At 39.2% G+C, this 124,833-nt stretch overlaps 1 protein-coding gene across 4 annotated transcripts; it reads left to right on the forward strand.

Moving 5' to 3' along the window:
* The first annotated feature begins 22,179 nt into the window (after positions 1 to 22,179).
* col11a1a (collagen, type XI, alpha 1a) lies at positions 22,180 to 90,941 on the forward strand. Of its 4 annotated transcripts, XM_026179229.1 has the most exons (68): positions 22,180 to 22,580; positions 27,068 to 27,232; positions 27,415 to 27,628; positions 29,854 to 30,016; positions 36,467 to 36,589; positions 37,700 to 37,792; positions 38,496 to 38,657; positions 38,876 to 38,974; positions 40,403 to 40,687; positions 41,853 to 41,918; positions 42,245 to 42,286; positions 42,402 to 42,464; positions 44,406 to 44,480; positions 44,614 to 44,697; positions 45,450 to 45,506; positions 46,390 to 46,443; positions 46,549 to 46,602; positions 47,571 to 47,624; positions 47,742 to 47,795; positions 48,646 to 48,699; positions 49,117 to 49,161; positions 49,362 to 49,415; positions 49,510 to 49,554; positions 50,278 to 50,331; positions 51,732 to 51,776; positions 52,285 to 52,338; positions 54,056 to 54,100; positions 54,445 to 54,498; positions 54,613 to 54,657; positions 56,005 to 56,058; positions 56,166 to 56,273; positions 56,346 to 56,399; positions 57,200 to 57,253; positions 58,247 to 58,291; positions 58,468 to 58,521; positions 58,670 to 58,714; positions 60,919 to 60,972; positions 61,570 to 61,623; positions 64,588 to 64,641; positions 65,081 to 65,188; positions 67,251 to 67,340; positions 68,429 to 68,482; positions 69,611 to 69,718; positions 69,817 to 69,924; positions 70,872 to 70,925; positions 71,080 to 71,133; positions 71,224 to 71,331; positions 73,087 to 73,140; positions 73,225 to 73,278; positions 73,454 to 73,507; positions 73,965 to 74,018; positions 75,810 to 75,917; positions 76,308 to 76,361; positions 76,511 to 76,564; positions 77,560 to 77,613; positions 80,011 to 80,064; positions 81,488 to 81,595; positions 81,919 to 81,972; positions 82,445 to 82,498; positions 83,242 to 83,349; positions 84,301 to 84,354; positions 84,442 to 84,477; positions 84,575 to 84,628; positions 84,718 to 84,958; positions 85,578 to 85,690; positions 86,088 to 86,156; positions 88,655 to 88,888; positions 89,439 to 90,941. In XM_026179229.1, the coding sequence occupies exons 1-68, from the start codon at positions 22,466 to 22,468 to the stop codon at positions 89,583 to 89,585; spliced, it is 5,589 nt and encodes a 1,862-aa protein (XP_026035014.1). In that variant the 5' UTR covers positions 22,180 to 22,465; the 3' UTR covers positions 89,586 to 90,941. The 4 variants fall into 4 exon arrangements, with proteins under 4 accessions (XP_026035014.1, XP_026035011.1, XP_026035012.1 ...); XM_026179226.1 differs by lacking the exon at positions 38,496 to 38,657; XM_026179227.1 differs by lacking the exons at positions 38,876 to 38,974; positions 40,403 to 40,687.
* Positions 90,942 to 124,833: the final 33,892 nt, after the last annotated feature.

A 124,833-nucleotide genomic window follows, 5' to 3' on the forward strand; every position in this document is an offset into this window, starting at 1 on the left:
TGAGCTAAAACACCAACATCAGCAAAAATGTGAAGAAGAGCAGTTTTTGACTCTAAACCCAGTGGTAACAGTGTTGGTCTGCAAAGCTGTGTGTAGGCTTTTTAAGGGACCAGCACACAACCGTGCTGTTCCTGGTACTCAGCTGTGTTGTCAACAGCGGACCAAGAGTTAGGAAGTTCTGGCCTAGTGCCAGTTACCAGATTATGGTTAGGTTTGAGGTGTGAAGATCCGGGCCTGTTTGGGCAAAGAATTAGCACTTTTATCCTTATTTATGGACCAAATATGACCTGAACTGAGCAAAAATGAAATTTTGAAAAATTCGCTAAATTGCTGCTTTACTTAGTCAGATGTTACAATAATAGTTTATAATGCGATATGAAGTGACCTTGCTTAGGTGTTTGTGTTGAATTAATTATGTTTTATGTTGATGTTAATCTACCAGACACAGTTTCTCTCCTGGCTATTTAAAGTGAAGGCACAAGGATTTAGGGGAATGCTTGAAATTCTACTTGCCTCTTCAGTATTGCATCTTTTTTCCCCGAGTTTGCCCACCAAAATACTTTCCTGCGTGGTTCTACCCACACAAGAAAAATACTGGAAACTACACACACCGACTCCTGTTTGTGAGTTTGAGGGACAACCTGAAAAAACAAAAAAAGAAAGAACCTTACAGCATTTCAGCTGGAAGAGCGATCCGAATAAATTCAAATAAACCTATAAGAAAACGCACGCTTCCTTCATATGTGATGAGTGTTTTTGCCCAGAAATTCAAACTAATTTGGGAGCAAAATAATCTCTTCAGGCTCTGCACCTTCAACAGGGTCCTACAGTCCTCATCAACTCCCCATGACCAGTTTTCCCTGACTGGACACACAAGGATTTAGGCTAATACCCCTTAGACAGTAAACTCAGGTCATGCCCAGCCTCTGACGCTTTAAATGGACTCTTTCATGGTTGGGGGCAATGTACAGGGCAAAAGGGGGCTCTGTGGTGGGATAGTGTGTATTTCCAGAACCCATCATGGAAACAGCATTGAAGAACTTAGACTCCACTATAACATGCCTCTATTGTGCTTGTACAAATATGTCACATCAGACTTGGTGGTGCTGATTGAGACATGTCTGTTTGTTTGTTTTTTGAAATTTCCTTTTATACATATTTTTTAAATAGTCTTTGTTACTTTAGTATAGACAGACCTAGTTACCCGTTTCCCAACCCTGGGTTAAAGTATTCTAACTGACTGTCTGCTCTGGCTTCACAATGAAGATGTGACAGATAACTTAACATATTTGCCCAAACGTCAAACTATTCCTTTCACAGTGAGTGCACCTAGCTTTCATTTTGCTAGTTGCATGCAGAGCAGGCAGCTGAGTCCCTTCCTCTTCCTGTCTGTCTGTTTGAAACTTTGCATGTGTGTGTTTGACAAAGGCCATCTCTCGGATTGGTGTGGAATGCAAGCACACAGTCTTCGCTCTCCTCTCTCTTAGAGCAGCAATCTTTCGCTCCGGTCATTCATGGTTATAGAAGTGTAGAAGCCACAGTAAAAATTCAAACAACAAACATTCACTATTTATATATTTGTGTGTTGTAAGTCGTGACTTTCACAGAGGCACCTGCCAGTAACTAGGACTGATTGTTACTAGAATTTAACTATTGTGTGAAATGGTAATCGCTGAAATAAATAAATAGCAATTTATTATTGCCTGTTAGTCAATACACATTAAACAGACTTCCATGGGACTATACACGCCTCATGATTCAACAGCTTGTAGAACAACGCTTAACAGTGATATTTATTGCATGTTATCAGTCTCTCACATTGTTGTGGAGGAATTCGGCCACCTGCTCTTTACGGCGTTGCTTCAGTTCATTGAGGTTTGAGAGCATTCATTTGTGCACAGCGCTCTTAAGATCCCACCGCTGCTTTTCAATCAGGTTGAAGTTTGGACTTTTTTCTCTTTCAGCTGTTCTGTAGCAGATTTGTTGCTCATTGTCCTGCTGGATGATTTGAGACAAGCTTTAGTTGTCAGACAGATGGTCTCAACTCTGGAATCCTTTGGTGTACAGTCATCGAGTTAACTTGATGACTGCAAGGTTGCCAGGTCATGTGGACGCAAAACAAGCCCCAATCATCACCCCTCCACCACCATGCCTGACGGCGAGTATGAGGTGTTTGTGCTGATGTTTGAGTTGTTCATTAGCTTTAACAAGTTTAACAAAGTTCCAAAGTTTTTTTCTTTTATAGAGGCGCTCACATTTGCTGATGATCACTGACCAAATACTTGTGATTAATCGCACCTGACTGCTACTTACCCTCTTAATTGCTGTGGAAACAGTAAGGATGTACTTAGTTTTACACATGACTGCACACAGTAACTCTTTTTCACATGACTTTATATTGGTACAGTGGTGGATGCCCTTTAACCATGGCCAAGATTTTCAAATAAAAGGGTCAAATTATGCCCAAGTAAGGCCTGTAAGCCAAAAACTCGGCCTAAAAAATCAGTAAAAAGTTCTGCACAGTGTATCAATGTATTCTTTTAAAATTAAGGAATTTTTTGTAATAATATCCATCCATCCATCCATCCATCCATTTTCTTCCGCTTATCCGGGGCTGGGTCGCGGGGGCAGCAGCCCAAGCAGAGAAGCCCAGACCTCCCTCTCCCCAGCCACCTCCTCCAGCTTATCCAGGGGAATACCAAGGCGTTCCCAGGCCAGCCGAGAGATATAATCTCTCCAGCGTGTCCTGGGTCTGCCCCGGGAGGATTATTATTAGGATTAGGATTATTTTTGTAATAATAATAATGATAATTACAGACTAATGTAAAGACAGAAAATATTTTCCTTTTCTTTTACCTTAAAAAATATTTTATTTTGTTTTTAGCTTTCATTTTACAGTGGATCACTTTCGGCGAACAAATCTGGTTGTGAACACAGCCTAGAAACAGAAACCAAGGTCCAATATACAGAAGTTTTGAACTGTAAATTATGCAAAACTACTCTAGTAGAGCCCATAGCTGGAAACTAGTATTGTAGTTCCTATTTGAGGCTGATTAAATTGCAGCAGTTAGACCAAACGCAGAAATTATCTTCAAGATTTTGACATTATCGAAAGCTTCAGAGATAATTATGTCATCTAAGTCTTCTTTCAGGTTTTGGTTGTATGCAACATGTGTACAAAGTACAACGATGTTGATGGGAATGACATTTGTTCAGTAACTCTTTAGTAATGTGATTATTTGAATTTCTTCCACAGTGAGCCTAAACGTCATTGAAACCACCGAGGCAACACAATTCAGCTCAGTTAACATAGAAAAATTAGCAAGACAGCTAACAGAATCATACCAAATCCTTTCATTTTAAAGCATCTGCTAAGTAGTTGCTTACTGCAAACCAGCAATGCTGGTGGTTGCTTCTGCTAGATTCAATTTCCTTGTGTTTAAGTCATTTAACAAGACAGTCTGTCTTTTGAGACGCCATAAAAACATCCCACAGACATATGAATGATGAACTGAATGTCCCAAGCTGACACTGCATATAAATTATGTTTCAGCCAGTCACAACAGGCACCACATGCTGTTTGTGTTGCGTTTAATTTGTGTCAGAGTGGATTACAAAGTCATTGTGCTGACAGATATAGTGGATCAAGCCATGTGAAAACTGAAGATTCATGTGGCCTGCAGATGTTCCATATTGGAGGTACTATGAAGTTATAATTTGAATGTCATTATAAGTTACGCAACAGTTACTATAGTTTGAGTCTCTTTGTAAGAAATATTCTAGCATAATGTCTGTTTTCCCCTTGAGCCTAAACAATGCTTAGAAAAAGGAGATGTGGCATGTGATATTTAAAGATGCACATTGTGGATCTGGATAGCGCAAGTTGGTAATCATGGCATAGAGTGGTTCTCGGGTACTGAGCTAACCTCTCATTCTCAGGAGTCCTTGCAGCTTATCGGAGTCCGGGCAAAGACGGAAATAACATGAACTGGAGAGCTGTTGTTTAAACAGCATTTCCCAACAAGCATTTGATGGGTGGTGATGGAGAGGAAATGGTAAAGTTCAGCCTACTAGGTTTTACATGATAAGCAGTTTCAGAATCAGCCCAAACATGAGCTTTAAAGTCACAATGATGTAGTGTAACTGTGTGTTAAAACACACCAAAATCACTTTGCCAAAAAGTAAAGCTGCAGTCGTAAAATCTTTCTTTTCTTCTGTTCTGCAGACAGAAGATACTGAAGAACAAATCCCCCTGATTTAGAATCGTGTAAACAGGCTACTTGAGAGATCATTTATGTCTGGCCAGTCCACACACCACTCCAGCCCTCAGCTGTGCTCTGCGATTAATGATAGTACAGGCTGCACTGTCATTGGATAGGCTTAAACAAGCTCACGAGTTTCCTTTTGTCTTCCTGACTATGCAGGGAAAGCCTTGATGAAAGAAGGCAAGAAGCGAGCAGGGGATCAAACACCGCGTCACCCGCCGTGGAAGAAGACTGCAAGGGGTGAAGGGAGGTCAGGAATCCAGGGTTGAGGCAGAATGTGAGGAATGTTCCCTCCAGACCTGAACAGTGAAAACCAGCAGCCATAGAGAGATGCTATCTAAGGATTTGCAGAGCAGCAGCAAAGGGGTCAAAGTTAAAGGCTGAGCTATATTAGTGAGGGTCCAGCCCAAATGCATGAAGTCGTGTGAAGGAAGGGCCGTTTGCACCGATGAAGGGCTGCACCTTTTTCAGCAAGTAAAATGAAAACAAGCTGTGCATGACTTTCATGTCCAGTTCACCAATAACTACCACTTAGCAAATTATTATTTCACATTAAAGCACGTAACTCAAAACACGTGCAGTAACATGTCAGTTGAAGCATTTACTTCCTCCTAGTGGCGTGCTTCGACACCATTACATGATCTTCATCCATGCTGAGGTTTGAGGAAACCACAGAGGGCTCTGGGCATAAGGCTGTTAAGCTGTGGTTTATGCTAGCGCTAGTCAGCTGGTATGGTGACGGATTCTCTTAGCCTGGAATATGACTCGATCAATACAATGAAGACGTGAAAAGTTTTCAAGAAGAAAAGCTGCAATAATGATTTGAATTCCTTTTAAAGTCTACATGATAGTTTTACCCTTCGTTTGAACAGGACTGAGAGTTTATTTATTTATTGCCTCTGTCAGGAAGTAGTTAGTCACAGCAGTGCTTTGAGCGAGTCACTAATGGCAGAATGTTCACAACAACAATGCTGAGATCTGATCTTTAGCAGATGTTTAACACGTTCAACATGATGTTTGTGTTAACATGTTTGCATTCACTGATTAGTGTCAAATACATACAGCTGAGGTTGAATAGCCTTTCTTTAAATCAGGGAGTTACTTTAAAAAATCATTAGAATTGCATATATTAAACTTTAATAATGAAAACATATCAAATGTCACTGATACATTTGGGTCAGGAGATTTCCTCTCCATTGTCACTAAGTGCTTACTCGAGGGAGAAATGTCTCTAAAATACTGTAAGGTCTTTCCCTTGTCATGTAAAATGATCCCATTGCACGATAGTCTCCAGTATACCTTCACCAGCCACTTTTCGATGCAGCTGTTCAACTGCTTGTTAACACAAATATCTAATCAGCCAATCACGGGGCATCAGCTCCAAACATTTAGGCTTGGAGATCTGGTCACAATGACCTGCTGAAGTGTGAACGGAGCATCAGTGATTTAAATGACTTTTAATTTGATGTTCATAGTCACTTAAATCACTGCTGATAGGATTTTCCCACAGAACCATCTGTACGGTTTAAAGAGAATGATCTGAAAAAGATTTATTTATTTTGGGTAAAAATTCCTTGTTGATGCCAGAAGTCTGGAAAATCGTTTTCAACTGGTCTGAGGTGAAAAGCAACAATAACTGACCCCACAAAGCTCGAATGATTTCAGAATCATGGACATGCAGCCAGCAAATCTGCAGCAACTGTGTGATGCTGTCATGTCAATGTGGACCAAAATCTCTGAGGAATGCTTCGAGCATCTTGCTGAATCTATGCGATGGAGATATAAGGCAGTTCAAGGAGGGAGAAGCAACATGTACGTGCACTCAAGTGTCTGGTGAATGCATTACAAGTATATTTGTGCTCTCTGTCACTCAAAATAGGAACCAAAGAAAATAATCCTTAAAATGTCCAATGTTAGCAAATGGTGGGAGCACTTTCTGAATAGAAACCAAAATGTAAACTAGGCCACAGCACTTTGCTCAGCTCAAAGGTCCTTTATTGACAATTTTAGTAAAAAGGTCTTTTACCCTGTATTTTGCTTTGCCATCCTGTTTGATATTTTGTCAGGCCACATCATCCCAATCTGCCCGTTCAGCCTGCGCCCACCCCAAACTGCTAATTATCTCTCTAATGCAAGGGCACCTCCCAGAGTCTGACTGGACCACATTGAGACTGTAAGCACACAGCTGGATTAAAGCAGGCATCTTCCACTTTCTGCAGGCATTTCATGTCCCTTAAAGGTTGTTTCAGCCACAGATTTGTGTCTCGGCGATTGTGTTTCTTTTTTATGTAAAAAGAAACAGTTGTTTCTTTTTATGTAACACAATAATTGAGCATGATTTTATCTTTACTTCACTCTGACATTACCTCAAAGGCTTTTCCCTAAAAAATCAGATTGTCAACACTAGAAAACAGAGAAAAATTATTGAAAACAGCGATTTCAGTCCCATCAAAAAACTATTTTCCAGAAAGAAAAAAAGAAAAGAAAACAAGAAAAGAAAAGAGCAAAAACCCTCCACATTGATCTGACATAATTTAAACACCTCACAAAATATACCAAGTGAGACTTCCGTGGCATTGGGAACAAAAGGCACATACGGAGACCATTCACAAATCTGATAGATTCCAGATACGGCCTCGCAGCTGTGCTCAAAACCACTGCTGCAGAAAACAGGCGTTGATTTAATGGTAGTACACACACATCTTTCTTCTCATAACATGATCATTTTTTGCTTTGGGACGTTAGACTCATTGTTAAGCTTCAAATGGTCTTATACATTAGCTCTTTTCATGCACTAAAATGCTCTATGCAGCCACGTGTGGGATTGCTGGGATTCACAATCCATAACAGTACTGAAGTGATATGGAAGAGATTTCCCATGCAGTTAAAGTCACAGGGCTATTTAAGGACAGCCGTAATGTGGGAAGGATGGAGAAAGATTCCCACCTCTTTACATGTTGTGCCTGCTAGTCTCCACTAACTCTCTTGTCAGGCTGGAATTCTCCAACTCATAGCTGTTGAAATCCAAATCCAATTTATTTATATAGCACATGTAAAACAGAGGTTGGAGTGGGCACAGTAAAAAGAGTGTCAGTCAACTCGGAAAAAAATCCTGTAAATGATAATCTTTTAAATATCCTGTGATGACTCATCAACCTTACATTACTTATTAGTTTACATAAAATCTTAGATATAAATAAGAGATAATAATAATGATCATTCTCTGCCAGAGAGATATAGTGTACTGTAAAGGGTGACAGAATGAGCGAAAGATTTCTTTTATGCGTCCTCAGCAGAGCTGAATCAGGCTGTTTCAGACTGCTGCCTGTTCAGTAAGTGGTGCAACAGCTGGTCAGGATTCTCCATAAATTAACAGCTTGTCAGTGACCTCCTCTCAATCACAGCTTCAGAAGTGTCCAGTTTGCCACCAATCACAGGGTCAGCCTTTCTGATCATTTATTCAGTCCATCTGATGCTGCTCCCCCAGCAGACCACAGCAAAGTACACTTCCCTCATAACAACTGAATACTAGAAAATCTTAATCATTTTGCGGCACACACTGAAGGACCCGCTCCTCTTCTTTCAGCCCAGGCACCCCATCCATCCATATCCTGTCTCAGGATTAACACAGACTGTGTGGTTATTCTCTTCCCTCTGAAATTAATCATCTCTTTGTTCTTATTCACAGAGGATTTCTTTCAGATCACTTAGTGTTTTTAGTATAATGTGATCACTGTTTTTGTCCTTGTCACATGATCTGTAAATAGTGTCTCTGCATGTTTTTACTAACTTGTGTTTAACACCAACCTGCCAGAGGGTCTGCAGGTGGAAATTAGCCCAAGGCTATAATCTGGCATATTTACATTTGTTAAGATGTTCATTAATATGTATTGCCCCTCTTTCTAAAGAAAATAAATAAAATAAATGTCACAAAATCATCCACTTGTGCTCATACTCCTCCTCCTGCCCATCATTAATGCATCCAACCACTGCAGAATCATCTGAGTATTTCTAAAGATAGCATGACCCGGACTTGTGCTCAAAGTTTGAGGTGTTCCAGGTGAACAGGAATTGATACAGCACATGAGCTCTCCCTGCTTCTTTACTGCACATCACAAAATCAGGCAGAGCACTTCCTACTTCCACTTATACATCCTGTCTGTCAGGCAGTCAGTGATCCACGAGATAGTGGATGTGTTTAGCTCTCAGTTGCTGCTGGATCATGTTAAATGCATTTGTGAAATCAAAGAAAGCCATTCTCACCATTCACCTGTCACTTTATAGATGGAAAGAAGCTCTTTGCAGCAGGTTGATGGTCATCCACTCTCAGATTTGGTCTGTATGCAAACTATAGAGTGTTGAAAGGTGTTTTTCAACTGTGGTCTCAGGACTAGTCAAGGCTAGTCTCTCCAGCACCTTCTTCACATGTGATAAAAAATGATGGTCCAGGATCAGCATTGAAACTGAGCAGCCACTGAGCTTATGCTAATTAAATCTGGCTAGCAAACTAACATGAGTAACTTATATTGGCTCAATATTTTACCTCAGTTACACTCAAGAGAATGCATATGTAACCGGTGTGTTCCTGCGTTATGTCTGACAATGAAAGGTAAAAGAAAGAAAGACCTCCAAGTAATTAACTTGCCCGCTCCAGCTCCTCTCCCACAGGGGAATTGTAGAAAAGGGCTGCATTTATTTTTACATTTAACATAAAGTACGAACTTGCATGGAACATTTGATATAAGTTTAAAAAAGGACACCAACACGAAATCAGACATAACTGACAATGAAAGGTAAAAGAAAGAAAGACCTCCAAGTAATTAACTTGCCCGCTCCAGCTTCTACAACCAAATACAAACAGTAGGGAAGAGGGTTAGCTCAACCCACCACAACTTCCAAGCTAGCCAGAATTATCTATTCATGCTAGCGTTAACTGTGCCTATAACACAGACGCGGCACATACGTACTACACATTTACAGGATCTAGGAAAGACAGGCATAATGATGATAAAATTGAACTAAAAACACAACCAGAAATTTCAGGGTTGCTAAATATACAGTATGTGTGTTTTACAGTGTTGGAAAAGAAATTACACCAACCTCTCCCACAGGGGAAGTGTAGAAAAGGGGAGAGGCCAAAGGGGTACCCTGTATTTATAGGGTTGCACCAAAGAAGAAGAAGAAGAATGAGGAGGGGCTCTAACTGATAATGAACACAACTACACGCTTGGAGGTCCTAAAAGTCAGGTTTAAAAGGAATGGTTTGGGGTCACATTTTGTTTAATTATAACAATATGTAATTTATGACCCAGTTACACATATGTCCACAGTGGATACCTCCAAAGCTAGGCAGTTCACGCTAAAATAACCAAGAAGAATACATTTATATAAATCAGATTTTTCTGACATACTTTTTGCAGCATACCTGAACACTGAAGTGCAGTTGAAGTTTACTCCAAGCTTACCTTGGGGCCCTGTGTTGGATAACTTGCACAGACCCAACAGGGTAAAAGAACGTACAAAACAGACAGCTCTGGTTGGGGTTCAGGATTTGATGACTTGTTTTGATTTTGGGACTTCTTCATCAAACTCTCAGAGGGGTTAAAGGCTAAACAAAACAGGGCAACTAAACATAAAAGCAGCATGATACCTAACATTTCCATCCAACCCTTTTTCATTCAGTTCCTGACAATGAGCTAATAAGTTTGCTGGCCAAAATCACAATTGATTGCCAGGATGACAAATTCAACTCATGGACACTCATTCACCCTCTGAGCTATGATGTAGTCAATAGTTACTTTGTAAAAAAATGTTTTTACATTCATATTTTTTTTTTCAAATTCATGCCAAAATGAAAAAGTAAACATTCAATGCACAGTCCAAATACTGTTCATGCATATACTAAGTAATGTCTTTATTTATTATTTAAAGCATTTGTCGGCATTTGTGTTTTATTGTATTTATTTTAGTTTAAGACTTTTTCTAAAGTGTGCTTTGAATTTGCTGTGATTCCTGTGTTTTCAGCAGCAGCTGGTCACAAGTCATGACTGAGTGGTATGAGCACCAGCTTGCAGAAACGTGCAAGCTGCTTGACATGTCATCCATCACAGTGAAATACAGTGAATGCTCACACTTACTTTACTCTTGGTGTTATCACTGCATTGAAATGTTGATGCCTGAAAGGAGTCGTAGGATTTTCCAGCTGCCTGTGTAACTCGCTACATGGCAACTGCAACGTACGGAAAAAAGACTTTTTATTTGGAATGTAGCATCGAGTGAGTTAGTAGTGGGATAATTATGTGGTCAGTTAACTAGCAGAGGGGTTTTGATCACTTTCTGCTGCTTTGGTGTTAATGAAATAACAACAGGTGCACTAGAGGGCCAACAATGAGACAACCCCCCAAAACAGGAATGGTTTAACAGTTGGAGGCCTCTGACATTTTGTCCCTTGTCATCTTTTCTCAATGTTTTTCGCCTAGTTTCATTTGGCTAATGTCAGTGTCTACTGGCAGAATGAGTTGATACCTGGACCCTAAAGACGTTGCACAGATATTCCAGCTCTTCCAGAATGGCACATCAATACATACCATTGCCAGAGGGTTTGCTGTGACTAACAGCACTGTCTCAAGAGTACGATGGAGATTCCAGAAGACAGGCTGTAGAAGACCCTTAAGCAATCCGGAGGACTTGTATCTCCTTTGTGCAAGGAGGAACAGGATGAACACTGCCAAGTAAGATCATTGAAAAAGCAGTTTCTCAACAGCTCAGTTACTTCTTAAAACAGAATAACTGCTACGATGCCTTCCAGTCAGGTTTTAGACAGAACCACAGCACTGAAACTGCTCTGACCAAAGTGTTTAATGACATATGTCTGAATACAGACGGTGGAAAAATGTCAGTCTTAGTTTTACTGGATCTCAGTGCAGCATTTGATACAGTTGACCACAACATATTACTCAAACGACTGGAGAACTGGGCAGGTCTTTCAGGAACTGTACTAAACTGGTTCAAAACATACTTAGAAAACAGGAAATACTTTGTATCAATAGGTAACTTCACATCCGAGCAGACAAGTATCACATGTGGAGTTCCCCAAGGTTCCATCTTGGGACCCCCTCTGTTTAACATTTACATGCTCCCACTGGCACAGATTATAAAGAACAACAAAATAAACTATCATAGCTATGCAGATGACACACAAATATATATCACAATGTCACCAGGAGACCGAGGCCCTGTACAGGCTCTTGGTAAATGCATTGAGGAAATTAATGACTGGTTGTGCCACAATTTTCTCCAACTAAACAAAAACAAAACTGAAGTAATAGTCTTTGGCGCCAAAGAAAAACGATTACAGGTCACCAGAGAACTTCAATCTATACATCTAAAAACCACAAACCAGGCGAGAAATTTGGGTGTAGTGATGGATGCAGACCTAAACTTAGAAAAACACATTAAGACAATAACAAAGTCAGCTTACTATCACCTCAAGAATATATCAAGGATAAAAGATCTGATGTCTCAACAGGACCTGGAAAAACTAGTCCATGCATTCATTTTTAGTAGGCTTGATTACTGTAACAGCATCTTTACAGGTCTACCTAAAAAATCAGTCAGACAACTACAGCTCATTCAGAACTCTGCTGCTCGAGTCCTCACTAAGACCAAAAAAGTGGACCACATCAGTCCAGCTCTGAGGTCTTTACACTGGCTGCCTGTCCGTCAGAGGATAGACTTTAAAGTTCTGATGCTGGCCTATAAAGCTCTGAATGGTTTAGGTCCAAAATACATCAGTGACCTCCTGACCCAGTATGAACCTTCCAGATCCCTCAGGTCATCTGGATCCGGTCTTTTATCAGTTCCCAGAGTCAGAACCAGACACGGAGAAGCTGCATTCAGCTTTTATGCTCCTTATATCTGGAACAAACTCCCAGAAAGCCTCAGATCAGCTGAAACACTCAGTTTATTTAAATCCAGGTTGAAGACTCACCTGTTCTCAGCTGCATTTGAATAAAGCACCAAATCCACACTTTTAAGCTTAAATTTCAAAACTTACACTAACTACTGATCTTATCTATTTCTGATTTTATCTGTTTTGATTTTATATACTGTTTTGTTTGTTTGTTAAGCTTAAATTTCAAAACTTACATTAACTACTGATTTTATCTACTGTTCTGATTTTATCTGTTTTGATTTTATATACTGTTTTGTTTGTTTGTTTGTTTGTTTGTTTGTTAAGTGGGTTTAGAGCTCTGGGTAGCTCCCCAGCTGGGTCTAGACTGGGTCTAGAGAGTATTTTAAATTCAGGGAATTTAAAATAGAAAGTAGCTCGTCCACAGAAGGACTGGTAGCTCCCCTTACGATAAGGGTTCAGATCGCGCGAACAGGTGTGAAATGTGTGTGTTTAGTTAGTTTGTTTGTTTGCTTGTTTTAATCAATTTTAAATCATACTTTTTATTTGTTTTTGTTTCTAATGTCTCTGTAAAGCACTTTGAATCACCTTGTTGTTGAATTGTGCTATACAAATAAATTTGCCTTGCCTTGCCTTGCCTTGCCTCTAAAATGGGCAGAGTGAGTCAGTCATCAGCTTGGTTATTTTTGGTTGATCACTGTTGAACATTTTCCAGAACATCTTTGGGCTTAGCTAAATAACTGAGTTACTCGTGTTTTCTTTAAGTTCATTTTGACAGTTTAAAAAAAATATTCCCATTCCAAAATGTTATGTGACAATCTCATTGGCTTACAGACTGATGATGTCACAAAGACATCATGAAGGATCTTAGACCCTTTGCATGCAGAAAGGAGAGTAGGAATCAGCAATTTTTAGTCAGTTTGTTCACAGCAGTTGTGCTCGTAGCCTTCAAACGTTTGACCAGAGATACATTTGGAAACCTGTGTACAGACTCCAACATGTATCCACAAAAACGCCAACAAAGAAGAAAAGATTACGCCGCCTCTCCTTCCTGGCGTGGCCAGCAAATTAATCATTCAAAGGGCATTACAAAAAAGTAGGAAGGAAAACTACGACCTACAGAACAAAATTAATCAACTAGAGGAGAAGTGCAGACGAATGGAAGCACAAAATAAAGAGCTGGAAGAAAAACAACAATGCCAGCCAGACATAAAAAGAAAACAAGAAAAAGAGTGCTTCAAGACAGAAACGCTACTATTGAGGTGATGCAATGGGATCTCCAAGACATGGAGCAAAACAATCAGATGCTCAGAGGAAAGCTCTATGAAGCGCTGGAAAAAAAATAAAGAAATCCTCCAACAGAAGGAAGAAAAGGACATAAAGCAGAGAGAAATGGAGCGTTAATTCAAAGGCATGGAGGAAGAAAACAGAGTGCTGAAAGCCAGACTTGGTCAAACACTGCGCAACAATGAAGAGCTTCTTCGAGAAAAAGAGCAACAGAAGGAAAGACAGGAAGAAGAAAAACGTATTCTGCAGGACTTTAAGAGGAAAAACCTGCAACTGCAACAATTCTGTGATAAAATGAAGGGCAAAACAAATGAACTTGAAGGAGAAAAGGAAAGACTGGAAAAACGATCCTCAGAGATGCAGCATAGGATCAGTGGAATAGCAAGAAACAACTCACAGCACATTAAGGTGATGTTGTTGAACTACAATGACTTGAAGCGTGAAAACACAGAAATGCAGGCACAAAAGCAACAGCAAGAGAAAATGAATGAAGACCTGCAGCGTACGCTTCAAGAAGTCCAAAGAAGAAATGAGCAGTTGCAAAACGAAGGACACGAGGCAAAATCGAAAGAACTGAAAGAAAAGCTTGAAGAAACACAAGCAACGTTAGAAGTGAAGCAAAGATACCAGAAACTCGAGAAGCAAAATGCTGAAACAATCGATGAGTTGAAAATCCTCATTCTGGAGAAAAAAGTGTCTGAAAAAGAAGGAAAAAGCGCTTGCACTTGTTCCAAAGGAAAGACATCTCACCCCCAACCAGTCCTGGCAGTTGACTGCCCCCTCCTGAGCCTGGTTCTGCTGGAGGTTTCTGTTTAAAGGCACTTTTTCCTCCCCACTGTCCCCAAGTCTTGCTCAGAGGGGATCGTTGGGGTTTTCTCTCCTCTGTCTTGTTTCTTTATTTACTCGTTTAACTTTTTTTGCTCTTCGTATGTAACAAAATAATAAACCGACTGAATTGCTCCTTTGATTATTTTTCATCTATTCATTACAGAATTTTTCCAAAACAATTTCAAACATTCAGATCTGTCTTTTTTTCCCTGTTGAAGCCTCATAAATGGTGAACTAAAAACACTGGAATTGTTTCAATTGAAACCGGCAAAGTCATACGTACGTGTGTGTGTGTGTGTGTGTGTGTGTGTGTGTGTGTGTGTGTGTGTGTGTGTGTGTGTGTGTGTGTGTAAAAAGAAAGAGAGAGAGACATCATAAGGCCACAGAACTCTTACCCCTGCAAGAACCAAGTTTAGTAGACATGACTGAATATGTTTGGCATAGAAGCTGACTGGCTTGCTTTAAACCCTGACCTTAACCCCATCGAGCACCATTGTGATGGACCGGAATGGAGATTGCAAACATCCAACATCGGTGTCTGACCTAACAAACACTCTTCTGAATGGGCAAAAACAACAACAAAAAATGAAGAAAAAAAAAATCCACAGACACTTTAAAAAATCTTGTAGAAATCCTTGGCTGACAAACGTAAGCCATTAAAGCTGGCAATGGGTGGAGGGGATAAAGAACGTGACATCATGCTGTAGGTGTAATGTGTAGGTGGCCCAATACATGTCTGTAGAACGTATCAAAAAAATGAGTCCATTTAATGTAAGTAAGGGAAAGTCTCTCTTAATGTGCATGTATCAAATTAAAGAGAGTATGGTTACAGTGTTTTGTACCACCCAAAAATTAAATGAGTATACTGAACATTTGCCTGTATAAACATCTGTGATTGTAAGTAGCCCAACCCATCATTTTAAATCTCTTGACAGTATGGGTACAAGTGAACTTGTATAAACTCAATATTTGGGTCTTTTTAGTTTGGGGTGAATTCTTAAGAAGTTCTTCGGAACTTTTAGGAAATGGATAACCATGTACGCAAACTGTGTATTAGCATAAGTGGGGTGGTCATGTTTATATGTGAAAGAAGCTGATAAAACAAACGCTAATGCTCATAAACTCTTTTACAATCATATGGTGGTTGCAGACAGACTTGGATCAAACACTGCATCCAAACTCCACCACATCAAATGCGTATGGTAATGCACACACCCTGTCATTTTGTAACATGAATAGCAAACTATAGTTTACCTCCTACAATTCATCACTCAGCCAGTCTTCCTCATGGGCTTCCATTTAGAGGCTGCAGTATTTTCAGTGCCACCCCTGTGGGTGCGCTCAGTTACAGGGTGGGAGGAGAGAGACATAGTGCATGAAAAGGAGCTCTATGAATGAAGCCTGACTCCAGCTGCCCACAGAGCAAACCCGGAAACACGAGGAAGAATATTTTAGTTGATGCCTGCTAAGAAACCTCTGCTTTGTATTGGTGACATGTGTGCAGCTAAGGCACTTGATGGGCTTCTTATAACTTCATTATTACAGGATTATTACTACTGTTCAGTTAACTCACTCCGGTCTTCACATATTATTACATAGTGATAGATGGTGGCTTCCTCACTGACCTATAAAAATGTTTGTTGCTTACAAACACAAAAAACGCTAGCTAGTTGTGGGCCATCCTCCATTACTTCACAGTAGAGTTGCTATCTTGTGATTCAGCCACAGTGTTCACCTGCTTTCTTCACTCATACTCCAGTCAGTCCAAGTTTGCTTCAATCCTTTGTAAAATGTTCTTCTTTATTCAACTGTTTCGCGTTAGTGTCACAGCACACCTTGCTCCTAGTGTCATGATCTTCACCTTAACACCTGTAAGAAGAATGATGTGCAGTATGTTTTTCCACAGACTTTTACACGCCACGTTTGTGCAACTCTTCTAATCCTCCATTGTCCTGAGGGCTCACTTTGGAAGCGCCCTGATCAGTTGGTGGAAAAATGTGCAGCTCTCTTTTGATTGGCTGAATGTAGCGCTTCTTTTCAGTGAAGGAAACTGTTCAAACTGTCCATCAATATATTAAATGAAGTTATTCTGATGTGCTCTGGTATGTTTTATGGTACGGCTGAAATTTGAAAATGATTTTCTTTCCTTTTTTTTTTTTCTTACTATGGCTCTCTGCGCTTTATGAGCAAAAAGTAGAACAGTATTCTTAAATCACAGGGCTAGCACACTAGAAATGCTGACTACATTTCCGCTCTGTCTTGTGAGACAAACTTACCCGAGATCTGGATCTGAGCTGTTATTACCTGTGGCTCATATAGCATACATAAAATAGTAATTATTAAGCCATCTGAGTTGTGAATATCACAGCACCCTTGAAATTATACTTTTATCAACCGAAGCCATCATTTTAGATGCCTCTTAGCTACAGCGTGCTCAGACGGAAAGACATTCCTGACTTTCTGAGACACATAAATGGCTTGTTGCATGTCTGGCTGCAAAATTGCTGCTTTCTTTCTCTTATGTGCTGTAGCATTGAGTTGCTTCCCATTAAGAACACCTGTAGACCAGGCCAGACTGACTGCAGTTCATTTCTTTTTCTCTTGGCCCAAAATAGTTGACACAGATTTGTGTTTTTTATCCATATAAACAATAGAGGCATGTTTGGAGGAGCTTTTATCTCAGGCCTGCTTAAAACAGAATGTTAAATTTAATAAGCAACACAAACCCCATATAAATAGTTCTCTTGTGCCCAAGAATATCCTTTAGCCAGATTTTTTGTTAATTATTTGTGTGTGTGTGAGAGCGAGAGAGAGAGAAAGTCGTAAAAGATACATATGTTTATATAAATAGAAAGATACATATCTTTATATTTACTGTGCAAAAGTCTTGAGTCGTCTATCATTTCTTCATTTTTGCTTCGAAGGAACCATATGTTCTTGTTCTTTTTTCAAAGTGGTCTTGAGGAATAGTTCTCCAAGCTTTCTAAAGGTCCCTCAGAGTTTTCTTTGGATATTGGCCTGATCATTTTCAGAGGAATGTTTTTTTAAGCCAATTAACACTGACCCATGAATCATTCAACCATAAAAAGGCACCTAACTGGTGAGACAAAACAATATTGTGTCTTTAGGCACATAACAGAAAATTTAGCAAAGAAGGCATTTTAGATTGTGTTTCAAGAGACTTTGTTACTAGCAGCCTGTTGTAAAATCATGTAAAATGCCAAACATAATATAGTTTGATTGGCACAAGATGGCATTTTTTAACCAATAAGATGATTCCCAGACTGCTATTAGCCAAAACTTGGCAAAGCTTGGATTTATTCTGAAAACAAACTATCTATACTAACATATGAACAGTATCTGAACAGCCCACCCTTAAGAAAAAGACAAAAAAACACCTGACACACGACCTCAGAGGTACATACGCCCCCTTCTGTTGATCTACTGTTCACTGAAGCCTAATCAGAAAAGGTCGCTGTGAAAGGGTTGCAGGGACAAAAAAGCCAAATTATACAACAACTGGACTGAAAATCAGTTTCAACAGGTCTTATGAAGCTATGAATCCAAATGTAACATTTTTTCATGTTGTATGTACAAGAGGGAGGACCAACAGTGACTGTCTAAAGCCCTAAGTTAAACACACTGAAGGCTCCATCATGGTTTGAAGTTCCTTTTCAGCCATTGGTGTTGAGGGTTGAAAGTGATGAGTCAGCTTTTCATCATCCAATATCAGCTTGAAACATCTGATTGTCAACAGTTCAATTTTTCAGCATAACAATGACCCCAAACACACTGCCAATGTGGTAAAAGCTCAACTGGATAGAAAAACACAGTACAGACCTTAAAAATGATGGTAGCAGTGTGGAATCATCTCGACAAAGCGCAGAAAAGGCAGAAACCTCCAAAGAAGAGCTTTGAATGTCCTTCAAGAAGCCTGGAGAACTATTCCTGAAGACTACTTAGAGACATTACAAGAAAGCTGTGTAAGAGAGTTCAGGCTGTGATACCACCAAATATTGACTTTCAAGCAAATTAGACTTCAACTTTTGCTTTATATACTGTATTTCCTTATGTTTGCAAAAGTTTCAATAAACTTCCTTCCTTTTCCTAGAAAATAGAAGCTAATGATTGTTGGCTCAAGACTTTTGCACAGTACTGTATGTATCATTTGCAATACAGTAACAGCCAAAAATAATATTACTGAAGTCAGGGAACCTTTTCTTACTTGTTTTAGACAGAGGACTAGAGTGAGTGTGGAGAAAGAGCTCTTTATACTCGCCTCTGTGCAGTGTGTAAACAGTGACAGACAGTGGCTGGAGGGTGGCTCAAGTTTGCCTGTGAAAAGTGCTTGTGTTTCAATACCATGTCAGGTAAAAGTCAAAGCAGGTTAAAGAACTCAAATTTTTACACTTCTGTTTATATAGTATTTTTATTGCAGGTCTATTTTGCGTTAGAAGGGTTCTGTGTTTTGTGCTTGAAATATCACTGACTGCTGTTCCATATGTTTAAATTAAGGTTTTGACAAATGGCAAAATAGTTGCAAATGATTTGCAATCCTTAACATAGATTTGCATATTTGCCACTTTAGCACATTAACACACAAGCTTGCTTTTATGCAGACTGATTTTTATTCTGACCTTCATTGTATCAACAACACACACAATTTCTTTTATGTCTCTTAACACTCTTAGTTATAAAATAGATTTTTTCCTCACATGAATGAATAAATTATAAATCCCTTTATGTGTTACTCGGTCAAATGTGTCGAAATAGTGATAAATTGCTATCAGTTTGCAATTGAATGCGGTCAAGTTGGCAAATGCATCACATCAGTTTGTAATAATACAGTGAATAACTTTGATAAATAACTTTGATAAATCAACAAAAATTGCAAAATTTCAAATTAAACAAAACCTTATAGATCTGAGACAAAATTCAGAAATTCCTCCACCTTTAGTGACACAGCAGCATGGTGATTGAACTGCATAATGACAGAGGCACTTGGGAACCTTGCTTTTACATACGAATAAAACCAGTATACTGCAAACAGCTGAGTTAAGTCTCCAATTTCAGAGAGACGATTCACAGATGTGTTGCATTCTTTGTTGCAACCTGACAAAACTGGTTGCAACATGCTGGAAATCTGTTTGCATTTTTAAGTTAATATATTTGCAAGCCTTACCAGTCTCGGGGTGATTACTAGAGGTTGCCTTCCTACAGGTGACCTTGGCGACCATGCAGTCACCTAGGAACTGAAAGCAAGGTTGAGAGGGTTGCACGTTCAACCGCTGGACAATCAGCTGCTCACCTCAATAACTTGCAACTGGTTAACAAATACAAAGAAAAATCAGCGCAGTCATCAAGCAACCATCAATTCTTCCTAGCTGCAAGGAGGTTACCGACCTATTATAACTCTATTGTGACTGAGCCATAACACAGCATGCTTGAACTAAACCAGTATTAACTCCTCCTACACTTTTCCTACTGTGACCAAATAATAACTAATAAAAGCATTCTCAGCAGTTTCTGGATATACATGTAATAATGAATATTGAATTGTATAACTGTAAATACCATAACCCCAAAGTTGTAGCAGAGCACTACCCAAACTCTTGTGCAGTTATAGTCTTCATACAGCAATATATACTAATTTTGGCTGTAAGACATAAACACTTATTTACAAGTTGCTGAACAGAATCAGTAATCATTACTGTGGAAATAGTAAGAGACTAAAGCAGATAGCCAGAGAGATTATTCATCACTTCTCTGGCAGCAGTTAGTTGGCTTTGGTTCTTTTGGTTTTAGGGCCATCTCATTAGTGGAGATGGTAATAATTTTGAACAAAGGCTGATTGTTCTAATATTCACAGCTGATAACAGCTACATACACACGCTGGCAGTAATTACGGGAGAATATCTGAGACAGACTATATATCACACTGAAAGAGTTTTTATTTTATAAATAGGGACCATGAAACAGTTAAAACGTCATTAAATGGATGTCAACTCTAAAGTCCACCTCTAATGTGTCACTTTAACTATACATGCATTTTGCATACATTACACCCAACAGATTAGGCACATAAAGCTTTCTGGCACTACTTGTATTTAGCTATCTAATATTTATAACAACATAAATAATTACTAAGTACAATTATTTGGTTGCGCCCTATTTCTAAAACACAGGGGAGAATTTGCTTTACTTATTGTCCAACAGGAAATCAAACCAGCCTTAAGTGTGCCTCAATGTCCCCGGGGCTACCATCTGCTGCTGTCACCCTGGCATCTTTGAACTGTACTGTAGCTGATTCACTCACCCCAACTTTATCTCCTTTGAAGTGCACTTCTGACTCTAAAGCAATAAAAATAAGTGAAAATACACACAAAAATAAGATTCTTTTCCCTGAAAGACTTGCCAATCATGCAAATTTCATTTGACCAGATGTTTTATTAGACCAATGTAGCAAAGTTACGTGCATGATTTACATCTGATCAGGAAAATAACAATAAAAACAGTTAAGATCCTACAAGCTAGATACATTGACACCAAATGTGTCTTAAATTTTTAACTGGAACAATTTCTTATGAACCAAAAAATAAAATTACACTCAGGATTAAGCAGACCTCCAAAAGAACCCATGGACGTCACTGGAGCCCACTTTTCTTGAATGACTGCCCCTGCTCTGTGAACCATGCTAGGATGAGATGTAGCATGAAACCATCTCTGACCAGACAGCTATTCTTCCCAGCCATGGATTCGGTCACTGGGCACTGGGACTAGCATCTGATACGATTTGGCTGGGAGCTGGCTGGGCTGGCCTGGGAGGATGAGCTGGCTGAAAAGACAGAGGCTGATCAGAGCTCTTGCCATCAGTGGAGTGAGCCAAAAGACATACAGATCTGACTCCTAAATCCTGGAATGCTTCAACTTAATTCAATTACAAGTTAAAGTTGTTTAAAAGAAAAAAAAACAAAAGAAGGTAACTTGCCTTAGTGTGTTGTGGTCCAAGAAATTGAGGAAGTAACTCTCTGTCTTTCTGTCTTTTTTTTTCTTTCCTTTAAAAAAACTTTAAAAGCAAAGTGACCTAATCACTGATCTAGAAAGCACAACATAAGGTTTATTGGCTTTGAATAAGAGCATGGTGTAAGTATAAAAAAGCGATAACATTAGCAAATAAAATGAAATGTATCTTCAGGTTTTGTTGTTATTTCTTTTTTTAGTTTAACTACACATCAGGAGAACATTACCCTTCATGACCAAAAACAAACAAACAAACAAACAAATAATATTCTGTTAGCTTGTTGAAGGTCAGTGTATGACTAAAATATTCCGTAGGTCTAGTTGGTCTGGATGTTTATGAGGCATAACATCAAAACATTTATTGATCTCTCATACCCCAAAGCAAAACATCTGCATTCCTCTAATTTATTCAAGTGTTTTCTTTCATTCCACACCCGCAGGACCTTTCAGGATCGGTTTTCTTTGCCTTTTTCATGTTTCTGTCCACGGAAAATCCTGTTGATTAGTATTTGTAGTGATGTAAAATATTGAATCCTCAGTGACTCTGTAGCACTGTCTGGTGTTTTGTTTGATTCAATGGTGCATTATAATTCACTACTATTATTTTTGAATGGTGTATAAGAAAACATTGTGGATAACAAATGATGTAGTCTCTGGTGAATTGTAGATATTATCAATGTTACCGAACATCCTGCGTGCACAGTTTTCCCAGGTCATTATGAGCTGTGTCAGAGTTTTCTTTCATGAAAAGCGCTCTGAAGAGACTTCGGGGGGCGCACAACAAAGCCAATGGGTGGACCCGAAGGAGAATTTCCAGCCCCGTGATTTGCTAATCGGGGGCTGGTTCACTTGTCATTTCCCTGTAATCCTTGCTCTGGTTTGTGGAGCTCGCCCAGCCCTCCTGTCCGTGGACGCACCAAGTGTACCGATTGCACTCTTTGCGTTTTGGATAAAGCCCGACTACCTTCACTGTGAAGGCTGGGCACGGTACAGGAGGATCAGGGCCTCGTTGTGGCTGAGAGAAGAGGCTTAAATTCGTCACATATGGCTTTTTTGTAGGACAGTATCTATCATTACTTGGGATTGTGGAAGGGACGTCAGTAAAAATCACTTAAGTCGCCCAGAAGTTTTATACACTTGTGGGCGCGCGACCATGGAGATGCAAAGGTGGTCCACAAGGTGGAAAACGAAAAGGTGGCTTATGGATTCCACTGTAACCGGATTCATCACTATAACCTTGGTTCTACAGGCTGCTAATGTCAGAGCAGGTAAGATTACTAGGTCCCAAACGCCTCTAATAAACTTTGTATTGCCGAAAAGGGGACGGTGTACGGAACGCCGACTGGATGGCAAACCTAGGTAACTGATGATGGAGATTGGGGGGTGGGGGTGTAACATACTTACCTGGAGAAGGCAGCGTTATGCTCGCATCGCAATTAGACGTGTTTTCCCGTTTCACAAACAAACAAGTCACAATAAGGTGAGACTGCCCCATATTTAGAAGCCGATGAAAGCCGAACCAAAGGCACCGCAAAGGTGTGCCCTGTTACTGCCACTGTGAGGAGAACCGTTAAATACTTTGAGACAGGCGGCGCAGGTAGTGCTCGTGAGGAATCGCTTGAAATGCGTGTATTAGTTGATCAAAATCCCGTTAATTAAAGCAAATTTTACCTCGTGCTACTTTTACGCATGAATGAAAAGCGTCTGCGGCAAATATGAAACACATGGCCTAATTAAATTCATCCTAAGCCGCTGGTATGCACTTATAAAGATCAGGAAACAGAGCATGGTGCTTTCTCTCTCTCTTTTTTGTAAGATTCACTTGGGCAAAAAGAAACCTCTTTGTTTGAACTGTGGTCCCCTAGGTGGATTGGAACACGGTTAGCAGGGTGGGCTTTTCCAGCCAGATGGCACTGGACATTTGTCGGACCCTGGACTTTGTTCACTTGTTTCTTACAACTGTTTAACTGCACCACTCATATCAGAATGCAGTTCTTTACTTCATGCCTGGCTGAAGATATATTCAACAGTGGATTGGTGTTTAACTTTGGCCGTGATCTGATTGCCAGTCTCATATTATACAGTGGGTGAAATTCTAACGTGTGAACGTGTGGAAAGATATTTAATTGAAGGTTCTTGGGCACAAACATTTTGACGTGAAAGTTGTGGTTTGCGGAACAGCAGCAATCGTTTCATGAAATCCGCTTTTATGAAAGGTCTCAGTGGATCTCCGACCTGTCAGAGCAGAGTGCAAATCAACTGTCGGTGTGGGTGCTAAAAGTGGTCATGCAGGTTCACCCTATCTCCACACTGCCCTGGTCCACACCAAAGCCCAAAAACTGGCCTGTGCATCCCCCCTCCCCCTTGCCACCCACCAACTTTGCACTTAAAGGTTTGGTCAGCTGCAGGACAAGGCTGTGTTGTGTCCGTGGTGGGAATGCTTCCTCTCTAAGTATTGAGCAGTTATTTGATGATGGTCCTTTTTGAGCTTCCCTATGATTTAAGAGCCTTCAAAGAGCAGACCTGCGTATGGGCCTAGCCTACCATTACAGCCACAAGTGACATGGTTCAGGATTACATGGGTCTCACATCTTGGCCGACAACTCTGTAAGGACTCCTTGTTTAAAAAAAGGCTGTTGGAGATAAACATGAACTTCATAGTGATATTTATCCATTACCTGCAGTTTGTCTAGTGGGTTTTCAGTGGTAGACTGAAAGCGTGTTCTGCAAAACAAGAAATAAATGCAGTTTAATTGTTTCACTTGATGTTGTGCAAATGCAGGGGTTCATGATTACGTTGTTGTGCATTTATCTACTTCACACAGCATTTTGGTATCATTTGTTGTGTTAAAGTACTACAGAACCTGTTAAATTTGATGAAAATTACTGAATTTATGGTCTAAATTGAAAATGTACCGTTTAATAACTAAACAACTAGAGACATTTTTATACAATTTAAATATCCTCCTGCAGACTTTGTGCTCTATGGTCCTAATTTCTTCGCCACTCTTTATGGCAGTAGGAGCTGTTCCTGCAGGGTGCCCTCTCCATCTAGCAGTGTACAGACACGTTTTCTCAGCCCCTGGGGCGTAGGCTCAGATGTGCATTCCAGCAGACAAAGCTAGCATTTCCAGAGTCTTCTCCTTAAAATGCCCAACTGTGAACAAGAGCTAATCAGCTCCTTGCTGGACCTTTGTCTGCTGAAGCTGTCACACATTTATTGTTATTGTCAGTTCATTTAGAGATTTAAACACAATGGGGCAAACAAACCCATATTTCCATATGGAGGCATACAGTAAAAAGAGATAGTGTGAGGAAAAGTAAAGTGAAGGAAGAGGAGTGGGGGGAAATGCTTTGAAAACTGGGTTGGTCTCAGTGAAGTTTCTTTGGTATGACAGCAGCATAAAGCCGTCTTGTTTTAGCCGGCAGCGTGGTGGAAGTTAAAGGAAGCAGAGAGGGAGAGTGGGGGAGAGGGGCTATATATATAGAAAGAGAGAGAGGGAGAGAGACACTCTGAAGATGTTATTAGAGTCTCAGGGAGCTGCAGGTGAAAAGGTCCTCTTCTATTTACCAGCCAATTTTACATTTCTTTACCTTAAAAGACAAAAATGCTGAAAATGAGAAAGTGAGTGTGGGATTTATTATAGGAGTGTTATGTACAGTTTAGTTAGAGTTGAGAGTATTTGGCCTCAGATGTGAATGATGATATCTTTTGGAACATGCAGTTTACAATGATGTACACTTGTGAACATGACAAATAAATTAAATCTGTCCATTTTGATGTCTTATGGCAACAAAGCTTTATATTGCTCCTCCCATTCTCCTCTTTCTCTATAGTTTGCATTATCATCCACGCAAGGAGTGATGGAACAACAGAGTATTTAGCAGCTCAGGTACTGCTTCCTCCTCCACACTAAGGAAGGTCCATCCTGAGTTCTTCTCACAGCTATGTGGCCTATTTACTTAGCCTTGAGGGCAAACACACCAGCTCATCAGATGCACTCTTTTAAAATCTGTGCACACTCATTTGGCCACCTTGATGGATTGGCCAGTATTGACGTTTTCACAGCACCACTGTATGAGGGTCGTAGCCTGGCCAAATTGGCACATCTGGAACATATGAGTCCTGGAGTCTGAACTGAAAGCAACTCTGCGGGAACTCACAATAAGCTCCTCAGTTCACGCTCCAAAATAAGTAGTTGCTTCATCCTCACAAGCTACAAAAATGACCATGTTGTCCTTAGTGAGGGTATTCCCACAGTCACGGCTGATAATGCTCTCAACTATTATTTAAGATGTTTTTAGATACTTTGCCTTATCTTCCTTTGAGCGTTTTATTGAAATGCGAGTGAGTTAATCAGCCAACACAGATTTTTCTTAGAGGGATCTATTAGCGGTTGGTGTTTGTGAACGGCCTTGTGACTTCTTCAGATTTCAAAGTTCAAAGTGCACCAAGTTTAAGGAGATCAGCTCTCTGCTAGCATTTTGACCTGTTGTGACTATCTAATGATCTTATACAAGCCTTCTGTATGAGAGCTGCTAGTGGCACATTCAGTATTCAGTTGTAGATGTTAAGACAGGAGCTTGTTCCCAGAGCACATGCTTCTCCGAATGAATGAAACATGCTCTTTCTTTTCTTTTCCTTGCCATTGCTGGAATGTTAACCAGAAAGTGTTGAGATCGACATCAGTGACTTTTTTTTAACATCCTCTTGTGTCAAGAAGTTAGAGAAATACAAGAGTTATTTGACCTCAACATGCCAACCATAACAGCGGCTTGAGAGCGATCAGAAGAGGCTTACTGATGCTTTCAGGCACCTTTGCATGCTTCCGCTCCAGAAAAACACATTAGTGTTATTACATCCAGCAGTCTGCAGTTGTATTGCCTGATTTATTCAGATACCGCTGTCTGCTTCATGGAGTAAACTGAGCAACTGTCATTTGAGCATATTCAGGAGTTAAACTCATTTGTCTATAAATAACGCTTGCTGAATTTATCCATCAAATATTTCACATTTTTATCAGACCTTGGGCAGGAAAAAAAAATCTTCCAGCTGCTAATGGCCTATATGGCCAATGTTGGTATATATACATATGGTATATGTTGCAGTTGATGTTTTCCCAACCTAATGTTTTATGATGAGACAGTGGTCTGAATAGAAGGCATAATTACAATGCTTTCCCATGGGAGTCCATTTGCACCCACATAGGCTCCTTTATGTAAAGCACATCAGATTGAAGAGTCTTATCAAGGTAAACCTATCCAGGTGTTATAGAGCTCGAATTCTGTTGGTGCATTGTTCATTGGTATGCTTGGCTTAGACATTTCCTGTCAGATGAGATTGTAGAGCCTGGGCAAGGCCACATTTCCTAATTTAACTATTTATTGTAAGAAACTGAACTCCACATTTAACCAGCATAACACACATATTTTTGATAAAAAGCCATAATTTATAAAAATTTAATTTAACATTAGGTAGAAGTCCTGTTAGTGCCCTGCATTTATTTACAAGCACAATGACATGTTTATTTATATAAAAAAAAAATGTTAAAAGCCCTAACACTCATCATTGTTCCCTTAATATCTTTGGACTTTGTTGAGAATGCACCTTCACTTTAGCATACTATCTTGATGGACTGCGTTTTATGTTTCCAACCTGAATCGTTCATGAGGTGGTTATGAAAAGGAAGCGCACCTTCATGTTGCCCACAGAAATCGCTGCAATAACCTGATGTTTTCTTTGCCTTTTAAACAGCAGAGCCAGTGGATGTCCTAAAAGTATTAGCATTTGAAAATTACCCCAAAGGAGTGACAAAAACAACAGGATTTTGCGCAAACCGAAGAGCATCGACGCCAGATACAGCTTACAGAGTTGCCAAGGAGGTCCAGATCAGTGCCCCCACCACACAGCTATTCCCTGGTAAGTACCTTTAACCTTAGACTGCTATGTGCAAACTGCTAGTGACTGCTTTTATCACGACATTAGGTGAGCATGAGAAAAACATACCATGCAGATATGTGTAGATTTCCATGCTGGGCGAAATTAAATTTTATTTATTAGATCATCTCAGTCACATTAACTTTTCTGTTTTGACCATGCAGGTGGTGTTTTTCCTGAGGATTTCGCCATCCTAGCCACAGTGCGTCCCAAATCTGGCATCCAGTCCTTCTTGCTGTCCATTTACAACGAGCAAGGAGTCCAGCAGCTGGGCGTGGAGGTTGGACGCTCACCTATCTTCCTGTATGAGGATCATAATGGCAAGCCAGTCCCAGAGGAATACCCCCTGTTTGATGGTCTTAACCTTGCTGACGGAAAGTACGTCAGATCTCGAACATTCACTCACGTAGTCACGTATTCGAACACATGCACAGGACCTCAGAGGGAATGGGTGTGGAGAGTGAAGGGTGTTAAAATGCAACATGGGGCAAAGGAAACATGCCAGTGCTTTGGCATTTTGCAGCACTGAATAGTTTTGAACAAAGTGATCCAGCATTTATTTATTGGTGCCAGTTTTGCTGGACTATGCGTTCCTATAATGCATTGAATGCTATTTTAATCAGCCTAAAAATAGTTTAATGACCATGTAAAGCTAAATATTTTCTGATTCCCACTGACTTGTTCTTTTTAATAAAAGTGAGAAAACAACCCAGATCTTCCCCTTGTTGCGCTGCAGGTGCTCATCACCGGATTAGCCATCTCATCAGGGGTCTGTGGGCATAGAGACAGGTCAGAGACAGACACTGGATTATTGGGGCACAGCAGGACTGCTATGGACAACCTGACCTCATCTATGAACTCACTGCCTCTGCTATTTTAGAGACAGAAGCAAGGGGCAGTACCAGAAATACAGGCCTCTTAACATTTAGCATAAACCTGATTATCTTCTCCCATGTTCAAAAATCACAAAATGCTCAGTGGGAGTTTTTAGGTCACTGTCAAGAGTCCATGTGCAGGGACAGGCTGGGGATAAATAATCAGAAAGGATGCTGTGCTTTACAGTTTCTTCCAGTGTTATTAAAGGATTTTGCACTTGCTGAACATGCTGAACTTTAGAAGGAAGTCAGAACCCAGTCACAATATTTTTGTGCTCTAAATTGGCTTAAGATGAGTTATAGTATATATGCTGTTATCATAATAGAAATAAGCTTGACAAATCCTTGAAAAGTCAGCAATAATGCTGCTTCGTGAGCATTTTTCAGCAAATGAAAGATACTCTGAGCCGGCTTTGTGCTAGTCTTGTAGGCGGTTTTGCCCATTATGTGCTACTTGCTTTGTTAGAGAGTGCACTGTTTTTGGTGGAGAACTTTCCAGCTCAAGGTCTTGTTTAAAACTTCAGTGGCTATAGCTGCATGCATGGATGGATTCACTGGTACTAGCAAGCAGACACTCAGGCTGAATAGGGAGGTACAATGATCTGCTATTAATGAGGTAAAAAGGAGCATTCTTTTATTTAGAAAAATGGATAAGATATGATGCAACTTAGTTTTGCCATAATTACACTTTTTAAATATGATTTATATAATAATATGCTATTTCAAATATAATCTTACCCCTCCGATCAATATGCACTTAAAGTCTGAGAAAACTGACTGAAGTCAACGATTGCTTTTCTGCCACATAAGGTGACAAATAGTCCTTTGTGCCGTAGTGCTTATCCCAGAGAGTGTTGCACATTTATTTTTCTCCAAGCTCCATTTCCTGCCCTGGAATGTGTCTGTATGACTTAGCTGATATTCAAAGACACATTTTCACTTTTGGTAACACAATTGACCACGCAGATAAATGAATTATCAGAAACAGTTATATCTGTGATTAAAAAAAAGGTCTTTGATTGCTATCTTAAGTTAAGATGTTGTCAGGTCTCATCTTCCACCTGTGAACAATGTTTTGACTGTCTGTCTCCTGCTCTGGTAAGGCAAGCCTTCCTGGATCTTGACACACACTTTCCACAATGTTCACAACGTCTGTCATGCTAAGTAACCCAGAAGGAGGATTAAGTTTGGAGTTTAATGAGTGTAATCCCGTGTTAAACAGGGCCAAAGTGTGGGGGCAAGAATGTGGTCCAGTGCTGCCTGGTATGCAATAGCCCTCAAGTGCAGCGCAAATGGTGCAGAGGCAAGGAAGGTGTCAGACTCACGTGTGACCCCAGTTAACCCATTGCATCGATGGCGGTTGCCGATCAAAATATACCATAAACACTGGAGCATGTATTGTAATGAGTATTGTGAATTTCTTTCTCCTTGAGTTGTGTTGTGAAGCAGTCAAAGTGGACTACATACTGTTAAAGTGCTGATGTTGTTTTAGATTATGATTAAATTAAATTAAATTAGATATCCTAATTTGTACTTGACACCTATAATAATATTTTTTAGCAGCTATCTGCTGTGTCAAGGCCTTTTTATTATGTGAGAATTCCCACAGCAACAACATGCAACAACATTTCAAAAATGATTAAATAACAAGCAGTTAACTTATTGAACTTTATAGATGTTTCCTTTTTTTCATTTATTGCTTTTCTCCTTGTGTGTGTCCTTGATTAGGTGGCATCGTGTAGCCATCAGTGTGGAGAACAAAGTGGCCACTATCATTGTAGACTGTAAGAACAAGGTCACCAAAAACCTCCCCAGGAGTGACCATGCCTCCGTCAGCACCGATGGCATTACTGTGTTCGGCACCAGGATACTGGATCAGGAGGGTTTCCAGGTAAGGTTGTCAACGTGGTGGATTGCATATGTACAGTGTTTGTGATTGAGTTTTCTAATCTGCATTTTGACACATTTGCTTTGTATTTTGGCACATTGTTTAGGAACCATGCATCTGCCATCTGTGACTGAAAAAGTAGAAGTTTAATCCATTACTGTGTGTATTAAATGCATTTTTCCCTTGTTTAATTTGAAAGAGTATTTACTGTCTACCCAGTTTTGAAAGTGCGTTGTTTAGTAGGTTATAGTTTAAATCCCGCTGGCACAGATCCTTGTGATCCTGACAACATGCGTATCCGATATGAGATATCTGAGACCATTTGAGCTTTGTCGCTTCTCATTTTCAGTAAAGCTACCTTGTGGCAACTTTAACATTTGCTGTTTTATTTGATCTTCCCACAGAAGAATTTTCCATAACTAAGGGATATTGAATATAAATCGAATACAAATCTGCTTTGTTCTGCTTCAAACTCCCAGACTGTATGAGTAACTGTCTGGGAGTTTGGGTTTGTTACCATTTGTTCGTTCAGTGTGATGTTTGTTCTGCTTTGAGGCGCAGGTCATCCAGAGGTTGATGGTGGCAGTGGGTCAGGCAGACGTAAATAATGACAAACAGAGGCTGAATTGTCATGATATTTATGGTGAAACATAAAGGTCACTGGGTGGCTGCATGAGAACTATTTTGGACTGAGGTTTGCCTAAGTGGTACAGACTAGATTTACTGCCTACTTTTACTTTTATTTAAAAAAGTAACCATTGCAGGTGTATATTAAAGCATATATTTATGTGGATGATTCACTTATGTATTTTAATATATTCCACAAAGATGAGAAAAGATAAAACAAAGACATCAGTGTCTAATATATAAATCCAACATTAAAGACCTTTAAAAGCTCAAATCAGACACAAAGACATAGACAGCACAAACAGTCACACCACTTCATGTTATGAGAACATGTTTGTTTATCCTGTTTACGTTTATAAAGCATTATTTTGCTTTTTATGTTGTATATCCTGATTATTTTTGTGAGAGCCCCTTAAAAAGGATTGTTCATCTCAAGTGAATAATCTTTCTAAAAACATCTAAAAAATGTTTATCAGCTGACAAAACCAGATTGTAGTTTATGATCTATGATGGCCGACTTATTCTTATTTGTTGTACTATTTTTTTAAACGTTTATAAGCAGATTTGCTTTCACATATCCTGTCAGTTTTGATTAGATTTATGGGGGGGGGGGGGGGGGGGCACTGAGGCCCGTGTTTGTATCAAACAGTGTGTCTAGTCAGAGGCTGGCAGTGGAAGGGCTGAAAATATGAGCCATAAGTCACCTAACAGGATCTTCTCTGTGTAGTTTTTGGAACAGGTCTCCTGTCTGTTCTCTGTCCTTGCGCTCTTCAGATATCCTCAGTGCCCATTGCATGCTGGGATGTACAGTAGAGGGGAAGGAAATACCTCGACCTTTTACATTCATGCCAATTTTTTTATAATGAGAGATGATGTCAGACCTCCCCCTGATGTTTTGATCTTTTTTTTTTTTTTTTGTAAAATTGGTCATTGCTCGAGTTTTATGAGATTTGACCTGGTAAAAATATAACTATGTATAAGAAAATTTAAAAAATGTTTTGAAATGTAAGAAATACAAAATTGCCAGTTTGTCCAAAAGTTTTACTTCTCTGTTAAATGAGTAGTGTTCGATTTATAGGGTTAGATAGCACACATTGCTGTTATGTGTTTCTTTACTCAAATTTTGGAATTTATTTTCCCAACTTCACCTGCATTTTTCATAAATGTCTATTCATGCAGTACCTGCCTCAGGTTTGAGGCGACCACCATGGCAAAGGGATCTGGCTTAGATGAATGGGAGTCTTTCATTGAGCCTTCAGGCCTTCTTAGTTGCTCATCTCCTCCCCTCCATGCTCACCACCCCCTCCTCCCACTGTATCCTCCCTAGGTTCAGGCCTCCCTACTGTGTTAAACGAGACTGTCTATTCATGCCTGGTGAAAACACTCACACATATACACACACATATATATATATGTATAAATGCACAGATATATCACTTTGCCTTTTGAGTTCTTTTTCTTACTTGCGCATTCTAGTGTTTACTAGGATTATAAATCACATATTGTTGTAATTGTTGTATGAGGCTGTCTAATTACAGCTGACTGTGGTTAGACTTAAAGGTATGTTGCCTTTGGCTACAGTATGTCAAAGGACACATGCTGATGATAAATTTGGCCAGTGATAACTTGCCTCTGTATTTAGAACTTGAAGTAGGACTTTAACTGAGAGAGAAAAACAAACAAATAGCTAACTGTCACAGAAAAAGGTGACATTGCTGCATGCTAATGGTTCAAAAAATAGATGTTATTTCAATATACCTCTCGATTCCAACAATTTTACTATGCGTGGACCTCTTCCATGTTTATTTATATCCCAAGATGCCTTGTGGTTAGGATGAGGTAGAATGTAAAAAAAGATATATGTCAGAATTTGCCCTTTGCAGATCACAAATATGATTATTTTCCAGGTTTATTTCTGTCACTTTGTGCTACATAAAGTATAAGACAGATGCAGTTTTTCCAAAAAAAACAAACATAACTTTTTATTAGCGACTCCTTGACTTAACTAGTACATGTTAACAACGATCCGTGAAATAAACAAAGACATGTTTCAGATAATAATGTAATAACTGGTAAATTTATTTGAAAATTATAATAATGTTCTTCGTAACTGCTTTGACCCTGCTTATCCTGATTAACTAAAATTAGCATAGCTTTAATTTTAGTTACTTTTCCCTTGTTAGATTCTTTAACAGATCCATTGGATGTGTGGGTGAGGGTGATTTAAGTGTCTGATTACATTTGTTATGGTATTTGTTTTTGTGACAACAGATGCGGTTTACATTGGCAAACTTTGTGTCTGCACACACAGTGAAGAGCTTCCATGCTAACGACATGTTAGCATGTGGCTGTGAGTGCTGTGAGCGTGCACACGTGTGGATGTTGCGCATGCCTGAAACAGACCGCCTTGAACAATTTGGAAATCAGTTGATTGTGGTCCCTGGCTGGTTGATCAGTGCATCTCCGTTTCTTAGTCTTGTATTTTGCTTTAACTTCTTTGCCAAAGCCCTTTGTGAAAGTGGATTTTTTTCAAAGGCATTACATAACTTTACTATTTTGGTAGCATGGGATGCTTCACAAGGTGGATAAAGCAGGTATAGAGTAGCAAACTGATTTCTACAAGGACTGACAAGTATCAGCTGTTGATCTTAGTCCCACTGCTCTTATTCATGCCCTCCCTTTTCTTATTGACCTCTAACAGTGCAGTCATTAATGTATAACCTCATGGGCTTGCTTCCATGCTGCACAGATGTATTCTGTAGCCAGGAGGGGCATATTTTGGAGTTCTGGCTTTACTCCAAGTTGCTTTGGCTTTTTTCACCCCTTTTTTTCTCAGCAGTCCACATTAGAAGACAGGCTTAGAACTGTGGTGTAACTCTTCCCAGGTGTTTCCCAGTACAAAACATCTTTTACCATCCCAGCTGCTCTCTCTAAATCCCCGTCTGTCTCTGGAGCCCTCATGGTGTTGCTTTCCAGATTTAATATTAGTTTCTCTCTTACCTTGTCTTGGTTTTGTGGTTTGGCTCTTGTTTGTAATGCAGGTCTGCAGCAGTCTTATTATTTACTGGAAAGACATTTTAATGAACCGTTAAAGGAAGAAGCTGTCTGTGGGATTTCGGTTTATACCTGAGAGATGAAAGAAGAACTTGGCAGGTATATTGATGATGAGATGATTCATATAGATTTGCTTCAACATTTATCATCCCAGCAGTCTCCAAGAATAAAATCTTAAATTTAATTTAAAATGTTTTTATCTATTAAAACTTTACTGGTGTTCTTGATTGTGAATGCCCATCTTTGATCATTTTTTTTCTAATTATAACTATTGTTGAATATGTTGGTCATGACGCAGTCAGAAGTTTACTAATTGTGCTGAGCTGGTTTTGAGTGAGAACACCATGTCTCCACAACCTATTTGTGTGCAGAAGGGTGGCTCTCAGACGTGGACTAATTACAGCTGACTCAAATCAGGGTTCAAGCATTCACTGTTGGTCTTATGGTGACACATGTGAGGTAATACATGTCAGCTTGATTCAGGAGAAAGCTTGATCTTACCTTTTTTTATTGAGTCCCCTCCCCCAAAACACTTGGACTGAGGCACACACAAATCTCTTTCCAGGCTTGATTTATAGCTGTTCAATGATCATTATACAAGTAAAATTTTGATTTAATGAACAATATGGCAAATGTCTTCAAATGATAACACAAGTTAATTTTTTATTTGTAAATGTATACACAGACAGGTATGTTAAATCAAACTAAACAAAAAGACATCACCCTTAAGCTTTATAAATGTGTGTTTGGGCTCTGTGTCTGGCATTTTGCTGCTATTGTTTGTCTCCATTTGTGTCCTTAGAGGGAAGAGACCGGACCTTGGTACTGAGTGGTTACTAAAAGCTTAGTTGTGTGGTATCTTTCAGACACTGTGGGTACAGCTATTTAATTGTCCCACTGTGCGATCCAAGAGTGTGGCTACTAAAATGTAATATATGTAGTATAATGACTTGGCATGAGCAGAAATGTTGTGACTAGCCTAATAAAACAGAAAGTTTGAATTAGGCATGACAGATAAGATCAGATGTTTGGCAGTCCAAGGAATGGAGCAACTGCAGTAGCTAGAAGAACCAGAGACAGAGAAGATGCTTTCTATGGTACATCAGATAGACTTTTGTGTGCAGTTGCAGTGTGTTTAACTTTAAACTGACAGTATGAGGTTTAATTTTTACAAATGCATTCCTACATTCAGAAACATAGGCAGGATTCTCTGGACTGCCAAAGTGATGCAGTCAAACACGATGCGGATGGATCGTTATACACGGAGCAAGCCCTAACACATTGATGTTTATTCTGAGGTACATGTCAAGGATCCATAGATCTGTTTTTTTAACAAAAGGAGAGTTCATGCATGCACACACAAACGTGCACACAGACACACAAACACATTCTCCTGCCAAGTTTCAGCTTCCTTGATTCCTCTTCTGTCTGACTTCCAATACTCTGTTCTGCTCTTCGACCTATAGTGCCTCTGCTGACACAGATATGTTGGGATTGTACCTGTGAGCTGCCTCAGATCCAACACCCTTCACCCAGCCATTGGTTCAGTGGTGGTGTAGCGTGTAGATGCACAAAGTCAGTCTGCAGAGACTCAGTTCAAGCAGTTCTAGACGCCAAAGAAAAAAACTGTTTGATTTGGCTATAAGACCAAGGGCTTGGCAGTGCTGGAGTGGTGTCAAGCGTTGCGGTATCCGGTCACACAGTAAACATTCATAAATCATGTTTGAAATCTACCTTTGTTTGTGTTTTAGGAACTTAAAACTGTGTGCAATACAAATTTTGCTTAATTGGTTGTCTTTATTTAGCGGTCAGCTGAGCTGTAACACAATTGCCTTTCGACACTCACTACAATCGACTTTATGGGTAAACATGTCGTCTTGTGGGTTTGCTAGGCAAATCAGAAAATACTGAGTTTGAGTCAGATAGCTGGCTGACTTGTGAACAAGGATTCGAGGGGAAACAAAGATTCTTGTGTTTGCTTTTTACGTACCCAACATTTTTGGCAAATATGTTTTTTATTTTTTGAAGTGGTGTAAAAAAGCTGCGTGCTGTGGCAGGATATGAAGTTAGAATTAAATGATCAAAACCACAAATGACACTTAAATTTTATTTTTCTCAATGTATATTCCCTGTGCACATGTGATAAGGCATATGTGGGATAAAAACAGAAATACTGCATTGCCAGGATTGTTTGCATTTCATTTTCTTATCTTTCGTTCACTATAGTTGTTGTACTGAGTATAAAGTCTTTTATATTTATAGTAAAACACACGACTACACCAGGTGTTTCTTGTGTCTTGATGATACTCGTTTATTTATTTTTCCTGAGGTAAAATCCAGTGCTGATAACAATAATTTCCCAGTGTCTGAACTCGGTTTCCTCCCTGCGCCTTGTCGGTGTGGATTCTGTGGTCTGTGCTTCAAGCTGTTTAATCATACAAGACTCAATTCTGCCAGACTCTATAAGTGTCTATAATTTAAGATTTTCATTTATTCCACTTTACACAGTGTGTGTGGATGTTGTGTGAGTCTGTGAGCAAGATGAGGCATGACCCTCATGCCAGTAGGCCTGGGTACAGCATTGCCTTGTCAGGGAGGTAGTGATCAGGTTTCATAATCCTTTAGGGAGTTGTCAGTACTAGTAATATTCATGCAAATTAACATGCAACGAAATAAGGATTTCAGATGTTGACTGTATATTTTTAAAGCTGGCAAAGAAATTCATATGTGGTAGAAATTTGCTTATTTTTTCTGTTTTTCTGTTTTCTGCAGGGGGACATCCAGCAGCTTCTGATTGTAGAGGATCCCAAAGCAGCATACGACTACTGTGAACATTACAGCCCAGACTGTGACACTGCCCTCAGCGATTCTTTGCAGGCACAGGAGCCAGAAGAGGTCAGGCAACCACCAGGGAGGGTGGTGGAGATTCCACAAATCAACCATAGTAGCTAACATAAAAATAGGAATATAAACTAAACTGTGACAGAGGAGGGGCTTAGATGTTTTAAAGCCTTAATTACCCTTCTTTTTATATTTTAATGTATTAAAATAAATTCGATATTGGGAAATACTCCCCAGGGTAAAGTGCAATGCTTTGACTTGATCTTTCACTGTTTCACAAACCTAAAGGTTTATGATCCTGGAGAATCAGTTCATCATTTGCACTAGAGTGATGCATGCTGACATACCGACAGACATGCAAAGCTGTTAGGATTTAATAATCATGACTAAAACTTCTACTACTACTGCAATGTTGTATTTTTGTTGCAGACTATACAAATAAGGAGTAAAAGAGTACTGATTGGCTGATTTTCCATTTGTGTTCAGTACAATACAGATATATTTATCCAACACATCCATGAATTTTCGGTTATCTGGAGCTGTCCAAAACCTGCCCTTTATTTTTTCACATACTCAGAAAGATGCCATAAATTGCACTATTGATTATTCATTGGTGAATACACAGTCATGTCAGAAGCTGCTGTACATCTGGCCACAGCGATGTCCTGGAAGGTGTATTTGTACCTTAAGGGCCAATATAAGTGTGATCTACCTGTTTTTGATCAATTAGTAACTGCTAAAAGAAATTCTACCTGCCTTAATATTTTAATCATTTAACCATGAAGGCATCATGTTGAGACTGCAAATTAAAGTTCAAAAGTCACCATCACTCCTTAATAAGGAACTGCTATATAATAGTTCCACTTTTATTTTTTTTAATCAGACCAGGTATTCCAGCTGATCTTAGAAGTCCTGTCGTGTATAATTTACATGACTTCTGTGAGAAATTTCTATTACGATGTCCCTGAAATGCTGCTTGTAATTTAGTCTCTGTTGTTTTTCTCTGTTTTATGAGATATCTAACTGTTTGCTGTTTAAACACATCGGATGATGAAGCTGATTTAAATTATGTGTGTCATTTTCTTGTTGAAAGAAGTTGAAAGAAGATGTGTCTTGCTATTGCTAACATGAAAACCTCTCTCCCTCCTCTGTCATCCTCTCCAGTACACTACTGATGATTTAGATTACTCTGTGTTTGATGAGTATTCAGAGGGAACGACAGAAACCAGTCCAACCTATGATGATTTTGAGCCGCAGGTAAATGGAAAAAGCGAAGAACAAGATGTTTTTGCGCTGTCTCATTTAGATTTTGGTTCTTTCGTGTATTGTCTCCGTGTCCCACTGTTATGTTTACATTCATGTCAAAGCTAAAAAGGTCGACTTGCCCTGCGACATGAAAATATTGAGATCATGCCCTTAGTGTGCAGTACTGCAGGTGTAAATTTGAATGTGGATGCAAACATACACAGTGTGCTAGTCCCGTCTTGTCTGTCTACAGCCTTCTCTTGGAATGCCATCTGCTTTAAGTGAATTTCCAGCATATCTTTGAAAGTACTGTATACACTGTGGAATATCAGCAACTCTGTACTCTTCTGTGGATTTCATATCTATGCATTTATTTATTTGTTTTTTGTGCGCTTGTGCCTGACTGTGTCCTAAAATCGTTCCTGTGTGTCACATGAACAGCTCAGTCCTTGATTGTTGTACAGCACCCTGTTCTACCCAACTGTCACGCAGTAGTATTAACATGATCAGGGCTCCAGTTGCAGCCCTTTTTAGTTGATCTGCATGAACAATATGTAAAGTGATACGTGCAGACCAAGTACTGTGTATCCAGCTGCTTCTGGAAACACAATTGTATTGAAAAAATACTGTACATCAATCAAGGAGTGTGGCTTCAAATCATTTCCATTTTCCATTTTCCATGTTTGGTATTATTTATCACCGTCACCTCTTCCAGAGAAAGAAACGTAGTCTGTCCTCGAAAAAGAAGATGACCAGAAAGCCCCCCAGTAAAACTAAGCCCAAGCCCTTAAAAGCTAAAAAGTATTCCACTAAGAAGAAACATCAGATGCCTGGCTACCAGGCTACAGCACCGGAGCAACACCGAGGCGATATTAGGGTAAAAATTCATTTCGAGATTAGAGAACATCCCATCAAGATCTTCCCGCCCTGAATTCAGAAGGGAAAATCTGTGATGGCAGATTTCAGCCTCGCTAACCTTCTCAGTGTAGAGGTAGCAGCGACTTCAGTCAGCTTGAGAAGACCTCAGCAAATAACCTCTAGTCTGAGCTTTTATGCTAACCTTTATTCTTCTTTGCTTTTTTCAACATGACTCAGATAAACAATTTAGAAGGAGATTACAATACAGACATTGACTACGGAACTGTAGATGGTACTCACACTCAGTCCCCCTTTGCCACGAGTGGACCCTATGAGGTAATTTTCAACTCACTTCTGTGTTAGTTATTTTGGGGAGTATGAACCAGGATTTTACCCAAGGAAGTGCCTGGTATGATATGACAAAGACATGGAGATTCAAGTCAGTGAATCTCTGTCTTTTGACCTTTGAATTGATGGACAGAGGATAATTTTAAATGCTTAAAAACAAAAATACACACACACAAACACACAAACATATATATACATATATATTAGTGCTGTCAGTGTTGATCTCATAAAAATTACGCTGTAACCGCATTAACGCGGCAAATCTCCATTAGCGAGGATTGCCCCGTTTGTGGGGCTGCACGGCGTCAACGGGTTAGCTTAGTTAGCTCGTATATATACATATGTGTGTGTGTGTGTGTGTGTATATATATATATATATACATATGTGTGTGTGTGTGTGTATATATATATATATATATATACATATGTGTGTGTGTTTGTATGGCAGAAGCTGTGTCATCCAAAAATACTGATTGTAAATTATTTAGCAGAGATTATCTGCTAAACAAAAAATAAAATTTCCTGTTGTCCATCACAACATGAGCCTTGTGTTGGTCACTATTTGTTCTTATTACCTTGAAAAGAACTATGATCAAAAGGCTTAACGCTCACAGCCAGCTATGACTGTGCATTGTATACTGCAGTTTTTGACAAAGTTGATGTGATTATTTTAATGCTTAATTTGCCTAAATGTCCACAGCAAGTGTAATTGCATCCACTTTGTCTTGCTCTAGAACTAAATCCACAGCGATCACCACTGTGTTTGAAAAGCACTATTGTGCCAGGTAATCGTGGTTGTGGTGAAAATCGCTGTGGCTAAAACATTTTAATAGAAATTGATTTGCTAATTTTGATTTTATTTGCGTTTCAGTTACTTCACTTCAAATAATTTGATGTTTTTGCAAGTTGCTGATGTCTTTAGTGACATCTGTTTGAGCCTTTCTTTGCTTTTTGCATCAGTATGCCATTTACAGAACGGCCATACGATGAGAGAGAAAAGCAGGCTCGGATAACATCAAGCCTTTCTTTATATCTATGATTGCCAAACTGATAATGATTATGTTTTGTTATCATGGTAACACTTTATTTATTCCTTTTTTTCTGGTATAACAAGTAAATTTATTGAAATACATATATCACAGTACTTGGCTGTAATGGAGTGATATATTGAAGAGTGAAAAGAGTGTAGTTGTTTTTCTCACATTAAAGATAATCTAAGATTGACAATATGGTATTCAAAATAAGTGAAGTGTTACCATTTCTTTTCTTTTCTGCATTTCCTGTTGAATGAACTTGCAATTTTCTTTAATAACATCTTAAAATGGATTATTTTACCTCAGTCGCTTAACTAACATTGTCATTTCCTTGGTTGCTCACTATTATCCCCACCCCCTTGGCTTGGTTAACACATGAAAGGCTGAGGAGGAAGATGTTGTCGGTGCATATGTCACCGAGGCCACTCACGTTGCTCCAGAGCCCACCGTTGTTGCAGAAGCACAGGACACCTTGGATACTGGTGCGGACGCATATGACTTTAAGGAGTATGACCTAAACCAGTATGACTTGGGCGAGGTTGACAGCAGGTTGTATGATTATGGGGCGTATGATGAGTATGGCACAGCCCTGCCTAAACCTGAGGCGACCTACGATGATGAGGTGGGGCCTGGGGTCGCTGCTGAAACCGATGTTTCGGAGAGTACTGTAAGTATCACACCCGGACCTGGTGACTGACGGGTGTGCGCATGAACAGCATGCATTAGAGACTCTGTGTGTCGTGGTTTCACTTAGTCCTTCAGTGCACGTCTTCTTTGTTTGTTGCTTGGCATGGGAAATGCGTCATTGACACGTTAAGTGTGGAATCAGGTGATCTGCTGCTGTTTCAACAGTGTGTGTCTGGTGATTCAGCGGTCATAGGGACTATGCATGCATCTATTTCGCTATAGTTTTTGTTATTAAGGTGGATTTCTATTTAACATAGCACAGACACTTATTCCATACACATCTTTTAATCAGTGTATGCTGACCCAGCCTACACCCACTGATACCAAACAAGGCCTATTGCACCTCCCTACCCACCTCATCTTTCAGCAGCTGGCTGTGATCCCTCCCTCTGCTCGTCTCACTGTGGACTGCAATTAGCCTATAAATCGTAGGCAGCTGTCTGCATAGTGCACCCACACAGTTGTAAAGAACATGCAGACTTTACTAATCAACAGTTTGTCACAGTATGTTATTTAGTCAGTATAAAGACCATATAAATTAACATAACTCCTCATTTTGTGTCTATGTTGGAAAATTTGGCCCCAACTTTGTGCTAAATGTACACAACCAGACTCCATTAAGTGCATTATGTGTCTGTGTGCCTTTGGGTATTGATACTGTAGAATGTTAAGATGAGGCCTTATATGCCTTTTACTACCCATCTCACACACAGCTCACCCAGACTTGCACCTTCTAATCTCACCACACCTTCTCCACCTCCATAAGGAAGAACTTACTCATATTATACATTTGTTATGTTCAGCTACTCATGTGTATTTGCTAAATTGCAATGTTGGAAAAATAATGGGAAATAAAATATACTAAATTTACATAGATAACCGCTGGTATGTTATATTTGGTGATCATTTATTAACCACACTGCTCAGTGACGATGCAATGACAGCATGACTCCATTTCAAGCATGCAGAGGTCCGTTGTCGCTCATGAGGATTACCCTTCTTCTTTGTTAGTGTTTGTTAATGTCTCGCTTTGTATTATCCATGATTTACTTAGTCTAGTGCTATTTGTACCTGTGGAGAATAACTGCTCCATGGTTTAGCTTTACATTTATAAAACTGCCTCCACTTTTCTTGCTTAACTGCAGGTCGCTGGTTCCGTAGCAGGCTTTGGACAGAAGGGAGAGAAGGGCGAGCCGGCTGTGATTGAACCTGTAAGCTCCAAAAAGTCGATAATTGTCCAAATATTATGACTTATTATCACTTTCCTGGTACACATATTTTTTAGAAAAATGTTATTCTCAGAGCGAGCAGTCTCACTTTTATTAGAACTTTAAATCATATTAAACCCAAACGAAATAGTGACAAACCCAAACCACAGTTTTATTTATATACTTCTTTAAAGATCCCATTGCAGTGCTATCTAAACATCTCCAGAACACAATTTTTTCCTATTATTATCTAATCTGGAACTTATCTATGATACTGCTTTTGCATATCCCACTATTTGCGGTGATAAACACTTTGCTTGTATTTTAAGGGCATGCTAATTGAAGGACCACCAGGACCCCCCGGCCCAGCAGTGAGTATATTTTTTTGGGAAAAAAAGAGACCTAATTATGCGAAATTATCAACTCTTGTCAGAATTTCCTGAGTTGACACTCCGTTGGTCTGCTAACTTTGTTTTGCTTATTCAGGGTCTTCCAGGACCAGCAGGCCTACAAGGACCCCCAGGCACCTCTGGAGATCCTGGGGACAGGGTAGGTTTATCATTTATGTCTCCAAGCTCATAGTTTTTTATGTGGATTTACTCTGAATTCTGAATTCAACTATGTTCTTTCCGGTTATACTCTTTCAGAAAATGAATGTCTGGACAGCTTAATAGACACTCCGAATTAGTGAAATTATTTTGTTATAGGTTCATTTATTGGTAGACTTCATTTACGCGTTGAAGAATAACGATCTATGTCAGTGTTTTATATGTGAAAGGAAGGCAGTGTGAGGAATAGAAATTTTATAGCACACTAATTGCATTGAAAACTGCATTGAGAATAATACTGAATGAACTGTGTGTAGCTTACCATTAAAAGTTAATATGAATATCAAACACTAGTGATCTTGGGGGCATTACTTGTGCTACACACAGTTCACTGAAATTAAACTTCTTGTTGTAAGAATGGTTAAAAGCAAGTTTTAGCACATTCAAACTCTGACAGTCATTCATTTCTACAACAGTGCACTTGAAAGTGTATTAATAGATTATTGTCAGTAGACAGAAATAGTCTTGAGCTGTTATTTTCACTTCCTTGCTGCTCATCATTAGCATAAGCAGCAATAGCCAAGGTGAGTGAGACTATACCTGAGATGTAAAGTATTGTTATAAAAGTCTTAAAACCAACTGTTCCACAGTTCTGCTGCACGCTCACACATGTGCACAAATACGGCTAAAAAGAAAAGATGGAAAAAAGGTTGTTAGTTTTGAATTGCAGATGGTTGTGTTGCTCACCGATGGACACTCCTAGTATCTGTGCAATTAAGCATTTATGTTAATGATATGAATAGAAATAGCACAATATAAGATTAAAACTTAAACTAAAAAGGAGCAAAAAAAGTAATAAATCACCTGAGTAGAGATTCAGTAGTTTTGTGTGTCCAACATCAAACTAGTCTATATATATTGTAAAGTTGACATCTTCTTGTTGCCATCTATACACCTAAACAGTGTCCCGAATGTAAATAGTATAGTTTTGATGCTGTCATGACACAGCCTGTCTACAGACATATGGACAAACAAACACGCAGCAAATTGCTGTGAATCCTGGTATAGCAGGTATCTGCGCGTCTGCCTTTTTGCCGTGATGACACACACATACACAGACACATGATTACAGCCACACTAGCTACATCAGTGTGTCGGGTAAAAATTGTAATTTTGTAGCTCAGATAAAGATACTTATTATGTAGTTACAGATGGACAGAAAATGTAAAAAATGTCAAACAGGGCTGTAATCTGGGAAGAGGAAAAAAGTACTCAGTGAGGGTCAGTGTAACCCATCTTTGACCAGAGCCTTAATCTGAACATGAACTATGCAGTTTAGTTAAAATCTATAGATCGACAGAGAGATATATAAACACCCAGCAAATTAGTAAAGGCAATCATTTTGTTTAAGTGTCAACACACACACATACAGAGTCACAGGGTGCACTGATGAAAGTGCAGAGCATATAGATAATTATGTTTTTACATTTTGTATAAATTTGCTTTCCACCCCCTCGTGTTTGAGTCATTTTAGCGATCTGTACCATCATAAATTCTTGAATTCAGCCAAAATATAAATGGTAGTACATACAAAGATTCAATTCCATTCAATTCAATTTTATTTCTATAGCGCCAAATCACAACAAAAGTCGCTTCAAGGCGCTTTATATTTTTCCAGTAGATCGCACAATAATAGATACAGAGAAAAACCCAACAATCCTATGACCCCCTATGAGCAAGCACTTTGGCGACAGTGGCAACAAAGATGTGACAAAGTCCACAGGAAACTGCCAGAGAGCTTTTGCCACAACTGATTTGCTAATGGTTAGATGTTATAAACATAACCAGCTATGGAAATGTATTTTTTACACTTTTTTCACGTGCCATAATTTGTTTTCAATGTTGATGCTATTAATAATTTTTTGCCTCTTCTGTATCACAGGGTCCTCCTGGACGCCCTGGTCTGCCTGGTGCTGACGGTTTGCCGGGGCCCCCTGGTACCATGCTGATGCTTCCAGTAAGTGCTCATACAGCAGAACTACATTCCATCCAAACTTATCATATATCCATAACCAAGATCATTTTTAGGATATTGCGTAGTGATGACAGAGTGAGCTGAACAAAATGCGCTGTCTGTGTGTGTCCAACAGTTCCGTTTCGGCGGGGATGGTGAGAAGGGTCCAGTGGTGTCGGCCCAAGAAGCCCAGGCGCAGGCGATCCTTTCACAGGCTAGAGTAAGTAGAAACAACATTTTAAAAGCCACAGGGAAACCAAAAGGCTGTGGACAAACCCCTACCCCCTCTTGCTGGCTACATAGAGCTGTAGGGGGAAAGGAGGGGAAGGAAGACAGAGACAGCATTTTGGTGAGGAGGGGTTGTGCTGCATTTTGTTGTCCTTGTGGGGCTAAAAGGAGACATGCCGAGTGGGCTAAAGAGCAACAGCATGAAAAGGCCACTTTGAACAGGTGGACAGGCAGGAGAGACTGTTAAAAATACTTCAGGGGCTCAGCGTCTGTGGGTGGGCTAAGAAACAGGTGTAGTCTTTGCATCTTTGTGGAAGAGGAGATGGGCACTTAGAAAAAGAGACAATTCACTTTAGACCCAATAACTGAACAGGTAAACCGAATAATTGCTAAATCTGATTATTAAATGTTAAAGTCATCACAATGAGACAGCAACTGGAGGATGATAAAGAATGTTTACTGCAGTCCAGATGAGAGGCATCTCAGAATAGGATGTAGTGATCATGTAGTGTGAGCAGCGCCACAACTTTCTTAACCAAGACCAAAAAAAAGGATTATTAAGTGCAGACATGCCAGGATACTAGAAAACAGACTATCAAAATATGTAAAATGGGAAGGAAAATTCTGAAAAATGCATAAAGATATGCGTCATGTGCTGTTTATGCAGTTTGCAAAAAGTATTATGAATGTTTTTTTTGCCTCAGTGAAATTTGACCTTGCTCTTGTCTGTGCCCATACCTGCAGCTGGCTATGAGAGGACCCCCTGGGCCAATGGGTTTGACGGGAAGATCGGGGCCAGTGGTGAGTGAGAATTTATCCTGTGGAATTTATGCTGCAACACAGCTCTTCAATCTCTAAATATGTTTATTATTCATAGTTTTGTGTTTATTGTATTCATTAAAGTTGTCATTTACAGCCATTGTATATATCTGGAACAAGTATTCAAGATCAAGTTAATCAAATGCATATTTTTAAAAATGCAGTGTTTTATTAGATTGGATTATAAAATATCTTCTTTTGTTGCTTGTGCATTTTTCTTTGTACTGTTGGTACTAGAAGAAAGTACAATCAAATACAGAGTAGTACGTTTTTTTTGTTGCTCAGTGAAACAGAGGAAAAACACACATGTTAACAGCTGCTTTACATATTGCAACTGGGCAAACTTTTTTTTTCTTGGGCTTGTTGATACAAGATCCACAGCTTATCTCCAGGAAAAGACCCTACAAAAGACTTGCCCAGAGATGAATGCCAGATAAAACACCGATCTATCACTGTACCTGTATGTGTAATCTTAGGCCTCTGGTGCCAGCTAGACCTGGAGCTATCAGGCTAGTCTTGCAAATAAGTTTGAACTCTAACTTGGCACAAAGCGTTTAGAAGCTGATTGTTTGCAGCAAATAAAGATCAGCGTTTAAGCCAGGTGGATATAATCCATGATTCAAAAATCTGATAGGAGTGTCTTGCAGTTTATAATATCATATGTGCCAATTTGTGCTTAAAAATAATCGGTGCAGTGATGTTTATTTTGATGAGCATTGGTATATGGTTTGAGTGCTGTAAAATGTCGCCATCTGCTGTTTTTTTAAAGAACTGTTTTCCATAATCTTTCCTGAAGGAAACTGTGAAAAAAGCTTGAAAAGATGTGTATATATAAGCATGCTTGGTTTGTGTTCTCTTACTTTAGGGTCCACCTGGCATTTCTGGATTGAAAGGTGAAAGTGGAGACCCTGGTCCTCAGGTGAGGGATAAGTTATGACTTAATGAATGAGTGAAAACATTTCACACAAACTGAGAAACAAATAGTGCTGCTGATCACCAAACTGGTCCTCATGTGCTTTTACAGGGTCCTCGTGGCACCCAAGGTCCCCCAGGGCAGCCTGGCAAGGCAGGCAAGCGGGTGAGTGAACTCACTCACCTCCAGCACTCGCACTGCAGTGTGTGTGTGTGTGTGTGTGTGTGCTTGCATGCCTCTGTGTTTGTTGTGTGGTTGTTTGTACTTGTCGTCTCTCCTCAGTAGCTGAGAAGCTTATTTCCACTCCAACAAACAATTGCTTGAGATGTGCTTAAAGGCCTGTGGTCCCTCCAATCCTCGGATCAATGGCTGGGCAGTTAATCTGTCTGAAAATGCCAAAACATTAACACTGACTATGAATGTAGGGTGCAATTAGTGTCACGGTTCAGTCCCTCTGCAGGGCCAAACATCGTGACCTAATTGGATACTAATAAACATAAACCAGTCATTTGCAAGTTAGTAATACAAGCTTAATTAAAATGCAGGACCTTAGCTGATTTTAATGTCACAAAATGTGATTAAATATTGCTTAATTAAATAAACAGTATGCAAGCTAGTTATGTATGGATGCAGTGGATGAAATGTATCTTGCACTGTCATTTCTAACGTTTTCCCTAAAAACTAGTGAGGCAAGGAGGAGATAGAGTTAATAAGAGAAATGTAAGCTGCCCTTCAAAAATGAGTCAAATCTGAAAAATAAACATATTCTTTGGTTTTAATTCATTATTTACTGATTATAACAACCAAACAAATACTCATTTTCTTCATCTATCGGTAAGAATTTGCAACATCCAGGAAGCCAACTGGTTCACAGGAAGAGTAAATCTAAATGAAAAAACAAATATTGACATTTTATCTGATGATATAAATAGAACGTAGTCGCTGGTAGTTTTCTACAGAAATGAAAAAGGAGACTGATACTAAAATACAAAATAGAAAAGTGCGTGTTTTTAAAGCAGATATAACAAAAAAAAAATATTATCTTACTTATCTAGAATCCCATAGTTATGTTCTGAACGTCTCCGCGGTATCAAAATCTGTGTTCATATTTTTAATCTCGCTTCTGTTTTAAGGGTCGTGCTGGAGCTGATGGTGCCCGTGGGATGCCTGGAGAATCAGGTTCTAAGGTACAAATGCTGCTACATAACATTTAAAGTTTATTTCACTAGAAAAGAGCAAATAGTGGAAGTGCTCTTGTCCATATAAAGATTGCTTTTGTAATATTGCGTACTGTTTCCTTACAGGGTGACAGAGGATTTGATGGACTTCCTGGGCTGCCTGGTGAAAAAGGACACAGGGTGAGCATAATATGGCACTTCATACGTTAAATCATGTGCAGTCTGCTCCTTTTGCAGAGCTCTCTGATTTAGAATAGCTGTGAGATTTATCCACTGAGAGTAAATATAAAACAGAGCATCGTTTGCCCGAGAAACAACTCTAGATGTTTTTGAGCAGGTGAACAAAACACTGCTTCCTCGTGTGATAAGTCACAAAACTGGCATTAAAACAAACTCTCTCAGTTATACAGGATTAGCCGTCTTAGATTACAATAATAACCAAAGGTTTGGATATCTTGGATCTCTTTTAGTTGGCTGTAGTGGGTGATGTAGTTTGGAATTTCAGTATCTTTCTAAGATCATGTTGAGTAACATCCTTAAATTTCAGTGTGCTGAGTGAAGAACTGTTATGCCAAGAGGGGAAAATGGATTAACAATTTATAATTTGCTACATGGCTTCCACTAATGTACCTGCATTAATCACGCACTGAAGCTCGGTAATTGGTTTGTACATTGAAAAATTACCAATGAAATCACTGTCGAGTACGACATCCTGCCTGTCACCTGGTTATTCGAAATCTGTGTTATGATGTCGTATTTGTTTCATTCCGAGCAATGGTTTATAGCATCAAAGGTTTGGTATGAAGGCTTTTACAGTATAGTGAGATGCAGCAGGAAGTGAAAACATAATGTGTTTAGTATGCAAGGATGAAGAAACAAAAAAGTAACCAGTGTTTGAAAGGACACTAATGTAGTTTTCAAATTAAAAGCTCCAACTAGAAAATTCTACAAAATAAATAAAAGAACATCATAATGTGAGATATTAACCTCAACCTGTGTGTCTTTCTGATCTCTTTCTTCTTTTTCTTAGGGAGAACCAGGACCAATGGGACCCCCAGGTGCCCCTGGAGAGGATGGACAGAGAGTAAATGCTTCCTCTTTTATCTCACAAATACCTGCACTCAGCTGAGATGCATCACCAACATACTTATTTAGATCAGATGTGCTTCACCAGCTCAGCCCTCAGGCAGCAGCAGCTGGGTTGAGACTGGGAACTGGGAACGAGGGGAGGTTGTGTCTAACCTTTTCTTCTTATGAAACTACCTTAACCAACTCCTGGCTGTTGGTGCATTCAGTTATGTTTGCAGTGGTTTAACATAAGCTGTAACTGATAGAGGATTTTGAGCACCTAAAATTAAAAGTGATGATTACTAATATATAATGCAAGATGCCACTGTTTACTTCCTGGTCTGGTTTATTTGAATTAATATGATAAACGCTAAAAGTTCAGTAAAGATCATTATATTTCATTTTCTCTGATTATGTCTGTTTCTTCCCTCAGGGCGAGGATGGAGAGATTGGGCCTCGAGGATTAGCTGGAGAGAGTGTAAGGCTCCTGGTTTTATTATATCATGCCATCCCAGATCTATGAAATTACAACAAGCTGCAACATGATCTTCCTTAAGTCATTTAAAAAAGCTAACACAAGCATCCAGCAGGGGCAGTAGTGCCCCTCTGACAATTATTCATGAATATTATGACCATAAAACAATTCTCAGTTTACTTGAACTCGTTTGTTCCTCATAGGGTCCAAGAGGTTTGCTGGGACCTCGTGGTCCTCCAGGACCCCCTGGATCACCTGTACGTACTCTGACTTTTACCATGTCCCCATGTAGTATCACTGCCTGCAATTAATATGATCGGTCACGAGTCTTGTTTAATGTGTCCTCTGCAGGGTGTTGCTGGAGTTGATGGTCCTCAAGGTCCAAAAGGAAACATGGTACAAACACAGCTTCCTCATTATTATAGTCACCAACATGTGACCATATCAGCTTTTAGTGCTGCAGATCTTCAGACCCTGGGCTGAACTATACAGATGCTTTTACTCAGTGCGCATTGTTAAAGTTAACTTTTAGGTTGTAGAATGCACAGCTGTGAGATCAAAGGTTCAGTGCTCAGTTGTGAGTCTGCTGTGATCATTATATCTTAAAGATGTGTTAAAAGTTACATTATGTTAAGATAAATATATATAAATAACAACAACTTACAGAAATGTGTTATTAATAAGTTTTGCTGCTTTTGAGAATTAAATGTCCACCAAGAGTATAGCCTCTCTTTCATTTATTTCTGTCCTGGACTCCTAAGTAAACATGCTGCGGTATTTTAGGAAAGAGTGGAATTTTTTGGACTTTGCTTTTGTAACCAAAGTAAAATACATTAAGCTCAGTAAAAAGGCAGCTATATTCCAGATTGGAGTATATGAAGCAGATTGGGAAAAGTAGGCATACCAAAATATTTCAATTAGTTAATTAAACTCTTCTGTAACTTATCCCCTGAGATATCATTGTTTTTTCTTTGTGATCTGGAGAGTAAATAGTCCTGGCGACAGAGCACACCTGTTAACAGTGCCACACTGGGTGTAATTCAACTGCACTGTATTTGTGAGAGTTGCTCCGGGAATAATGTTTCTTGTCTAGTTTTGACAGTCTTCTTTTTTTTTCAGGGACCTCAAGGAGAGCCAGGCCCACCCGGGCAGCAGGGAATCCCTGGGACACAGGTGAACGAATCAATCACGAGGTGTCATCTCTGCACCTGAAACAAGCAAAGACAAGTGCAGTGCAGGGATATTTTCCATGGACTTATCTTAGGAGAAAAACTATTTGTTTGGTTTGGTTTTCATTGTCTTCCTGCAAAGCTTCTACAACTGTTGCTTCAAGCTGACACACACCCACACATACACACACATAAATATATAAGCACATATCAGATAGTGTTATGTTGTGCTTCAGTGGAAAACATTATGAGGTCAAAGAAAAGTGTGAGGCAGAATTCATAAGGACCTAGGAAAAGAGAAGTGCAGCGCTCAGAGAATCTCAGACAGCTTAATAATGTGGCAGCGGATGTTGTTGATGTGGTGAAACAGTGTCTCAAAGATGGACTACACAAAATACATCTTAGATGCCTCATGCAGTGTTACTGTGCTGTTACATGCAGGTCTTATGAAAGAGAGAAATCAGTGAAAAATATCACTTTGTTACAAAGGACGGAATTCGGACTCATCATTAAATACAAATAACGTTCACCGGAGAGGTCACCTCTCACTGAAGGTTCAAATTTTATCAGCACGTTTTGGCATCAAATAGAAACGGCACTACTAATGAACATTTAGCTGTCACATGTCAGTGATGCTCATTGCAGTTAATGATGTTCATGTATTATGTCGCTATGAATAATGGGAGGGCATTATCTCCTTTCACTTCATAAAAGGATTGGTCTAGTCTATCTACTGCTGAAGGAGGGGATGAAAGAATCACTGGAGCACCTTTCCTTAGTCATTAGAAAATTCATCCAGTTTTTATTAAGGGTTATTATGGCTGCCACTCAGAGAGATTCTGTGTCACTTCCCTCTGTTAGGATTCTTCCTAAGCAAGTTTGACAGTTTGCTTGTAGCCTCTGTATACACTGAGCATTGGTTTAAAAAATGACACACAAGTGGGGAAAAGGGCACATGGGCCGACTGTCAGGCATAGAAGGCAAAGGAGCAAAGGTGGGAAGTAAAAATACAAGACAAATGGGAAGACGAACTTTCACAGTACAACGGAAAGTAACCAAAAGATAAATAACTAATGCTGAAAGACATGAAGACAAAAGCATGGGAAACAAGGACAGAAACACAACCAAACCAACAAATATAAAGGGCAATGGCAGGTAGGGACTCAGAAATGCATATATGGGAGCACATAAACAAATATTTAAGGATTTGCAAGAATGCTAAGGACCAATATACCCCACTTAGAAAGAACAAGCACACTTAAACACACAGGCTTAACATTTCTTTACCAGCTAAACTATTTACAGCTCCAACAAATGCTTCAGTTTATCCAGCTTGCGCATGTGTTTGAGCATGCCTGTTGTTGCTATATCGACTCTCATCTCTATCTGTCTCTTGTTTTGCAGGGTCTTCCTGGTCCTCAAGGCTCCATTGGACCACCTGGAGAAAAAGTGTGTTTATTTCTGTCTTCATTATTTGAAAGCTTATTATTAAAGCATTACGGTTTGTACCTGGTGAATGAAATGTTTGTTGGTACAAAAAAACGTAGTCTTGTGCGAGGAATTATTAAGTTGCCGAATCAGTAAACTGTATTTGATATAAGATATAAAGACCCATGATTTGATGTAACTTTTGCATTATTTGGCAAAATAAGGCAAATTTGGTATCTGCAGGTTAGCAAGATTCATGCTAAGTATGCTATGTACTGCATGCTTCTTTGTCATGTCTCTTTGTTAAGGAAGCTTAGTTGCATTTATCTAACTACAATTTAAAATTTAAATTCAGTTTATTTATTTTTTGTTTATGATAGAATTTCTTTTTCCTTGAGTTTTCTTTCATCAAAACTAAGAATCTATGCTAAAGTCAAAAAGTTGCATTTAGCTTATTTGAACCTGCACGTGACCTTCATAAGAATCCTGGACGTTTTTTTAAATCTGTCTTTTTCTTTTCCTCATGCAGGGACCTCAGGGCAGGTCGGGGTTGCCTGGATTACCTGGAGCTGATGGGCCCCCTGTGAGTGCTCTTGTGACCTAAACACATGCATACTGTATATCAATATTACATACATACATATCCCACAAAAAAGATAATCTAACACCACTTTACTCATTTAATATTCACTAAAATTGTGGGTGCTATTTTTTACTTTTTATTTTGTACTAGTATTAGTAGTAGTTTAGTACTGCCGTTTAAATATGGGGAAATTGTGCACTTTTATATAACCACCAAGTTCAAAGATAGCTGCACAGCTAAAGTACTTACGAGATCATTGAGGATTAGCGAAACAATAGACATGCAAAGTTTAGTTTGTGGACAATCCACTTTGAGAGCCTTTCCTTTATTTGTTTTGCAAAAATAAAGGGAAGTTTTAGTTCCCATAGATTAAGAATTTAACTATGGGTGCTGAGTAGATGAAATGGACATTTTGCTAAAAATTGTTCTTAAGTATGCAAACAAAAAGTGCAGTCATTAATAAAAAATCAAACCAAAACCCAAGTTAAATTAGTTACATGCTTCCCCTTAAAAGTCAGGAACCATGTCTGGAACATTGTAAAATTGTGGTGGCCATAACTCACACAGATTGAAAATTTACATGTGGAGGTGGTTTTGAGAATATTCGTCTCACACGTCTCACCTGCAAGTTATCAGAAGTTGTGAAAGCAGAAAAAATAAAAAGCTTATACCGTAAAATAAGAACCATTCATTCAAATGACCTGAAACAACAGTATTCTCTATTGAATCCTCTGCATAAACCCACCAAGTGGAAAGTAGATTGCTAAGAAAACAGACAGCGCACACACAGATGCACACATATACAGTGACTCCTTGACTTATTTGTGTTATACCTTCAGTCTGTTGGTAATGATTTTTGGAAATGGCCCGATTTTTTGTTTGTTTGTTTTTCTTGAAATATCTCATATGCATTTGAGACTATAAATGAAGTTGTTGTGCAAGCTATGTGCTTCAAAAAATGCACATGGACAATATTTTGATTTTTATTTAATCCTTTTTGTGCAACATGGCAGAACTGTACCTCAGACATCTCTCGTGGCATTTTCCATCACCAGAAATTTGATAAATAGCCTACGGGATTTGTTATTTCGACCCGTAGTTGTTCATGTCATACCTCCTTCACTGCCCTTACTTGGAGAGGTGTGTAAGTTCAACAGGCAGACAGCCTTAGCTGGCCTCAGGCGCCAGAGCCTGGTGATTTACAGCCCTCTACCTCAATGTCACACTTCAGATCGGGATGTCAGAGGCCAAAGGATCCATTATGTTTGTGGGCAACCTGTCTGTCTGTACGATAAACCTTACTTCATCAGTGGCCATCACACAAATATCTAATTTAATATTATTACTAGAAAAACTTGTACTTGTAGTATATCTGCTAATATACTATGCTATTGTTTGCAAAAAAGCACCATAGAGCACACAAGTTTACCCTTATAATTAATGCAGCATTGTGTGAATGCACTACAATTCAGCTTTGCTCTGAAATAGTAACTCTTTTGTTGGTTTGCCATGTGTTTGAAGGACAACACAAAAGCTAGAAATTGATCTTAATATGAATTCAGAAAGAAACGCTGGGGTTCTTTTTTGTGAAGTTGCTTCAACATCATAAACGGTTGCATCACGTAGCTCAGTGACACACATTAGGTCACAGCATTCACTAAGTTCAATAGTTTTGCAAGTTTTAACCATGTTGTGATGTCTTTGTTTTGTTTTGCAGGGTCATCCTGGTAAGGAGGGGCCACCTGGAGAGAAAGGAGCCCAAGTAGGTGTTTTGAAGTCACAGAATTTTATCTTATTTTTATTTATTTTTTTATTTTGTTCATTTGTTCATTTATTCATTCATTCACTTTTTAATTGTTATTCATATTCAGATCACATAACCTTTTGTTAACTGAGCTTATGTTGTGCCAGTATTTAATATTACAGTTTAGCTTGGTTCAATAATTGACCAACACTGATTGTTTACGATGCAATTGTAATGGCGAACCATCTTAAATTGACACTAATCGGGTATTTAAATATGTAATTACAAGTTATTATTAATGCCATCTGCATTTATCTGCTAAGCGTTAGCCCCAGTAATCATAAACTCTTTCTTTGCTCCAGGGTCCATCAGGCCCACAGGGTCCCATTGGTTATCCTGGGCCTCGTGGTGTTAAGGTATGATGTTTGATGAGGCAAATTTGATTGTCCAAACGCTTTTTATTATTCTACAGGAGTTTGTCCTGCTAGACATCATTGTCATCATTCTAATCTCTGGCTTCTGTCCTACAGGGTGCAGATGGTGTCCGTGGTCTCAAGGGATCAAAGGGAGAGAAGGTATATATGTCTTTTTAAAATATATATATTATTTTACACAATTTTTTTTATATAAAATATAAACAAAAATAGCTTAATAATTATACATAATGTATTGCTAAAGTCAAAGTAAAGAACCAAATGGGAGTCAGTTCAATGGGATAACTCCCTTGGTTTCTGTTAAGGAAGTTGGCATAGTGAATTGCAGACTGTCAGTCTAAACTTCATCTTGTGATAAAACTGAAGGCATCAAAAATAATGTTTGGGAACAGCTAGTAGATAGTTGAACGTCACAGGCAGGACCTTTCCAACAGTGGCTGTTTACCAGCACTCCCAGCTTTGGTTTGAGTCCTTTGAGCTGGAGTGGACAGCTGCTGGAGCCTGAATGTAGAGGTCAGTCGATAGCCTTCTTCAGCAAAGACGGAGACTTTCTTAAAGTGACCCTCGATCCACTGTTGAATGTAAAGCTGTCATGCTCTAGAATATTTTTGAAAACCCACTACAATCAACTCCAAGCAGTTTCTGAAGTGTTGAACTGTGCATGTATCCATGTAGAATTTAAACTAATATTTTTTATATATAGATAGGCATAACTTTTATTCAAGATCAATACAGCTGTGTCACTGTAAAAAAAATCCATTATCTGACTGAGAGATGTTGTTCTTACTACAATGACAGGTATTCATATCATTTTTTATTGAATTATTTATAGCAAGAGATCCAAAAGCCAAAACCTCGAGGAGAAAGCGTTTGTTATGAATAAAGGATGTGCTTTTCTTGAGGTGTGTGCGTGTGGTCTTTGCGATGCGAGTTGGTGGCAACAGACGTGCTCAGTACTGCATTATGCATCAGAGAGTTGAAAACATGGACAAGTGAAAGTTTCAAAGAAAAGAGTAATAAGTTTGGATGAACTCAATCGTGTCCTTCAGTCCATTTATTCACAAAGTCAATAAACCCGAGCATCATTCGGTGTATTGTAGATATACTGAGTGTCTTGTGTCTTTAAAACTAGAGCAAATTATATAATGTTTTCTAATTTGGTACATCGGTATATAAACAGTCACAAATAAAAGTGAATGGGCACTGCTGCAAATGTAGAGGATGAAAATGTCAACAGCTTTACGTTTCCATGCAGGTGCTATTCCACTATCTGACCAGCAGATAGCACTGTCAATCCTGTGATTTACACAGTGAACCTAAGAAGGCTGAAGCTTTAAAAGATTTTCAAAAAATAACTTTTAAAAAAAAGTTTCAGGGAGTTTCTTAGAAAAAATAATCAATTTCAGACAGTTAAACAATGCTTTTAGCAAGAATATAGTAAATTAACCCCAAAAATGCCAGAAAATTCACTAACTTCTCTCATTTCAGGGTGAGGACGGTTTCCCGGGTTTCAAGGGGGACATGGGAATCAAAGGAGACCGGGTGAGGAGCTTGACTGAAAAAAAAACACTGATGACTCAACATTTAGTTGAATCTTTACTATTTGGATGGAAAATTAAGATATGTTGTTATATATTTGTTGATTGTAGGGTGAAATTGGTTTGATTGGGTCCCGTGGAGAGGATGGTCCTGAGGGTCCTAAAGGCAGAGCTGGGCCCCCTGGTGAATCTGGTCCTCTTGGTCTTGCTGGAGAAAAGGTAACATAGCTCTGACTGCAGTTGTGCTAAAATTGTATTCCTGTGCTTACTTGTGGTGTTAATGTCTCTCAGGGTAAACTGGGTGTCCCAGGATTGCCAGGTTATCCTGGAAGACAAGGACCTAAGGTACGTTTGTAAAAATCAAGTTTTTTTGTTGGTGTTTTTCTTGGATAATAATAGATAACAAATATTAAATGGTGGTTTACTTTGTTGGCTGTGGTACTTCAAGTCATCGGGTTTGCCAGGTTACTCGGAAATAACGCAGCTGACAAACATCCCATATTATAGCACGCTGGTTATTTTTATTTTTTTTAGTTATTTTTCAAAAAAATATTTTAAAAAAATTGGCATCACTTTTTAATAAGGTGTCACTAACAAGGCTATAATTCCCTAAATGAGTAAACAACACAGCTTTATTTTGGCAGTGCAAAATTTTAGTGTTATTGCTTTACGGAGGTAAAGTTTGCCATGGATTCAATTTTTGTTGAATGTCTCCAATGCAACATTTGAGGCTCTGCAGAATAGGTAAGCTTTTTAAAAAAAATCCCCCTGTTCACAGTATGATTACAGAAAATGTCACTTTGTCTCGTGTTTAAAGATATTTTGTGCCATGTTGTAAAGTTTCCCTCTTCTTGTTTCAGTGTGTCAATTATTTTATATGGACTGAGAAAATGTTCTTTAACAAGAAGTATAGTGCAGTATAGATAAGGAACAGCTTTTTTTAACCCCCTTATGTTTCAAACTCTAGATTCAGGCTATTTGACAGGAGCGTGGGGTTAACAGTGTAAAAGTAACTGAAGATGACATGCAACAGCAGTGCAGATAAATACAGGATGAGCTTTAATTATTATGCATGTGCTGACCCTCACAGCTTCTCTTGTGTTTCTGTACTTTCCCTCCACGACATATCTACCTCCTGTCGACAGGGCTCAAGCGGTTTCCCTGGATTCCCCGGAGCCAATGGCGAGAAAGGAGGCAGGGTAAGAAAACACATGCATTAAGTTTTTGTGTATGAAAATCACCACGACATCACGGTCCAGCACAAAAGAAAATTGATTCCCATTACAAAGCATCTGCACGGTGACTCGGCACAAAAATAAATAAATAAATAAATAAATGAATAACAGCAGCGAAATCAATGTCAGGGAGAGAACAAAAGGTGCGGAAACAATTGTGCTTTCATTGAGCCCATGGCCTCATTTCTTGGCTTGAAAAAGAGTTGCACTCACGCAGTTTTGGAGAGTTGCTGAGATGCTGTTTGAGTTTTCATATTTGCACGTTCACCACTGACGTGTGCAGTAAGCCAGATATCCCCAGCTCAACACCATTCGTTTTATTAAAGGTGGAGGTAGTGGGAGAGAGTATTAGTTTGAAATCCACTTTAATATAAAGATTATTAAAAGTATAAAAAGTTATTAAATAAATTGGCTTAAAAATCTTTTATTAAGTGGATACTTTAAACTGTATTATTTGACCAAAGCCAGGTCCATCTAACAGCTTTATTTGGCACACAGAGGTTATTTTGTGAAATAAAGCAATCCAGCCAAAGTCAAAATTTCTCTTCTAATGTGAGAAGCCAAATAGTTACTTAAAAATTCTTTGCTTTCAATGAACATAACTCCTGTACTCTTTATTTATATTTCCATATGAGCCGTTTACATTTATTAATGGGATCACAGTTTAAATTCAAGGTTTTCTTAGTAGGCCCATACAGGTAAATGACATTGCACTGTGTCCTGTAATTACAAATTATTGTTTATTTATCAGTTAAAAGGAAATAATGAGTCACTACAGTGTGTTCCCTGCTTGAACAGGGAACACACTGTTCTCTGGTTGTTGCTCGATGTAGAAGAGATGCTTTGTGTGGAACACATGTTAATGGGGTTTCATATGTTAAGTGGATTAATGCTGGATGAGGACAGACGAGCAGAATCTGTGCTTAAGCCTTTTTTAATTTTTTTGTTACCTAACAGGGCACTGCTGGCAAATCTGGTCCGCGAGGACAAAGAGGTCCGACGGTAGGTCCTGTTCACGCCATATTTTTTGTGATTAATGGGCTATTAGTGTAAACATTGTTGAATCGTTTAAATTATTCTTCCAGTCAAATTATGTGCATATATTATAGCTGTTGAACTAGACTGTTGTTGCCATAAAGTCGTGTGCTTAACATGACTTTGTCTCTCTCTCTCTTTAGGGTCCCAGGGGCGCTCGAGGAGCCAGAGGTCCAACAGGAAAACCTGGACCCAAGGTCCTGATGCTATAGCCGTTACAACAAAACACTACTCACAAAGAGTCAAGACTTTTCAATTAAATTGCTACTTTGTCACATAATTAAATAGAGCTGCTTTTTTTTTTTTAAATTTGAGCTGATGATGATTTGTTTTTGTGTGCTGAAGGGCACAGCAGGCAACGACGGTCCTCCTGGCCCACCTGGTGAGAGAGTAAGTCCAACACACTGAGCCTGCAGTAGCTGTTATGCATTTTAAAAGCACACAAGGTTTAGGTCCATACCAGTTTGTTTTTGTTGTCCTTGCATTAGAAATATACTTGTAATTGTTGGTATTAGGTCTATCTCATCAAACTGGATTCTAAGCATTAAAGATAAATAGTAAGAAAAGATGCTAACCTATATGCTTTTTTTCTTCCCAGTAGATCTCTAGCATCTACTAAAATGATGGCTGTGCCTTACTTTTACTTTTCTAGTTCAACAGGAGGATAAATAATAATTAAGAAATTAGTTAATCAATCGATAAATCGTTTGTTTCATTTTTAATGAGGGGTAATTCAGGCATCATATAATATTATAATAAGACTTCTGTTCTATACGTTGTTGTCAGCTGGGATTTTGCCTTAATGCTATATCACTGTTCCTACAGACAGCAGCATTTTTGTTTTGTGTTTTTTCACCCTATCACTTGGCTCCCAGCATTGCAATAAAGTAAATTGCTCCTTTGCTGCATTTCAAACTGACACTCCGAAAGGAAAGGAGGAAAGAAAGGAAAGAAAGCGCTTCAAAACTAGATGTTTAGTGCTGGGTGGCTTACTCAGCAAAACAAAGGAAAGGAAACAGTGTGCAGTTGCTGCACAAAAAGAGATTCCCAGCAGTGACACCTTATTTAATAACTTTCATTAGATTTTGTTAGGTTTCTAGTGCCGTTTTAGTGGAATTTGATTTTGTTGTGTATCAAAGAAATGAGAAACATTGGCTTGATTTAGTGAAGGCCTGAAAGAAGGAAGGCTGTTAAGCACCTGCAGCAAATGCTCTGTTTCCATTAGCATTTACCTACCAGCACTATTTGTACTGACACAGTGTGATGAATTTTAGTTGATCGGGAAAACTGAGCCTCTTTCCTGAAAGTTGAAAGTTGGTAACAACAGAAATGAAATAATGGCACATGTTGCTCCTACTTGTCCTCGGCTAGGTACAGGGATTTCATCATTAATCAGTCATAAAATCGTTTTTTCAGTCTCAAAGGTAAATGTTTATCATAGATATGCTTTCACAGACTTAAAGTTTTCTTTTTTACTGATCTAATACAGTAATGGCACAGTGATTGAAGCAGATATTAATGGACTGCTGTCAACAGTTCTTTGATATTTAAGCTATCTGAGATGTAGTGTCATGAACTCTGTAACAGTATGAACATCCTCTTTTGTTAAACTCCTATGAACATGGACAAGTGAGGTGAAATAAATTTGAATCTGATGAATAAGGATGATTAAAAGATAACCTTAAATGATGGAGTCAGCTTTGAAGCTTTTATTAGACTGCAGAAAATTAAACTTGTATTAGATGTTTCATCGATTTATGTTTAATCTCCTTAAATAAAACACTTGTTACCTCAATAATGTAAAGTAACTGAAATCCTTCTTTAGCATATTTGACTCTACAGACTCTGATACACAACCCCACAATATGAATGTCTCTATTTGTAACATTGTGGGTGGCCAAGACACTTTTCCCCCCTTAAGTAATTAAGATACTATTTGTATAACAGCTTTTAGTCATTACCCTGATTTTTTTAACATGCAGTTTAGCTTTTAGCTGGTTTCAACCCCTCATTAATTATATAAGCTGAGGTCCCCCTGGTCTTTTCTACAACAATGAAAAGTAATATATTAGGATACAACAAAGTTTATTTGGAGTTAATGTTTATGTTGATGAACTTGGAGAATTCAAAAGGTATTTTTGGCTTATTATTATTGCCATGATTATAATCCTCCCTGTGATGTTGTCTGCTTGATTTAGTCAGATCAGATAGGGACTTTTTTTGAAGTTATCTTTATAACAATATAATATTGGATTTCAAAAAAATATCCATGCTACTGAAATTTTAAGGTTAGCTGGACAAATAAATCATTGCAAAGAAAAACTCCAGATACACTTTTACTCTCACTACTTTTCTGTGTGGTTAGAAAGTGAGGCGAGTCTTACCAGTAGTCACATCATATCATTTATGACCTGAGGCACAGTTACTCACCTCAGGGTGAGGCTAGTTTTTCAATTCGAAAAGCTCCACTTCTCCAACCTTGTTTCGAAATTAGCCATAAGCAATCCCAGAGCCTGACACTTTTTCACTTTTAGGTTTTGTTTTGCCTTTTTGCATAATGTCATAACCTTAATTTGACCGTGTGTTGATTGCAGGGACCTCAAGGACCACAGGGACCAGTAGGTTTCCCTGGACCAAAAGGCCCCCCTGTAAGTATTTCTCCATCCTTGGAACAGAAGAAAGCCACTTGGTCTCTCAGACTAAAAAAGCATCTACACTGAGGCTTTGTGGTTTTGCAAGGCTCTGTGTCTAATCTCTTACTTTATTTACCCTTCCTCGGTGTTGCAATAGCAAAATAGCCTGTTTTCAAACATTAGAAGTCACAATTGATTCAATTTGAAGAATTCATAGGGTGTAGTAATACATAGCAATATCCCTAATTCTGTTCAGAGGTCATTACTCTAACTGTTATTGAAGCAGAGCTCATTTTCTCACTACCCAGTCAAGGCAGGAGACAAGTGGTAATTTCCACCTATTGATTCCGGTTACATTCATAGCTGGCTCTCACGTCTCAGCCCGTAACGATGTTTATTTCACACAAAAATAAACAAAAAAACTCTAGCCCTGAGCCTATTTTCATGCCATTCAACTACTTCGAGATATTCAAGGGTTTTTCCTTTCTCAATATTATGTTTACACTGCCCACAAACCATTTGCACAAAATTGTAGTAATAAAACTTGTTGCTTAGAAAAAAAACTTTGAATGAAAAAACTGGTGAATGTATGTCTTGTTTTCTACCTGACAGGGACCACCTGGCAAGGATGGGCTGCCCGGACACCCTGGCCAGCGCGGAGAAACAGTGAGTAATTGCAATATCTTGTATGAACGTTACAGACCTCACGTTGAACTTAAACCCAGCATGATCTAAGAATTATACATATTGGCTTTTTTTTAGCTTTCTACATTTAAACTACTTCAAAACAAGACTTATTATTATATTATTATACATAAGCATATGTATAGTGCTTTCATATGCAGTAGATAACGATGAAATCGTTGGCACAACATCTCAGTGGGATGCCAGAGGTGCAGACCCATTTCGTAAAGCAAACTCTAAAAGAGAAAGCCCTTGTGAATACTGCCTGAGTCTGCTGCTCAGCTGGTCTTTATTCACACAGACAGAATACACACAGACACCGTCGAGGTAAAGCCATCCACTTCTGATGGAGTTTCTATCTTATTGTTACTTTGGCATATTTGCAAATATCCAATGAATAGATGCTAAGCCTTGACTGTTTAGTTCCACTAAGGTTTACTTGTGTATCACTGCCTACTGTCTAACAATAACACCTTACAGATAACTAAGCCAGCATAATATTTGTTGCAGCAGGATAAAACAGTTTGTTGCTTTTTTATTTGTATTGTTTGTTTATTGTTCCAAAATGTGCATGAGCTAAATGAAAAATGGCTGAATTGGCACATAGATAACAACAATAAAAAAACAAAGCGGAGTAAGATTCGATCAAATGAAGTTAGAATCCCCCGCTTTTCGATTCCTCTGCGCTTGGTATGCATCAGTGCACCATGGTTTGACGAGGCTCGGAGGACAATGATTCTACTAAAAGCTTGACTTTGCCTTTATCAAAGCTTCCTTTTCCATCTGCCTCTTTCCCTTAGATAATATAATACAACACACACAAGTGCTTCCCTGCCTTTTCTGTAATTCAGGCCCCAATAGTAGTCTTCATTAAGGTGTTTATGTGCTGATGAGTGGGCTCCAAACAGCAATAAAGATGCTCATAGATGCACATCATCAGAAATGCAAGTTACATTTAAGTAAGTGCAAATAAAGATTTGAGCCGGTGTCTCTAAGCCGATGCTGCAGCAGCCTGGCTTGAGGGCTTCCTTTAAAAAATACATCATCATAAATCACAGCACATAGTGATCAATAGGCCTGGAGTCATAAGTCTTTCAGTACTGACTTTGTAAGAAGTTTGCATTTGAAACTTTGTTTAGTTATAGGATAATAAGTTGCAAATCAAATGTGCTGCGATTGTAATACCTCAGTGTGTACAGGTTATAGAAAAGGCCAGAGAATGAGGGATCCAATAGAAAAAGCTGATTTCATCTAACGCTCCTCTTGTGCTGATCCTGGGGTTGTACTTGTTTGCTTCTCAGTAACTCTCAGGAAGCTTAATTAAGCTGTACACTGTTCACTGTCTACAAGTGTGTAGCCTTATTACAGCTGTGATACAGGTAGAAGATACCATTCTTTATCTGCTTGTATCAGTACACTTAATAGTGTGTTTTAAGAAAACTGTTTAATTAGTATTTCAGGAATATACTGGAGTGCACTTGGACTCTGGTCAATGTGGATTGGATTGTTCCTCTCCCTGAAGACAGAAGTTCATCGGATTTGTACTGCACTGTCGGATTCAATGCTCGGGAATTCTGAACTTGGATCTTTTTTGGCACGTCCTGTTTTGCTGTTTAAATGTGCTTAAACGTATCCACAGGGAGTACTTCAATGTAAATCAGCCATATGCTGTGAATGTAAACTTAAAAGTTAACTACAACTAACTGGTCTGTATTCTCCCAGAGAACATATAACTTAATGGTGACTTGTACACTTAACGCTGTATGCAGTAGTAGTAGAGCAGCTACACTATTATACTGCTGGCTTTGAAGTTGGCTAGTTACACATTGATACACAACATGACAGGAGTTTTATGTCACCTCAATGACATAAAGTCAGTATTTTATTAAAGATTTCAAATTAAATTCAAGAAAAACCCCAACAATCAGATGAGTTGGTGCTTGCTCAAGGGACCATAGGAGGTCCCTTTTAACAGAAAGAAACCTTTATCGGAATCAGGCTCAGGGAGGGGCAGCTATCTGCTCTGACCAGTAGGGGTGAGGGGAGGAAGACAGGACAATAGATACACTGTGGAAGAGAGCCAGAGATTAATAATAACTAATGATTAAATGCAGCGTATATAACTAAGGGATGTTTAAGGGTAACTATATGCAAAATCGAAAAGGGAAAGTTTGAAGCCTAATCTTAAAAGTGCAGGGTGTGGCTGTCTCCTAAGTCCAGACTAGGAGCTGGTTCCACAGAAGAGGGGCATGAAAGTTGAAGGCTTTTATATACACTATGAACCACGAGTTAGCCTGCAGTCTAAGAGTGACGTGTTCTGTTAGCGACCAAAGCCCAGTGTAAGAAGAAGGACAGGACTTAGAAGCTAAAATGTTCATAATTTTGCACATTTTTATTCCTCATGTAGAAATCCATCACTCTCATAGCAAACAAATGAAAACGTCATGTCAAATCTGTTGTCTGTTGTTGTGTTATTTTCAAATCTTAATTACAGCATCCAAGTACAGGTACCCCACTTTATTGTCTGAGTGTCTTTATTGCCTGGTTTGGTTTAAAGAAGAGGCGTATGTTGTGTGACCCTTCCTTTTCATGTCTACTTTGGACTGCAAGCAAAAAAAGCTGTAAAGCTTATTGCATAGACTTAATGTCCACATAGACATTAAGATATACAACATATTAAACAACTGTACATATAACTCTAGTTATTTACTACCCTGCACTGTATTGCAAAACAATATATCCTTGACTGTAGATAGAAGCTGAAAAACTCTTGTTCCAGAATCAAGGAAACGTCAGACCCAAACATATAGTAAATCCCTGCTCATCATCATAAATAATATCACAGTAATTGCTGCACATGGGCTTGAATAGATACGATTTATGTCTCCAATGCTGCTGTAACTTGTATAAATAAGGTTTCATACTCTCTCTCTTTTCTTTTTTCAGGGTTTCCAAGGAAAGACCGGTCCTCCAGGACCAGGAGGTGTTGTTGGGCCCCAGGTAAGAGGAGATATACAGAAGAGGCAAATACATATATTACTAAACAAACAGCAAAGCAGAAGGTGATATAAAGTAAGTGCTGTATTCGTAGTGCTGTGGATCAAATTCTTCTATTTTACAATTTTATTCCAACAAGAAGTACTGTGGGCAATTAAAAGAAAACACATAATTGCTCATATACAGTAGATAGGTCATCATTTACTCAGTTGGATCTTGGACACCTACTGGCTTTGAGCTCTACTGTACTGGCGTAAATTATAAGTGAAAACTGATAAGCTTTATTTATATGGCACATTTTAAAGAAGGTTACGAAAATAGAAAAGTTAAAAAACAGCTGTGAAATTCAACCTTTCATTACTTATTTTCTAAATGTAACTTACTGATTTGTGGTCATTTTCATACGTTGACCTGTAAATCCAAATGCGTGATAACATCTTAGGGACCCACAGGAGAAACTGGTCCCGTCGGTGAGAGAGGCCACCCTGGACCTCCTGGCCCACCTGGAGAGCAGGGTCTTCCAGGTGCTGCTGGCAAAGAGGGAGCCAAGGTATGCATATTGGATTCCCTTTAATTTTACTTTTCCAATTTATTTTAGATATAGTATAATAGCAAACTATGCTTTTCTAGCAGCTAACACTTTTACACACTAACCTTCTGAAAACACTCAAAAACAAACAAGAAAAGTGGCCTTGGCTTTTCTTGTAAACTGAAGAAGAGGATGCTCATGACATTGATAGGAAGTTCAAGAGGGTATAAACGGGCTGCAAATTAAACCTACACATTGTACTACATGATTTGATTTTGCAGACTGAGCCAGCTGTCCTCATAAACACTTATACTTTTGGGGGGCATACAATGCTTGATAGATTACATATTCCTTTGATAACAGTGTGGGATGTGTTTCGCAGCAATCACCCGACTATCACCATTGCTCTCTATGCTAGACAGTGCAAAATTGAAGGAAGTGACTGCTGAAGATACAGAGGATGAGATTTGAGCAGTGTCTGGCTACGTTCTCTCACTGGGCCTCCCTGCTCGAGAAGTGAGTTCCCATTAGGAGCAGACAGCAGGCATTTTGTAGACGTATGGGCTGCTCCTAACCAACCCCCTGATTCCTAGGGCCACTCAGCATACCCTGCTCCTCAACCCCCACAACCCTCAAATCCTCATGTGTTTTTCTTTCATTTTCTTCCTGTCTTCCCCAAGCAGACAGTTTAATCAAGTCTGTCGGCTAACTCCAAACCCTGTGCCAGTCAGGTCTACTCCGTTCAGACCTGCGCATCAGTATGCCAGGGACACTTTGAAGAGACCTTGGCAGCAGAGCCCAAATCCTCTTATACCTCTCAAGCCTACTCTTCTCTGCCTCCCTGTTTGCAGATAAAGTCAGCCTGCCAGCACTAAAGAAGAGAAGACGAAGCCAGAAGTTACTTTTTCTGAAGTCAAATGTCCTTGTTTTAGAATTGCACCATATAAAAGAAAAAGAAAAACAAACAAACCAGAATAAAAATCTGTACTCAGTGAGGATGCAGTACAAAGTTTTTTTTTCTTGTAGGCAGAACACAAAAGAACTTCTGAAGGAGATGTCTTATGTTAGGGAAGGGTTGAGTTTGTGCAACCCTTCCCTAACATAAGACAGAAGGATGTGAACTTTGTGTTTTTTTCTCTGTTTTTTGGGTTTTTGTTTTGCTTCATTGCAGCAAGAAACTGGCTGCTGGAGTGGAGCACTCTTGATTTTTGATTTTCTTTTTAAAATCTGACTGAAGTCTTTATGTTTCATATTGTGCCTGATGATGCAAAAGCAATACTGCATTGGTATTAAGAGTTATTTATTGACTGTGTAATGACAGTACTAATGAATCCACAGGAAACATGTGTCTGTAAAACTAATTGCATCTAATAGCTCATGATGGCTGTCAGTTTTGAAACAGGTTCACTCCTGTCCCTGCCGGGGAGTTCAGAGGCATTAGTACACATATTTGCTCATTTTCCCAGTACTATGTATCTCTCCCTCTCTCTCTCTCTGCCTCCTGCTACTCAGCAGCCAGCACTGCAGTATAGTCCTTTTTTAAATACATAAATGGCTGCAATGCATATTCCACCAGTGGGATGAGAATCATTAAGTGACTTGGTCATTTCATAAGTTTCTCAATTTCAAGGTTTTCTTTGTAGTGCAACTAAAAATCCTTTGGTTTTTTTTTCACATGTGTTGCATCTCCAAACCCATACTAACATCATCAGTTCCTATGCAGTAAAGTTACGTTAGCAGTTGTTATGTAGATGATGTCGTTTTGTGTAAAAATCTCTCTATATATATCAAACATACCAAAACAGTAGTTGTAAGTCTAAGACCTTTTCAGACTGAGACTATACGAAGAGTGAAGCTATTCAATACTTTTCTATGGAAAGTGAGCTTTTGTTATTCAGCAACAGTGCCTGAATTAATCTTTGTGAATGGTGACAGATGATTCATCTTTTATAACAGTCTTAATGTAAAGAATTAGTATGGTACAGGAAAGTTTCAAATGACACATTTGTAGTTATACTCAAAAATTAATGCAACATTTTGAATTATAGTAAGTCCAATTAAACACATGTTATTGCTTGTGTAGGGTGATCCTGGGCCACAGGGATCCCCTGGTAAAGACGGTCCCCCTGGTCTTCGTGGCTTCCCTGGAGAGAGAGGTTTACCCGGTGCCCCGGTAAGTGCTCCATTTCACCTGCATCTATTCATCATCATCAGTTTTCCTTTACACGTGTTTGCTAGTAGAAAGTGACAGAACATAGCTACATAATAAATGAACCAGCATCTATCTAGAGCAAGTCACTTCATTACCGACTCCGGCCCCGGAATTCACACCAAGTGATCAATCCGATGCAGAGGAAATCCAAAGCGACATTTTACAAATGAACAGGCGTGCCTCGGCATTGCTCTGCTGCCACCGACGGCGCTGTTTTAACAGCCGCAATGGATCTTGGGCCTGTATTACAGAATTGGGAATTGTTGATTAGGGATTCATTTGTAAAAGTTTAACCCAAACATTTTTTCTTGTGGGGAGGGCAAAGTTATGTGCTGTTTCTATATGCATTATTTACCTAATAAATTATTAAGTGAGAAATGTTGGCAATTAGACTGGGTTATCTGGGAATGGATATACTGCAGGGAGAGGAAGTGTTGTGCTTCCTCCATCCTCAAGGTCAGTCGGGCTCTGCAGGACAGCAGCACCACTGATTGTTTTCTGCCATTGTAATTTACTCCAGCAAACAGCCAGAGCCAGCAAAAACTCATTACCCATACTGCTATGTGTTCTTTTGTGGCCCACTGGGGAGCTGCACATGCACATGATGGGAACTGACAAATATATAAAACAGCACACATGCGTCTAGCCTATTATGCACACCCCTGCATGAGCAAAACTGAATTTACAAGCTTGCATATGCAGAACAAGATGGAGAAAATTGTATGCACCCATACAATCGCTTGCAACTTTAAGCAGCCATCTATCTGCAAAAGAATCCCACTACACTTTCCCTGCAGTATTCACAACAACACAATTATAGATGAAATGTGTTTTTTGAAGTGTTGTATATTGTGACTGAGATATGTATTACAGATATTAGATTTACAATACACTAGCAATCTATAGCTTTGGCCTTTGATTTGTGTTTACTAGGATGAAAATCTCAGCGCTCAGCTGTAGTGGAGATTGGCTTGGTTAAATGCAATTAAAACACAAAGTTCAACAGCTGTGTGAAGGTATTTATGTCTCTTGTTCCATCTTCACCTCAGGGCCCTGCTGGTCTGAAGGGAGGAGAGGGTCCCCAGGGTCCACCTGGTCCTGTTGTAAGTACAGTACTGAGAGCTATGTAAAGATAACTGTTTTTATGCTCTCTGGATTGTGTTGGTTTGCATGCCATTTATATTATCATCTTAGATTCTTCTAGATAGTTATTCTAGATAGTTCCACACTATACATTTGAAGTATTATTAAGACTTGAATATTCAAATACTACTTTAATTCAGATATTTGTTTGTTGTGTCATCATGACACTTGCGCAACACAGTACTGGCTAAATAGAATATAAACCAGATTTAAGTTTTTATTATTTATTTACATATTTAGGGTTATTGTTATGTTGAACGTTGTAGTGTTTTAAGTTTGATTAGTGTAGTTTTAATCAATTTTAAATCATGCTTTTTATTTGTTCTTGTTTCTAATGTCTCTGTAAAGCACTTTGAATCACCTTGTTGTTGAATTGTGCTATACAAATAAACTTGCCTTGCCTTGCCTTGCCTAGAACAGCCTCAGTAAGCCAAAACTACCAGTCGTTTGTATGAATTTATCATTTAAAAAAAGAAGATGCATCCCTGTCTCTACATAAAGCATTTGTTCAATAAAAACAGAGTCTAAATGATCTGTTTGGCTTTTATACTCAGAGTTTTTATCTTGTGTTTCTGTAACCAAAATTAGTGTGTATGCAGGTTGGTTCACTGCATCAATAATATAAAACAAAAAGTGCTGAGTGTCATTCATAATCATGTTTTATGGATTGAGCTGAACACTGAGTAGTATAATATATATGCAACAGAAGTCTGCTTCATTTTGTAATGCAGCTGCAGGTGAGAGTTGCTCAGGGCTTGGAGAACCACTAAGACATCGGCTCCCTGACAGGAGATAATGCTGACTACTTTCAATGAGCTTTGCTCTCTTTTAGAACTTGAAAGCCACCTGATACTGCATGTTTCTGCTAATGTTTTCACACTTTCCATTTTAAAAAGAGGGTTTTGTGTGTAGCTGTGTATCTATTGATATATTATTAACAGAAAGACACAGTGGGGTCTTTGTTTGCCATCTTCCTAATGTCCTCGGTGTTTGTTCAGTGCAACCAGGCCAACAAAACTGAAATCTTTAAAAAATCCTTCTGCCCTTGTTTTTCATTAATATTGTCCGTATTGTGCTCATGCTTACAGGGTTCTCCTGGTGAGAGAGGTGCTGCTGGCCCAGGAGGTCCAATTGGCCCATCTGGTAGACCTGGCCCTCAGGGTCCCCCAGGTCCCGCTGGGGAGAAGGGAGCACCTGTAAGTGTTACTTTGCTCCTAAAGCTTCATTCTTCTTGTCCTTTCTTTGGTTACCAATTTTCAGAATATAATTAAAAGACATTTCTGTCTTCTTATAGGGTGAGAAGGGGCCTCAAGGTCCAGCTGGTCGTGATGGTGTCCAGGGTCCTGTAGGTCTGCCTGGACCTGCTGGACCCCAGGGCCCACCTGGTGAGGATGGTGACAAGGTCAGTTACCTACATTCAGCACCACCAATTTCATCCTGTTACAGCTGCTTGTGTTCCCTAAGTGGGGCATGTGGGTAAATCAATCATTTTCCCATATTAATCTGCAACAAAAATATATTCCTCTTTTTCTAACTGTTGCTTATCCATCTTCATAAACAGATGTAACAGAAAGCACAATTGCAGGAGATGCTGTTACATCATTCATTTCTTGTAATTATTATGGCCTTTAGGGTTACTATCAGACATTCTATAAAAGCTGCCAAACAAATGCTCATGCAGAGATTTGCAGTGCATTAACTTTGACTGACAAAATACATTTCTGTACTTGTATATACATAGCGTGAACTCTCGGGAAATAAAGTACCTAATTGCACCTTGACAGGAAGCACTTATTTTCTTCTTGAACCTCATTCTTCCATTACACAAAATTAGATTAAGAATGAAACTTGTCACCGTGTATTAAATGCTGTAATTTATCTTTAATTGAAACTGGGAATGAAAACAATATTCAGCCTAACCTAACCATTTTCTGATATTCCACCTTAATATCGAGAACAAATATTATACATATGCATACCTTTATGGCCCTCAGAAAGGTTGACATAGTTAGTTTCAGGTCTAAAAATTAGTCCCAGGAGTGCATTTGTGCAGACTGTGTCGGTATACCCTCTCACCATTACAGTTATAGATAATGTATATTTCTGTTAAGCTGAGGTTTTCAATGATTTTGCAATAACAGAATGTAGTATTGTGCTCATTTAGAAGTCTTAAATCCTACATTTGGTGTTTGGGCTTGAATTTGCAAATATGCAGAGAAGAAGAATATCAGCACTAGCTGATAACTATTGTTGTTGTTGTTTATTGTTGGGTTTGGGACATGTTTTGTTTATTAGTCAAGTCATTTTTCATTATCTCAAAAACTGACTGTGTGTTTGTTTCTTTACCAGGGAGAAGTTGGAGAACCAGGTCAGAAAGGAAGCAAAGCTGACAAGGGAGAACAGGTAGGTGATACAGAACATTTATATCCATCCTTCTTCAAAATAAAAAATAGCCCGTTAGACTTCTACTCAGGAAGTGATTCGTGGGTGCTTGGATTTGTCTTTGACTCTGTGGGGATGTGCATTTTGGTGGTATTATTTTCACTGTATGTTTCAGGGTCCTCCTGGTCCAGCCGGTCTCCAAGGTCCTGTAGGCGCTCCTGGTCCTGCTGTAAGTACTGACAAAGAATGAGAAGTTAAACCTGAGCAGGAGGTCACAGCAGTGCTGTTCAAATCTTTGCTTTTGTTTGTTGTTAATAAGGGAGGTGATGGAGAGCCTGGTCCCAGAGGACAACAGGGCATGTTCGGACAGAAGGGAGATGAGGGCTCCAGAGGTTTCCCTGGACCTCCTGGTCCTATTGGTCTGCAGGTTTGTGCCATAACTATGAATACAAATTGTAATATATAGCTGTCACACAGGATAATATTCACGTTATTTTTTTCCATTCTGTCTGCCTGCAATAGTGTGTCTAATGATGTCACACGTTATAGTCAGAAACACTCATTTACCTTTTTTAACTACACTGTGACCTTCAGGTTACAAGCTACGGTGGAAAAATGGTAGACACAAACAAATTCATATTTACACTATTGCTTAAGCACTTTAATTGGATCTGGAATGTCACGTCCAGTAAACTTGCTTTGACCTGCAACGATTGCACCTCTCACCTCCATTCAACGGCAAAATCCTTTTTTCATCACGGCCTGGCTTCTCTGTGCAGTGCCAGTCTCAGCCCCCGCAAAGAATTCACAAAAACCAACGAGGCCTGCCAGTGCGTGTATTGCAAAATAGATTATTATCAGTGGTGTACTTTTCTTTTCTATGTATTCATTGGTGAGGGTTATTCATCCAAGGAAATACTTGAGGCCAGACTAAAGTTATTGGGTGCATTTTAAAAACCCAACACTTTGACACAAAAAGATACACATAAACTTTAATGGTGTTTTCCTGAACTATGATAATATTCTAACGAGGTAGGACCTTTCCCATAGATAGACCTCATTTCTTTGTAATTATCTGTTTATTAGTAATCAACTTCTTAAGCTAGACGTGTTGGGCATTTACTGCAGAGATTGGGGTCATTGTCTTGATCAAATTACATAGACTGCTATTTATCAATCCGAGGTGCTATCCTGTCTCTGCAGGATTTTATTCAATGGACTTTTAATTGGGAGTAATTCACTTCCCATCACGATTCCATTAATTGCATGGACTAACCCACTCCAATAGCCTGGCCTCATTGAGCACATTTACTATTCTACATAATGAGTAGCACTGCTAATGATCTTAGACTAGACGGGACCTTTACACAGATTATATTACTCAGCACAGGAGACATTAGCATGCATCCACACACCGTTTTTTCAGCACCCAGCAAGCACACACATGCTGAGACGCATGCATGCACAAGCTCAAAACAGTCAGCACAGGGTCTTTGTTTTCATTGTGTGTCCTCAGTGTAATGTGGGGAGAAATAAATTCTTCGATCTCCCCCAGCAAACCTCCACCACTCACTCACGATCAACTCCTAAATCACACAGAAGCAAAGCAACCTTCAGCAGTGATATCGTGGCAATTACTGGTAGAAATGTCACAGATCAAAAACACATGTGAGGTCTGGACCACGCAGCTTATTTTACAAGAATTAGTGAGCAGGATTTATGCCTGCACCTTGGAATAAGGATGTACAAGTTACTGACTGCAAAAGGGAGAAAGAAATAATAGATTAGTGCTCTCTTACATGTCTGCAGAGCTGCAGGAAGAATTGTAGAATAAAAACATGACACCTTCACCGAAGAATTCATAAGGGAGCTTAACCCCCCCCCCGTTTTGCTCAGGCAACAAGTACGTAACATAGAGTCTAACAAATTCAACCTTTCAGGGCAGCAGTTTTCCTTGACCTTACTGATCATACTCACTGGATGTTTAATTGAACACGGACAGCAGGTGAAACATGAATTCAAGTAATTCATTTGTGCACATTTGGCTCACAGATACATTTAATATTTTACAGCATCACTGCATCAGTAGTATCAGCCGTTGTGATTACAGTTAACAACTCTAGTAAAATGATTGTTTTCTTTTCTAATAACATGATCATTTATTCATTTTATTTGTCCACAGGGGCTTCCAGGACCTCCTGGGGAAAAGGGTGAGAACGGCGATGTTGGACCTATGGTAAGAGAGAAACCACTCGATATTTGTTAGTACTTATAAAAGTTTGTTAAATACACTGTAACACTCTCTGACTCTTTCCTGCAGGGCCCCCCTGGTCCACCTGGTCCCAGAGGTCCTCAGGGTCCTAGTGGAGCTGATGTACGTACAAATAGTTGTTAACAACTGTACTAAGTACAACTATACTCATATGCATACTAGACTGTGACTTTTTTTTTTACTTCTATCAACTTACATTGTGAGGCCTTTATATCATTACTTGTCCTTCCCTGTAGTGATTGATGATGATTTATCTCTTTCTTATGTCCTGCTGCAGGGTCCACAAGGTCCTCCAGGTGGTGTGGGCCCCATGGGATCTGTAGGTGAGAAGGTAAGAATCAAAACTTGGCACCCCAGTGTTTTGTGCCTGCACTGAAGGATGTTAGGCACTGAGACTGAATTAGAGTCTGTTACACCTTCCAGCCAACTTCAGACAACCCAGTCACCTTCTTGTTTTTTAACACCGTGTGTTCATTTCAGTATGTTTTTTATGACTTAGAGCTTGGACACAATGTCGTTTTTAAAAAAAAAAAAAAAATTATAGCACTTCCAGGACTAGGACTACGGATACTTTGAATATAGTAGCACATTATTAGTCAGCTACAGTTATAGACTTAATAGAGTTAACTGTTAGTAATATCATTATTTATTCTGACAATAATACTTATTCTCATGTATGACTTACGTAGTTATGGCTCAATTTCAGATATCATATCTGAATTTGGAAAAAAAAAAAGTGTGATATTGAAGATTTATTTGTTTTGACATTGACATTTGTCTAACCACAGGGTGAGCAAGGTGAGGCTGGAAACCCAGGACCACCTGGAGAGTCTGGAACTAAGGTAAGTAAGCTCTTGTTTTTGTTTTCTGTCAAGCTAAATATGTGTTGCTAATGTATATTTGTGTCACTGTGTTACATGTTAGATGTTTACACACTGGACCATGCTTATCGACATACATTCAGTATTTTACTGTAGATTCTAGCACTGTAGCATGATTGAAGGGCCCGTCTTTAAAATGGATAAACTCACTTTGTGCACACCATTGCAATTGAATGGTGACAAGGAAAAAAAACAAGACTCACTAACTTTTGGTATATTTACCACTAACTCCAACCTAATGAGGAGGTGTTTTTGTTTGTTTTTTGTAAGTGACACTGTGTATTCATCACCATGATAGTAATTGTTCCTCACATTTAACAGAAGAAGAGTCATCTCAGCATGACTCTTCTGCTTTGCACCCTGGATCCACATAACCCGCCAAGCTGAGTCTATTCCTCTTAAGATGCAGCCTAATTAGCAGGAGGATCTGCACACTGCTTCTGACCTTATGAACAATGATTGCAGCAACCCTGAAGCAAGTTGCCTTTAAAACATCAGACATCCGTGTTAATGCAGCTTAAGTTGTGATTTGTCCTCCTTGATAGTTACATTGGGGCTGTTGCACAAGAAATCGGAAGTGCTCTTCAGTGCCATACTTGTTTGGAGTTACTTCTAAAAGCTTTAAACTCATTAACGTACTGCAGTCATACACTTGACCTTGCTGTTGTCGAAGAAAAACACCCATCAGTGTTTGCTTTTTAGCTCTTAATTTATCATTATTGAGGTACAACAGCAGATTGAAAAGTTGTAAAAAAAAGTGTGATTATAGGTGTCTGTATGCCCTCTATTAGTTCCTCTTTGAATTGCTGGTGTGACAGTTTCAGAGTTAGGGTGAAGTTTACATTCCTATCATAAGCAATAGTGTTGGTACCGTATAGTTTAGTTAGTATAAAATAAATCTAAATCTAGCTGTCATCCTATTTGCTTACACGCATGAACCTTTACATGCTGTACATCAGATTCAGACACAATAAATTAATTAATAATACAAATATTAAGAAATGAAACAGTAGTGGACTACATGAGTTTCTAGTTTTCTGTTTCTTTGCTTGTTTCCACATCTTAACTGAACTGTGAATCATCTTACTTTAAGAAATGTTGCAGAAACCAAGGACATTAATTACCAACTCGTACGCTCAAAGACTTGATTTTTCACCCACATAAACATGAAGCAAAAAGTAAAAATAGCCTGAAATGTGTAAAAGTAAAGATTTATTTACTCAAATTATTGATCAGTAAGGATCTTTGTATAAACTGACTATATACTGACCAGATTCCATTAAAGTTACAATCAAATTACTTTAAAGTCAGAATTTTCAGAATAAAAGATTTTTTCGCATGTATCCAAATCTTCTCCTGATTTCTCACCAAATCAGCTTTAATCCTTTACAACACTTAACAGCTGGACTTGCAAATAATAGACACGGTTTGAAAACTTGAAAATCATAACCAGCATATTTTTTCATCAGGGAGGTTTTAAAATATATTTTATTTATCTATATAATTTAAATAAGGCTTTTAAAAATATATATGTTGCACCTCATTTCACATCAGTGTTTTTGACCATCCAGGGTTGCTGTGCTCTGTTACCAACACTGGGATGATCTTTGGATCCAGTGTCTCTCAGCAGCCTCTGACTGCTTGTCTGTTTTTATCACCCCATCCTGTTCAGTGTCAGCCTTGGAAGAAAAAAATGCTCCCTCTTGTGGAATTGATGTAATGAATGCCCTCCCTTGCCCCCCATCACTACAGGGACCTAAAGGTGAGAGGGGAGAGAAAGGAGAAGCTGGCCCACCTGGAGCTGCTGGACCTGCTGGTGCCAAAGGACCCCCTGGAGATGATGGCCCCAAGGGCAACCCTGTACGTCTGGCACATACTCTCAATATCTCTATAAGAGTTTTTTAGGATTGACTCAGACAAGCTTAAATTTACTGTTCCAAAGGAAATATCTCTTGCAGCCATAAGGCAGGCAATTTTAGCCTAGAACATATTCATGAGCTAAAAAGCCTTTTTATTGATGGAGATTATATTTTATACCTGCATAGAAATGGGATGCAGTGAAGCCTTTTCTCAAAGATTTGCAACATTATCATTAAGTCCATCATATTTCCTTCAGAGGCTGTAACCAAGTACACCAAGTCTAAATCACTGTCGAAATTACTAACCATGTCCTTAATGCTTGAAGCCAGGAAAATTATGTCTTTTTTTAAACACGGATGCATCTCATCATCTTATTTCTTTCTTCCAAAGGGTCCTGTTGGATTCCCTGGAGACCCTGGCCCTCCTGGAGAGCCAGGTGTAGCTGTAAGTATGAAACCCTTATGTTAGCCCTATATAGAGTACAGAGTACGTATAACTCTGTTCCAGGTGGATCATGTTTAATGCAAGAATTAAAGAGTATGGTCCTAATGGATATTCCAGTGTCAGACTAATCTCTAATGTCTTTTTTGCAGGGCACTGATGGCGAACCAGGAGAGAAAGGAGAGGATGGAGAGGCTGGCCAACCGGTAAGTTGACACTTTTTTGTAATTTGGAATGAAGAAATGACTGCATGACCTTATATCACGTATAACATTTGGTACACTTGGTGCAAGCACATCATATGAGGACATCAGCTTAATAGTCAGTTTCTCTGTCAAAGTGCTTTTATTAATTTTTTAGTTTTATATTAGACTTTAGTACTCCACCACAAGTTTGCCACTAAATGCTCTAATTATATTTAGTGAGTAAATAATTTACACTGCGGCATTTTAATTCATGCTAGTTACCTCATAGGTATGGGTGTAGGGTAAATGGACTTATCTGCTTTGTAGATTCATTAAGTATAATTAGAAATAAAATCCACGTATTAATGTGCTGGCCCTGTGTAAAGTGCAACGAATGACAACTCTGAATATTTATGGATGTAAATAAGCCTTTATCATTGCCAGAGAAAAACTCGACCGATGTTACATATTCTGTTTTTTTTGTTTGTTTGTTTATGAAGCCGGTTTGCATCTTTGAATGCTGCAGTGAAATATGTTGATTTAGAAGGTATATTAATACATAATGTGAACTTCATATGATGGCTTCCCCTTCTTTGAAATCAGATCTACACACAATGACTTTTGTATTTATATGTCACTGTGCAGTCATCCCAAAAATGAGCTGATTAACACTGTGAATATTTACCAGTTTGAATGTTTAAAAAAAAAACACTCTGATTGTCTGCAATTAACTCAGAGATAATTGGATGAAAGTATCTCAGGGAACACAGTGTGTATTATTTCAAGCAGTGCTGTGCACCATCCAACTTTGGGTCTGGGTGTAACTCTTACAGACTATGGAGGGGTTTAGCATTCCCAAAATGTGTATTCGGCCTCTGTGTTATTATCCTTCTGGCAGACAGAAGACGAATGCTGTGCTTTCATAAAAAATCATAATCAGTACAGATTTACTTGTTTATGCAAACTGTTAATAGTGTTTCTCTGTTTTCTTTTGTTTTTTGGCTTGCTTCTTTTAGGGACCTCCAGGTCCATCAGGAGAAGCCGGCCCACCTGGACCACCTGGCAAGAGAGTAAGCCTGAGGCAGTTAAAACTCATTTCAAACTGTTTGCATCACTGGTATGGTTCCAGCTAAAATCCACAATCGACCAATCGGATGGTCCCATTGTTACAGTTGTCATTGCTGACTAACGCTTTTATCAGCTACAACATCTTAACTTATTATGCTCATTTGAGATGTGTATTAGGTCGTTTTTAAAATAGATAAAGGAGGTGGGATTTCTGTTGGCACTGTACAAAGCCTCTTTAGCCAGCGGGCGAGTGTTCTTCCTCGCTTTGCGACAACTCCTCCTCGACAGCTCAATTTTGGCAGTAAAGCCCGGAGAGACTCATTTTCATTAAAAGTAGAATGGGGACAACAAAGTGGGAGATTTAAGGGGTCGAGGCGTTACGCTGTCTGCGAAGAGAAGCCACCTTAAAGCCTACTGAGAGATGAACATCAGGATGTGAAAATCATGAATCAATTTTTTTTTTCATAGCAAGAAATTGGAAAGGCTTACCGAAAAAATTGCTGGTAAGAGGAGAAAAAAAGCGAGAATCTGTGGGTTCCAAACTCATTTAGGTCCATATGGCAGAAAGAGCAAAAGCGAGAGAGAGATATAGCGAGTCTGACACACTATTGATCCATGGGTGCTAGACTGACAGGCAGAGCAAAACAAAAACATGGACATGGAAAAATTGCTAGGATGTTATTAAAAGAGAAGAGCTGAGTGATGTCAAGGCCAGGACAGTGCACAGCAACCAGTCAAAGTATGTGTGACAGCTGAGATTTGTCACCACTGCGGTTTTGGCTGCCATAATAGAGGATTTCAACGTTGGGAGAATCTTCTCAAGGTTGCAGGCCTGATTTAAAATGTAAAAAACAAAAAAAAAGCATATAGCCACACTAAAAGACAACGTGAGTAAAGCAGATGTCCTTCATATACTTCATGAGGCTGAGATTTCGGTGAAAAATATCAAAGAAAATAAATTGCTGAACAGAATGTGCAGGTCAAGGATTGAACATTAACATATTTTCAATCCCACATGAAATTCAAAGTCCACATGAAAATGAGCAGCTATTCTCCCAAATTTGAATGAAAAGTTACAATCGTGAGTGCCTCACTGCATTTCAAAGAAAAGCACTGGGCTTCGGTCCAATGGGATAAAAAAACATGTTGTGCATTTATAAACCAGGGTTGTTTGCTTTTCTAATGTCTCCAGTCAAATTTATATTCTGAGTCTTTAGCATGGTATCAGCATATGCTGCACCTTAATGTCCTAGGGATTATAGTTAGGATAAGGGCCATTTTTCCCTCCACGCAGATCCTTGGTAGTCCATGCCCGGTCGCTCATACATAACTCCTCCTAACACTTTTTTGTAATTTCTCTGCATTTGGCCTTTTAAAAATCTGTAACCGTCCTTAAATCGTTGTCTGCTTCAGCCTGTGATTCTTAATTAGTCGGTTGAGCCTGTCCACAAATTTAGCTTCATTTATTCTTATAATGCGTTAATGCTGGAAATTTATTCACCTATGCTCCCTGAAAAAAGAGAGGTGGGAAAACGTATTAACCCCGTCTGGCTTTAATTCTTTTTATTTGGGTACAGGCCACAGCTTTTCTTTCTTTTTTCTTTTTTTTTAACTGGAACACTAATAATCTCTGTCCTAAACACATGGCATATGTCAAGGTGCTTTAGAAACCTTGACATAAACCTACTTATTGACTCTAGCTGCTGTATATTGTGCCACAACTGAAATGGTTCTTTGTGCTGATCAAGAGCCTGCCTCTTCATCACCAGTAAGAGGTGCACATCAGGAGAAGATGAAAGCGCCAAGACAGGAGGCAAGCTCACATTATAGGCTCTCAGTCAATAGCACTCAGGCTGCAGTCGGCCAGATCAGAGTGGAATTTGGATGGAGAGTGGATTTGAAGAGGGTGGAGTTGAAAGAAATCATTGTGGGCCTCGAAGAGCCTGACCAGAAAGATAAGAGGATCCAACAACTGTTGGCTCTGACCGAAGACGCCTGTGTTTCTTAAATGTGATTTTTTCTGTTTTTAACATGGCTGATTGCAAATTATTGAAGGCAGACATAGAAGAGTCATTCAGATAGATCTTTGCATAATAGACCTGTTGTACTTCACAATGGATGATAGAGAAAGATCCACCCTGTTTGAAGAAAATATCCACCAAGAATTTAATTAGAAAGACAACTGACAAAAATTTCCAGCGATTCCCCTTTTGAGACCAAAATATGCATGATGCAGAGTTGCATGTAACTTGAAAAAATGAGCCAACAGACAGAGTAACAACTTCTGTGAATAACTCTGGTGTTCATTTCCTGTACGCGTTTGTGCAGTCTTCTTGTACAGTTGGCTTGTGCTGATGTTATGTCGGAATGCTGAAGCAGTGTACTATCATCCTCCTCAGGGACCTCCGGGGGCTGCTGGTGCAGAGGGCAGGCAAGGAGAGAAGGGCGCTAAGGTAGGAAAATCAATTCTTCCTTTGCAAAGTAGAGCCGTCTCAGCAAGTCCCTCGGACTTCCTCCTCCCTCACTGCGCCCACATTGTGGAATTAAAATCGCAAAAAAAGCGCTGAAGTCATTTAATTTCCATCGCAGATTAGATGGAAATTTATGAACACAGTCTATTTGAGTAAAACCAAGATTCACTTGTTTCTCCTATTGTTCTGTGGCTTAATTTCGAGGCCTACAAAGGAAGTCAAGGCTATTTACGTATAGCCCTCAGGTATTCTTCAGTTATCGTGCGTTTCTCTTTTTTGTGCTCGCTGAAATTCCTCTTGAGTTTGCACTTGTTGTAAGCCAATTTCTTTGTTTCATCATTGTCTAAATGTACACACATACTCTGCTGCTTTGTGCATAGGCAAAATCATTTAACACCAGATGCTGCTTGCAACAAGATGCCTCTCTGTTTATGGATAACAGGGAGGATGTGGATGTTAACCTGAAGAAAATAATATTTTTTAATGCCAGTAGTGTTGCACACTTTGTATACATGTTTGATAATCACTGTTAATGAATGACACTCTACGGTGTTCTTAAAACAGAGATTTGGCCTTAACTATCTGATTCCTGATCGAAAACATTGCATATGTCATACACAGTGGTCATAATAAATTCAGTAAAGTTGTTCTGACAGCTTTGCAATAAGCCTTTAATCTGTAAGTGCCTTGCAGCTCAGACATGGTTTATTTCCATGTGCTCTGTTTGCATAATGCTGTGTTTCAGAATACAGCTTGTCAGTATTCAGCTGTAGAACATGAGGACTTTATGTTCTCATGAGCTTTTTATTAAAAACATGGCCAGAGTAACTTCCATCTATTGGGCCAATTTTCAACCCTGTGTAAAGCAGCAGCAACATAACTTTGAAAACTCAGGATCTTTTTAATTTTATTCATTTATTTATATATGAATTTTTTACTGGCCCCCATTTACCCAGTCTAAAGACGAGATACTTTCTCGGCATAATTTAAAACTCAAAGCAGCCTGCAGTTGAAATTAGTCTGTAGTGCTGAGTCGCTTCAGAAAAATACTTAATAAGCTAATAAGGTTGTGTGTGTGTGTTGCAGATCTCAAACGCCACACACAGTTTTTAATCTATCCCATTATATTACACACTGCTATTACACATTAAGACTTTTATGAATAACCAGCTTTATACCACTGGTTTTGAATCTGTGGTGAGTGCTTGCAGGCTATGCTTTCCTAAAAACCGTGTGCATGTTGATTTATTTGTTTGTTTTACTGCTTGTAGGCTCCAGGACACATTTCCTAAATTTCTTCAATGACTGAACACTTTGGACTAGCTACTTTAAAACCTGCATTTGCTCAACTGTACAAAACTTTGCTTAAGTTATACCATTAGATCATTTGTATGTCCACATACAGGGTGAGTCAGGTGTGGAGGGTCCAGCAGGTAAAACAGGACCAGTTGGCCCCCAGGGACCTCCAGGAAAACCTGGTCCAGAGGGTCTGCGTGGAATCCCTGGCCCTGTTGTAAGTTGAAGCTTCAGCAATGATGCCTTCCTGTTCATACGATATACTCCAGAGAGATACGCATGCTTAAACTAAGACTCACACTCAAAGTGCACACACGTTTTTTCTAAAAAAAAAAAACTACGGCTAAGGCATGATGATAGACTTCATGGAATAATCAATACTCCCATTTGGCTTATACTTTAGTTTCGCTTGTTTATTCCAGCACACTTTTCTTCCCTGTTTGGGCTATTAATCATCATGCTGGGCACAGAAAATCAATGGCAGACCAGAGAAAATACAGCAGCCTATAATGCTCACTACAATTGAATGGTTTTTCACAGGGTGAACAAGGAATGCCCGGCTCCCCAGGACAAGATGGCCCACCAGGTCCTATGGTTAGTATGCATAGCGTCCCCTACACTCTCCTGCCTTCTACCCTTGGCATTTATCTGTCTAACTAGATCTGGTGCTGTTGGAAGGGGATGTTTTTGAAACAGTCTTGCTTCCAGACTTGCAGAGGTTAACTCACATTAGACTTGTTCCAGATTTGGTTGTTTAACAAAACCATAGCCTATCCCCTTAAATAATGTCTCAATTGAAAGTGTTTTCATCTTTTGTGTTGTTTCTTTGCTTCCCTCTCTGTGAAACGTGTGATTTTTGAGTCACTTATTTTGTTCCCTCTCATTTTGACACTCCAAGTTCTCTCTTACTGTCTTCTCTTTCTTTCTCTTTATTGCCTCATTTAAAAAAAATCAAGTCTTGTAACTTTACAGTTTTGCTTGTACTGTCATGAGTTCTTTTCTCTTTTTTTTTTTGTTTGTTCGTCTCTGTGAAAATTGATTTTTAACTTCAGTTATTGTTCTTCAGGGTCCTCCCGGTCTTCCTGGCCTGAAAGGTGACCCGGGTTCTAAAGGTGAAAAGGTGAGCGTAGCACTTTCTTCTTCGTCTGATTGCAGACTGGTTTCATTTCTCATTTTTGATATAGGAGATAACCCTATAATTAGAGAGAGGAACTCTGGGGCAGAAGTGAGTCAAGACTACAACTTCTACCCAGCTTCCATGCCTTTTGGAAATTATCAAAAGCAACAGATTTAATTAAGAAGACAACTATACCCTTAAATTAAAATGAACCAAAATGAGTTCTGTCATACTTTCTGTAAGGAAAAATGCCTTAAAGTGATTGAATATGCAGTTGAATGTGATGTATCACTGTAAATCTGTCTAAACTAAACACTGTCAAATTTGCTGATGAAATATAACTGCAGAGGATATTCAGACAGCACACATTGCTAAGCTAAATTGCCTCCCACCCACTGACAGGGTCGGCTTGGGAGTGAGCAGTTTAAAAGTGCACAATTTAGGCACCGTGTTGCATGTTGTCAATTTAGCGGGCCCGGTTAGAACTCACCAGTTTCTCAGTAATCACGTACTTGTGAATTGGCCTGGCTCATGTTTGATTTTCAGAGAAGTTCTTCGGTGTGTGCTGTAAGAAAAGCATTCCAGTTTTAATCCCTGAGGATTTGTACTGTAATGAAACTTCACCCTTTGCAGCCTCCCACGTGCATTTCATTTTTGCGGATAAAGAAATAACTTCACCTTTGTCAGGAGATATGAACATTTTTTTATGGTAGAGTTCACAAGTGACATTTGTTTTCATCCTGCAGGGTCACCCAGGTTTGATTGGTCTGATTGGACCCCCTGGCGAGCAAGGAGAGAAGGGAGACCGAGGTTTGCCCGGGCCTCAAGGTTCTCCTGGTGGCAAGGGCGACGGTGTAAGTGATTGATGACTCTATTCCCACACTGGTCCACAGGCCACTTGCCCTGCACCTCTTGCCATTTTTAGCCCATTTGCCCTTCTACTGTGGCCACAGATCTTGCCACAGTCACTTGTTTTTGACTACAGCTTTTTACTAGAGCTCTGCAATGCACTGCACATCTCTTCTCTTGCTGTATCCAAAACATTTGTCTCATTGGATTACTGATGCAAATTGCTTAAAATGTGTAGAGAAAACTGTATAATTATGGCTGTGAGGTGTTTAAACCAAACTCTTTAGTTGACACTGCTTTAGCATGTAGAATATCAACATCATGGAAACGAGCAGTTCAAGTATATGAGCATCAACACTAGTATAGATGTTCGTTGACGACTCATTAACACCGTGGTCAGTTCCTATGTGTGTGTGACACTGCTGTTATAATATCACACTGTGTGATGTGAAAAACTGCTTTCATTCTGAGCCACATCATTAAAAATCAGACCGCTTTTATTCTGTCTTTTCCACTTAAATAAGAAGCAGTACTGAAAGGAGGACATGACAGCCTTCATCCATTAAAAACACACACACACTGCAGGATCACTGAATATGTTACATTTGTAACACATTCTGCTGTAGTCTTCAGCCTGCCTTCGTTTAGTGTGCTGGTTATCTATCCATGTGATACTGCACTGCCTCCTTTTATCAAAGCTAAAGAATGTAAACATTTTTATTCAGATTCGTATGTTTACTTTAAGGCCTGAGAAGCAACAGGCCTGTCACAAGTGCAGTGTTTGGCCACTTTTGATAGTTTTCTTTGAATGTCACTGGTTCTCTTATCGTATTTTTTTTTATGTCACCAATTATTCAAGCTTGACAGTAATTCTGTTCCCTGCAATGTTTTTTGTTGTTGTTTTGTTTTTCTTCTCAAATATATGTACCTTCTACTTCGATCTGATCTCATAACAGGGTATCGCTGGAGCCAGCGGTCCTCTTGGTCCCCCAGGCCCACCTGGTTTGCCCGTATGTTTGTTACTTATTCTACTTATATATTAATGTCATAACAGAATGACTTTGCTAAATTGCTGTACTGTGTTCTTTGTCATACAGGGTCCTCAAGGTCCCAAAGGAGCCAAGGGTTCAAGTGTGAGTACAAACCCATGTTTCTAATAATGCATTGCTGCTGCGACAATCAGCATTTACTTTAAATGGAGCTTTAATAACATGTTTGTAAACTTTAAAGGGTCCTGCTGGTCCAAAAGGAGACACTGGTACAATTGGTCCTCCTGGTCCTCCTGTGAGTCTTTCAAACTACTGTTTTCATTGTTTCCTGTACAAAGTCTGTTGTATATTTTTATATTGTATGAAATCTAAAACACCTTACAGGGCCCACCAGGTGAAGCTATCCAGCCTCTGCCAATTCAGTCACCAAAGAAGACAAAGCGCTCCAGTGATATCCAGTCAGATGGTACCATCATGGATTATGGCGAGGGTATGGAGGACATTTTTGGCTCCCTCAACAACCTCAAGCAAGATATTGAACGCATGAAATACCCCATGGGCACCCAAAACAACCCCGCCAGGACATGTAAAGATCTGCAGCTCTGCCACCCAGAGTTTGCCGATGGTAAGTTGAAGCCCAGCAAGACTTCAGCCTGAAAGGAAAACACACCCATGTTGTTGTCATGTTTCATTGTATCAGCAGAGCGAAGCAGCCACCAGAGATTCTCCTCATGTTTTCAGATACTAATGCTCATCCTAACAGCCATTATTGTGACAAATGGATTCTCTATTGAAAAAAATAAAACCGGTATAACAGTGATTGGCAGACCTGCTCTGAAAGAATTAAATTCATTAGTGAGCATTAGTGTTTGTTTGATAGCTCTTTGTATATCTCCTTTTTAAACCTTTGTGCCCTGTCTTTGCCTTATAATTAATGCATGAATTTTAGGCCGTCTCTCCTCTCGGTACAATGTGGGATTATCTGCTTCTAAAGTCTATAACCATAGCTGTTGCTGCGCAGTAGGTTTATTACTGCTGCTTTACTTCCTTTGAGGAATAAAATGTACCTTGGCTCAGGCATAAAAACATCATTTAATCCAGCTGTGTGTGAGCCATGAAAATGAGCAACAAATTTTTACTTAAGGTAAAGAAATCAAGCACACTAACGTTTGAAACTGAGCTTTCTGCAATTTTCTGTCGATGTAAGTTGAAGAGAAATTTTGGCTGTTCTTGGTTCTCTTTAGGTGAGTACTGGATTGACCCGAATCAAGGCTGCTCAGGGGATTCCTTCAAAGTCTACTGTAACTTCACTGCCGGAGGCGAAACCTGCATTTATCCAGATAAGAAGTCCAGTGGAGTAAGTAACTTAGGTTTTTACGAGTTATTTCAAACTGACTATTGTTAATCATCCTTTCTAAATTACTATTAAGCCATTATGCTAAGACAATGACGCAACAGAAGGCACATCACAAGGCTGCCATTGTTTATAAGAACTTGTTTGATCTGCTGCAGGTAGAAACCTGTTCAGATCTGATTTTGTGCAAGCACCTCAAACACCACCGACAGGCAAACACTACACACAACTCAAGAAGTTTGTGAAAATGTTCTCTCGGAGATATAAGTTTTATCTTCTTTCCCAGATGATAAACTTTGATGCTATGCTTGAGGCATTGCTGTATACAGCAGAAATGTTCACATATCATGCCTGTGGTAATCTAAAATATTAATAAACTTTGTCTTTTTATTATCCAAAGGTCAGAATATCTTCGTGGCCCAAAGAAGTCCCAGGATCATGGTTTAGTGAATTTAAGCGTGGTAAAATAGTAAGTTTTCTTTTTGTTTTCATCTCTCATCCATCTCTTAGAGATCTAACATAGACTGAAACATATTTAGTCAGCTGTTGGTTCAACAATATGATTCAGCACCTATTAAAATAAAAAAAAAAAGAAGCTTAGTTTGAATTTGGCTGCAAACTCTTTCAAAGTTGTCTCTTTGAGCAGTCCTGCTAGGTTTCAGTCACTCAGTCAAAGTCCCATTTTCACTTGGAAGTGTTCATTTATCCCAATTGCTGGATCAACTCCAGTGTGTCAAAACAGGGGCAAATACTCCAGGCGGTGTCCCATCATTGTGTTGTTTTAGCAAAAACTTCAATAAAAAAAATGCAAAAACCTGTTACCAGTTTTTTCTTTTGGGCAAGATTCACAGTTGTAATTGTAAAAAAAATATTTTTTTTTTAAAGAAAGAAAGAAAGATCGATCTGATCTAATGCACTTTCTCCTGACTTGGAGGCCCAAACTGCAACATAAGTAGGGATGGGTATTGATAAGATTTGCACGATTCCGATTCCATTTTCGATTCTGTTTAACGATTCGATTCTTTATCGATTCTCTTATCGATTCTTTATAAGAAAGGAGAACACTAAGTTCGATTAGCTTGGAACTTCGTTTTATATCTTCTCTTTGAACAAGATAGAAATTTAGGAGTAACATGGCCTTACAAACCCAACAGTGAGATCTTAAGAGATCCACAGCCTACGGCTCTTCAATGGGGTGTCACAGGGTCCCCAGGAAAAAAATTTGTAAATGTAAAATAATAAAATAAATATTCTTCTGTAGCAATAACAAAATATAACATAAATTATTCAGTAGCAATTATACAAGAATATCCAGTAATGTCCCTGCCTACAATTAAACACATTCACTTACCTAAAATCGGGGGCATCTGCTGTGGCAAATGGGTGCAAGCCTTTGACCACAAACTTAGACACTGCTGGGTGACATTCGTCTATCCTGGCCTGAAAGGAGACGCTACCGGTAGACTGCAGCGACAACTGCCAGCATCTGAGCCAGACTCTGTCTGTCTCTCTCATCATGATCACCTAAACGCACAGTAATGGCAGGTTTTGTAATAAGGCAGATCGCGCTAACATAATATGCACTGTTAGTTAACGGGAGAGGACGTGCAAACGTTACCGCTGCTGCTGGGTTGAGATTCATGAGTCCGGAGCGGAATTAAAAACACGACATTCATTTAAGGTTATCACGTGTTTTCTGAGCAAATGCTTTTGCATATTCGTAGTGTTTCCTCCCTTAAATGAAATCTCTACTTTGCAAGTATTGCAAGTTGCCCTGTTGTCATCCGTTCTAGTAAAGTGTAACCAAACTTTTGAGCGTTTGAGCCGCTTACGCGCCGTGTTTCCTGCTAGGTAAATGATGCTCCGCACCGTGGCGACGTCATTCGGGGCGACTGGAATCGATAAGGGAATCGTTTGCAAAAATGGCAAACAATTCCAAGGAATTGAAACAGTGGGAACCGGTTCTCAACAAGAACCGGTTTTCGATACCCATCCCTAAACATAAGTTTCAGTCAGTTTGACACAGAAGTTGATCTCTGCCAAACCTGAGATCAAGATAATATCACAAATGCAAGAAGTCAAGGAGTCAAAAATGGACTCTTAGTGAGTAATGTAAATGTAACAGAGGTGCTGGAAGCACTGCACTGCTTTACAAGAAGATGACCTTGAGAGTGAAAGCAATCACATTTAAAGCAGGTATGGATTTGCTTTTTATGGGTGCATACACTGAAGTTTTTCATTGAACTTCAAAAACTTGCTTAGACAGTAACACCACACATAAACGGTTACTGTTGAAACATTTCTGTAACCAGACTTTGCCATATACAGAAGAAAGTATCACTAAAATATCAGAGTGAAGCCGAGGAGAATTCTTCAGGATGTTAGCATTCCAGCTGTCCTCCTTCTGTCCCTGGACAGTGAAAATCTCTCTCTAAACGTCATCTATTTACTGTATTCACCAATGAAAGAAACAGGTTTGTCCCGCTCCATCAAACTGGTGTCATGGTTCATTCCACAACAGCACAAAGGCTGGCTGTGACAGAAAATGACACGACTTTGAGGTATTGAAAGCCCGGTGCATTTCCTGACTTTGGATAGTGAGTGCTTTTAATGCACATGTTCAGACATGAGTTACACAAAGTATCTGTCAGAACTGTGTCGTGTCTAAAGGTCTTGTTTCTCTTGAAGCTTTCCAAGACTGTGCATGTGTATGGATGCAGAGCATCCATACACATGCATTACTATCCACATGCATTACTATCCACATGAGTCCTTCAACTTAAAGTATTTAGGGATCTGAAATTATTTTGCACTGTTTTTCACATAGTTTGTACGATCTTGCATGGAGAGACAGAACATTTTGTTCTTGTTAAATAAGATCAGGTATCAGTCATCACATTTATTTAGATTTATTTCACAAACATTTGGTAATTGCTGCTCATTCTCTCTCTTTCCATCTCTGTCCAGTTTTCCTATGTCGACGCAGATGGGAACGCAATAAACATGGTACAAATGACCTTCCTCAGACTACTGACAGCCTCAGCCAGGCAAAACTTCACCTACAGCTGCCACCAGTCTGTGGCGTGGTATGACGCCTCTAGCGACAGCTACAACAAGGCACTGCGTTTCTTGGGTGCCAATGATGAGGAGATGTCCTACGACAACAACCCTTACATCAAGGCCATCTCAGATGGATGCGAGGTAAGCTTGACCGCCTAAATAAGAATGTTTATTGCGGTGTATTAAATTAAAGATAAAGAGCAGTCCTGTTCTGAATGGCTATAATCTCTGTTTGTTATCTAATTCACATTTGTTGAATAGAGCTATTTTAAGTATTTCATTTACTTAAAAGAGACAATGCAGTTTGACATGGTTCCAATGCTGGGCTTTGTTGGGCTTTTACATCCACAGTTGAATGATCTAAATCACAATTTAAATCATTCAACTGATTCCAAACCTTCATACAATATGAAAAATGAGAAAATATCAGAGAATGGATAAAAAATTGAGCTGCTGGCACCTTTAATTACTTTAATTACAACTTTTATTACTCATGCAATTAAAGTTATCAGTTGGTAACATCTTCCTTCAAACAGAGTTTTTCCAGTAGCTTTTTTCTCTAAGATATAAATGAAATGGCTTTATGATGAGCTTACAGATTGAGCACACAGCTGAAGGTCCCGGTTTATTTTCCTGATCATTTCTCATCTGACTGCTTGTTTTTAATGTGTTCCTCTCTCTCTTGTTGCAGACGAGGAAGGGCTACGGAAAGACTGTGATGGAGATTAATACTCCCAAAATTGATCAGGTTCCAATTATCGATGTCATGTTGACTGACTTTGGGGATCCGAACCAGAAGTTTGGGTTTGAAGTTGGGCCTGTCTGCTTCCTTGGCTAAATACAAATGAAAAAGTCAAATAAAAAAATAAAAAATAAAAAAAAGGACTTGATGGGGCCAACAAAGAAAGTCAAGTTGAGACATTCTGGGTACTACCAAACCCCATTTTTAGCCCCCCACCCTTTTCCATGCCACATGCAAGTTTTGAATAAGAGATGGTGTAGCAAACATGTCTTTCCATGTATGTATGTGTAACCCAGGAAAATACTTGTTGCCCTTGTGGGGCTCGAACCACATGACTTAACCACGTCACGGAGCAAAGGTGAAGGACAATCGAATCGTGTGGCAGAGGAGGGTGAATCGGACATAACCGAGGGGGGTGACACGCGTCTCCTCTCTGGACTCTCCAGGTGCTGTATGAAAACAACAATGGTGCTTGTTCAAAACACACACAAAGTCTAAAAGAGGTGCTACAAAAGAAGGTGTATTTTGCTAATTATAAAATACTGTAATTATTATTTTGTACAAAACTTTTATTTCTAAATCCACTTTCAAAACTTGCATGTGTATCAGATTTCACTTTTGGCTCTTTCATTTCAACGCTGGTTTAAAGACATACCGTGTAAGTTAAAGGCATCATTAAGTCAAGTCAATTTATAATTCTGTCTTTTTGTTCCAACACTTACTGTGTACATGTCATGAAGAAAATAAAAGTGAGCATTCAAACAGTTCTCTATTGCTAAATTAGACTGTATGCCCTTTGTATATATTGACAGTCCAAAGCTTGAGGTTACTTGCTGTTTTGCCCTTGTGACCGTAGGTGAAACAACTGGAAGTATTACACCTGCACGTATATGACAACATCTCCCACTAATGTTGTGATCCCGTGCTAGTAGGAAGCAATCATGGCATTCATCTTCTTTTATTTAATTCTATTTTTCTTTTGTTTTGTTTCTTTGTTTTTTCCATTTTCTGACAGGCTTTCATTTTGGTTGGATACCTCAAACTTTCTTGATAACCTTTAAGATGCAAGGTTGCCATGCCCTGTATATACCTTGGTTAAGCAATTAAGTTTATATATATTTGGGTGGGGATTTTTTAAAAGAGAGAAATACATTAACTGTTAGAGATCCACTGTTCAGATCCCTCTGTGAATGCATTGAGAATCCCTTTCGGTGACCCATTTTTGTAACTAAGATGTTTTAATGTGCTTTTTATAGTTCATTTAAATATTAAAAACCGGATTCTAAACAACAGTGAACTGAATGTCTCAACAGTTTGTGTAAGATGATTTTGGAGAAGATCTACCTACTGTACATGTGAAATGCTTTAAATCAAGGATATGTTCATTCAACTAAGACTCTGGGCTGGTGCAATTCCATCTCTTGAAACCAATAAAGTACCATCTTACACTAATTTACGTTCATTTGGAGTACATGAATGGAAACATAAAATGTTTTTTATTTGCCATGGAATGGATGAAAGAGACTTACCTGCCTTCATTTTTAAATGTTTCAGTATCTGCTGCTTATTTACCCCTGATCAGCCTGTGGAATACATGCTGTATTTCACTATGATGCCTATTTGAGAAGCATGCGCACACAATAACACTTAATTCCAGGGAATACACTTTATTTCATTCAGTTGGTGGAAAAAAAACTGGGCGTATACAGAAAAGGATGTAAAGACTGCAGCAAGTGGGGTTAGAGTATTATTCTTTGCATATAGATGTTACATGCTGGGCGCAATTTACTTGAGGGGTTTTCCCCCACTCATCTATGTATCCTTGCCTCTCCTGAAATATTTTTAGCCCTGGTGGGGGAGGGACCTTCACCAAAGTCATTAATAGTACTTTAAAAATAGATATACCAAGATATGCTGTGACCTTTCAGTGTGGTGCCAAGCACAGCTACCTAAACGAAAAGGATTTAGAGCAGCAGATATTCCTATTTTACAGCACTCTTACAAAATAAAGTGGAATTTATAACTGCTGAGAATGAGGTTACAATCTCATTCTACAGTATCATTAAAGCATTTTTATCCTTTTTTTTCTATCTGATAAGTAAGAATACAATCGTAAAAAGAACGTTTTCATAGCACTCTGCAAACCTGTGAGAAACTGCATATGCCGCATGATTCAGTTGCTCGTAGAGCTACCATCAGCAGCAGGGACTATCAGTAATAGCACTTTGGTCAGGTTTATGTCTGGTCTCAGACTGGGCCACTGCAACACTTCGATTTTTTTTCTTTTTTAGCCATTCTGTTGTAGTTGCTGCTGTGCTTGGGATCATTTTCCTGTTGCATGAGCCAATTTGGACCAAGCTTCAGCTGTTGGACAGATGGCTTCACATCTGATTCTAGAATGTTTTGGTGCACTGACTAGGTCACAGTTGGCATGGCAACTGCAAGGTTCCCAGACCCTGTGTCTACACAATAAGCCCTAATCATCACACCTCCACCACTGTGCTTGACAGATGGCATAAGGTATTTGAGCTGATGTGTTGTGTTTGGTTTCTTGACTGTGGCACTGCACATTTGGGCCAAATACCTCCACTTTGGTCTCATCTGTCATTGTTCCAGAGGTCTTGTTGTTTGTACAACTTGCAACTCTTCCAAACAAGCCAAACTACAGTACTTCAGCCTTCTTTCTAATGGCACTGACATGAACTTTAACATTTCACATGCTAACTGAGTCTCAGATGTAGAGCTTGGATTTTTTTGCAATTTCTCTGCAAAGTGCACACTTTGACCTTGTAGTGAATTTGCTGGGTGGTCCATTCCTGGTGAGATTCTGGTGAACACTCCAGACCACCAAACTGCTAAGCTTAATCAAGTGCATATGATTAACAGCACATGGCTACTACTAGCAATACTTTGTCATCAAATCGCTAATTCATTTTTTTTAAACAGAGGAAAATTGTGAGTACAGTGGTTAAGTTCAAGTTAGAATTGGAGAGCTAAGGCCTGTTTTAACTCCTACAATCCATAATGTGTATAGACCATAAAGATGAAATGCCACCATCAAGTGTTGTAAATATGAGCCAGAAGGCTAGCTAGCTAGCTTTGCTTAACAGAATAACTGAAAATATGCAATCATAATGAACTATCCTGGCTGTGTCCACGAGCAATAAAATTCCCAAAAACAAATTACATCAAACCTGACCATTTAATTTGCTCAATGTTTGTGTCAGAGAGTAATAGAAACACTTTGCTGGTTAATGTAATGACCAGTTAACGCAATGAACAGCTAGCTTGGTCTGCCTCTGCGCAAAGGTAGCAAAATCAAATCAGGAGCATATTAAAAGTGCAATAATTAATAATTAAATATTAAAATTGCTATCGAAATATAATCATGGAAACAGTATTTGCAAAATACCACATAATCACTAACTCTGGTGCATAAAACATTTTCAGAGTGTAATCAAAAAGAGAAAATCCAGTTTCTGAGTACATCTTTGGTGCACTGAGAGAAGGAAAAGTTTGGCTAGTTTTATCATTGTTTAATAGAGACATGAGTTTAAATTAGCCTTTGAGGTCATTAGAATATAGCTGATCTCCACAGGTTTGTTCTAGAGTTGAAAGTTCTTGGTACTTGGCCTTGCTTTTTTATCAGTAACTTGAAAAAGCTGAATGAAAGCGTGTATGGCAAGTATACAGTGTTGTGTGTCTTTGCTGATTCCTCTTGGACTCCACAGTAACTAGACGTGATTGTATTAACGAAAACAGAGACAGGCCTCATCTATCTAATGAGAAATCAAATAAATGCATTTCAAATGTAAAACTATTGCTCTACAGTCTTAAGTCATCCTGAAAGTGCCCATTGTCTTTCTAATAAATGTAATTCCATTACAGTTGTGTAGGTTGTTCCAGCCAAATCACTGCAGTTCTGCAGCTCCTCTTCTCTCCTTGAAATTATGAGGGGCAAAACAGGCCTAATTAGTATTCAGTCCTCCTGTGCCTTCTTGAAACAAATGTTAGCAATGGCCTGTGTCACTTCAAAGGACTGACCACCGCTAAACCTTTTATTTTCTCCTTGAAAGGTGTAGAAGAAATCCTCATAATAACAACTGACATGTCTGTGCTAGGCAGCAAAAGAAATGGACTTTGCATTTTCTTTTATCTTTTTTTTCCCCTTTAGATAGTGGGTCTTTGTAGGGAAGCGACCAAAGAGAATACTCATGTGGAACTGCACACAAGCAAAACAATCAAGAAATGCTCCCCGTGGGTTCAGAAGCAAATTCAGCTCCACAACTCACGCTACCTTCTTTATAGTCCTTTAGCAAATACCACGTTTGTCTCAAGAGATTGCTCACACCCTTAATAGCTCTTTTTAAATATTCAATTCACAGAGTTTATTCAAATGAAGCAATCAAACTTCCTCGAGTTGTTGTGAAAGATAGTTGTAATAATAATCTCCTACATTACCATATAAATGTCAGTTTTGCTGCATTTGCTGTCGTACACTGTGAGGTGAACAAGATCTCAAAGAGTCCCGCTGACAGAACATCATTCTTTATTAACAGGAGATCAATGGGCAAAACAAGCTGCAATTGCACTGCATGAATGATTGATGATTAGTGAGTAGCGCGGCTCAAAAGCATCACAACAATAGCTTGTTAACAACAAAGCAAAGATACACTAAGCTGCGCAACTTGAAAGAAGCCAAATGTCAAGTGGGGGAAACCCTCAAATTTCAGCGAAAACACAATATTCTGGTTGTCCCTAACACAAGATCATGTTTCCAGCAGCTTTTTAATAACATAAATCTTTATTTCATGTCCCTAACTGGATATGATAAAGATCGCTTTGGAATAAGATATCCAAAACCTAAAACCACAGCACTTTTATAAGCTGTTGATGGGTCTAGTTTGTTTCTAAACTCATTCATAGACCTAATCAAGTCCGGTTTTACTGACTCCAGCAAATGTTTGTGTTGGTTCAGTGTATACAGAAGGTAAATAATTACAAGGACACCACTCACAGGGAACATTAAGTCTTCAGTTGCTTCAGCAGAGAGGTAGGAAAAGCATTTGGCTGTCCAAATTACTGCTCTATTCCTCTGGATCAGTGGATATGAAAAGATTACACGGCACCCCAAGGATCACACAGGGACTTCACAGTCACAGCAAGAACTAAGTGTGGCTAAGATACTCTAGTGAGTCAAGAAAGCGGTAATTCTTAATCAAAATCACCTTGAACTGTAGCATACAGCTCCTTTTTAATGAAAACAAGACAGGATTGATTTAGCAAGCTCATATACAGCAAGCTAATATGCCTGACACCGTGGCATGAAAATGAGGAACATGTTATTTATTTGGAGATTGGGGTGTAGACGTTCCAACAGTTTCTCATACAATTATAATACAAGGGAACCTCATACCACTAAAAACAGAAAACATATAGTATTGAAAGCAAAAGATATTTAGAATAAATGGAAATAAGATTAAATGTTTTCAACGGAACAAACCCTTTCTGGGGATTACAAAACTTCTCAGGATTTACTAAAGTTGTTAAAGGTGTGTGATGGAAAGGCGTGGGCTTCCCCTTTCAAACAGCTACATTTAGGGGTTAAATTTAATCATACAGGCTTACAGTCACATCATACACTGTCCAATTCCTGCTTATATCTTGTAGACTAAAACGCATGTCACATTTTACTTGATTGCATTTGCGGTGGCTGGAGAAGTATAAAAAAGAGAGAGGAGATTAAAGCTAAGCTTGCCGTTAGGTCACAACAGCAGGTAGCTCCACATATTTGATTTGTCAGAGTTTTGCTTACTAATGAATGTGTACACCACAAAACAGTCGAGCTATCAGAGAGAGAGAGAGTCGTTTAATAGAAAAGTAAGATATATTCAATTATCAGAACTTATCAGTTGCTAAGAAAGATTATTCCAAATTTATAATAAGAATTATGCAATGCCCTCGGTCACAAAACGTCTTGAAACTCTTTTTTTTTTTGTGTTTTTGTGTTGCTGCCTTCTTTTTAAGAGCCAAGAGGGCTCTACACTCTTCACAGCATTGTAGGTCATGTCGGTACACGTCTAGACAACATTTTTAAAAAGGGGAAATTCATGGGCTATTAAGCTGAAGATTTGAACTATTTTTTCTTTTTCTTTGTTTTAAATGGCTTTAGGATCTGATGGAATGTTGGTGGATTTTTTAGAAAAAAAATCAGATTGGTCAGCCTACAGCAGCTTTGACTGATAAGCTCGTGTTATCTTGTGCAATGTACTTTGTCCGCATTCTGCACATGCATTTGCGGGCATGCTGTGTTACAGATGTCCTTTTTGCTGGCAGGTTAGGTTTTGCCATGTACAGTGGGGCAAAAAAGTATTTAGTCAGCCACCGATTGTGCAAGTTCCCCCACCTAAAATGATGACAGAGGTCAGTAATTTGCACCAGAGGTACACTTCAACTGTGAGAGACAGAATGTGAAAAAAAAATCCATGAATCCACATGGTAGGATTTGTAAAGAATTTATTCGTAAATCAGGGTGGAAAATAAGTATTTGGTCAATAACAAAAATACAACTCAGTACTTTGTAACATAACCTTTGTTGGCAATAACAGAGGTCAAACGTTTACTATAGGTCTTTACCAGGTTTGCACACACAGTAGCTGGTATTTTGGCCCATTCCTCCATGCAGATCTTTTCGAGAGCAGTGATGCCGAGCAACACGGACTTTCAACTCCCGCCACAGATTTTCTATGGGGTTGAGGTCTGGAGACTGGCTAGGCCACTCCAGGACTTTCAAATGCTTCTTACGGAGCCACTCCTTTGTTGCCCGGGCGGTGTGTTTTGGATCATTGTCATGTTGGAAGACCCAGCCTCGTTTCATCTTCAAAGTTCTCACTGATGGAAGGAGGTTTTGGCTCAAAATCTCACGATACATGGCCCCATTCATTCTGTCCTTAACACGGATCAGTCGTCCTGTCCCCTTGGCAGAAAAACAGCCCCATAGCATGATGTTTCCACCCCCATGCTTCACAGTAGGTATGGTGTTCTTGGGATGCAACTCAGTATTCTTCGTCCTCCAAACACGACGAGTTGAGTTTATACCAAAAAGTTCTACTTTGGTTTCATCTGACCACATGACATTCTCCCAATCCTCTGCTGTATCATCCATGTGCTCTCTGGCAAACTTCAGACGGGCCTGGACATGCACTGGCTTCAGCAGCGGAACACGTCTGGCACTGCGGGATTTGATTCCCTGCCGTTGTAGTGTGTTACTGATGGTGACCTTTGTTACTTTGGTCCCAGCTCTCTGCAGGTCATTCACCAGGTCCCCCCGTGTGGTTCTGGGATCTTTGCTCACCGTTCTCATGATCATTTTGACCCCACGGGATGAGATCTTGCGTGGAGCCCCAGATCGAGGGAGATTATCAGTGGTCTTGTATGTCTTCCATTTTCTGATGATTGCTCCCACAGTTGATTTTTTCACACCAAGCTGCTTGCCTATTGTAGATTCACTCTTCCCAGTCTGGTGCAGGTCTACAATACTTTTCCTGGTGTCCTTCGAAAGCTCTTTGGTCTTGGCCATGGCGGAGTTTGGAGTCTGACTGTTTGAGGCTGTGGACAGGTGTCTTTTATACAGATGATGAGTTCAAACAGGTGCCATTCATACAGGTAACGAGTGGGGGACAGAAAAGCTTCTTACAGAATAGAATAGAATAGAATAGAATACTTTTATTTGTCAATTTCTTCAAATGTACTTGCCATACAAAGGAATTGAAATTACGTTTCACACTGTCCCATGCGTAGACATTGACAACAATAAGGTGCAGATGCACAACAAAAACAGCCCTAACAATAAAGTAATAAATAGTAATATAATAATATAAATAGTGCTAAAAGAAATACTAAAAATATATATATAGTTGCAGGTGTGTGCAATTGCAATGCAAGTCAGGAATGTTTTCAGTTCTTGGTTCAGAGAGTGTTTCTTTGTTGGAGAGTGTGCGTGGGTGAGGGGGAGTAGAGTCCGATCTGTCTTCCTATACTTCTGCCAATCTGGTGATTCTGGTGTGAGAGCCAGAGATTTTCCTTGTTTGAGGTGACCAAATACTTATTTTCCACCCTAATTTAGGTATAAATTCTTTACAAATCCTACCATGTGGATTCATGGATTTTTTTTTCACATTCTGTCTCTCACAGTTGAAGTGTACCTCTGGTGCAAATTACTGACCTCTGTCATCATTTTAGGTGGGGGAACTTGCACAATCGGTGGCTGACTAAATACTTTTTTGCCCCACTGTATTTGATCAATTCCTCCACTAACGTCAGTTATTCCACACCGAGCAGTTCCTCTGCTTGTTCTGTAAAATAAAAACATGTATAAAACCTGTACTTATTTTTAGTCATCACTCACACCATTTTGTGGTCTGCTTGATTGCAAAACAATACGGAAATGATAAAGGTGAGTCTGTTCTCATACATTCAAACGCCGTCAGTAGATCACACAAATACATTTCTAAGTCTGGTAATGTCTGCCGGTGTGATTACCTCTCCAGATCTTGCTTTGTCAGTATAATTACAGAGCTCTTTGTTGCGCAGGCTTGGCTGCTTTTGGCTGTAAAGTAGTTTAGCAAATCACGTTCTTCTGCAGGGAACTTGTGCGTCAATGCCAGTGTGCCTTGTGTTGGAGTGAGATCATTCATCTACTGCATCCTGCTGATTCAAACTGCATTTTTGAATGACGTTATTACCATTTTGGTACTTTGATGTTACCTTTGCAGGAGGTAATTTTGTCATTTTGTCAATACACACAGCCTGAAAGGCTAAATCACGAGGGCTGATGGCTTACTGAGTCACATCATGTTTTCCATTACTTAATTATCATTATTTTATTTTCAATGTTATGTTTCACAAAAAAAAGTGCAATTTACTTAAAATGACTTAAATCGAATGCAATTTGAAAATAGGGAGTTGTCAGTGCCACAATAGTAGGCTCTGATTGGCTGAAAGCAACAGAAGCTTCATGGTTCAAATGAGGTAAACTAGCTAAGCGGAGACTCTCGAGCTTTAATGCAAACTGAATTTTCTAGCGGCAATCGGGACCGGTGTTATTCACTTCAAATCTGACCAGACAGTTTGTGGTTTCAGTGTTCAAAGACAGACTTCAACTGTTATTATGGAATTAAAATTGGCTAATCCTCAAACTATAAATGATTACAGCAGAAATTTCCCCCAAATGTTAAACTTTAAAAAGAAATAACAGCAAAGCTCAGCTCTGAACGGCTATTTCTCTCCCTTCCAAATTTCCTCTCACTCTCTTTTCTGTTCAGGACATCTCTACATGACAGCTGGGTTATCGCCAGATGTGCACTTCTTCATTTTTACTACTCCTATATGACTCTGCAACTAAAAACAGTGCATCACACATGCTGGCTGATTGCTCAGTCAGCACAGAACGTGAGTGGCAATCATCTGAATGCACCAGCCTGGATTTCTGCTCAATGCAATAGTCAAAAATAAGGAAACACAAGACACTGGCTGGGAAACTCAAGGAAATGATCTCCTGACAGTCACTATCACATTCAAACATGGACAACTTTATGTGTGTTTGTGTGTGCTCTAAGCAATTTTTGTGTTTGAATTAATTAGCATCCTCATTCCCACATGTTACTGTATTGTCTAAAGAAGATGAAAGGGCTGAAGGAAGCCGGTGAGCTGAAATTACATCGATAACAACTAGCAGTTACATGGGACTTTTTAAACATTTTTTTAAAAATGTTTTACAAGCTTGTCTGTAATCAGCTGAAAGACTTTGAAAATATGCTTTACACGTTATTTAAAAAACTAATTTCAGTACAAAAGTAAACAAAAAAGAAGATGAAGAAATGTGAAATAAAATGACAAAAACACTAGATTGTCATCTAAATATTTGTGTCACATTCTAGAGATATCAGCAGCAAGGCAGTGGATAAAAATGTGTCATCAACAAAGATATTTGGGTCTTTCAAAGGATATAAGAGGAAACATGTTTTGGATGAAACAGTGTACTACTTGGTGCATCAAATGCCTGATATGTATTTTAAAATCTGATTTTAAACACCATCAGACTTTGGCAAAACATAAATGAACCTGTAATTCCAGGGAACGTCCAAAGAAGACTGTGATGGCCAAACCCATGGCCACACTCTAGAGTTGGTAACTCTTGTGTATTTTTATTTCTTCACTTGAACACAATAACACATTTTAGTTTCCAGTAAGTTTATTTATTGGTTTAGGTACATTTGTTCTATTTGCAAGCATGCACATTTAGTTTACTTATGTCTTCATACCAGTTTATTACTTTGTTTGATTTTTGACTAACCTTTGTTTCTTTACTTGCTTCTTACCTGCCATGATCCCTGGGGGTTGCCAGACAAAAGGTGGTTTGAAGCCTTTAATACAAAGAGGGATAATTGGACCACACCACCACTTCCTGCTGAAGGGGAGAACGTGTATTTTAGAATAGAATTCAACTTTATTGTCATTGCACATGCACAGGTACAGGGCAACGAAATGCAGTTTGCATCCATCCAGAAGTGCTTTAGTGATATAGATATATTACAATATATATTAGCAATAATATAGATATGTGAGTATATTACAGAAATGGGTCTATTATGGTATGTTATAATGTACACGGTATGAAGTATGTTGTGAATATTCTATAACTATAAGTATGTACAGGCTGTAGTGAGTACAAGCTATGTACAGGATATGAACAGGATATAAATATGAAAAACTATACAGAATATGAAATAAATAACTTTACAGAAATCTGAGATATACAGCTATACAGAAATGGGAACTATGCAAGTTGTAAACAGTTGTAGGATAAAAAATGATCAAATGTACAGAATGATTATTTAAACAGAGCTATTCAGTAGTGCAGTTAAGATAAGTGAGATATAATTCCTACAGAGGCTATATAAAGTGCTAGTGGTTGTGAGTGGTGGTTCAGTCCATGTTATTATTGTGTGTTTGAGGGTTTGAAGACATAGCCACAAGACACAAGTGTATTTTAGCATGGCATTTTAAAACGGTGGTGTCATGGTCCGTGGTCCTGTGTCTGTGGAATGTGTGATGCTCGGGTAGCCACACACTGGGCCATCACCGGCACACCTGCTCTCCATCACGGTGACTACACGAGGATCTACTTAACCCGGCGCTGACGCCAGTCCGTAGTCACCCCCACAGTGGTAACTAGACTTCCACGAAAGCGTGCATTCACTTCTGGTTGGAACTGTGTTTAATCCGCCTACTTGTGTCCAGGTTTCGACTCGGCGTCTGCCACCTGCCTGTCCTCCGGCTCAACTGGATCACTCGGTGCATCTTCTGGCCCATTCGCTATCCCCACGGACTTCCTGCTCACGGACTGCCCCACTTCCCTCCCGAGCTCCCACGGTCCCGTTCTATCGTAAGCCCCCTACTCTAACTCCGTCCTGATGTGTTTTCCCCGCTTCCCGGCTCCCTAGTAATCATTTCCCCTTTCTATTGCAGCCTCCCACGGTCCCGATCCCGGCTTCCTCGTGTCATTGTTTCCCCGGGTTTTTAGTTTCTTGTTTTGCTCCCTAGTTTTCCCAGGTCGCCTTTCGTTATTACAATAAAGTGTCTTTTGTTAGCGCGGAGTCTGCGTCTGGATCTTTTTGTGCACGCGCGCCGCGGCGCATGACAGGTGGAAACATTTACACTTGGGGGAATTCCTTACCTGGGTGATTGAGCATGCATCAAGACATTGCCTCTCACAGTTGCACATTCTTGGTTCCAATTAAAAGAAAATCTCAGTCTCAGTACTCCCATATTTACTGTGCACTGCTGGGCATTTGGGAAATAATTCCATTATTAGGTAAATAGGCATTTTGGGGGGGCTCGACTGTCTTGACAAGTATATCGGAGTAAGCAATTAGGGTCACTCACTAGTGTTGCATGCTCACTGATTTGATTTAATTATGATTTAATGACTGTCATTATGTCAACAGGCAGCACATTTTCTTTGGTTCTTTGTCTACAGGGAGTGCAGAATTATTAGGCAAATGAGTATTTTGTCCACATCATCCTCTTCATGCATGTTGTCTTACTCCAAGCTGTATAGGCTCGAAAGCCTACTACCAATTAAGCATATTAGGTGATGTGCATCTCTGTAATGAGAAGGGGTGTGGTCCAATGACATCAACACCCTATATCAGATGTGCATAATTATTAGGCAACGTCCTTTCCTTTGGCAAAATGGGTCAAAAGAAGGACTTGACAGGCTCAGAAAAGTCAAAAATAGTGAGATATCTTGCAGAGGGATGCAGCAGTCTCAAAATTGCAAAGCTTCTGAAGCGTGATCATCGAACAATCAAGCGTTTCATTCAAAATAGTCAACAGGGTCGCAAGAAGCATGTGGAAAAACCAAGGCGCAAAATAACTGCCCATGAACTGAGAAAAGTCAAGCGTGCAGCTGCCAAGATGCCACTTGCCACCAGTTTGGCCATATTTCAGAGCTGCAACATCACTGGAGTGCCCAAAAGCACAAGGTGTGCAATACTCAGAGACATGGCCAAGGTAAGAAAGGCTGAAAGACGACCACCACTGAACAAGACACACAAGCTGAAACGTCAAGACTGGGCCAAGAAATATCTCAAGACTGATTTTTCTAAGGTTTTATGGACTGATGAAATGACAGTGAGTCTTGATGGGCCAGATGGATGGGCCCGTGGCTGGATTGGTAAAGGGCAGAGAGCTCCAGTCCGACTCAGACGCCAGCAAGGTGGAGTACTGGTTTGGGCTGGTATCATCAAAGATGAGCTTGTGGGGCCTTTTCGGGTTGAGGATGGAGTCAAGCTCAACTCCCAGTCCTACTGCCAGTTTCTGGAAGACACCTTCTTCAAGCAGTGGTACAGGAAGAAGTCTGCATCCTTCAAGAAAAACATGATGTTCATGCAGGACAATGCTCCATCACTGGTGGTAATGGTAATGTGTACTTTTCACTGAGAACTAGAGAATCCAGAGAAGATGTACACTAAGACTTCATTTTTTATGTAAGTGGCCTCTCTAACTCCCTGCTCAAACCAGTGTCCCTCCCTTCACGGATCATGTACATCCTGTTCATTGAAAGAGTGGTCACTGGGCTATGGATGTAAATGCAAAGTTCGGGTCTAAGGTAGTTCTTCTGTGTTGAGCCATCCACTTAGGTAAAGGTTGTTTGAGTGTATAATTCATGTAAATCCTCTTGGCACTTAACTACGTGTGCTACGTTGGTCTGTTTGTGCCGGGGGATCCGATTCGTAGGGTGGACTGATTTCTAGTATAGAGTGTTTTGGGGTTTAGAAGTCACAAGACTTTTTTCAATATGCATCTGAGCTGTTCCAACAACACTCCAGACACACAAGGGCTCAGTGTCGTTTCAATTCAGTTTCTTTAAGAAGAAAGCAACAGACATACTTATTATATGTTAATATTATGCCCTCTTGATTGTTAATCAGTGGAATGCTTTCTTCTTGCTGAACATCATCAGGTATGTCTCAAGGTCTGCAGTCTTAATCATGTCATAGACTGACTGCAAAGACAGAACCATGTAGGAGTTTTCTGGATGAGTTTAAGGAGTCCGAGTGGACAGACTGGTATCAGTCACTCTCAGAACATCCTTGGAGAAAAACCTTGGACTGTTATCAGTGATTCATTGAATAAAATGGCCTGAATTGGTAGCTAGTGTATTTGTTCTTGTTCTATATTTGCCTTTTAAAATCCTCTAGTGGACTTCAAGGTCACACAATTAAAAAGAAGGGTATAAAGAAGCAGAGGGAGTGATCAGAGAAGCACCCGAAGTGATTGTGAATAAGCCCTAAGGCAAATGCCAAGGCTCCCCTCGTTAGAAAACCTGAGACTGTCAACGGCACATCCACTGGGAACCATAACAAAGCTCACCCCATGCAATGCTTCAAAGACACACTCTCATTTGAATAAGTTTAGATGAGTTCTGCGCTCCACCCTCTCATTCTATGCACCGGGTGCTGCAGCCGGTGCGTGGCCATGAATCTCGAACAGGACAGCAGGCTCTCTGACCTCACTACCAATAAATTTTAGTACATCTCCTGGGAAGTAGTGAGCCGATACGCTCTTAAATAGCAGGTAAGGGACAAGCGTGAAGATTGTGTTTACCAGCCAAGGACACGGGATTCAAATACCCCAGGCTGGGGGAAGACAGGGCAGGCAGAATAGATCTTGGCAGCACCTGTTAAAACATTTAACAAGTCGACTTTTCAAAAGTAATTTCTTTACTTGAAAGGGCAGGAATACATCTGAGGAAACAAAGGGGCGATACAGAGAGGGAATTGAGGCTCTGCATTTACATTTAATTATAAAGTTGTAATAAAGCTGATGTCAGACAAACAATACCTCAAAGTAAACAAGTTCAGCAAAAACCTGCATAGTCTGAGTGTATTATAAGCATCTTGAGTGAAGTCTGTGGTCTGTCTCTAGGATTACATCAAATATTAACTCTCTGAAAATGCTGCAGTTACTTCTGCTTACTTGGTCAGTTTGTGTGTGTGTATGCGCGTGTGTGTGTTTGTGTGTGTGTGTGTTTACTATACTGTGTCATTAAAACTCACACTACATTATTCCCATCCCTGCTGCATCTCCCTCCCTTCATCTTTGTTCTCTTACTTGGAGCTTTTAACATTCTTTTTTTTCACCTGTTTTTTCAGATTGTTTCCACCTGCTTCCACATATCCTCCCCCCTTTTCTTTATGCTAACTTACACAACTTCTCTCATCCTGTGATCTGGAAAATCATCCTCCATCATCATCATCATGGATAAGCTTTCAGTTTTTTAATTGAACTTCAAGGTGAAAGTAAAGAGGCAGCTTTTGGAGGAGCTTAGAGAATGGGAACACATTTGTATTCTACAGAGATTTGTTATCAAGTGGTGCGCCGTGTGACAAAAAGCCACGCCTCCTCAGTCTTGTGACTGGCTGAAGAGCCAAAGTCATTTGGCAGCTTTGGCTTTTCATCTCTTCCTTCTCCTGATTCCAGCTCTCACTCACATATTGGCTAGAAAGAGCTCAAAACTGGAGATGAGAGTCGAGTGAAAAGATTATGTAGACATGTTAGCTGAATTAAAGGCACCCTTCTGCTTAACTGTCTGTGTGTCCTGCATCCTTTCTGAGTGTCTCTTTGTGCCGTCACATTGTCCCCTGGGGGTTTGGTGTGTAGGAGTTACCTAAACCCTAACCCAGCAACTCATCAGCCACCTGTTGTTATTTCACTGTCAACCTTTGTTAGCTTCTCCCACAGACTTTATCCAAGTACCTTTGGTTTATTCTACCTCACTGACTGCTGTTCATCTTTGCAATCAGGTCCTTTTTACTGAACTCACAACAGCAGTTTGTGTAGCAGAATAATACATAATGATACTTTTTTTCCCCCGGTCTAACAAATCATTTTACTCCCCTTCATATATAATTAAATATTGCATTAAAATATTATTTTTAAACTGACTGTCCATTTTTTTGCATGCTTATCAAACATCTGTGTTAACTTTATATGCATTTAATTTGCATATTAACTACTGTTTTTCAGTATGTACTTGAGTGTATTTCTAACAAATTTCCTGATATTATACTTGGTCCTTTCACATTTTTTTTAATTGAAGAAAAAGGTCTGAATAGTTCTTCAGTCACAGGATGGCTGGAAAATAAGAGAAAGCCATGAAACTCTGACAGGATTCACTTTCACATTCACTGCTTCCTTCTGCAAAGAATGCCGTTTGCTTTTCACAGGTAAGAATGTTCTACACAAGGTCGCACATATCCACCCACCACTGATGGATCTGATCTTTAGCGTGCACCTCCTCGACAGCCTTATTAACATCACGACCACTTGAAGTCCTGACGTCCAAAATAGTCTACCTGAAAGACTGACATTTTCATTTGGACATAAACTATACGCCACTGAGATGCTGTCATCCTTTCAGAGCCAGCTGCTTTCTTTGTTTGTCAATATGGCTGTAGATGGTTAGCCTGTTGGGTTCCTATCACTATTTTTTCTTTTATCATTGTTATTGAAATTGTGTTGCTGAATGGTGATGACCTTCAAATGACTAACAACTTTCTGACTCATTAAAATTGGTTTAGAAATCTACAGAAAATCACCCTGGTAAATATCACTGTGTGTTCAACCTGCAATGAAAAACTTGTTTTGAACCAAATCTCTTAATTGAGCCAAAAATTGATGATGTTTCACATCAACAGTCTGAACCTTTGACCTGAGAACCCCCTCCATGGCTGCACAACGTGGACTATATTGTCCTACTTGACAATGCCTTTATGTTTATTAAGTGTCCCTTATGTATTCCTTACATACATTAACACAGAGGTTGTTTTCTGATTTTAAACAGGCCCTCGGTGCAGTAAATGACATGATGGAATGTGGCTGTCCTCATTCAGCCTTCACATAACATAACAATTTTTCCACAACATTCAGCACAGATTGTGTGAGGAGAAAAAAACCCACTGGAGTAGAGGACATTAATGTTCTTGGATATGAAAGCATTTGTTCCTGCATTCAAATGCTGATAGAATTTCATTTTATGTCCATGCAAAGTTCAAAATTAAAGACATCAACCTTGTTCACACATTGCAAATTTCATTTAACAGCCTCATCACCTCAACGGATGTTGATTAAAGGTGGTTGTAAAGAGAGGCAGAGGTTTCAGCCTCTCACTATTACTGCATTTATTGACAATAAATTAAAGTAGATGAAGACCAAAGACAGGAGTAAAGGATATTCTTGCATTTAAATGTGAAAAACTTGGGAGGCATTTTTCCCACTGAGACTTGAAATTAAGACCCTCGGGAATGGAGGTGAATTGAAAGCAATCATTGCTCATTTGACCGCGATCCATCTGGCCTGACATTTTAATGATACATCTCCAGAGCAGTTTCATCTCTGTGTAGCCTGAGCAACAAAAAAAAGTGTCACAGCATTTCTCTTCTCAGGAGGCCGAAGAAAATGAACTGATCTTCACCTTAATCTCACAAACACTTACACATAGGAGAAGATCGTGGATGCTGGAACCTTTGAGATAGGGCATGTTGACATGGAGCCTGACATTTTACCTGGAAAATTACATCTATGAAGCATGCTATTCTGTTCCCTGTAGAAGACAGAGGGGGGGAAACGAATCATTTCTGTGACTGTAGCTCAGGTGGTAGAGCAGGTCACCTACTAATCAGAAGGTTGATGGTTCAATCCCTGTCTACTCCAGTCTGCATGACACTTAAAGTTTCGCTCAGAGCGTGAATGTTAGATAAAAGTGCTTCTGTGAATGAGGCAAGTTGTGTAAAGTGCTTTAAAAGCCCAGTTAGAGTAGAAAAGCACTGTACAAGAACCAGCGGTCTTTTATTGTAGTTTAGAACTAATTAGTCATAAAATTAATTAGGTTGCAAAACAATTAGGAGACAGGTAATTTATAAAAATGTAGAAAGCAAATTCATGATTTCTTGCTTGATGTCTCTACTCTGTTAAATCACAGTGAAACAATAATCACAGCTATTAAGAATACTCAAAAGACGGCAGCTGTTGTTAACACAATGAATAGGTGCTAAGAATAAGGTGAAAAATCGTTGCCTTGTTGATGCCACTCAGTTCTCTTCAAACGAACTTTAAGGGGATTTTTTAAAAATGCATGCCTAAAAATTGTATGGGTCTTAGCTTAAACATTCACACACATTTAGCTTTAATACCTAGGAGTTTGTGTGATGAAAAATGTCTAAATTTACTCTGCTGTTTTAGCCCCTTTCAGTTTACTTCCTTCACTAAACCTCTTTTTCCAGAAGGACTTTGAACAATCCCCTAAGAAAAGTCCTTGTTGAATCCAAATTTTGGTTAATAGTACAGCTGGAAAGGAGTGCAGGAGTCATTCACAAGTAAAGGAGTGTGGCAAGATGTGCTCTTCACAGCCGCACAATGGGTCCACATGTTTCTGACAATGCTCTCGAACATTTTGCATTAGATGGAAGCAATTGATACTGAAGATGGGTTAGTGCTGGACTAATAAGCAGTGTTGGGGTGTTTACTCATAAAAAATAATTTGTTGCACATTACTTGTTACTTTTCTAAAAAGTGTTGCATTAAATTACTCAGTTACTCACTGGAGAAAGTACTACTCATTAGATTATATTCGTATTACTCCATAAAAAGCTACAGTCCCAAACACCAATACAGATCCTCCTCCTAATAATAATAATAACAACAACGTATACTTTATTGATCACCGTGGGGAAATTCCTCTCTGTATTTAACCCATTCACTCAGTGAAGCAGTGGGTAGCTATTGGGCACCTGGGGAGCAGTGTGTAGGGACGGTACCTTAGGGTAGCCGTTCAGTGGATTCGAACCCTTGACCTTCCAATCATGGGGCCACCACGCTACCTGCTGAGTTATCCCTGCCCCTAATGAGGACACACTATCTTTCTTTTAGTGCTCACATGTGAACATAATGTTGACAACACAAGGCAAAATTGAAAACCAGCCTAACTAGACTTCAATGCGATCTCCACAGTTATTCTGCTGAGAAACATGAACAGGTAGAAATGAATGCTGCAGGTCTGACCTCTCATTGCTGCCTATTTAAGTTCAGATTCTGGATGTTGGGTTGGGGGTCAGCATACACTCAGCTTGAACATCATTCTGGATTTTTGGCTAGCTTTTTGTTAGCATGCTGTATGTGCAAATGCTTGCAGAGAGCCAAAGTTGTGTTAGCAGTATAATGCCATTGTGTTTTTGTTGTGGTGGCAGTTTGCCATTTACCATTCCACACTTCTTCTTTCGTGCACTAAGAATAAAAGAAATGTTCATATCTTCACTCATGAACAGCTGTAGCCCACACCACCATTTTCCTGCTGCTGTAAGTATCAGCTGATGAGCTGATACTTACAGAAAAAAAAATTAAGTGAACTTACAACAAAATTGTAACTGTAATTTGATTACTGATTTTAGTGCTCTAACACGTTAAATTACTTCATTACTAAAAGATATGACGTCATTACAATACTTGGTGTGCCAAGGTGTACCGTGTACAAAGTAACGGGGTACACTGGACTTTTAACTGCTGCCAGTGTCCCCTGTGTGAAGGCCAACAGCAGCTTTGGTCCATATTTTTATTGTTAATTTTGCTGAATTGTAATCCACACTGATTCAGCAGTGTTTCAGCATGAGCAAGCTGACATTTCCCCAAGACTTGCCAGTCATGCAGCAAGAGTAGTGAAATTACTTGTCCACGCATCTCAGTAGTATACAATATTTCATGTCAAAACAGAAGAAGAAAAAACACAGAGATCTGAAAAGTGGGCTGAAAAGAGGAGAGGATATAGAAAACAAACTAATTATATTTGCAGCAAGGATCCAGGCCACTGTGAATCATTCAGAATCTGGTGAGTAACAGTGGGAATAAATCAATGGAATAATTCACCCATGTCATCAGATATACTCAGGGTGTTCTTTATAAGCGCGATATTAAACTTAAGAGTTCTAGTTGGCATCAAAAAATTGATAGTAGATTCTTATATCCAGACATAAGTCTGCACTAATATTCATAGAGTGTACATATTTTAGTGTTTATTAGCAGTGCTTTGTGATCTCTGTCTCAGGGTTTGGTCTCTCTTCCAAACAGAAAAGCAGCTCTCTTAAAGAAGTGAGTGAGCAGAGATCCACGCCTTTGGTATGTTGAAAGTGAGGCTGCATTGTGTTAGCAGGACTTTTCTTAATATTTACCTGATACCACTATGAATATGTAGGCTATGCTTATTCACTGGGGTTGAATTATTAGACATTACTACCATTTTGGTGGGTGGCCAGTTAGGATCAAATAACAATACAAATAATCCGTTACCATGCACAAGTATTTAGCCACCCCTCATTTTATGGTTTTGAGTAAAGAACCTATATTAAATAGTACGTTTTGGCACTTTGTTGCTGGCGATCTGTTACAAAAACATATCATTTGTTCCCATTTCTTTAGCTGAATCTATTAAAAATGCCAGTGATAACAAACAAGGTGATTAACCAGTTATATGCCAAAAAACTTGGTATGGTGTGCTCTGTGCTCATGAACATTTTAAGGAAATGAGAAAAGTGGGTGACAAAATAAGTAGTAGGTAGATCTAAAACTGTATATGGTAGAAGAACCTATGAATCTGAAAGTCCCTAGGAAATAGGAAAAAAATACAATAAAGACCTGACACAGGTCCTGAGAGACGCAACTGGCTCTTCAGTTGATCTGAAATGGCCTCAATGGAAGGGCAGCTGTTTTGTTCTTATGTCAGTAAGTAGTAAAGTTTAATTTTATAGAGCTTTTCAAGAACAAAAGTCACAAAACGTGTTACAATATAAAATGAGATACAACCATTAAGTATGAATAGACAAAACTAAATTAAAAAACTAAAGCACACATGTGCAGGTAAATCTTGGGCTTCTTTTAAAGGTATCAACAGCGGCCACAGAAAGTGCAATGGAAGCAAGGTCCACAACCTGGGAGTCACAACCTTTAAGTCTCCTTGTCTCCACAGTCTTCTTGTGTCCTTAACTTGGACCTGGGCAGCACCAACAACCATTGATGAGCTGACCTTAGACATGGGACCTTTTAGATGACCTGGTGAGAAGCCTTGCAGCAGCATTCTGTAAGTGATCCAGGGATGTTTTCCTTAGGCAAAGGAATAATGGATTGGAATAATCGATGCATGATCAGGTAAAAGCATGTATAATCATAATGATAATCTTGGCTGTTTTTTAGAAACTTGTACAAAACAGCCAAGATGCTTATCAAAGCTGAATACTGATCAAAACACCCACATTTTTCACAGGAGGATGAAATGAGTCCATGGGAAAAAAAGCTAAGAGAGACAAAAATGATTTTTTTAAAGAGAAATAATTAGCTGCCATCCAGTTCTTTAGAACATTTTTGTATATTCTGCATGATTTATATAGATGGATATCATCTGTGTAACAGTGGTATGTCATGTCCTTAAAATCATTCAGGATGTCCAAGTGGAAGCACGGGAGTGACAGGGAGAGAATCAATTCAGCGCTAACCCAAAGATGCTGGCAGAAGAAAGACCTAAAAGTACAGGAGCAAAATATTAAACTCTTTGCATTAAATCACCCAAAATTGATTCTGTTCATCTGGATGTAGCGTTTCCAGTGGGAGGAACGTTTTGTCACTCATCCAAGTGACTTCTCCAGTCTCTATGCATTAAAATATATATAAAAATTCCCCACTCGCCCCTGTGGGCGGTCAATCCTTCAAGCTCGGGTCCTCTACCAGAGGCCTGGGAGCTTGAGGATCCTGCGCAGTATCTTAGCTGTTCCCAGGACTGCGCTCTTCTGGACAGAGATCTCCGATGTTGTTCCCGGGATCTGCTGGAGCCACTCGCCTAGTTTGGGAGTCACTGCACCTAGTGCTCCAATTACCACTGGGACCACTGTCACCTTCACCTTCCACATCTTCTGGAGCTCTTCTCTGAGCCCTTGGTATTTCTCAAGCTTCTCGTGTTCCTTCTTCCTGATGTTGCTGTCATTCGGAACCGCTAAATCGATCACTACGGCCGTCTTCCTCTGTTTGTCTACCACCACCATGTCCGGTAGGTTAGCCACCACCATTTTGTCCGTCTGTATCTGGAAGTCCCACAGGATCTTATATATATACATACATACATACATACATACGTACGTACGTATGTATGTATTGTCACGGTCGCAGAGAGTGTGGAGAGTGTGGAGGACTCAGGTGCAGACACAGGCGTGGACACGAAAACTGAGGTCGAACGAAAAGCGAGCCTTTATTGTGGCTGAAGACAAGGAGTGCAAACAAGGCAGAAGCGCAGTGACAAAACTAAACTATAACTAAACTGGGGAAGTGATACCAGGATAAACTATGAAGACACAGGAAACCATAACTATGAATTCAAAAGACTGGCTGTGACAACATGGAGAGTGGGAACACAGACGACGCGACACAGACTACATGAAACACAGAGACTAAATACACATGAGGGATGATCAGGGGAAGTGGCCACACATGGGAGCACAGCTGACACACATGAACCTAACGACAGGACTGGACATTTTTGCACATGTCGAGGAGCGTGTCAGGCTACATTTCACTGTGTGTTATACTTGTATAACTATGCATGTGACAAATAATAAAGAACCTTGAACCTTGAACCTTGAGAGGTGAAACTGAATACACTGACATTGAATACAGACTTTCAAAGTAAAACACGAAACATGGAGATTAGACATGACATGAACTAAACATAACCACGCAGACATGACGCATGAACCAGGGAGACTTAGTACAGGGGGAGATGACATAAACAACTAAGGAACAAGACTAAACAGCAATCTAGAAATTAACTAGGTGAACTAAGCTAGGCACAAATGAATACAAAAGATACATAAAACTCAAACACTGGGTCGCTCGTGATTAAAACAGTGTAGGAGTTCTCTTAGATAATGATGTTTAAGATTAACCTGGAGCTTTCTGGATTTCCACAAATGCTCCACTTTTTGTCAGCTACACTTGAAACAGTCAATACTTTCATTCATCCAGGGTAAGGATTTAGCAGAAGGGCCATTTCTGGTTTTAAAAGGAGCTGCTTCGTTTAAAACAGATAACCTGTAATCATTAAATGACTGGACCATGAAATTTGCATAATTGTTCAGGAAAACAAAAAAGGATAATTGAGGTTAAATACAGCAGAAAATGTATCTACTTAAAGATGATGCGAGAGATAAATAGATGGTAGGATGAGTCAGATCTGAGGAGGAATTACAAAGAATACATGTGTGTTCAGATATAAAAATAGTCCGTGTTCAGGCCCAGAGAAAAACATGCTCTAAAACATGTTCCTGGTTATGAGTGTGGCCTGCTGCTTGCTGAGTCAGATTAAAAGATTCCATCGAATTAACGATTTTTGCTGTAGATTTATCTGTAGCATCAAATATGTGGGAACTGAGGAGGTCAGGACAGAGGTAAAGCAATGAGTGTTTATAGGTGCCTGTAAGACACAGTGGTGGTGTTGGGGATTTTGTCAAAATGGACTGGGAATGCATAAAAAAGTGTGGTCAGATTTTAGTCCAGCATGCAGTGTTATCTGGAACGTCTTTTTCTGTATGTCAATTATCCCAAACACACTGCCAATGCAGTAAAATCACACCTGGTTAGAAAAACACAATATGGATCAGTAACAGGCATGGACTGACATCCCCAGACCCCGCACCTCAACATTATCAAAGAAGTGTTGATTACCTCGACAGAGAACCGAACCAAAGGCAGTCAACATCCAAAGCAAATCTCTGGATGTATTTGAAGAAGCTGGGAAAAACTATTCCTGAAGACTGCTTAAAGAAATACAAGAAAGCTTGACTGAGAGAGTTCAGGCTGTGTTGAAGAATAAAGATGACTTGGTTTTTTCCCTATATGCTGCATTTACATTTTTGTTTGTGCATGTTTGAATAAATCAATAAAGAAATGAGAGACACAGCAAAACTGAATAACTTACTGTCTGTGTCATAATGAGCAAAGTGCTCACTCTAATTTTATTGTGCATTACTACTCTATAAGTACCACACAGTATACCTTTCTACAATGTCAAATGCGTACATAGTAACCTTTAACCTCAGCATCTGTGGGAAATCCAGACAGAGAATCCTGCATTTCTTTCCCTAAATGCACAGCTATTGGTAAATTAGCTTTAAGTATAATGGAGAAATATATATTCCCTAATAAAATTGGTTTTCAGCTAATCGAACTAATCCTTTGGCTAAATTAGCATAATCTTGTAAATACCAGATACAGGGGCAGAATGCATTACACTCTTAAGTTTGATCTTAACTGTCTTAAATATCAAATCTGACTAACAAGCGAAAACCTATTTTATTATCGTGAGTAATAAAGAGATCTTTATTTGGCTCAAACAAAGGAGGAGTCATACTCAAGAGGCCACTCAACTTCCAGCATTCAAGAGCCAATTATCCAAGTATAAGCTAATTGGCACACTATACATTGTAATTAGCTATGCGCAGTAGGATCAGTGTGTTACTGAAGGTTCTTGAGCTTCATTTGAATAGAAAACACCATTTCAATGAGTCTATTTTATCTCTCACCATGAGAATTTATCAAAACTTCCTTTCATAAAGCCAAGAATGCTAATCAGAGCAGAGAAGAGGTCAAATAAAACATGTTTGAACTTTATTCTCACATAGTGGGTTAACATTAATCTGCAAAATAATGAGCTTTTGATTTTCAAAAAAATAATAAATAAAATATGACAACTATTTCCTATTAATGACATCATCTGAAGCAAAATTAATGACTCACAGTGATAAGGTACACTAATACAGTCCTAGCTTTGCAGCTAAATGCTATTCACTGAGCAGTTATTTCTGCAAATGGACTTTTTTCAGCCTGACATATGAAAGTGGAAGTTTTGTTAATAAAGTCAAACTGCATTAACAAGTAAAAGACTAGCATAGCTATAGCAATGCCACACATCTGTTTTTGATTTGATTTTGATTACAGGAGTGGATTTATTTTTAAGACTGTATGCACGCACAGTGTATGACAGAGCAGTCTACAGGATACACCTTGCTATCCAAGCTAGGCAGCATTTTCGGCTGACGTTGCACTCTTGTCCAAGTATCATCACCTCTTGCTGCTATAAAACAATAGTTTCATACTGTTGTTTTCAAATGATGTCACATAATTAAGGGAAAATACAGCTGAAAGGCAAAATGAGCTCCTATTTGTGCTTTCTAGCTTTTTTATCAGGACTGTCTAGCCAAAATGCTAACAACTGACCACTCAGTCTTTGCACAACAGCTAGGAAAACATAGGGTAAGCCTCTGAATGTGAACACACTGCTAATGCTGTCATGCAAATGCTGTGGCCAAATTCCACAATCCCTCCTCCATAGTATAACAGCCAAGGCTTTTAGTATGTCATTTATTCGTGTTTTGACTAGGTTCATGTCATACAGGGAGTGCAGAATTATTAGGCAAATGAGTATTTTGTCCACATCATCCTCTTCATGCATGTTGTCTTACTCCAAGCTGTATAGGCTCGAAAGCCTACTACCAATTAAGCATATTAGGTAATGTGCATCTCTGTAATGAGAAGGGGTGTGGTCTAATGACATCAACACCCTATATCAGGTGTGCATAATTATTAGGCAACGTCCTTCCCTTTGTCAAAATGGGTCAAAAGAAGGACTTGACAGGCTCAGAAAAGTCAAAAATAGTGAGATATCTTGCAGAGGGATGCAGCAGTCTCAAAATTGCAAAGCTTCTGAAGCGTGATCATCGAACAATCAAGCGTTTCATTCAAAATAGTCAACAGGGTCGCAAGAAGCGTGTGGAAAAACCAAGGCGCAAAATAACTGCCCATGAACTGAGAAAAGTCAAGCGTGCAGCTGCCAAGATGCCACTTGCCACCAGTTTGGCCATATTTCAGAGCTGCAACATCACTGGAGTGCCCAAAAGCACAAGGAGTGCAATACTCAGAGACATGGCCAAGGTAAGAAAGGCTGAAAGACGACCACCACTGAACAAGACACACAAGCTGAAACGTCAAGACTGGGCCAAGAAATATCTCAAGACTGATTTTTCTAAGGTTTTATGGACTGATGAAATGACAGTGAGTCTTGATGGGCCAGATGGATGGGCCCGTGGCTGGATTGGTAAAGGGCAGAGAGCTCCAGTCCGACTCAGACGCCAGCAAGGTGGAGGTGGAGTACTGGTTTGGGCTGGTATCATCAAAGATGAGCTTGTGGGGCCTTTTCGGGTTGAGGATGGAGTCAAGCTCAACTCCCAGTCCTACTGCCAGTTTCTGGAAGACACCTTCTTCAAGCAGTAGTACAGGAAGAAGTCTGCATCCTTCAAGAAAAACATGATTTTCATGCAGGACAATGCTCCATCACACGCGTCCAAGTACTCCACAGCGTGGCTGGCAAGAAAGGGTATAAAAGAAGTAAAATTAATGACATGGCCACCTTGTTCACCTGATCTGAACCCCATTGAGAACCTGTGGTCCATCATCAAATGTGAGATTTACAAGGAGGGAAAACAGTACACCTCTCTGAACAGTGTCTGGGAGGCTGTGGTTGCTGCTGCACGCAATGTTGATGGTGAACAGATCAAAACACTGACAGAATCCATGGATGGCAGGCTTTTGAGTGTCCTTGCAAAGAAAGGTGGCTATATTGGTCGCTGATTTGTTTTTGTTTTGTTTTTGAATGTCAGAAATGTATATTTGTGAATGTGGAGATGTTATATTGGTTTCACTGGTAAAAATAAATAATTGAAATGGGTATACATTTGTTTTTTGTTAAGTTGCCTAATAATTATGCACAGTAATAGTCACCTGCACACACAGATATCCCCCTAAAATAGCTAAAACTAAAAACAAACTAAAAACTACTTCCAAAAACATTCAGCTTTGATATTAATGAGTTTTTTGGGTTCATTGAGAACATGGTTGTTGTTCAATAATAAAATTATTCCTCACAAATACAACTTGCCTAATAATTCTGCACTCCCTGTGTAACCTTCTCATTTGTCATTATTGCCCCAGAATTCTGAGTAATTTTGATGTTAGTCCTGAGAACTAATCCTGATAATGCTGAACTGTTTATTAACTTACATTAGCTAGTTAACTGGCAACTTTGGCCTGAAAATGAAGAAATTCCTCATCCACGTTACTGACACATCCTGATGTGATACATATAACTGCATATACTTTTGTACACTTTGATGACAGAGTAACCGGAGAGACTTTAAAAGATGTGGCATATATAAACATCGCCAAAGTGGAAATCTGGCAGGCATGTCACTGTTTTTAGTGGTTAAAATACTGCAACAGTCCCAGAGGTGAATTTACAAGTGAATATTGTCAGTGTGCAATTAATAAACTCTATAAAGAATTTGCAGTTTGTTCTCACATATGTGTTGGAACAGTGGATTGCCCACCAGGGCTCCACACTGGAACTGCAGTTGTGACTTTAAAATAACCTTGTATGATGTCACAGTGGCTTCATCCACCACTTTAATACTATACTCATATTCACAGCCTTCACTGTATCCATTGTATATGTATACATATATTGGCAGATCACTGGTAAAGTTATTGTCTCATCAAGAATGTGGTTTTGGCATCATCCCATAAAACCCAGTATTGTACGGTGGATAACTGCCACAAACTGGTGCTGTAGTAATGTGCACTCCTGTATTAACAGTGTGCTTGTCACTCATTGCACATCAGAAGAAAGGTTATACTTAAATGTACACATCAAATAAATAAATTCAATATTTATTTCATTTTCTAAGTTTTGAAATAATAACTAGCAAAATGTTTAATCGCTAAAAGACAGCCTCGGTATAACTCCACTCAAAGTTATTTGCTTTTTGGACCCTGCAGCTCTGCAAAATGAAAAAAGACCCCTCACAATGAACTGCTGTTTCTGCCTCACTATTTTTTCCTGTACCAACAAATACCACTTGATGTTGCTGAGCAACTAATGCCAGAAAAGAGGAAGCAAGCATATGAAAAAGGAATAGCACAGCAGAGGGAATGACAGTAAAAGGATAGCAAAGCAATAGCATATAAGGTTTTTAGATGAGCACAGCAAAAGGAATGCAATTCCTGCAAAATGGTAGGGTGAGAACAGAAGAAAGGGGAAATAGAGGAAGGAGTAAAAGAACAATTTGGGGAAAAAAAGGATATTGGTCTATTAAGCTTTGGCATGAAAAACACAATTCACATGCATACTCACTTTTTGTAGCTTTCAGAGCTATGGATGGTGCACTAATGTCTGCCTGTGTGATGTTTCTGGTAAGAAAAGAAGAGAGTCTTGACAAACTGAAGAGGATGTAAGAAGCATTGTAAGTTTTAATGCTTTTCTCAAATAGGGTATAGAGCACCAAATGCTAAACATGCAGTGCTGAGCAAGTCTTGAGCTAACCTATTTTCTTTATATTTTTATAGAGTTTGCATGTTTTATAATGAGCTTGAAAGTCAACTTTCTTCTTCAACACATCCTGGATTCTCCTAGGCAAGCTTTCTTGTACTCTCTTTAAGTAGTCTTCAGGAATAGCTCTCCAACATAGAAGGACAACCGAACCTCTTTTGTGCCTTTTGTTCTATTCTCTGTCGAGATTATCCCACATTGCTTCAACAATTACAAGATCCAGGCTCAAGTTTTCAGGTTATGGGTCTTCAGGAATTACCTTGTTGGCGAAAAACTGCTATTTTATGCCTGTTAACTGTGTTAGTTTTGATATATTTCATATATATCTAACATATATTAGTATTAACTGTACACACACTTAAGTAGCATCTTTATTGTGGAAAGTTATTTAAAGAAAATCAGTTTATTCCTTATTTCCTCTGATTGGAGATAAACACCTTTAATCAGCTTACAGTGTTTATGCTTGTGTGACATCAATCATGTTACAGAAAAGAACCCCGGTGACTCAGATGTCCCCCTGATTTGTACAAGTGCTGCTCTTGTGTTACCTTTCACTAAAAGAACACAAGACCCCTATAGATAGAGTTGGATGTCTCGAGACCAGTCTTGGTCTCGGTCTTGGTCTCGGTCTCGTCTCGACTTGGTCTTGGTCTTGTCTTGGTCTCGATACCCTCTGGTCTTGGTCTTGTCTTGGTCTCGATACCCTCTGGTCTTGGTCTTGTCTTGGTCTCGGATTAGGCGGTCTTGACTACAAGTCTACCTATAGCTCTATGAGATATCTCGAAACATTTTTATTTTTCATTAATGTGAACAAACACTTTTTTCTGACAGACACTTGTCATGGACAGGCTGTCTACGTCTTTTAAACCAGACTGGAGAAATCCATGGAGGCACATTGTTTTTATGGTATAAATTGGATGCAAAGCACTTTTTTTCAAATATTATGTCACTGTTGCCACTATGATGACAACAAGTTAAAATGTTGCATTGCACAGTAGAACTCTATAACTCCTTTGCATGAAGCAGCACATCATGCTTCGTGGTATGCTTCATCTCTCATGGGTGACTCAGTTTAACAACCACTCATTGATTTCTTGAAAACACATTCACAGGTTCACAGGTGATGAATCCTACAGCCTTTACTGCTCTGCTGACCTTTCCTTTGGCTTCACCATGAGCTTTATGTTATCAGTGGATTAAAGTTACTTATTTCAATTATTAGTCATGTTCATATGGAATCCACACATCGCTTTTGGTGCTTTTTTCAAACTTTTTGTATAAACTGTAATGAAACTTGCCTTGATGAGTAACGAACCTATCTCAAACATATCTTTCACAATTCTTTCACTGCAGTAGAGATCTGGTGCCATGAAATATCAGACACAAAGGATCTATAAAACTGCGGCTCTTATTGTCTGTGTACCATTATATACTTTACATGCCCCGATCATACCGCTGTGCCCTGCTTTGGAGTGTCTGATTTTTGGAAGTGAGACTGGCAGCTTCAGCTTGAACAAGGTAAGTACTAAACAGTTAAAAACACCGTCGACATCAGTGTTTATCTAACAGCCATGCTGCTACTTCAAATATCTGGAGGCTTTACAGATACCTAGTACCTCAGAAAAAACAGTCCATGCTGGAGTGAAAACGTGCCCATACTAAGATGTGTCCATGTGAAGTGCTCACACTTCCTTTGGACTTGGTGTGTTCTTATCATCCACGGCTTAACTATCTTTAAAAGTCGGCCCTTCCATGCTGAGCTAAAGCTCAAGTCCCCTTCTGAACAAAACCACTGGGAAAACAAAACAAAAAAACCCACTGTGGCTGCTGGTAAATCTTGTTTACTGAGACTCTGACTGGCCAGCTCCCCAGACTACTTATTAGATGCCCTACAAAGAAAACTAATGTAGATGAACATACACACACACACACACGCATTCACACACAAACATTTATCCCTCAGTGATGCATTAACCTTTAACCTCAGCTTACATCTGGTAAGCACACAGACATATGTGCAAACATTTCAGCTAATGTGAAATAACACTAATGGTGTCTCATACACCAGCTAAACGGCTGATACATTATGGACGTCTGTACTTCTGTGTTTTGCTGATGACCTTTGATAAGTCCAAAATAGAACTGAAGACCACAGGGAGATGAGAAGCAAAGAGAGTGTGAGACTGAGCTGTTTCAAGGTGTAAAAAACAGCGATCGGATGGAAGCTTTGAATTAGCAAAACAAATAGCACTATTCAGAGATGGAGCAATGAATGACGCAAAAGCATTGTACATAGATGTGTGTTAACAGCTTTGCACATGACAAACAGCAGAGCCTGGAGTTCCCAAACACAATCTTCTTAAAGAATATAGAAATAAGCCCATTGCTCTCCGAGCAGTAGCAGGTCTGTTTAATTTTAATTACTCGAACTTAACCGTCTGAACCGGCTCTGTTCTTGCTCCATTAAGACTCCATTATACTGGTGGGAACAGGCATCGCATCACTTCTGGTATTTCTTTTCTGTTCAACTACAGATTTAATTCCTTTAATTGTCCCAGGAAAAAAAAACTAGAGGTCGCATTTAATTAAGATGCAAACACGGATGCAAGCTGCTTTTCCTTTCACTGTCAGTGTTTCTTCATTTAAAAAAGAAGGGCTGAGAAAGTCTTTGTGGGGCTCATTGGTAAGCAGTGTTTATGGTGGTGTAGAGAAAACTGCTTCACTCCCCATTGCTGTAAAACTATGACCAACATTTCTGTCTGCTACTGAAGAAACACTGTGCTGCAGTCTGAATACAGCAAACCACCGGGAACAGCAGACTGCTGAAAAACATCCTTTAAGGAACTCTAAGGAATTAGAAGTAAAATATGAGGGGGTGAATAAGCAAAGGCCACAAAGCACAATGCTAATCTGATCTCACCTGGTGTAATCTAATTGGTTTGGTGGGGAAAACATGATCCAGACTTGTTCATGGTAAAGGTTTTACACATTTATTCTAAGAGCATTTGGGGGCATCACGAGTGAACCAGACACAAGCTTAGTGTCCACCTATGGTGTGTCCTAACTGTTTTGTTTTAAAAGCTTTATAAAGAGTCAATTAATATTTAACCTTTCATATTCCCGATGTTTGCACTTGATGAAGGTGGTTTCAGTTAGTATGGACTTCTCACTTCTTTGAACTACCTTCAAACTACCCTCAAATTACTATATTCCCCTGGAGATCTCAATGCTTTATTGCCTTTTTACCTTTTTTGGGTGCTATCTGTTTAAGTTGTCCTGTTGCTTTTGTCTGCTCAGTGTGTTTTATAAAGGTTTTTCTTTCTTTCTTTCTTTCAGGTAAAACTTCTGAAAACTAGAGTTTAATTTTAATGACACTGCCTCAGAGTATAAAAATGTAATATTTACAGCTTAAAATTAGATTTTTTGTTTTGTCTTGTCTTTTAAGCACGTTTAATAATATAATTCAGAAGTAAAACTATTTTTTCTGGTATTTTTGAAATCTCACTTTGGCATGAGGATAAGGAAACTAAAGTGTGTCTTATTCAGAGAGCTCAAGATTTTGCTTGAATGTTACTGTTGACTAAATCTGGGGGTGTTTTTTCCAGGTGAAAATAACAATAATAACTTTTTTAAGGCTTAGAGCTTGGGAAGTGAATGAAGAATGTTTTCTTCTTTTTATAGACCTCCTTCTATATATGTAAATACATATTAAGATGGGTGAAAGAAAGATAAGGTTGAATTGCATGTCTGTTTGATCTGTGTAGCAAATGAATCAAAATGACCTTATTTTAATCATCATGTACATTAGCCATAATCCTCTGCACAATTCTACTTAGCTACCCCGTAATTCGTAGCAGCATGAATAATAATAACACGATATTGGATGTGGCTTATTTGAATGAATTTCAGAATTAAACATTTCATCAGCTACACCAGCATCTACTGAACTGCATTCTGAGTAGGACAAACTGGAGATTTAAGTTAATTTTTTAAGGATTGACTGACCTTGTACGGATGAAGAGGAAAGGTGACCAATCAAAGTTGGCTGGGATCAACATTTCTAGCACAGAAATAATGTTGAGGCATCAACCAATCATAAGTCCCTGTGTTTACACAGTGTAACACTGCGCATCATTGCACAGTGGCAACAGTGTCACTGGTGACACTTTGTCTTTACTGTATGTCACTTTTTCTATTGTGCTTTCATCCTGGCGGCTCTTTGATGCTCAAAGCGAGCATGTCAGCATGCTTATGTTACATCATCTCTAATTTATATAGATAGCTATAAGATTATATCCCATTATATTTATCATCCCACTTTCGAGTGTTAGCACACCAAGAGGAGTCAATTACCTCTAATTACATAGTGATGTGAATGCCATTTTTATGCCATAAAACTGTGATGCTGCTAATAATTATACATGGCTGAAGTTATTACAATTTTTCTAGAGGCAATATGCAAATTCTGTGTGAATGCAATGTAATGCTTTTCTAGTCTTACTCTCTATTCAAATTGTTTTAGATCACAAGTCTAGACGCTATACACTAGGACTTTATCCACCTCTCATCCATTACCTAACAGGAGTCACTGTTTACCCTTTCCGTGTCTTTGGACTGTAGGAGGAAACCCATATAAACAACTAGAAACAGGTAGAAAATGCTGACTACACACAGAAAGGACAATTGAAACTGGAAGCTCATTGCTATGAGGTCAAAGTGCTAACCACTGCACCACCGTTACAATGCCCAGAAGTCTGTAATACTTTGTCTAATCTAAAGATAACATGGACGTGAAGGTTAAACCAAAGCAAAAGCCAGGCTATCACTAAAGTATTTAGCATTCATCACATGTGGACCATGAATGTTTGTGCAAGATTTCATGGAAATCCATCCACGAAATACGTATTAAGATCGGTCTAAGAAAGATAAGGTTGAATTGCATGTCTGTTTGATCTGTGTTGCAGCTGAATCAAAATAACCTTATTTTAATCATCATGTGCATGTACATTAGCCATAATCCTCCTTATTTAAAGGTTAAAGTTTGTACAAGTTCAAGTACAAATGTATTAAAGCATCGAACTGATGACCCTGTGAAGAACATTTTACTGATTTATGCTTTTAGTTTGCTTCAAAGTATGCTTCAGCATTCTCACCATGATCTCCAATTCATAAAATAGCAAGGATGAACTTTTCACTTTTAGTGCTTTGCTTTTTGAAATATTTATCTTAACGTGGGGAGCTGCAAACGTAGAAAGTGAGTGTGTGTAGCTGCTTCAATAAAAAAATAAGAAATTTAGAAATTTGAGAACAGAGCTCAAAAGCTTTCAAACATCCTGAAGAATAAAGAATGCTCGTAACAACCGGCTTGTTGTCTAGAAACATAGATCAGTGTAAGACAGTGAAGAGCGAGAGAAGCAGTCTGGATAGACTGAGACTGACAGAACTCAACGAGAACCCCCAACACAGTGTCACAAACCAGATGACCAGATCATCAACAGCCCTGCTGACTACCACTGCCAGCATGGCATTATATTGCTGCTTTCCTCTCATCACTGTACCCTGCACCAGCATCTCATCTCCCTACTGCTGCTTCAGTTATGAATATCTCAGACATGATATATTCGTGGAACTATATGAATGTAACCACAGAGCTGTGCAGTAACCAACTTTGTAAATAAAAATCTCTCAGCCCAGGTTTTAAATAAGAGTCATAAAGAAACAGTGGCCCTCATCTTCTCAAGAAAATGTAAGGAACCACAGTCTATTCTCAATGATGGCTTTTTATTATTACAAAGCCTGTTTTGCATCTGCTATTTCCTCCCCTAAAGTTTAGTATATCATATAAATGCATGAGGTGGGAGAAAAACACCTTCTTAGGCCGGAAAAGCTATTTTGCATCAAGTAGATATACTCTTTTAGCAAAGTCTGAGCCACAGTCTTACAGCCAACACAATACATATCTATTCCAGCATGATTTTTTATACATATATTTTAAGTGTGTGAGTCCCAGCTCTCAAGTATGATACCTGAACCAAAAGAACAGAAGTAGACAGTATGGACCAATACTAAGCTTCTCTTTATATATAAAAATAATTTGCATTATTATTTGTCCTGATGGCATTTAGGTAACCAGTATGGAGACATACTGGTGATACTGGTTAGTACTCATAAACAAATTCTCTGATGTTAGGTAAAATGAGTGTTTCAAAAAACTGTTTCTCTTTCTTTTTTTTTTCTTTTTTTCTCAAAAAAAAAACTGTTTCTCTTAAAACACTGTTTCAAGTCAAATTAAATGGGTATTTTCTCATTGAAATCGCTCTTGCTCAAGAGCTATTTTCTAGTAAATCTCCCATTTTACTTTTCTAGTAAAGTGGGAATTTGTTATTTGAACATACAGTTATGTGAAAAAGAAAGTTTTCACAGGAGTTTTATGCATTATTGTGAAAAAGTAAATGCACCCTTGCTCTTTCCATAGTAATTAAAAGTCGCATCAAGTTGCAACCAGGTTCTGTTAATTAAATGCATTTGATTATTTGATCATCAGCAAGTGTGAGCACCTTTTGTTCGTTGGTCTGGAGCATGGAGTGTGTTAAAACAACACCACAATGTTCCCAGGAGTGGACATGCCAGCAATTCTAGCCCAAAGTCAGACCGTGTAGTGTTCTAAATTCAAGAGCTACAGCTCAGATGCTACAGGCATCAGTTAGCATGTTAAACATTAAAGATCATGACAAAAATATTAGAAAAAGACTGAATGGCTTGCTTAGGAGGGTTTCCATGTGAAAGCTTCTTCTTTCTAACAAGAGGATTGTAGGTTTGCAAAGTTACATCTGAACAACCCACAAAAGAATGACCTTTGGACAGACCAGACCAAAGCAGAGATGTTTAGCCGTAATGCATAGCACCATAATTACATATTACACAAACACCCAGCACCAAGTGCCACACACCAGGTAAAGGGTTGATCATTTGGGTGTGTTTTTGCAGCTGCAGGACCCAGGTACTCTGCAGCCATTGAGTTGACCAGAAACTTCTTTTTATGTCAAAGTATTCTAGTGTCAAATGTGAAGCCATCTGTCCAACAGCTAAAGCTTAGCCCAAATTGGGTCATGCTACAGGAAAATGATTCCAAGCACAGTATCTACACAAAAATGGCTGCAAAGGAGAACTGAGGTGCTGCAATGTCCCAATGCTCAATAATGTTGTAAAGAACAGTGGACCAAAATTCCCCCACAATGATGATATAGACAATGATTACTTAAAGCTGTTGTTGCTATGAGTGATTCTAAATCATGGGGTGTACTTAGA

The sequence above is a fragment of the Astatotilapia calliptera genome, chromosome 9 (assembly GCF_900246225.1).
Source record: "Astatotilapia calliptera chromosome 9, fAstCal1.2, whole genome shotgun sequence".
In the NCBI taxonomy this organism is placed as follows: Eukaryota; Metazoa; Chordata; class Actinopteri; order Cichliformes; family Cichlidae; genus Astatotilapia; species Astatotilapia calliptera.

Excerpts from the sequence above, each read along its gene's own strand:
- col11a1a (XM_026179229.1), top strand. The coding sequence starts at position 22,466 with ATGGAGATGCAAAGGTGGTCCACAAGGTGGAAAACGAAAAGGTGGCTT. Across the intron at positions 27,233-27,414 it reads CACCACACAGCTATTCCCTG|GTGGTGTTTTTCCTGAGGAT; the intron begins GTAAGTACCTTT and ends TTGACCATGCAG. Across the intron at positions 76,362-76,510 it reads CTGGAGAGCCAGGTGTAGCT|GGCACTGATGGCGAACCAGG; the intron begins GTAAGTATGAAA and ends TCTTTTTTGCAG.